Here is a 144,179-nt window from a genome sequence, read left to right as displayed (position 1 = left end):
GGTAACCTGTCTTATATTGTGTAAAGTACATTTGTAGCTTGAGCTTACAAGACAGTTCAAGAACTTACAGGGGGTTACAGCCTGACATTGCTTAACTTTGGTTGTCCTTATTTTCAGTATTATTTGCCTGCTTCTAATTCAATAGCTTTCCTTGTCCCAACCTTGTCCATCTTGTGTCTGTTCTCCTGTGGAACCTAGCATCCTTACCATCTCTCTCATTAGCTGGCTTCTGTTCTTCCACTGATAACTTTTGGGAATCTTTTTTCCTTTTGGGTTAAGGTCTCCATAAGAGTGTATGTGTTTTCAGCTCTCTCCTTCCCACCTTTGTGTGCTTTCTCCAAATGCCCAACCTGTACTGTGTTTTTCTCTTGTGTACTTCTCTCCTGCCCTCCTCACACTCAGTGATGCTGTCACTTTTGAGTGCTTCTTGCTTTCTTGTTTGCTCCACCCTGCATTCTGTGTTCTCTCTTGGCTTCCAGTGTTGCCATCTCCTTTGTGCGATGCTTCCACTTCCTTACCCCTATTTCTCCTCCATTTCCCCAACCACCTGCAATCCTTTTATAGGCACCCTAAATCTTTTTTCCCACATTTGCAGATTGCAACCTTTTATGAAGCATTACTTGGTTAGTAACAGGTGATCCCTTTGGAAAAGCCTTTTATAACCCGTAGGTCAGTAACATTGGATAGAACTGAACAGTCCATTTTCCACTGATCTCACCTGCTGGCCTACTGGCACTCACCTTCAGGACCATGAATTTCACTTTGCCATTGCACACCCTCAAATCCCTGTGTCTTCTCTCTGTTCGCTTGCTCTCTTGAAGAGGTCTCATATGCAGTCTGTCATTCGGGACAATGAAAATGCAGGAGGCCATGGAGCCCAAGAGAGATGTTACCTGACGGACCATAGGTCTGGGAGTACGGAGGAGAGTGTGACACTTCTTCGTTATTGATAATAGTTATTCCTCCGAAGGATACACTTTTTCTAGCTTGGTATCTAGTATTGCCCCCAGGTAGTGGAGGCTTTGAGTTGGTATGAGAGTGGACTTCTGAAAGCTGACCTGCAAACCCAGAGAGCTGAAAGTGTTGAGAACCAGGTTGAGATGGTTTACAGCCTATTCTGCGGTGGAAGCTTTGAGCAGCCAGTCGTCTAGGTATAGATAAATGAAGATTTTCTGCTTTCTCAAGTGCGCCGCTATCGTTGCCACACATTTGGAGAATGTCCAAAGGGCAGATTTTAGGCAGATTTTTGAACTGGTAGTGTTGAGAAGCGACTACAAACCGGAGGAATTTTCGATGCTTGGTTATGATTGGAATATGAAAGTACACATCCTGTAGATCTATGGAGCACATTCAGTCTCCTCAGTGTAGCTGAGGGAAAATTTTATGGAGAGCCAGCATTCTGAGTTTCTGTTTCCGGATAAATTTGTTCACAAGTCTCAAATCCAGAATGGGTCTAAAAACCCCTTCTTTGCCCTTTTTTGTTACAAGGAAATATCTAGAGTACACTCCTTTTCCCCTTTGAGAAGATGGAACCTTTTCTATCGCTCTCTTTTTCAACAGGATGCGAACTTCTTTGCGTAGTAACGAGTGGTGGGCAGACATTGACCTGGTTGGTGGTAGAGGAGGTGGAGGAAATCTGAAACGAAGAGAGGATCCATTCTCTACAATGTTTAGCACCCATTTGTCTCTTGTTACGGTGTGCCACTCGTGAGCGAACTTTGCAATACTTCCCTCAACTGGAATGGTGGACAGAATTAAGGGAAGCAAATCCTCATTGCTTGCCCGAGGTTTTGGGGGTAGACTGGTGTGCTTGGTCCAGGATCTCTTGTAGTTTTGCGGGACTGAAATAGAGGTCGTCCTTGCTTTTGTTGAAATCTTTGGAACCAATGAGGGGTTTGAACCCCCTGTTGGTAAGGACGCCTGTCATAAGGCCTATACCTCCGCTTAAAGTCTTTTTGCCTCTCTAGCCCCACTGCTCTCATTGTGTCAACTTCTGACTTAATTTTAGCCATCTTGTCATCAGTGTGGGCGCCAAATAAGGAGTTACCATTAAATGGCAGGTTTAGGATGCGATGTTGTGCTTCCTTCTTTAACCCTGTAAGCCTTAGCCAAGAAGACCTCCTTGCACAAATGCCATGTGTATAGCCATAAGCCGCCAAGTCTGCGCCGTCCGCAGCAGCGCTGATAATCTGAATGGACATCAAACTCCCCTCCTGAAGGTTCTCTTGGAAGTCTTGCCTGACTTCCCTAGGCAACTTCTCTGCAAACCTGTTTAGGGAATCCCAGAGAGACCGGTCGTATCTGCCAAACAGTGCAGAGGCACTCAAGACTTTCATGACTGACGCTGATGTGCCACACATTTTTCTGCCCAGCGAATCCAGATGTTTGCTCTCTTTATCTGGAGGGACCGTTGACGATGAAGCCACCAAATGTGTCTTGCGGGCTGCAGCTAAAATAACAGAGTCTGGTGGGGAACAGCTCTGAGAAATAAAGGATCCTGCTCTGGGGCCTTGTATTTCTTTAGGATCCTAGCGACGCTGAATGCAGACTTGCTGGTTTCAGAGATGTTTCCATTGTTGGTTGAAAGAGACCAGGCACCAGTGGTAGTAACTGCCTGGTAGATGTTCGGTGATGTAGGGTCTCAAAAATCACAGATGAAGAGGTTGACGGCTCTGGAACGTCAATGTTTAGTTTCTGAGCCCCTCTAAGCACACCTCGTTGAAGGTTGTCATGTCATCCACTGGGGACACTCTAGCCAGCGGGAAGTTTATCAAGGTCGGAGAATAGTCTCTGATGGAAGAGTTAGATGTTGTAGACCACAAAGAAGTTCTCCGCTGAAGACCTCGATCTAGATCGCCGTCTGGAGCGCGACCTGCTCCTGGATCTTGACAGACTGCATCGATGTCTAGGACTTGGCTGGCCAGATGTTGGACCAGCTCGCTCTGTGTGCCTCGTTGGTGAAGGTGTTCGTGGCAACGTCGCTGATGGTGAATACATACGTGAATATTGTGAGTCTGGAGAAGCCGGTGTCTTGTTAAGGCTCTCCAACCACCTAGGAGACAGATTTATGGGCTAGATGTGTCCTAGCGATGACGCCCTTGACGCTCCCGATGACCCACTCTGTATAGTGACCACCGGACCTTGTGGAGGGAGATCTGTCTCGGCAGCTGGTTGTGCAGTCGCTTGTTCCTGATGCGTTGCTCCTTGCAGGAAAGGTGTAACTGGTGATGGCTGTCTCTACGTCGATCGACGGTGCACCATCGTCGATGGAGACCTACGCACCTCTGACGTCGACTGAGTTTTAGGCTGGTCTTGTCTCGACGTCGAGCCTCTCAATGGCGACTGGCGGTCCGTTGCATGTATATGTCTCGACGTTGAATGTTTCGATGTTGACTAATGGACCACCGATGAGGAACACCTCAGCTCTGAACGATGTGGGGACCTTGACCTCGTTCTAGACATCGACGTCGTATTCCTTGACGTTGAGGGCTGGAGCTACTTCTACGGTATATGAGCACTCCTGTGCCTACTCGACGTTGACCGGTGAGTTGCCGTCAACGGAGATCTATCCCAATGAGGGAGATGAGCCTTCGACGTCATGACGTCGGTTGAATCGCCGTCGACGGCATCGTAGATCTCAATGCCTGGTGATGCGACTACAGAAGGGATGACGTCGACGGGGAACAGACAGGTATTTTCTTACCGGCTGACGTTGATCTGGCTCGTCGTGTATCTGAAGGGTCTTTAGAAGTTCTGGGAAAAGAAGATGATGACGTTTTTTCTCTTTCATGAAGCACATGAAGAGGAATCCTTTCTCTGTCTTTTAAAGTCCTTTTAGACAGATTTTTACAATGTCTGTCGGTGTCAGGGCAGTGACTTTGAGGCAAACACACTATGCACACAGAGTGTGGATCTGACCGGGCCTTCTTTCCACAGGAAGGGCATTTCACCTAACTGTGAACCAACAGTCACCTCACTCTCACCCCTCAGGCATGGCGGGATACTGGAGGTGCTCAGGGTCTTAAAGGCACGGTGCCTATTTTTTGGTTTTACTGTACTGACATGCATGCAGCCTATTGGCTAATAATGCTCCTTTATTTTCAATGTAGTTTTTCTCTTTTAAAATATGTTGCTTATAATTTCAATTACTTCTACTTGGGCTTCAGAAAGTTTTAACCCTAATTGAAGGCTTTAATGTATGTTTAAAAAAACAAAAAAACTCCATAGAAATAAAGCATTTTTAGCCTGTTTCTCAACATAGACTGCATTGCTATTTTACACATGTATACATTATACTTGTATTGAAAGTATCTACTAAAATTGTATTTCTCATATATATTACATGCATATACATGTGTGTTTAGATATGCTCCGGGGTCCCCGCACGTGGGTGGGAATATTCAATGTTTATGACTATTGATGAGGATCCCCTGGAAGAGAACCTGGTGTGCCTTCTTGTCATCCCGCTTGCTATACCTCCATCATCCTCACCAATCAGTGTCTCTTGACAGCACACTATGGTAAGATGGTTGGATGAGTCACCTCAAGAATGAGGCAGATAAGCCTGGTCTTGATAGCTTAAAGACGCTCTTCTAGCACACACTGACACCAATCCTGATTGGCATGGATTGGTACAACAAAAGTAACACATTACAGGTCATAGCACTGCCTTGCATTACCTTCTGTCAGGTAGGTGGTGCATTGGCATTCCCATGTATCCACCCATGTATTTTGATTTGAACCCATATTTACAAGGACTTGTAAAGATGGGTTTACGCCAAAATGGTGTAATGAGGAGAAATATCTTTATATCTCCTCATTGCTTTCTGCAGCACACATGCAAATAGGAAATGTCTTCAAAGGATAGTTTTCTCTTCCTGCCCAAAACACTTATCTGACCACAACGTTTTGCCACTAGGCAGCCTCAAGTGTGTCAGTGCTAAGAGAGAGCAGAACTGCACCGTATCTTTGAAAATATGGTACTGTTCTGCTCTTTCTGTTCACACAAAGCAGCGCTGCAACTTCACTCGTTCTGCTGTATTGCATGAAATGTTAGTAAATAAGCTCCTCAATGATTTAGCGCAGATGTCCAGAAATACATTTTGTCTTGGACCTTGTACAGTGTTCTGCTGCCTTTTGACTAGGTTCACGCCATAGAAATAAAATATGTGTACAGACAGAAAATCACTGGCAGGTTACAGTGCAGAATAGAAGATTTTAGGATTAGTGCACCCAGGTCATGTTATGTTAGGCATTTCTAACTGTGATCTTTATTCTCCATTAACTAGAAATTTTGAAATATAAACTGTACAGGATAAGGGATTACAATAAAATAAACCCCCTCCATTCATGGTATACCTTCCTACCATTTCATCCCACAATCAGCTCCTGAAGTGCTTTTGCCTCAGGGCCTGGAGCACTACACAGTCTGCAAGAATGATAACTGCGCCCCAGGCAGGGCCTGCTTTGTGCCACAATGCCGGCCCTGCACCCAATGCGATAACCTTTGTTGGCGCCCTCCAAAACTTCTTTCTCCAAGGAAACACTCAGTACCACCATTCAACAGTGCTCCTCATCTCTCCATAGACCCTCTTCCATGTGTATTTAATTTATTTTATAGTGCTACTCAACCGAATGTAGGGTGTTATGAGTGCTTTACATCGCACACACATTATTCAAAGACTGTGACTCATAGGAGAGTAAGTCAAAGTATAGGAAATGTTACTTAAGAGAATGAGAGCTGCAGGGTGTACTAGTTACATGCCATTCATACTGGTAGGAATAATATGTAAGGCCATTGGAATTATGCTGCAGGGAAGCACCAACTTATGCTGCAGGGTTGACTTAATTATGCAGCAAAAGGCAAATTATGTGGCATTATGCTGCACTTTTTTGATAGTATTACTAAATAATGTTTTTAATTTTAATACATGGTAATACTGTCTGGGCACATATTTCACCTCATTAGTACCAGCATACCTACTAAATTCAGAAATAAGCAACTGAAAGATGACCAGGTAACCTTTGTGAAGGGCATTCTACTGCACACGAACTCAAGTCGGCACTTTTTAGTAACTTTTGGTTTATTTTGAGGTAGAAACACTTCTTTTGCTAAAATCTGCAGATTATGCAGCAAATAATGGATTATGTAGCAAATGTGGCAAATCAATAATCAGGCTAAAAAAACAGCAGAAGTGCATAATTTTAGTGGCCCTGATGATATATACAAACCTGGGGTTTAAAACATAACACAGTGTTTGAGTTTGTCCTTGCTATTAAATATGTATTATTCTTCTAAGCAACCCACTATATTATTTACATAAAAAACACTTCTTTGATTTGCATGTTACACTTTGTGCTTTGCAAGAGGCACATTATCCCTCATCCTACTTTAGGATGAGCTAAAACTGGGATTAGACAAAACTTCGATATCTCTCCAAGATATATATGTATATATATATATATATACATCAATCACCAAATTGAAATTTTTTGATTGCCTGAAAATCGCAGGCAGGCAAATAACTCAGAGGTCTTTGCCCTTCAGATGTTTCAAAATGCGGCGCCCCTCCCAGGCCAACTCCCCTCCCACCACTGCCTCCAAGCATGGCTCTTGTTTCACTAGTACTGGCCCCTGGACAAGAGCAGAATGTGTGTCCTAGGCCGATGCAGGAGCAGCTCACCCCGTGCTGTAACAGACGCATAACCCATTGTCATTCTGTAGGTGAGAATTGGCCACAGACAGAATTACATTGGGCCAGTTGACAGTCTCTGCAAAGTTGTGGAGGGGGCTGCTGAAGCCTCTTTAGTTCAAAGAACTACATGCTGGCCCAGGTGTGAGTGCTATAAAACTCGAAGCTTCTCACAGACGGGCAGCACAGATTACTGAAATCTCCAGAATTATGGACAAAAGCCATCCATAATAGGAAATATAACAGACAATGGATTTAACAACCAAATTACGGACAGTCCATGAAATGTATGGACGTGTGGTCACCCTATGTACTACAGCACAGCAGCATTAGAGTAAGCCAGTCTCATAGGCAAAGAACATGTCCAGCTAGCAAGCAAGACACACATACAACAGCGGCAGCATGAGCTAGAATACAAACTGTATTACAGAAGGGTGTAATAATTATTCCAACCTGTGATAGACAACCAGTGATTACCATGCAACAGCTTCCAGACTTTACATTAGATTAACCTCTACTTTAATGATGATGCTGGTCTAACTGTTTCAATAATGGCAATAGGCAGGTAGGGTGCAAGAACCATCTCTTTATTAATGTTTCGGCAGCCAATCTCTGTGTACGCCCCCGTGAGCTCTCACTTTATTCTAGCTAGAGTGCTGAGCGGCACGGTCACAGTCTAACTGGGAGAAGGTGGGCTGTGCTAACCCCCCCTTAAATACAGGAACTATGTGCCTCAGACCCCAATAGGGGACCACTGCGAAAGCAAAGGCCACAGGGCCTCAACTGTGAGGGTAGAGGTTATTTGTCTTCGATGTTGTGTGCTACTTCCTACTAAGGCTATGCAACTGGGCCAAGGTCAACCCCTTCAGAACTGGGCACTCAATGGTTCGGATGACAAACCACAAGCCTTCCCAGGAAGGTAGTGTGAGCGCGCCCGAGCTCAGAACTCAACAAACACTGAATATCCAATGCAGTGCTCAATTTTCATGAAAGAAAAGTACTTTAACACATGCTAGAGAAGCATTCTACATACAAATCAAGGCAAAGCAAAATTTAAACCACTAGGCGCTGTTCCTTTATCTGATATGCCTCCACAGTTCTCCTGTTGCAGTCTATGCACTTCTCCCCTGGGATGAAGGCAATACTGTGATTACGGCTGAGGTGCAAATTTCCCCACCTTAAGGTATTGGCACTCAGTCTCTCATAGTGCAGTAGTTTTAATTCCTATACAGTTCAGCTGCTCAGTTCTTATCATCCACAGTGGAAAAGTCCTTTAAGGCAGCATGCCGGCTTCATTCCAGAGCACCCAGTCCTTTCTGCTTTTTGGACAAGGAGCGTTTAGCAGAACTCCTTCCGTGGTGCCTTGCTGACTGACGGTAGACATGGCTTCAGCGGTCCCGCATCTCCTTTGGTATCTGGCTGTGGTTGAGCAGGCAGGGACAGCAATCCCCTTGAATGCTTTGATATCTACAAGAAACAGGCAGGGACCACTTGGACAGTTCTGCAGGATCAGTGTGGACAAACACAAGCTGATCCCCTTCATTTGGTGCAGCCACGCACCGGAATAGCTCCTTCTGGCACTGGTGCCACGCCCTGTTGACCACCACCTGAGCAACACAGAAATGAACATGCCGATCTTCTGGCCAATACAGCTACCCACAGGTCGATTCTTTTTTAGGCAGGATGGCCACACACAGTGATTTGACCTCAAATCACAGCCCGATCGGGCTTCAGCAATCTCACGACAAGTTGTTGCAGTCCTGGTTAGAAACCACTTCCGAGAGACTGTAGACCAACAGCTCCCAGGCTATACAGATCACTCTTTGCAGTCCTCCTCTTCCGGAAGTCCACAGTACCTAGGATTCCCTGCATTTTGCTTCTCCTGGACAGTCACTCCTCCTGATGGGCTGGCAGGCTCATTCCCTCTCTTAGTAGATAAGCTGGCATCTAGGTGCCTCAGGACAAGTACACAGTTGTTGCAGCAAGGGGTCAGACTCAAGTGATGTGCTCTCACCTGTGGGAAGCTGGCTGCAAGAAAGCCACAAGCTTTGTTTGCACAGCAGCCCTCTGAGTACTCTCTGGAGCACTTCCTTCATGGAACAACAAGTGGGGTCTCACTTTTAAACAGCAAAATCAGACAGGAGATTGTTTCTCTGTCTGCTCTATAACACCCAAAGAACCAATTTCAAGAGAGTTCTCCAAGCTGCACCCCAGACAAAGCCTTTACGTAAAGGAAGCTTCTCACAGCAGGTTTGTCTCCAGCCTGGAGAACCCACAACAGAGGCACAAAGTGGTGTAACGTTTCTCACCCTAGCTGTCATCAGGCAAATAAAAAATAAACCAGGAAAATAAAGGCTGGGCCTCAGCTAGAGGGTTCCCTTCACTTCCACAACCAAGTCGGCAGTCCAACCCTTACTCCACCATCCACTAAAATTGCAGTTAAGGAAAACCTATAAGCAGTTCCTTGCTCAGCAAAAATTTCTAAAGACTTTTCTCCGGTTTCCTCTCTATAGCTTCAGGGATGTCAACAATACAATTCTATTGTCTGAAAAAACACCCTCACCTCCAGCTTGTACAAAAGATCAGGCCATGGATATTCAAAAGTGAATCTTCAGGCCTCTATTACTATGGTTCAATCACACACGCCATGCATGTACTATGCAAGCTACATACACAAACAACACACATTTGAGATGTTAGAGCTAGGATTTGGGAAACTGCATAGAAGCAGAACTTCACGTGAGAAGCCAGCAGGTCTCCATTCTAGTGACAGCTAAAAATGGTCTGGTCAGCGATTAAATCAGCGATAATGTGAAAAGATTTATATCTTCGGTGTGCTTTGGAAAGGTATATGAAAAACGACACTATGTCAGCATTTAATTAATTGCACTAATGTGAATTACGTTGCTAATAGAAGACAGCAGAGAGACTCTGTGACCTTAAGGCCTCCGGATATAAGAGTGGGTGGTTTTATCACGTGGCTATTTCAAATTGAACCTATGATTAAGGCTGATGTCTACAGCCGAAACGCGTCAGGAAAATATGCTTTTGAAATCTGAGTTTGAAGAATAAAGTGTCTCTCATGGGCTGTTAAACCACACGTACGGCGCACTTCTCTTGTGGGGAAGTTTAGATTGAATTTTAGAGAGGGTTCACGGTCTCTGCACGCCGAGGCCGCCCTGTTTGAGATGGGGCCCAGTGCGGAGAAATTTTGATGGATATATATGTATCCCACAGTACTGCGTTGTGTTCCAACTAACTGCTTGCAGTCAAATTCTCGGATAGGCATGATCTGTACATGCTCACTAAAGTTTATAATGAGAGCACTTCCCCCATAATGGTTTGGGGTCAGATGGCCTAAGTCCCCAAGCTCACCTGTATATTTCATTACAATAAGTACATGGGCGGAGTGGACAAGAACGACCAGGTTCTTCAACCATGCAATGCAAGTCGTAAAACGTGCACTTGGTACAACAAACTGTTTACCCACCTGATCCAGACAGCAACATACAATGCATATGTTGTTTATCATCAGACAACCACAAGAAGACTTAAGTCTTTCCTTGACTTTCAGTTGTCTGTGATTGAAAGCCTCACTGCTGCTACAGAAGCAGCAGCCCCCACTTCATATGTTCTGGAGGATATGGCAAGGCTGCAGGAGTGACACTTTGCTGACCGCATTCCTAAAACACCCACAAAAAATTGACCATGTTGTCGATCTAAAGTGTGCTTGAAACAGGGAAAGAGGCAGGAGAGTCTCCAGTGCCCATGTCAGCCAGCCCTGTGTTTTCCTACTTGTTTTATGTTGCATCATACTAAAGCTAACTTCTGTGAAATTGAGTGAGGTGCAGCTGCTGTTGGATAAACTTTTCAATGGCTGTGCATGTATACCTAATATCCATGTGCCACTACTTCATTAGGCAAGCAGCCACAGAATTTTAGTTTATCTACTTCAGGAAATCATGGGCATCATTATGGCCTGCTCGACACCTTTATCCACCATCAGGACGTGGTGGGTTTTCTGTTCGATTAACTTACATTATAACCCCCACACTGCACATGTTAATGGACAGAACATATGCCACGTTGTGACTGAATTTTGAAGTGCTTGTTAGGGACGTTATGTATGCTACAGAAGAACCACCCTGATTGCCAACAAGAATGGGAGTAAGTGTAATAAGTCAAACAAATGTCTTACAGGACATATTCACCAACATTTCTACTTGTGTGAAAGTGTGCAAACTCAATTTGTAGCTTCACTTTCAAAGCAAAAGTAGAAGTGTTAGCGAATGAGTCCCACAGGATATTTGTTTAGTTTTTTACGTTAGGGACCTTAGCTTTTTACGTTAGGGACCTTAGGTAGTATTCACAATCATGTCTGCCTTAGTTTCAACAGTAGATATGCTCACTCAGATCGAGGAATGGGCATACTCGGACACCCACAACTTGCATCCACAAACTGGAAGAAGTTGGATTTAGCACAGTAAGTGCGCTGATGGTGCATCAAAGACATGTTTTCTTGACCTTCAAGTAGCTAGGGATGGATGGCGTTGGCATAGGTTCACTTATTAATTATACAGGACTAGGCAGGACTCTGATGAGGACAAACACATGAACGGGTAAGAAAAGCTTACTATACGAAAACAAGTTACTTACCTGTAACTACAGTTATCCAGTATTGGTATCGTTCATAAATTCACATGCTTGAATCATCCCTGTCATCGAAGTGGGAGTCCCACGGTACATAAAATAGCAATAATTAACAAATAATTTTTTTTTCCTATAGGCTATAATGGAAATACCAGCCACTCATATAGCCTATCCAAGTCCTTTTGTATTAAGGACCCAAACCCGCCTGACGGCCAATCAGGCACCAGCACCCTCTAGAACACTCTCCAGAGAAGCTCCTTCCCTCAGATTTTCTAGCACAAGAGTGAAAAGATTATAACTTGAGAGGAAATGCGAGAATCTAAGGGGAGGAGGGTGGGTCACATGTGAATTTATGAAAGATACCAATACTGGATAACTGTAGTTACATGTAAGTAACTTGTTTTCGTAGCCAGTATTGGATCTTTCATAAATTCACATGCTTGAATCTGAATAGCCAGCAGTACTGTTGATAAACATTATACTCAAAGTGGATGGAGGGTGCGAGCATAGAAATCCTCTAAAACCTGTATCAAATGGCTAGCTCATAAATCTTGTATTATGAACTTCAAACAAATATATATGAATATATATATATATATATATATATATATATATATATACACACATACACCTATATCCTGAACATCTATATATATATATATATATATATATATATATATATATATATGTCAAAAGTATACTGCATAGCAATTATGGACTATTTGCATATAAAACAGTTTCTACACAACCAAGGAAAGGTCTCACCTTAATGAAAGAGATGACGTAGAACAGCTTGTCCAACTAGAAAGTCAGTTCTCTGCGAGGACTCCAAACAATAGTGCTGCATAAAGGAGTGCGTAGTCTTCCATGTCGCAGCTTGGCATATTTTATCCAGGGCAATACCGTGAAACAAAGCAGCCGTTGTGGAGACTGCTCTCATGGAGTGGGCTCTCGGGCGCCTAGTCAACGGTTTTCCTGCTCTGGCGTGACAGAACTGAATTGTAGAGGAAATCCACCGGGCTATAGTGGCATTGGTGACCCCTGTTCCTTGTCATCCAAGAGAATAAGATACCAAGAGCTGATCTGATTTCCTGATTTGTTTGGTACTTTGAAGGTAAAATTTGAGGCATCTTTTGATGTCCAAAGAATGCAGCGTTTTTTCTGCAATTGTAGTTGGATTTGGAAAAAAGGTTTGTAGTATCACAGGCTCATTGAGATGAAATGAAGATGGCACTTTGGGAATGTATCTGGGGTTGGTCCTGAGCAAACAAAGTCATACGAAAAAAACAGAAAAGGTTCTTTAGTAGTAAAAGCCAGTATATCACTGACTCTCCTGGTGGAAGTGAGAGCAAGCAGAGTTGCCACCTTCCATGTGATGTACTTGAGTTCCGCCCTGGGAATAGGTTCGAAAGGAGCTTTCATGAGGTGGGACAGGACTATATTCAGATGCCACTCTGGCGGAGGTGGACGCACCGGAGGGCCTTTCGTGAACTGCTTAATGATTCTGGATGAGCCGATTGAAGGCATATCAGCGGAGCGCCTATAAGAGGCTATAGCAGCTAGGTGAATCTTGACGTATGCATGGGAGTGTGAGAAGGTACGAGAGAATTTGTTCAGGCTTAATTTGTAAAGGGTGGAATTTGTTCTGAGAACACCAAACACAAAATCTTTTCCACTTGAGCTTGTACGTCTTATTTGTACTCTCCGCTCGTGCCCTAGATAAAATCCATCTGCATTCCTGATCAATGTTCATACCCTGAAACTCTCGGAACTCAGGAGCCAAGCGTGCAATTGAAGAGATGTTGGATCGGGATGAAGACTTTGACCCTGATTCTTTGTGAGAAGGTCGTGGTTTCAGGGAAGGCGCATCGGATTGGACACGGACCGGAGTAGAAGCTCCATGTACCAGTACTGTCTGGGCCATTTGGGCGCTATGAGAATGATCCTGCAGCATTCGGACTTCATCTTCCTGAGGAGTCTGGGGATCAACAGGATGGGGGGAAAAGCATAGGCAAAGATCCCAGACCATCTCATCAAAAGAGCATTTCCCCACGACCCTGGGAGTGGGTATCGACTGGCGTAGAACTGGCATTTGGCGTTCAGATTAGTGGCAAACAAGTCCAGGATCGGTTGACCCCAGTGTTGTAAGATGCCGTAGAGTATCTTCTGGTTGAGTTCCCACTCGTGGCAGTTTGCGTCCGTCCTGCCGAAAGAATCCGCTAGGGCGTTGTTGACCCCTGGCAGGTGCTCCACCCTGAGGCGAATATTTTGCAGTGTGAGCCAGTCCCAAAGAGATTGAGCTTCCTTTGAGAGGGAGAGGGATCTTGTTCCTCCCTGCTTGTTGATATAAAACATACTTGTTGTGTTGTCCGTCCTGACCAACATTGAGGACCCTGCGATGCGTGGAAGAAAAGCCTTGAGCGTGAGGTGGATCGCCTTCGATTCCAACAGGTTTATGTACATTCCTTTCTGAAGATCCGACCATCTTCCCTGAATGCGCATGTCTTGTAAATGGCCTCCCCAGCCCTCCAAGGAAGCGTCTGTGGTGATGATAAAATCTGTCATTGGTGTTATAAAAGTAAGACCTTGGGAGAGATGGTTGGTCTGAGACCACCACTTCAACGCCTGGCGAATTCTTGGCGTAACAGTTATTAAGTCGTCGAAGGACCCTTGTGACTGGGTCCATTGGAGCTGTAATTCTTCTTGTAACGGTCTCATTCTTAATCTTGCCAGTCAAACTAGGACAATGGCTGAGGAAATCATGCCCAGAAGCGACTTGAACAGTCGCACTGAAACAGACTTTTTTCTGGAAATACTGACAGCTAAGTTGGTTAGTTTCTGCTGCCGTGCCGGAGTGAGGTATGCTTTGTTTTTGATGGTGTCTAATTCTGCACCCAGGAAAACTCTTCTGCATGAGGGAAGTATGACCGACTTCTATAGATTTACTGTTAGCCCCAAACTGCGGAATAACTTCAGGCAAGCATTTGTAGCCCTGGAGGCTAGTAGTGGAGAAGGAGCTTTTATGAGCCAGTCGTCCAGGCATGGAAACACCTGGAAACCCCTGTTGCGGAGAAAACCTGCGACTGGGGCAAGGCATTTTGTGAAGATTCGTGGAGCTGACTTCAGACCGAATGGGAGAACTTTGAACTGATAATGGGCACCGGCTACAGTAAAGCGGAGATATTTGCGATGTTTCTGATGTATTGGTATGTGGAAATAAGCATCCTGGAGAGCCATTGTTGTCATAAAATCTCCAGGATTGAGAAGGTGCAGGATGTCCGACAGCGTGATCATCCGAAAAGATTGTTTCCGAAGGAACTTGTTGAGTTTCCTGAGATCTAGTATCAGTCTCCATTCCCCTGACTTCTTCTTTATCAGGAAGAAACGGGAATAGAACCAAAGACCTCTTTGCTGAACTGGAACCTTTTCTATAGCTCCCTTGGCAAGCATAAGGAATAGTTCCTGCTGAAGCAGACGAAGATGGAACGGTCTGGATGTTGTTGGTGGATGATGCGGTGGTTTTTGTGTGAATTCCAGGGTATGACCTCTTGTCACTATATCCAGCAGCCATTTGTCTGATGTTATGTTCTTCCACTCCTGGATGTAATTGGAGATGTTTGCTCCTATTTGTTGATTGTGTGAAATTGGGGAAGCATAGCCGGTGCCTGGTGAAGATCATTGCTTTCTGAGTTGATCTCTGTTTTGTAAACCCTGTCTTCTCTTTCCTCCCTGTCTGGCGTATGAGGCTGTGGATGGTTGCCTATACTGCTGCTGATAGGACGGCCTATATTGGGGTTGCTGGTACTGCCTGTGAAAGGAACCTCAAAATGAGGTAAATCCTCTTCCTCTTGCACCCCGAAAGGGCTGTTTCCGGTACTGCAGGGTACCTAGGGACTTGGCAGTATCTGTGTGGGTCTTGATGGCCTGCAGTGCGTCATCTACGTGTTTGCCAAAGAGAGATTCTCCATCGTAAGGCATGTTGAGAATTCTGGACTGCACTTCCGGTCTGAAAGATGTGGCCTTGAGCCAACCTTGCCGGCGTAACACCGCAGCACCAGCCAGCTGACGAAAGCCGGTGGAGGCTATATCTAGAGCGCAGTCGTTTATCTCCTCCGACGTACGCTCACCTTCTTGGAGGATCATACGTGCCTCTGCTTGCTTGCTTTCAGGGATGAGATCAATCAAAGGTTGCATACCGACCATATTTGTCGGTCATAATGACCCCAGACTGCCAAGGAATTTGCTGCGCTAACAGTAATTGCTGACATGGAGGAGAATCTTTTGCCCACATTATCTAATCTCCTTCCTTCTCTATCTGGAGTAGTAGAGATAGGCGTCGACGGGTTCTTAGAACACCTTTGAACCGCTTGCGAAATAACAGAGTCCGGCTTTGGGTGACCAGTGAGACATGCCAGAGAGTCCTGAGTTGCCTTGTATTTTTTGTCCAACTTTTGTGGCACTGGTGGGACTGTTGCCGGGTTGCGCATGATCTTGGTACCCTCGCTCCATATAAAGTAAATAATGGGAATGGACCTTACAGACTTCCTTGACTGTTCCTTAAAATCATGGAGGAAGCATTCCGACTGTGAAACAGATGTTGGAAGGTGGAAGCGTGCGGCACCCCTGTCCATTAAGTTGTGGAAACCACCTATATCCTCGGTGGAGAATCTGAAGGGCGAGGAGGTGGTGGAGAAGGAGTGGGTGGCTAAGTAGTCACCCCATTCCTCAGTGGAATGCTGCGGCGTAGATATCTCTCCTTCTTCCTCTTCTTCCCCTGAAGTGGAACCTTCATCTCCAGGGGGGGCAGCTAAAACGGAATGAGGTGTCATCCTGGGAGTAGCTGGAGGTGGAGGGATGTTTCTTGGTGTAACAGGAGAAGCTGGCGGTGGTGTTTGATCTTCTGCTGTAACTGGGAACCTCCTCCTATAATCCTGCAACATTGATTGTAAGTCCTGGATTAAGGAGGCAGGCATCTGTATAGAGTCTCTTGGCTGAGGCGGTTGGTAATAGCGTTCTTGATGTGAGTAATATGGTTGGTATTTATCATACTCATCATCGTCGTCCTCTTTCTGGTATTTAACATGTAACTGGGATGGGCTGTGCACATCTCCAAAGGGACCCTCATCCGATTCCTCCCAGTCCAGTAAATGACTGGGTAATAAAGTTGACACCTTGCTTGGTGACATGTCTGTAGGATAAATCTGCGATCTGGGCAGAGATGTGATCTTGACCATGGCCCGAAGATCAGGAGACCTGGAAGAGGTAGGAATAGCCCCTATCTGTCTCACAGGCACCAATGGCATAGTAGATGGTGTCAATGATGATGGTGCTGTTGACGGTATTGTTATCAGGGATGATCTTTCCATCGACGACAGTCTTGTCGACGATGGTGTCGACGACAGTGGTCTCGTCGACGGTGGTGTCATCGACAATGGTTTCGTCGACGGTGGTCTCGTCGACGACAGCCTCGTCGATGGTGTCCTCGTCAACGGTGAGATAGCCGCCAACGCTGTCGTTGGTGGTGTTGTAGTCGACGGGGCTTTCGTTGACGATGTTATCAATGACGATGTTGTCGTCGACGAAGGAGTTGATGTTGTCAGCGACGCACTCCTTTCCGGAATCCTCGTCAACGGAGGTTTGATAGAGGAAGTAGGAGCCCTTACCGTTGACGTCAAGGTAGTCGTCGCCAACAATGGTCTCGTTGACGAGGTGGTTGAGACGGTAGATGTAAACATCGTCATCATCGTCACGGTCGTTGACGGTGGTGTCATCGTTGACTTAATTTTAATGGTTACCTTTCTAGAGGTAGAAGGCTCAGAGGAAGGGGAAAGACGGGACGACTCCTTCTTTTGATGAGGAGAGAATGGTTCAGAAGAAATTGAAGTCTGTAAGCCTTTTCCATGATGTAATTTCTGCCTCTTTCTAGATCTTTCTGCCTGGCCCAGGCCCTCAGATTTGGACCTTTTATGTGGCCTTTCTGACCCACTCTCCTCACCTGAAGTACAGGATTTTGCCTGTAACCATGTCAGAAATCTACCCTCACGATCTCTGAGGGTTTTTGTGGAGAAAGTATGACATATCTTGCAGTCCTTCACCTGGTGTTGTGGGTAGAGGCAATACAAGCAGTCTTTGTGTGGATCATCCACATGGAGCCTTTTCTTTCCACAGGTCTTGCAAGGGCAGAAAAGGCCTTTTCTAGAAGAATCCGACATTTTTTGAGTTCACTTGAGAGAAAATGCTTCTGAAGAAGTAGAAAAACTGAGCAGAGCTCAGGGAGACTCCCTTGACACGACGTGCAGTAGAAAATCTGAGGGAAGGAGCTTCTCTGGAGAGTGTTCTAGAGGGTGCTGGTGCCTGATTGTCCAACAGGCAGGTTTGGTTCCTTTTCACAAAAGGACTTGGATAGGCTATATGAGTGGCTGGTAGTTCCATTATAGCCTATAGGAAAAAGATTTTATTAGTTAATTATAGCTATTTTATGTACCGTGGGACTCCCACTTAGACGACGGGGATGATTCAAGCATGTGAATTTATGAAAGATCCAACACTGTATAAGTGTCCTTTCCCAGGGATATCACATAGGTAGAAGGCAGATAGTAAAGGTAGTACAGATGCACATCATCTAGACCTATGGATTCAAACCCTTTGGTGTTGCGCACACACTGAATGAAAATGACACGTATGGGTCAGTGTTTAACCTCCCTGCCATTTTCATCCTCCATCAATACTTAGTAGATGTTCGATTTGCTGCATGCACAGTCATAGCACTGTACATAACGGTAGCTGGGACATCTGATATCTTCTCACTGACTACCATGTATGCCAATTACTACCCTTCTTCATAGTTTATGACGTTCTCTTTAGGGAACTTATCAAAAATTCCCCATCATTGAAGTGAGTGCAATGATCAGTTGGTTTGGGCCCGTTGCTGGCAGTATTGAAGTGTTGGATGTTGTGCGTGAATGCCATGTGAATGGACCATAAAGCGGTTGGTGCTGTGAAGAGGCTTTCTGGGTCACTTTCAGAAGGCTTGGTTTCAATATTCTGATACTTTGATAAGTATTTATGCTTTAAAACTAGAATTTCTGGAGGTGCTAAAACCAACCAGTTTGACAGGTGGATTAACTTTAACATAAACTGTAAACTTCGCACTTGTATAGCGCACTACTCACCCGTTAGGGTCTCAAGGTGCTGTATGCATACCGCTGTGGAACCCCTCCTGGCTTTTCCCTGTGAGGCACCCACTCCTGGACAGCCCCAGGGTGAAGACAGGCATCCAAGCGCTATGAGGGGCGTTGTGGAGATTAAGCAATCTATTGCCCAGAGTTACAGAGTGGGACCCATTAATTAGATTAGGCACCGAGGCAAGAATTATCTGGTCCAAGGGAATTGAGCCCAAGACCCGCCGAGGTGGGAATTGAACCCTGGTCCCGGGTCAGATCACTACATCAGGGTCTGCCACTCTAACCATTGTGCCACACTTCTCCACGTACTGGCACCAGGGGAGTCCAAGGGTGCAGGACTTGCATGGCTCTCACCAGTTTTTCTTCCCTCAGAATCCCCTGCAAATGACAAACTGCTTAAAAAACACATTTTCAATACATTTCTGTGAGGAAAAGTACTGGAATCTGGAGGCAGACACAAATTTCCTATCACCCAACGTTCCCCTATGTCTCCCAAGAACAACATTGCCTCACTTGCATGGGTGGGGATGTGGCCGCGACAGGGAAGGGCCCAAAACGTATTGTGGAGACATCAAAATTATCTATCACAAAACAACCTGGTTTTGTAAGGGGGGCACCTGCATTTTTGGTCCTGGGCTCGGCAACCATATAAGGAAAACTACCAAACCCAGACATTTCTGAAAACAAGACACCTGGGGGAGTCAATAGAGGTGTGACTTTTGTGGATTTCCCTAAGTTTTCTTACCCAGAATATCCTGCCAAAGTGAAATGTTGAATAAAAACACTATTTTTCCTTGCATTTCTATTACCTAGGCTACAGGGATGTGCATGGATCCACATACGTCCTACCACTCAGAGTTTCCCCCTATGTCCTGATAAAAACGCTACCTCACTTGTGTGCCCGTGCCAAGTGCCCGTAACAGGAATGGATCATCCAGGGTAAACATTGCCCTCATGCTAGGACTATCATTGGCCCTTGTATTATCTGTTCCTGTCACTGGCACTAATACCAAGAACACCAGTGGGGTAGTGTTTTTATCAGGACAAGTTGGGGAATGCTGGCTGGTAAGATGTTTGTGGATCCCTGCATATTGCTGTAGTTTACGTCACAGAAATGCAAGGTAAAGTAGTGTTTTTATTCAACATTTTAGCTTTGCAGAGTATTCTGGGTAAAACAAATTTGGGGAATCCACACAAGCATTACCTCCCTGGACTCCCCTTAATGTCTACTTTTTAGAAATGTCTGGGTTTGATAGGTTTCCCTAACTGGTTCCCAATCCCAGGACTAATTAGTACACTCACCTTAGTTATCATTATTGCCACAATATGTTTTGGGCCCTTCCCTGTTGCGGGCACTTGGCCTACCCACATAAGTGAGGTACTATTTTTATCCGAGGACCTAGGGTAATGCTGAGTGGAAGGAAGTTTCTGGCTCCCCTCAGATTGCAGAACTTTGCAGCACCAAAATGTGAGGAAAATGGGTTTTGTGTACAAAATTTGAGGTTTGCAAAGGATTCTTGGTGACAGAACCTGGTGAGAGCCCCACAAGTCACCCCATCCTGGATTCCCCTAGATGTTTAGTTTGCAAGCAAGAGCCAAAAATCCACAGCTAAGCACTTTACAAAAAACGCGTCCGTTTTCAGTGTGAAAATGTTTTTTGTCCACATTGCGTTTTGGGGCATTTCCTGCTGTGGGCACTAAGCCCACCCACACAAGTGAGGTACCATTTTAGTCAGGAGAATTGGGGAAATGCTGGGTAGAAGGAAGGAAGTTTGTGGCTCCCCTCAGTTCCCTGAATGTTCATCACCGAAACGTGAGGAAAAGTGTTTTTTTAGCCACATTTTGAGGATTCTGGGTGACAGAACCTGGTGACAGCCCCACAAGTCACCATATTCCGAATTCCCCTACATGTCTAGTTTAAAAAAATGTATAGGTTTGCATCTGTTTTCATTTAAAAAATGTGAATCCCCCACGTTGTGTTTTGGGGCATTTCCTGTCGCGGGCACCAGGCCTACCCACACAAGTGAGGTACCATTTTTATTGGGAGACTAAAGGGGGGGGAACACGGAATAGTAGAACAAGTGTTATTACCAACTGTCTTTCTCTGCATTTGTACTTTCCAATAAAGTGAAGTAAGAAAGTGTATAAGAAAGAAGTCATCTTGAGAAATGTCCTGTAATTCACATGTTAGTATAGGGATCCCCAAATTCAGAGACGTGCGAATAACTACGGCTTCTAAACTCCATATCCTGTGCCCATTTTGGAAATAAATAGGTTTCCTTGATACCTGTTTTTTACTCTTTATATTTTACTAAATTAATTGCTGTATTACCGGTACACAATGAAAACCCATTGAAAGGTGTGTCTCAATAAATTTGCTCTGGGTACCTTGGGTTCTTAGTGAACCTACAAGCTCTATAGATCCCCACAACCAGAAGGATCCACTGGACGTAACGGTATAATGCTTTTAAACATCTATCATAGTTGGAAAAAGTTACAGATGAAAATGGAGGTAGAAACAGCTGTTTTTCCAACTCACTTTCAATATTTTTCTTTTATTTCAACTGTTACTTTCTACAGGAAAACATTGAAGGATCCACACAAATGACCCCTTGCTGAATTTAGAATTTTCTTTTCTTTTCAGAAATCTATAGCATTCTAGGATCCATCATTAGTTTCACGCCCATGTCTGTCACTAACTGGAAGGAGGTTGAAAGCAAACAAATAGGAAAAATGGGGTGTGTCCCAGTAAAATGTCAAAACTGTGTTGAATAATTTGGTTTTCTGTTTCTAGTCTGCCTGTTCCTGAAAGCTGGGAAGATGGTAATTTAGCACTGCAAGTACTTCGTTGATGCCATTTGCAGGGGAAAAACAGATGATCTCTTCTGCAGCACTTTATCCCCATTTTTCCTCAAAACACCCAAATTGTAGCTGTATTTTGGCTACTTTCTCGGTCTCCACCATGGTAATTGACAATCCCTGGGTACCCTTACAATCCCCAGGATGTTGGAAAAAAAGGATGCATATTTGGTGTGGATAGCTTATGGGGGAAAAGTTATGGAGCCCTAAGTGTGAACTACCCCAAATAGCCAAAAAAGGGATCTGCACTGCAGAGAATGGGGCACAGCTAAGGGGTTAATGCCGTAATATTTATTACCTGAGGACGATTCAATATTTATGTTTTTACTATTGAGGTTTTTCACTTTGGGATCTCATAAAAAAGAGATGGGGAAGCAAAGAAATTACCTCCCCCTCCAAACACTGATCGAGAGATAGACAATTTGTTCCACACTCATGGGGCTGCAGAGGTTTTTGGGCCAATGATGTGTGTTTTGTGTTTACATATTGAACCATATGCATGCTAAAGCTTATTGTTATGACATACAATGTCAGGAGGTTAAATAGCCTGATCAAAAAGTCGAGCATCCTGAAAAAGCTGCAGAATGTGAAAGCAGATACGTTTTCTTCAACAGACCCATCTGTTGCTGAAAGATCAGGGCAGTCTCTATTCACAATACTTCCCACAGCAATATCCATTGTCTGGTGCGAAGAAGGTGGCAGGGGTTCGGATTCTGCTGGGCTCCAGGCACTCATTAATAGAACTCTCCACTAAAGACAACACAGGGGCCAGGTGGGTTGTGGTCAGTGGGGTCCTGCACAACCATAATTTCTCGCTAACATTTCTATATGCTCCCTAATCAGGATCAAGAAGCCTGAAGCAGGCCGTGTCTATCATTGCATATTATGCTTCAGAAGTTAAACAATACTTTACTCAATGACTCAGCAGTGATAGAGAACACTGAGGCGAGAGTTAGAGAATACAAGAACAATAACAACACAGGGGAAGTCGGAAAGACTATAAGGGATGCTACGAAGGTGAAAAGTTGCATTCATTAATTAGGCAGCCCATTTGTGGACAAGGAGGGTGCCAATATAGAACAACCTGAGACAGGAGCTAAGGGATTTGGAGATCCAACACAAATCTGATCCCTCCAAAATCTTATGGCACAAGCTTACCTCAGTGAGTAGTCGACTTCATTCACTAGAAACAGGAAAAGCAAACTATGGCCCTCATTCGGACCTTGGCGGGCGGCGGAGGCCGCCCGCCAAAGTCCCGCTGTCAAAATACCGTACCGCGGTCGCAAGACCGCGGCGGGTATTTTGACTTTTCCCCTGGGCTGACGGGCGGCCGCCGAAAGGCTGCCCGCCAGCCCAGGGGAAAACGACCTTCCCACCATGAAGCCGACTCGTAATCGAGCCGGCCGAGTGGGAAGGTGCGACGGGTGCTACTGCACCCGTCGCGTATTTCACTGTCTGCTATGCAGACAGTGAAATACTAGCGGGGCCCTCTTACGGGGGCCCCTGCAGTGCCCATGCTATTGGCATGGGCACTGCAGGGGCCCCCAGGGGCCCCGCGACACCCCCTACCGCCATCCTGTTCCTGGCGGGCGAACCGCCAGGAACAGGATGGCGGTAGGGGGTGTCAGAATCCCCCATGGTGGCGCAGCGAGCTGCGCCGCCATGGGGGATTCAAATGGGCAACGGAAAACCGGCGGGAGACCGCCGGTTTTCCATTTCTGACCGCGGCCAAAGCGCCGCGATCAGAATGCCCAAGGGAGCACCGCCGGCCTGTCGGCGGTGCTCCCGCCCCCGTTGGCCCTGGCGGTGCAACACCGCCAGGGTCATAATGAGGGCCTATATCCTGGCTACAGTCGGGATGCAATTCAATGAAGGTGGCAATAGGGCCAGTACGCTTTTAGCTAACAAATTCTGAGCACACCAAACAGGCCCCAAAATAGTGGAGGTGCAGGGCAGTGGGGGTAATCATGGGAATTTTCTGGGCTTTAATTCCTTCTTCTGATCCTTATACCAGACTCACCAGACCGAGAATAGGGAATATTCAGAATCTGCTGGCCTGCCTATGTTTAGCAATGAGGTGGAAAAAAAGCTGAAGGCTCCCTTAACTAAAGACAAGCTACTACGATTGATCAATCACCTGAAACAACATAAGGCCTTAGGCCCTGATGGCTTCACAACCATGTTCTATAAACTGATGGCCCCTGTTTGACCTGACATCCTTGGTGTGGTCTCCCCTGTCTTTTTGCCTCTGCTTCCTGTATTTTTGACTGACTGCTGTACTTCGTTTTTGCTGGTTTTGGTACTCTGGACACTTTAACACCACTGACCAGTGCTAAAGTGCAAGTGCTTTCTGTGTAAACTGTATGTGTAATTGCCTTTCCCATCATTGGCATATTTGGTTTATTAGTACGTCCCTAGTAAAGTGCACTAGAGGTGCCCAGGGCCTGTAAATCAAATGCTACTAGTGGGCCTGCAGCACTGATTGTGCCACCCACATGAGTAGCGCTGTAAACATTTCTCAGACCTGCCACTGCAGTGTCTGTGTGTGCAGTCTTGCACTGCCAATTAGACCTGGCGAGTGTACTCACTTGCCAGGCCCAAACCTTCCCTGTTACTACATGTATGCCACCCCTAAGGTAGGCCTAGGTAGCCCCATGGGCCAGGTGCAGTGTATATAAAAGGTAGGACAAGCCCTAGCTCTCTCATAGGTTAACATGAGGACCGCCTTTAAATATCTTTTAAGTGCAGTTTCCCCTTGGGAAAATAAGGAGATGTGGAGTTTGGGGTCTCTGAACTCACAATTTAAAAATACATATTTGTGGTAAAGTTTTTTTTTTATTTGTCAGTTTGAAAATGCCACTTTTAGAAAGTGGGAGTTTTCTTTTTTAACCATTCTGTGCCTCTGCCTGCTTGTGTATTCCACATCTGGGTCAAACTGACAGTTGGGCTGTTGTGAATGCCCTCTAGACAGTGACAGACAGGTAGCTGGGGTGTAGCCTGCATATCTGATGAGTCTCCTGGGCTAGAGTGGGGAGGGAGGAGCTGATACTTACATCTGAAAGGGCTGTGCCTGTCCTCACACAATGCAGTCTCTAACCCTCTGGTGTGTGTGTCTGGAGCCAGGCCTGGCCAAGGCATGATCTTGTGAACAACAGATACTTTCCTTTGAAGTTTGCCTACTTCAAGGCAGAAAGGAGTGTAATTAGTGTACCCAAAACCACAGACATTTAGATTACTTCAGGATCAAGATGAACCTCTGCCAAGGAGAAGAGCTGAAGAGCTGGTGGAGGAGTACTGCCCCTTTTGCCTGTGAGTGTGCTTTGCTGGGTTGGCCTGCGGGTGCTGCTTCTGCCTTTGAGAGGACAAAGACTGGACTTTGCTGTGTTTTCTTGCTTGTGAAGTGTCTCCCAGGGCTTAGACTGAGCCCAGTCATCAAAGTATTCCTCTGTCAGCACCTGGACTCTCTTGCTGAGACTCCTACCCTGCCAAGTGGTGTCCAGTCAAGTCCCTGGGCCCTGGAAAGGAGAAGCTTGTGGAACCAAGACTGAAATCCACGCACAGGAGCGTTACAGGAGAAAAATAGATGCAGCACCTGCTTCGCGGCTGGAAAATCGATGCACCATCTGCATCGCGGCTGGGAAATCAATGCAACACCCATGTGCGGCTGTGGTGCTTCTCTCTGCAAAGGCTGAAAAAGCATTTGATTTTGTTGACTTTGGCTTGATGAAAGATGTTTTAAATGGGCTTGCATGGGCTGGGTAATGGCCAGTTATCACAGACCCAGAGCAATGATTAGATTAAACAGACAAAACACAAGGTCTATAGACATCAACAGGGGCTGCCATTAGGGGTACCATCTCTCCCCGTTAATGTTTGCTTTCTTTGTAGAGCCTTTGTTACAGAAGACAAGGAAAAACGTGGCCATTAAGTGATTCACTCTGGGGCAAGCCTTCTTTAAAGCAAAAATGCAATTTGCATATGATGTACTGCAACCATTAGTGGACCTTGAGACATTCCAGGAGGTACTTATAGAAGAAATGGAACTTCCTGCTAGTCTGAGGTTTTCACATTATCCTAGTAAATCTGAGGGGCTAATGACTGCTCGCAGAAATCGAATCTTGGGGGCACTGCAGGGAGAGACGGAAGTATACCACTGCAAATCCTCTGGAAAATCACCAAAAAACAACAGATGCTGTGTACTTGGAGTGCCTGCAGAAGAACCTACTTGGTAAGTTCTTCTGCAGGTACTCATCTTGACAAATGTGTGAAGACAGACGGTATCAACTCTGACCAGACAATGAAGCCTAGATTTTTAGAAATTAGGGAAACATAACGGACTTCTGTTGTCAAGGGAGGAACTTTGTTCACAACTACTGTGCACTTCACACTTTACTCAGCTAGGATAAACAAAAAAGACATGAATACCCCTGTCCAATATCAGCACTACAGACGGCAGAAACATGTTGGCCTACTATGAGTGTATGGGTCATTCAACCTAATCACCATCCCACTTCTGATTTAGATATACCTAAGGTACCAACTAATAAAGGTACACTCCTTGGTTGACGTAAAGGTATTTTTAGCTCACTTCCTACAGATTTTGAGTCTGCCTTCGTAGTACCATCTTACCAAGGTGAGATGAGGCTGCCAAGGAAGAAAGAAGCTGCAATAAGTGGGTGATGCTTTCTCATTCAATCTAACTGGCACTTCTAAGTTGGTTAGGTCCTCGGTTGTAATGCGTGAAGGTCGACTTGACTCTTACCAACAATTTACTGTGAGCCTAATTGGGCAGTACAGTTACTACCATCGCATCTTTTGTGTTTTCTTACAGAACACGTTTTTTAATCCTTTATCTACAGCCTGTAAACAACATAGCCGGTAGAGTACACGTCAAGCATCAACACAAACATGTTTTGCATTGTCACATATTTCGTCAGAAATAACCGTATGATACAGTCCACAGGTATTAGCTGTAAAGAAGAACAAAGTGAACAAAAGACGTAGGGGACAAACCAACGTGTTGTAACCATAGCAAATTTGGGTCTTTTCGAAGCGTAGATGAGGTCTAGGTTGCCTTATCTCCCCATCAGCCTGGCATCTTGTCAACCAGGTATTTTTTCAAGGGGTCCCAAATGTCCTGTGAACACAAAGCTCTGGGCAATAATTCGCTATATGTTTTTGCATGGACACTGCATGTGACCAGGGGCCAGATGTAGCAAAAATAAAAATTGCGACTCGCATTTTGCGAGTTGATGCGACTCGCAAAATGCGAGTCGCAATATGTAATGCCAGAAAAAAAAACGATCCGAATTTGCGACTCGCAGCCGGACTCGCAACGCAGTGTGCGAGTCCGCAGATTGCGAGGTCGCTTTTTGCGAGTGTGCAAAAAACGAACTCGCAATTAGCGAGTAGGTGTCGCAAATTGCGATTACCCTGAAAATTGCTTACAGGTGCAGCAGAACACTCCAGAAACCACACCAGAACACTCTGGAAACACTTCCTGGCACATGATGATGACATCACAGCCAGGAAGTTTACAAATACACCTGGGAGGAGGGAGGACCACACCCTTTTATAACTGCCGGTTTTCACACAGAACAAACAGCAGCTGCCATGGAGGGAACCCCAAGAAAGAGGAAGCTCAAATTTTCTGAGAGGGAGCTGGAGGTGCTGACAGAGGAATGCTGTCAGCACTATGATGAGCTATTTGGGAGAGCAGCCCTCAATGTTCCTGAGGCCACAAAAAAACAACTCTGGCAGGACATTCAGGATAAGATCAATTCCCTGGGGGTGAGCCACAGGACAATCGAGGACATCAAGAAGAGGTGGTATGACCTCCGCTCCCGGACCAAGGAGAGGGTGGCTGAAAGGCTCCGGGAGATGAGAGGCACAGGAGGGGGACCATCGTCTGTGCCACCACCCACACCCCTGGAAGAAAGGGTGGAAGAAACATTGGAGCAGGGGGCAGTGTGTGGATTTGGGGACCTGGACACCTCAGAGCCCAGCACATCAACCGGTGAGTACCATGTGATATGCCTGTACCCCTATCAATGCCATACCCCCACCCACCATGTACACAGGTGCATGCACAACCAAAATAGCTCCATTTCAGGGTAGAAAATGCCAGAATGATGCATTATGGGAAATGTAGTCAAGTAGGCAGTTCATAGGCAAATGTTTATTAGGAAGTGTGCAATAGATAGTAGACACTGACAGTCTGTTCCCCATGTCCCACAGGTCTCCAGCAAGACACCCCCAACACCCCAAGCACCCAGGCCCAGGAGGACACCCCAGGACCCGCCAGCACCCCCACCTGCACGGTCAGCAGCATCCCTGCAGTAGCCACACCTGCTGCAACAATTACGCAAGAGGCTGCCCCAGCAACAGGCAGGGAGGACACAGGTGGGAGCACAGGGCAGCCACCGCTGCGTAGCCGTCGCAGGTCAAGTCCATCTGGGCTGCAGTCTGCATCCGGGATACTTCCTCCAACCACCAGTGAGGCACATCTGCTGCGTGGTCAGCGCCTGCAGAACAGAATTTTGGGCAGAATTAGTGGTGTGCTGCACCGCTTTGTGCGAAACAACCATGCCAGCATGCAGCACCTCAACAGACGTATGGACATGATGTGCCAGAACACTGGGGACCTTGCCCTTGCCATTAGGGAACTGGCGGGAGGACTGCTGGCCCAGGCAGAGGCTGGGCGGCGCAGAGATCGGCAGATAATGCACAGACTGGACAGGATGGCCACATCCATCGGCAGGCTCGCCATGAATACCACAGGCCTGTCGAGGAGGACCGTTGGGCTGCAAGTAGAGATGGGCCATTTCGCTGGGGATGTTGCTAGGGGCCTGGGACATCTCACCCACATCATCGAACTGATGGAGACACGGGAAATGTCGAGGGCCACAGGGGAAACACCCCAAGACAGTGAGGAGGGCTCAACAGTGAGCAGTGTCTCTTCCACTGACAGCAGGGTGCTCAGGAGTGGTAGGCAGAGCACCACGGAAGCAGCAGGGACCAGCCAGGCTGGCAGGAGGGGCAGAAGATCGTAGAGAACACCCAGGACCATTAAATGTGGCACATGGCATTAATGTGCCACATGGCTGGTTGGCATTTTCCTGCCCATGGACAATTTCGACTTGTATATAGTTTCTTAATTACACTAATAAAACAGTTATTTTTGTTCCACTTAACAAATGGAGTTTTTGGTTAATAGGTGAGTATGGTGGGAGTTGACACGTACCGTCCAAAATATTGTGTTGCAATGTGGTCCCGTCTCAGTCTGCCTTGATTAGCTATACTCCTATCCCCATGATGGCGATGTGGTTGTTCTTGCTCTTCATCATCCAGATCTGGGTCTGCAGGGGTGAGAGGTAGCCCACGTCGGCTGGCTATGTTGTGGAGGATGGCGCATGCGACCACAATTTTGAATGCGGTAATGGGGGTGTATTGGAGGGCACCTCCACTGCGGTGGAGGCATCTGAATCTTGCCTTCAGGAGTCCAAAGCTGCGCTCTATCAGGTTCCTGGTCCTCTTATGTGCATTGTTGTATTGCCTCTCTGATTCAGTGCTGGGTGTTAAAAACGGAGTCATGATCCAAGGCCTGAGAGCATATGCACTGTCACCTGTTGGGCACAAAAGTACACGGTTAGGAAGTCCAGATTGTCGTGCACAGTGACCTGTGTGTATGTCTGCAAGTGTCTGTGGCTCTACCTAGGAGGTAACCGTCTCCGAATTCCCCACGTTCCAGGCGTTGATGTATCCCACTATGCCTAAAAATGTATGAGTCATGGGTACTGCCTGGAAACTTAGCTACAATGTCGGTGATGACATAATGGGCATCACAAACAACCTGTATATTGAGTGAGTGGGTACACTTTCTGTTGCGGAAAATGTGTTCAAGATTTGCAGGGGGGCATATTTGAATGTGTGTCCCATCTACACACCCTATGACATGGGGAAAGTGGGCAATGCGGTAAAAGTCCAGCTTGGTGCTGTTCATTTCTGCCTCATTCCTTGGTAAGTATATGAAGTGAGACATGTGCGTGACTAAGGCATCTAGGAAGGCCCTGAGGAACCTTGACACTGCACTTTGGGATACCCCACCTGCCACAGCAATAACCCCCTGATAGCTCCCTGAGGCCAAGAGGTGCAGTGAGCATAGTACTTGCACATGCGTAGGAATGGCGCAGCCACGCAGAGTCTGGTGTTCTAGCTGTGGTTTCAGTAAATCTATTAATTCTAGTATGGCTGCGCTGCTAAGGCGGTATTTGTCATAGATCTCCTCTTCAGTTTGCTGAAAAAGAGTCTGCCTGGTTCTATATATCTTCTCCTGTCTGTGGCCCCTCCTCCTCCTCTGCTGGGCTGCGTAGACTCTCCTCCTCACTGCTATCAGCTATATCTCCGCCATCTTGAGTAACCCAGATGGCTTCTGGGTCCCCTTTTATACTTTGGTAATGGTTACCACCTGCTCTGAGTTAGTGGTAAATGGGACATGCAAACTGGGCTTTTTGCGACTAGTCGCAATTTGCGAGTTGCAATTGCATATGGTTTGCGACTCGCAAATTGCGACTTGCTATTTGCGGGTCGCAAAATGGGGTGGCAACGGATGCGACTCGCAAACGGGTCCCATCGCTTTTTGCGAGTCGGAAATGGGCTTTTTGCATCCCATTTCCGATTTTGCACTGTCGCAAATTGCGATTCTGCCCGTTTGCGAGTCGCTAACCTTTGCTACATCTGGCCCCAGGTCCTTTATCTATTCTGCCGTCGAAAGGGCTTAATCTATGCCCCAGTGTATGGCTACTCTGTGTTTTCCTAACAGCAGTGCAAGTCCCACACATTTCATTCGACTTTTTGGGACCTTTTTTACACACCTCAATAGCGCCAACAACGAATCTGCCATCAGGCTCAATCCTGTCATGTAATTTACAATTTAGGAAAGTTTGCCCCAGTAGTCACTGAACAGCAGGCAAGCCCATACTAAGTAAATAAAATCCGCCCCGAAGCATGACATCTTACACGGTGTTTTCATGCTCACCAAATTTTGGCAGGGAGGCCGGTGTATGGTACATTAGGTGAAATAATTTGTAGTAAGCTAGCCAATGCTCACCATTCATAGATACTTTCTTAGTGTGCTCACAGCAATATACCCATTGTTCATCAAATATGTCTGTTCTCAGGTCATGCGACCATTATGCCCTTGTCCGGCTCGGTTCTGGTATCATATCTCAAGACACTGCACCATACATTAGGAAGACTAACTTTCTTGGGGAGGGAGCAATAGCACCAATGATAGCAGCCCTCAGTTATTTGGCTCCCTTTGGTTCATGGGGAATACCCTTTTAACTGTCTCTCACAATCAATAATAATGGATCTCATCTACTGGCAAAGCCTGCCCTTTCCCCGGTAGTCTGTCAGTGAGATAAGGTTATTGTCTATGCATAGATCCCTAGCATATGGATTCCCCTAGCACTCAGCCGTTTTGCGGCTAGAGATTCAAATTTAATCTCAAGCTTAAGGTTCCTGGTTATTGGCACATGCGGGGAGTAGATGGTGTCTGTAGCACATAGTTTAGCCAACCTGTGCCATGCCCACACTGTGCAGATCACAGTGCATATTTCATCTTTGGGTCTAACTGGATTTTTAAATATTACAGTGCTTAACTCATTGGAGCTCGAGATCCTCCTCTCCAGCCCCCTAGGTGGAACCTGTCGAATGTTGTGGAACCAATGTAAAGCGAATTGTACTTGCGCTATTAAATGATATACTTCAAAATTCAGTGCAGCAAACCCTCCATGCATATATGGTGTGTACAGTGTTCCAGCTTATTTAAGGCTGCTTTCCAGCTTATTCTAGTTGTATCATTAGTGTTTGGAGTTGATCAAAGAACACCTTATTGAAGGGTATAGGGATGTTCTGAAACAAATATAACAGTTGGGGCAGAATCTCCATTTTCATTACCCCAATTCTACCCGGCATTATTAATGGCAGTTTTGTTCATTATCTATATTAGTGGCAGTTTTATAGTTCTGCCATAGTTCTCGCGGATGACAACAGACAGCTTTCGAAGGAACTGGGCTCTCTGATACCTGACAGGACTCTCCTGCCATTGCATCAGGTAAGCTAACGTCAGCACCATTGTGCCAGTCGTGACAAAATGATTGATTTTGACCAATTAATGGTCAGGCCTGACCAGTCATCAAATTTCACAATTTCGTAGATTACTGGGTGTAAATTCAGGCCTGTGTTTTGAACTAATAATAATATATTGTCTGCATATAGTGATATCAAGAGCCGGTGTGTAACAAACTCTATGCCTCTGCGTCCTTGAAATTCTCGTCATATGCAGGCGAGGGGCTCAATAGCCAGTGCAAATATCAGAGGTGACAGAGGAGCACCATTAATCCTTAAACAGGCAACTTGATGCTTGTATAACTTTCCAATCCAGCGCGTCACCCCTTTCCCTAGGCTCATTCTACTGAGCATCTCTATAAAAAATGGGCACTTGTGCCACCGTCCTCAAGTTGTCGGCCTTTGAGCGCCCTGGTATGAAACGTTTGCAGAAAACTTAACAGCTTTGTAGACACCAAATAATGCAGTCTGGCCTGTGGTGCACATAGACATTGTCCTGGGCCAGACGCAGTGCAGCCCTATGGTGATTTATTGATCAAACCTTGGAATGGCTCAGTGGCACAGTGATGGATTAACATGTATGCCTCTAACGTGACAGGATTCACACTGTCGGTATGGGACCACGTGAGGCAGCATTAAGGGATGCACCTCATGTCCATCTAAACATACCCCTCTTTTTTATACAGGGCACAGTGAAATAAAAAAAAAAAACTGGGAAAAGGAGGTTATTACCGACTGCAGGATCTATGTGACAAAGCAGTATTCAAATCTTTGAGAGCCTTGGAAGAAAAAAAGTTACTTACCTGTAACTGTGGTTCTCCAGTATTGGTATCTTTCATAGATTTACATACTTGAATCATTCCCCGTCGTCGAAGTGGAAGTCCCACGGTACATAGAAAGCAATAGATAGATAAAAAGAAACCTTTTCTCTTTTTTGTTTTTCATTGTAGTCAATAGGAAAAAACACATTCATCTCAAAAGAGATTATTGGCTCACCTTATGCAAATAAATTACGTAACACTGCTTGTCCTACCACGGCATCCATCCTGTCAGTAGCTTCCAGGCAGTAGTGCTGGGTGAAGGTGTGGGCACGTGTCCACGTTGCCGCTCTGTAGATCTTGTTCAGAGGGACACCTGCGAATAGAGCTGCCGAAGTGGATACCGCTCTAGTGGAGTGTGCTCTGACATTGGACGATAACGGCTTCCCTGCTAACTGGTGGCAGAGTTTTATGGTAGAAGAGATCCAGCGTGCTATGGTCTGCTTGGCAACAGCCTTGCCTTTATTGATCCGCCCATAACTAATAAACAGTTACTCAGATTTACAGAAACTGCTAGTCCTTTGTATATAGAATTTTAAACATCGTTTAATGTCTAGAGAATGTAATGCCCGCTCCGCTGGAGTTCGCGGATTTGGAAAAAATGTTCTCAAAACCACCGGCTCATTTAAATGAAAAGTCGATGGAACCTTGGGGATAAATTTTGGATTAGTTCTTAGAATGACCACCTCTTATTTGAATTGAAGAAAAGGTGGTGAGACTGTGAAAGCCTGGATATCACTAACCCTCTTCGCGGAAGTGAGGGCCAGAAGGAGGGCTGTTTTCAAAGAAATATATTTCAGGTCTGCCTTATGAATGGGCTCAAACGGATGCTTCATTAAATGGGAGAGCACTATATTCAAATGCCATGGAGGTGGAGGACGATGAATCGGCGGGAACATCCTGAACAAGCCCTTTAGAAATTGTTTTATTATCCTGGACGACCATAAAGATGGTGAGTGTGATGTTCGTCGGAAACGGGATATAGCAGCGAGGTGGACCTTGATAGACAAATGGGAAAGGCCTGATTTCGCTAAATGCAACAGATATGGGAGGATCTGTTCAGGAGAGGATTTCAGAGGATGAACGTTGGAAGTTGAACACTATATGCAGAACCTTTTCCATTTGAACTTATACGTCCTGTTTGTAGATTGAGCTCTGGCACAGGCAAGTACCTCCCTGCAGTCTGAAGGGATGTCTAGGCCGTCAAACTCATAGAATTCAGGAGCCAGGCTGATAATGGAAGAGATGTCAGGTTGGGATGATGGACCTGCCCCTGAGTCGTTGTTAACAAGTCCGGTATTGTTCTCAGACGTATGTGAGGCTGCTCCGAGAGTAAGAGAAGTTCTGTGAACCAAAACTGGCGTGGCCATTTGGGAGCAATCAATAGAAGCCGGCATGGTTCCCTCTTCATTTTCTGCAGAAGTCTCGGGATGAGTGGAAGCGGGGGAAAAACGTATGCATAAATCCCTGACCATTTGATCAAAAACGCATTCCCCTTTGATCCTTTTTGCAGTCGCCAGCTTGCGAAGTGTTGGCATTTTTTGTTGTCTTTGGTCGCAAACAGATCCAGACTGGGCTTGCCCCAACAACGAAAGAGGCGGTCGAGAACTGTCTGATTGAGTTCCCATTCGTGGCAGCTGGTTCGAGACCTGCTAAAGGCATCTGCCCAGGTGTTGGAGATCCCCAGGAGATGTTCTGCTCTGAAGGATATCTGATGCTGAATCACCCAATGCCACAGTTTCTGTGCTTCTACACAGACAATGCCTGCGATCTTGTACCCCCTTGTTTGTTGAGGTAATGCATGACTGTGGTGTTGTCGGTTCTTATCAAGACTGAGGAACCCCTGATGTTGGTGAGGAAGGACTTGAGCACCAAGGAAACTGCTCTTAACTCCAATACGTTTATGTGAAGAGTCGACTCCTGAGTGGACCATTTCCCTCTCACTGATAGATCTTGTAAATGTGCGCCCCATCCCTCTAAGGATGCATCTGTTGTTATAACATGCACTGGCTTGTCCTTTAGGAATGAGAGACCTTCCGTGATGAGGGAAGTATCCTTCCACCATTTGAGAGCTTGTGTTGCTGATGGGGTTATTCGAACTACATCGTCGAAAGAACCTTCTATTTGTTTCCATTGATTGTCTAATTGCTGCTGAAGTGTTCTCATGTGCAGACGACAGTTTTCTATCAATGGAATGCAAGACGAAAGCATCCCCAGAAAAGACTTGTAAGTCCGAACAGAAGCGGACCTTCTTCTGCTTAGACGTGTTGCTAGATCTTGAAGTCTCTTCCGTCTGTCGTGCGAAGCAAAGGCTCTTGCTTGGACTGTGTCCAAGACAGCTCCTAAAAAGGTAATGTTCTAGGAAGGATCTAGATGAGACTTGGGGTAATTGACTGTTAAGCCTAGTGTCCCGAAGAGAGATAAACATGTCCTTGTGTCCCTGGCAGCTTTTGTCATTGTTCGCGCTTTTATTAGCCAGTCGTCTAAGTACGGGAACACCTGAATCCCTAGTTGCCTGAGGTAGGCTGCAACTGCTGCCAAAACCTTGGTGAACACTCTTGGGGACGATCTGAGGCCAAAGGGCAACACTCTGAACTGGTAATGAGTGCCTGCAACCCTGAATCGTAAGAATTTCCTATGACTGGGGTGAATGGGAATGTGGAAATATGCGTCCTGGAGATCTAAGGATGTCATAAAATCCCCCCGGTTGAGTAGGCGTAGGACGTCTTGAAGGGAGATCATGCAAAATGATTGCTTCTTGAGGTATTTGTTGAGAGAACGAAGATCTAAAATAGGTCTCCAGTCTCCTGTCTTTTTCCGTATAAGGAAGAAGTGGGAGTAAAAACCTGTTCCCCTCTGGTACTTCAGTGCGATCTCTATTGCTCCCTTCTCCATTAAGATAGCAATCTGCGCTAAACATTTGTTGAGATGGGCCGGCGGGGGACCTCTTGGTGGTACATGAAGGGGAGGCTGATTGAATTCTAGTGTATGTCCTCGGTTGACAATATCGAGCACCCATTTGTCTGAAGTAATCTGGGACCACTGGTGGAGGAACTTGGAAATTCTGCCCCCTATTAGAGTGTTGGTATAGGGGTTGGATGCAGGCAACTGATGAAGGTCAATGTTTCCTTGCTGCCTCTTTGGCTTTATAAGTCGGCTTTCCTCTCGCCTGCTGTCTGAAATTTGTGGATGACTGCTGTCGAAAGGTATGTGGCTGTTGCTGGCCAAAGGTGGAACGAAACTGTCCCTGGAAAGAAGAGTATTGACGTTATTGATGTGCGCTGTCTCTATAACAAAAGCTTCCTCCCCCTCTCGCTCCCTGAAAGGGCTGTCTTTTGTATTGTAATGCTCCCAGAGATCTGGCTGTCTCTGTGTCTGTTTTAATAGATTGCAAAGCATCATCTACATGCTTGCCGAACAAGAGCTCACCATCATAGGGCATGTCTAGTATCTTCAATTGTACCTCTGGTCTAAACGATGTTGCTTTCAGCCACCCCTGACACCTGAGTACGGCTGCTCCAGCTAACTGGCGGAAACCTGTAGACGAGACGTCTATGGCGCAGTCTATAATCCCAGCCGAGATCTTCTCACCTTCTTGTAAAATCTTGCGTGCTTCCGCTCTACTATCTTCTGGTAATAGATCTATAAACTGCGACATATCGGACCACATCTGACGGTCGTACCTTCCCAGGATTGCTAGGGAATTTGCTGCTCTGAATGTAGTGGCCGCCATCGTTGAGAACTTTTCCCCAATCAAATCCAACCGTCGTCCCTCTTTATCTGGGGGGGCAGTCAAAGATGAAGATGGATTTCTGGACCTTCTCTGAGCCGCCTGTGATATGACCGAGTCTGGCTTAGGGTGACTAACCAAACATGCTGGAGAATTGTCTGGTGCTTTATATTTCTTTTCAAGTCTCGTTAATACTGCTGGTATGGAAGATGGAGTCTGCATGACCTTAAGCCCCTCTTCCCAAATGAAGTCAACAATGGCTATAGCTCTTACTGACTTCCTAGTATCCTCTTTGAAGTCATATAGGAAACAGTCTGACTGCTTTGATATTATTGGCAGTTGAAATCTTTTTGCAGCTCTTTCCATCACACTATGAAAACCACCAATGTCCTGCGGTGGAGAGTCCACTGGTGGAGGCGTAGAAGGAGATGGTGTTTGAATCTGATATTCATCCCATTCTGGAATGATTGAGTCAGTGTCCTGAATTTCACCTTCTTCCTGCTCATCCTCTGACGAAGGTGGATCAACATCCTGTCCAGATGAAGGACCTGGGATAGGTTCCGTAGAAACCGATGGCCGAACAGGGGTGGATATTAGCGTATGCGGAGGTTGTACCGGGGTAGAGGAGCCAGGTGTAGGAAATCTAGAATAATAGTCCTGCATCATTTGCTGTAGATTAGCTATCAAAGAAACAGGCATCTGAGCCGTCTGCTCCTGCTGCTCTTGAGGTTGCAGGTGACTCTGCGTCTGCTGATCTAAATAAAGCTGGTCACTTTCCTCTTCATCCTCCTCCTGACATTTAATACGTAGTTCTGAGGGGCTACGTGCCACCGGGAAAAAACCCTCATCCGAATATACATCATCTTCCTCCTCCTCGTCAGCAAAGAGATGCTGCGGAGGTACTGGTGTGACTTTACTAGGTGATGTATGGGATGGTAGTAGGAGAGAAGACTTGCTTTTTATTGGCAGAATCCTCTGAGGTAGGTAAGGAGATGCTCCAAAATGCTTGGGTATAGGATCAGGAAATTGAGCCGTCGATGGAGTCATCGTCGATGGTACGTTCATCGATGGTGTTCTCGTCGATGGTGTAGGCGTCGACGGAGCTGTCGATAGCGGAGCCGTCATCGGCGATGCGAGCGTCGACGGAGTTGCCGTCGACGGTGCCAATGTCGATGAAGCTGCCGTCGACAGAGGTGCCGTCGACGGGTGTGTCGTCGATGGAGTAGTCGTCTCTGAGGGCAAAATCGATTGCCGTGCCGTCGCTGCTTCCGTCGGTGGGATCGTTGACAAAAAGCTCCGGAGCTTACCCGTCAATGAATGCGTCGACGATAGAGACTTCATCTTCTTACCCGTCGACGGTTTCTTTGCGATCTTCAAGGTGTGAGCAGGTGAGGGACCGTATTTTAAGCTCACCGACGTTATAGTCGTAGATGACAGCGGAGATGAGGAAACAATCAGTGGCGACGACGGAGCCGTAAACGTGGCCGTAGCTGTTGTCGTCGATGAAGGAAGACCTGCCGTCGACGATGCGCTCGTCGACGGTGCTGTCGACGGTGTGGACATCCTGGACGTTGACGGTGGTAGGGAACTTGAAGATCTTTTGAGCTTCTTTGAGGTGGTAGCAGGCGTAGATGGTTCTGAACGAACCTTACCACCAAGTTCCCTGGATGTTGAAGCCTGTTCCTCAGGTCTGTCCTTAAATGCATGCAGCTTCTTGGCTGACTTACTGCTCTTGGGGGAGAAGCTCTCCACAGACTTTTTCCTCTTCTTTGAGGCCACTGATGTGTCGCTGTCCTCCTCCTCAGAAAAGGCTTCTCTGGCTTTTCTTTTCGGAAGCCAAAGTAGGAGCCTGGCTTCTCTGTCTCTGAGAGTCTTGTTAGGAAAAGTCCTGCAGATTTTACAGTCTTTGACCTTATGCTCTGGATGGAGACAGTATATGCATTCCTTGTGAGGGTCCTCACAATGAAGCCTTAACTTTCCACAGGTACCACAAGGTCTAAACAAACCTTTTCTTGCTGTAGACATGATGGAAGAAGTACTACAGCAAAAACAAAAGTGAAAGCTGAAGAATATCTCTTGAAGAGAAAGTAAACTGAGCAGAGCTCAGGGAGACTCCCTTACACACGACGTGCGGTAGAAAATCTGAGAGACTGAGCCTCTGTGCTGAGGATTCTAAAGGGGTGGTCTCGCCTGATTGGTTGAAGTTTGGGCTTTTTCTAATGAGGCTGATAGTTACAAAACTGAATGTGTTTTTTCCTTTTGACTACAATGAAAAAAAAAAAAAAAAAGAGAAAAGGTTTCTTTTTATCTATCTATTGCTTTCTATGTACCGTGGGACTCCCACTTCGACGGCGGGGAATGATTCAAGCATGTGAATCTATGAAAGATACCCCAATACTGGAGAAGGGAGTTTGTACTCCCAGAAGAGGAGAGGTTCCATTACCTGTATGACAAAAGGCTAATCTATATCTATAAAATATATCAGTTGCTCAACTCCCTCCCAACACTTACAAGTTTCCCGTTTCAGAGTTAATGGGAAACGGAACTGCAGTTTCCTTTGGATGCGAAGCAATGGGAGGAGGAAATGATAAGAGCAGTGTTGCTAGGCCTGCTCAAGTGAAAGAAATGCTTAACAAAATATTATATAGGTGACATTTTACATCAGCTGTTTTGTATATTAAAGATCAGGCTAGATAGGGAGCATGCTAGGCAGGCTCATGAGGCTCGTTGAGGCCTCACCCATACACAATTTTCTGGAGCTACCACGAAGTTCTGGATGGTAAAAGGAAACACTAGCATGCATCTGGCAGGTAAGTGCAGGTGATCTAGAAAAGTGTCCAGACCACAGATGACCACACTGTAGAACGCCTGGACCATACTATGGGTTCCCTCTGTTGTGTTCAAACTTAACATGGACAATCATAAAGAACAAAATTGGGTTCGGTGGACCATACTTAGTTTTAATCTGATTAGCTCATACTATTCAACTTAATTAGAGAAAGGACAAACTCTTTATGTCTAACATAAGACTGAGAGATAAAAAGATCTTAGAGAAAGAGCTCTCCTGTGTGCCCACTGGGTATTGCAGCGCCCACCCAATGAGGAGCGTGCCCCCAATGATGAAGCCTATTACTATGGTGGGTGAGAGTCAGTGCATAAGGTGATCTGAATAGTCCACTTACCAGAGTGTTATTAAGTAGGACCTATTGTCAGAGTGTTATAAAGTAGGATCTATGGAACAGAACACATTTTTTAATCAAAACAAAGCATTCAGAAGAGATGCTTGAATTGCAATAGAATAACACATTTTTCAAGAACAACACAGAAAGACTGGTCAAACAATTTTGGAGAAATAATCTTTAGCTTATTGGCAACTCAAAGCACGAAGGAGCAAAATCCATAATTAGACCCTACCTTGAACTAGATCACGAAATTCAAGGGATCCATAGCAAACCAACATTTGATTCCAAGAAAGATCCAGAAATGCCAACAAGGTCTCTTCAACTTACTGACAAACTCAGAATATAACAAAATTAAGTGATTTTCCTGTAACTGTGGTTCTCCAGTATTATCATTCACAGATTCACATACTTGAATCATTCTCCATTCTCCACTGCACTACGCCACTTTTGCATAAATCTTGGCCTAGGTGGTGGTTGAAAGAGGTTCATCACACAAACACATGATTTGAAGAAAAAGGCTAGGGGCATGCCTGTTAACCAGCTCTCTCCAAGATGGTGGTTAGTTCAAAAGATGTTAACAGAGGTTTCCAATCCAAGATGAGACACTGTCCCTTCTCGTGATTTCAGTTCCTATTCATACCATATGCAAGTGGATGTTTGCAAGTCAATTGTTATTCCTGACTTTTGCTCCTCACTGTTGGAACTTTCTTTTGGATTTCATTGCTGTATACCACTGTCTGGCTGTCAAAAAGGTTTTCTGCTTTGCTAATCAGTACTAATCAGTAATAATCTTCAACTTGAATCAAGACTCACAACATCTCCGAAGTTTTAACTTCCTGACTGGGATCCTCTTAACGAGCCACTGACATCTTTCATGTATACTACGCGAGGGGGGCATTGTGGCAACTAGGAGGATCCATCTTATTTCATACAAGTAAGAAGATATCTCTGCAAACTATCTCAGCATCCAGTCCTTGACAGACTTCCTCCTCCAGTTCCACTAGGTACTTAGGGGGTCATTACGACCCCGGTGGTCGGTGTTATAGTGGCGGTAGTACTGCCAACAGGCTGGCATATTATGACATTGGCGGTTTGGCAAAAGCCAAACCGCCAATGTACCACACCGACCGCCACAACAGTAACAACCACTAGGCTGGAGACTACAGTCTCCAGCCTGGCTGCCGTCACTAGGCCGCCCACAGTAATATATCCCTGCCAACCGCCATGGTTTCCGTGGCTTTTTTACCGCCACGAAAACCATTGTGGTAGGCACTATCAGTGCCAGGGAATTCCCCCCTCCCCGGAGCCCTCCCGCACCCTCCCCCACCACCAACATACACACACAGACATAAACACGCATACACACACGCATATCCACATTCACCCACGCATGCATACATCCGTGCACACACACTGACATACATGCAAGCACACATGCATTCACACATCACAACATACTCGCACACTCACATTCATTCATGCGCACACGCATTACACACGCCCCACACCCGCATGCACGCACACAGACACAAACACCCACACACACACACAACACAGCATTTACCGCCTATGTCATAATGAAGTTCTTAATGTTAAATAATCCAAGCTTTTAAAAGAAAATAAAGTTAGAGGTCACTCACAATAACTTATACCAGGTATGATATTCAGTGATATTAACTAATCGAGTTTGAAGGACACCATATCGCTACTTGAATTCTGATGATTAAACTGAGACCACAGGGCTGATGTCTGCTGGCAAAAGTATGACACCGCCTTTCCATCATCTTGGTTTCACTTTAAAGGTTGGAATTAAAATGTTATCAGTAAATACAAAATAATGATGAAAGGCTGAGAATGCCCATCTGGGTATCTTTAGCAGTACTTCACACCCCAAAACAAAAGCTAGCTGAGAAGGAGGAACAAACAGTTATGCAGCCACACAATCCAGCACAGGCACAGAAGAACCATCCACTAAAGTGGGCCTAGCACACAAAAGACAATGGTGGTCATTACAACCCTGGCGGACGGTGTTAAAGCAGCGGTAATACCGCAAACAGGCCGGCGGATAAAAAAAAGGGAATTATGACCCTTGCGGAAACCACCAACAAAGACAGCCACTTTAACACTCCGACCGCCACGGCGGTACAGACAAGCAGCGCGGCAGTTACCGCCAACAGACAGGCGGGAGACAATGTACCGCCCACACTATTACAACCCGCCAATCCACCACCTTTTCCGGGGCGGATTCACCATGCATAAAAACACGGCGGAAACAGCTTTTGCTATGGGAAAACGCTAACCTGAACACATCCCACGAGGAACGACGACTCCATGGACCCGGAATTACAAATACTCCCTGCCCTTGTCTTTCTGCTCCTCTACGAACAACAGCTACGTAGGCGCAGAAGACACCAGTGAGTACTTCACCTACGACACGGGGGAGGGGGGAGGCAAAAGTTACGGGGACACCCACCAAACACCCCCACCCTCGCATATCACAACATACACACCAATGCATTCACAAAAATCACAAGAACAACCCACAATCCTCCCGGAAGAATGAAAACACAATGCGAAATTCAGTCAAACATTATAATGTGCCAATATACATGTCATACAAAAATATACTCATATATATTAGAAAATCACTCATAATTATATACAATACGAGAAGTAGTGCAGATATGTACACAACAATGTCCGTGCACCAACAGTCCAAAAATGCATGGGAGAGGCCCACAAACGACACCTGACCACAATCAGAGAGAACACTGCCGGGGCATCAGATAGAAATACTACAGGCACCTCAGGGGGAAGGGAAGGGGGGGCACCTCAGCCAGATGAATGCGAAGCCAGATCCACAACGGGGCACCATGCCCATTGATGTATCCTGGGGAGTGCAAAGCCACAGTCTCTCAAGTCTATACAGTGGGTGGTTTGCCCACTGTGCCATCCTAGGGAGTGCAAAGCCACAGTCTCTCAAGTCTATACAGCGGGTGGTTTGCCCACTGTGCCATCTTGGGGAGTGCAAAGCCACAGTCTCTCAAGTCCATACAGCGGGTGGTTTGCCCACTGTGCCATCCTGGGGAGTGTAAAGCCACAGTCTCTCAAGTCCATACAGTGGTTGGTTTGCCCACTGTGCCATCCTGGGGAGTGCAAAGCCACAGTCTCTCAAGTCCATACAGTGGGTGGGTTGCCCACTGTGCCATCCTGGGGAGTGCAAAGCCACAGTCTCTCAAGTCTATACAGTGGGAGGTTTGCCCACTGTGCCATCCTGGGGAGTGCAAAGCCACAGTCTCTCAAGTCCATACAGTGGGTGGTTTGCCCACTGTGCCATCCTGGGGAGTGCAAAGCCACAGTCTCTCAAGTCTATACAGTGGTTGGTTTGCCCACTGTGCCATCCTGGGGAGTGCAAAGCCACAGTCTCTCAAGTCCATACAGTGGGTGGGTTGCCCACTGTGCCATCCTGGGGAGTGCAAAGCCACAGTCTCTCAAGTCTATACAGTGGGTGGTTTGCCCACTGTGCCATCCTGGGGAGTGCAAAGCTACAGTCTCTCAAGTAGATGCAGTTCTCTACTGGTACTAGGTGGGACTGGTGCCCATACTGGATGAGTCTCCATGTGAAAGTTCCTGTCCTGTCACTGTCCCAGCTGCACATGGGATAAGGATGCCTGATGTGGCGGTCCATTCATTCCTACACAGTGCCTGCCCTGTTCAGCGGTGCTTTGCCATGGCGGTCTTTGCCCTGTTCAGCGGTCTTCACCATGGCGGTCTTTGCCCTGTTCAGCGGTGCTTTGCCATGGCGGTCTTTGCCCTGTTCAGCGGTCTTCACAATGGCGGTCTTTGCCCTGTTCAGTGGTCTTCACCATGGCGGTCTTTGCCCTGTTCAGCGGTGCTTTGCCATGGCGGTTCTGGTACGGACATTGGTGTGTGGCATGACTTTCCCTACACTGGGCATTGGTGTGTGGCATGACGTTCCATCATTGCCCAGCGGGGCTGTGGCAGCCGGGGCCCTCCTGGGCTGTGACTCTGGCCGTGGACTCAGGACCAGTGACGATACTTGGGCCCTCCTGTGCTGTGACTCTGGCGGTGGTCTCTGGACCAGTGACGATACTTGGGCCCTCCTGGGCTGGGGCCCTCCTGGGCTGTGACTCTGGCGGTGGTCTCTGGACCAGTGACGATACTTGTGCCCTCCAGGGCTGTGACTCTGGCGGTGGACTCAGGACCAGTGACGATACTTGGGCCCTCCTGGGCTGTGACTCTGGTGGTGGACTCAGAACCAGTGACGATACTTGGGCCCTCCTGTGCTGTGACTCTGGCGGTGGTCTCTGGACTAGTGACGATACTTGTGCCCTCCAGGGCTGTGACTCTGGCGGTGGTCTCTGGACCAGTGACGATACTTGTGCCCTCCTGGGCTGTGACTCTGGCGGTGGACTTAGGACCATTGACGATACTTGTGGCCTCCTGGGCTGTGATTCTGGCGGTGGACTCAGGGCCAGTGACGATACTTGTGGCCTCCTGGGCTGTGACTCTGGCGGTGGACTCAGGGCCAGTGACGATACTCGGGCCCTCCTGGGCTGTGACTCTGGCGGTGGACTCTGGACCAGTGACGATACTTGGGCCCTCCTGGGCTGTGACTCTGGCGGTGGACTCCGGACCAGTGACGATACTTGGGCCCTCCTGGGCTGTGACTCTGGCGGTGGTCTCTGGACCAGTGACGATACTTGTGCCCTCCTGGGCTGTGACTCTGGCGGTGGTCTCCGGACCAGTGACGATACTTGTGCCCTCCTGGGCTGTGACTCTGGCGGTGGTCTCTGGACCAGTGACGACGGTGCTGGCGGTTGTGTCTGGACCGCCGGAAATGATGGCGCACTTCTCCGCCGTGACACTCACAACAGGCTGGCAAGACTTCCTCTGGACCTTCCCCACCTTTGGTGGAGTCACAGCTGACTCTCCAATTCCCTTCGAACCCAGGTCAGTTGTTGTCCCACCAGGAGTCTTAACAAGGTCCCGTCGTCCACTCTCCAATTTTAGAGCCTTTACAGGGGGTGGGCTGCCAGTGCCTTGGCTCCGGGTCCTACTGCCTGCCCTAGTGGCCGGTGCACTCCACAATCCCTGAACACGCACCACTGGTATTGGAGGCTTTTTGGCTGAGGCGCTACGACTGGACTGATGAATTGGAGGGGGGGGGTGGGGGCAAAAAGGTCAATTTTACACAGGGACAGTTTCTGACGAACATTGGGATGGGTAGCTGGAGGGGGTCTGGGAGTGGAGGAAGAGGAGGTGGTTGTAGGAGGTGTTACTTTAGCTGTTTTGGGTGCAGGTGCAGGTACAGGAGGCTGTTGTGAGGTGGATGGATGTTGGGTGGGTGATTGCCGGCGTTTGTGTACTTTGGGAGGGGGCGTCACAGACACACTGGGAGAGGATACAGGGGACGTGTAAATGGCAGTGGAGGTTGTGAGTGCAGGTGAGTGGCTTGTGGTGCTGGGTGTCCTGGTGCGAGTCCTAGTGCCTGTAGATGTGGTGCATGCAGGTGTGTGTGTAGACGAGACTGGGAGGGAGAAGGGAGAAGAGGAGGAGGGGGACACAGTGGAGACAGTGGATGTTGCTGTGTCTGTATGGGTGTGATGCTTGTGTGAGTGCCTGTGGGATGTGTGGTGCCTATGTTTGCTTGAGCTACTTTTGGGTGTTGACTTGTGTGCATGCTGGTCTGTAGGTGTGCTTGGGATGGGCTGGGGTACAGGGGATTGGGTCTGGGTGGAGGAAGTTGGAAGGGGGAGGCTAGACACAGGGACAATGGCTGCCATCAGTGCTGAGGCCAGAGATTGCAGGGTTCGCTGAAGGACAGCCTGACCAGAATGAATGCCCTCCAGGAATGCATTACCGTGTTGTAACTCTCGTTCTACACCCTGGATGGCATTCACAATGGTAGACTGCCCAACAGTGAGTGACCTGAGGAGGTCAATGGCCTCCTCACTGAGGGCAGCAGGGGTGACTGGGGCAGGGCCTGAGGTGCCTGGGGCGAAGGTGATGCCCACCCTCCTGGGTGAGCGGGCACGGGGCGAACGCTGAGGGGCTGCTGGGAGGGCGGTGCTGGTAAGGGAGGTGGTGTCTGTACCTGTAGAAGTGGTGCGCACAGATGGTGCTGCCACCACAGGGGAGCTCCCATCGGCGGACGAGTCCGTGTCGCTGGTTGGTAATCTGGTGGCCGATGTGAAGCTCCCCTCGCCCTCCGTCCCACTGGTGCATTCAGAGTCCGTGGTGTGGCCCTCCATGGCCATGTGGGATGCAGCTCCCTCGTGCTCCGGTGCCACTGTACCTCCGCCTGTTGATGCTGATGTACAAAAGGACAGGGAGAGCAGGAAAATGAGGGGAGACAGAAGAACGAGAGTTTTAGTGCATGGTATTCCGCTACCGTTGGCGGACAAGACAGACGCAGCAGCCCCCTGCATTACGCCGTGCTCCTGCACTCTGCACACGCAATTTCTGGGTTATGGCCTACATGGCATTGGTTAAAATCTGCGCACATGGATGCCACAGGGGCAAATATACCTCAACTTGGCACTCTGCTGAGGTGGGGTTGAGTGCCACATGGCCTACATTACGGAGGGGCCTTGCCTACCTAACTCGCCCTGGCCTAGGGACACCCACAGCCCACCTCCCCCACCGAGACACCTCCACTGCACGCAAAGTCCGAATGAGGTTGTACTCACCCCCTTGTGTCTGCTGTGATGTCCTCAAGCGCCCATCCAACTCCGGGTAGGCCACCGCCAGGATCCAGAACATCAGGGGGATCATGGTGCGACGGGCACCCCTCCCACGTTGGGAGGCCATCCCCAGCTGAGCCTCCGCCGTCTTCTTGCTGCAGCGGCGAATGTCGTCCCATCTCTTCCGGCAGTGGGTGCCCCGTCTGTGGTGGGCCCCAAGGGTCCGGACCTCCTTGGCGATGGCACGCTAGATGTCCCTCTTCTGGTGGGCGCTGACCTACATGACATGCACAAGGGAAGAGGAACAGTCATTACCAACTGCACCGTCGTTGTGAGTGGCCCCCTCCCTACTCTGGCCATGTGGCCAATTCATTCCCATGCATTAATGTTCAATCAACTCTGCCCACTTCCCTCTTCCACCCAGCCCTCTCCACCCAGGCCTAGCTCATACAACGTGCTCCCTGTGTTCTAACCTGTTGGTCTGGAGGACCGTAGAGTAGCGTGTACTGGGGGAGGACCCCATCCACAAGTTTCTCCAACTCCTTTGCAGTAAAGGTGCAGTGAAGGCAGGGGCCCTTTCCCCAGACGCAGCAGCCATTGTCGCTTCCAGACCGAGGTCACAGCAGCACTAGCAGTGTAGGTCCTCTCCTGTTGAAGGTCAGGTATCTAGTGATTGAACAGATAGAAAATGGCGGTTACGTCCGCGGCGGTGACGTCCGCGGCGGTGCGCATCATCACCTGTTTATTGGCTCCTGGGACCCATAGGGTCCACTGTTAACCAATGCAGCATTGCGCCGCGGTCTACGACTGCCTACCGCGACGGTGTGCAGCGCCAGCGCAGTTACCCCACAATCCCATTGTCCCAGTTTAGAGGTCAGGCAGCCGTCATTTCAGGGGCCCACATGGCTTCATTTACTACTGCGTCACACATAGCTAGGCCTACACTCAACACACTTACAGGAAGGGTTTTGTGAGTGGTGTAGTCTTGTGTGTAACTGTGGGTACATACCTGGAGGAATAGTGACTGGTTCTTTGCAGTTGTCCTTCGTAGGCACCGTCAGCTGGGACATATGAGAAGATGGCGGAATCCTCCGGTGTACCGACCGCTGGTGGACCTGTTGACAATGGAAGAAAGACATATTATCGTCACCTACCGGTTTCACCGTGCCCCTATCCAGGAACTATGTACCCAGTTGGAGCCAGACCTGATGTCATCGATCCGCCATCCAAATGGAATCCCCCCTGACGTGCAGGTGCTGTCAGTGCTCCATTTCCTTGCTAGTGGGTCTTTTCAGACAACAGTGGCCATGTCATCAGGGATGTCCCAGCCTATGTTTTCCAACGTGCTGTCCAGAGTGTTGTCTGCCCTGCTGAAACACTGGGGGAGATACATCATTTTCCCTCAGGTGGAGGATTTGCCTACAGTGAAGGGTGACTTCTATGCCCTTGGACATAACCCCAACGTCATAGGTGCCATTGATGGGACCCATGTAGCTCTGGTCCCCCCCCCACAGGAGTGAACAGGTGTACAGGAACAGCAAGAGTTATCATTCCATGAATGTCCAGATGGTCTGTTTGGCAGACCAGTACATCCCGCAGGTAAATGCTATGTTCCCTGGCTCAACGCTGTGGGACAGCACCCAAGAAATCGGGAGGACATCAGGAAGAGGTGGAATGACCTACGGGGGAAGGTGCGTTCCACGGTCTCCAGGCACAACATTGCGGTACAGCGGACTGGCGGCGGACCACCACCTCCTCCCCCACAACTAACAACATGGGAGGAGCAAGTCTTGACCATCCTGCATCCTGAGGGCCTCGGAGGAGTCGGTGGAGGATGGGACACTGGTAAGTCAAATGTCAACTATCTGATCCCCCACCCTACCTGCATGCTATCACACACCCCCACCCTCACCCCCTCCCCTATCACTCCAACTCATCACTAATGTACCCATAACACAAACCACCCATCCCAACACCAAGCCCTGCATGACACAACTAAGCATGGTCACCCCTCACCAAAGCATGCTCACTGCACATACCCAGAACACCCTCCCAACCATCATCACACAAGCCCCAACACAGGAATGCTTGCACTGGGATTCACGCACAGCCACCCATTGCACATCATGACACACACACATGCAATAATCATGCTCTTATGCCCCTGCAGGAACCCGAAGGACCGTCACCACACCAGAGGGTCCAGACAACACCACTCCACCCCCAGAAGAGGCCCACAGTGACGACAGCAGCTCTGCCCTACTGGATCTTGATGACCAGCCCGGACCATCGTGGGCCTCAGGACAGTCGGTTCCCCTTGCACAGGCACAGCCCAACACCGACCTTCCACCCTCTGGTAACACCAGCACAGCACCCACCCAGCGGGACCAAACCCCCCTACCCAGGACAGGTCAATCAGCGGTTTGTCCACCACTACAGGGCACCCAGGGTAACCCACCCTCCCAACCACAACAGGGACCTGGGGGCAGTGGTAGTGGGCACATGGTCCAGGGGACGGAGGCACAGGAACATAGGGGAACTGGGAGGGCTGCTGTCCGACAGAGGGAGGACAGGCCAAGGGAACCAACTCTCCACGAGGCCCTCTCCTCCATCATGGGAGCGTACCACCACTACCAGGAGATGAGGGCGACGGTCCTGGACAAGTTGCAGGAGACCCTGCGGCTGCAGGAAGAGCAGTATTTGTGGTTCAGGGAGGAGCTCAGAACCATCAGCTCCGCCCTGGGCACCATCGTAGGGGTGCTGAAGGACATACAGCAGACCTTGAGGGACACCGTGGCACTCCAAGGGGCCCCTGACACTAGCATGGACGATGAACTGCCCATCACCTCCGCCGGCGCTAGTGGACAGGACGCCCCGCCACAGGACCACCACACCAGCACCCCACCCCCTGCAGACGGACAACCACCACGCAAGCGGTCCCTGAGATCCAGGAACAGGACTGCTCCGCGACCTCAACCTGGCCTCTAACCTCTGCGTCGACATGGAATTAACTGATGTTGACGACGCTGGCTTCAAAACCGATGTGCGCGGACCGGGCGAAGGAGATGCACTTCGTCCCGACCATGATCTATCTGGCGCCGGAGTTGACTCCATCAGCGCCGTCGACATACAAGGCACTGTCATCGGAGCAGTCTGCCTTTGAGGCTGTTGGAAAATGGGTTATTGGTAAGGGCAGGTAGGTACCTACACTTAGCAATAGGCCACTAACCTCCACTAAGGTCCAGTTAGGTCTCAGTAAATTAACCCCAGCTCAACCCTTGGTAGCTTGGCAACGAGCGTCAAGGCTTAACTTAGGAGACAGAGGGGGTTATTCTAACTTTGGAGGAGTGTTAATCCGTCCCAAAAGTGATGGTAAAGTGACGGATATACCACCAGCCGTATTACGAGTTCCATAGGATATAATGGATTCGTAATACGGCTGGTGGTAAATCCGTCACTTTTCCGTCACTTTTGGGACGGATTAACACCTCCTCCAAAGTTAGAATAACCCCCAGAGTGTAAAGCATTCAAATATCACAAAACAGTAATTAAATAAAACACAGGAAACAGTTTAAAAATCCAAAACCAATTCCTAAAAATAGATTATATTTTTATCTTTAAAATGACACCAAAACGAATAAAATCAGATAAGGGGAACCGGAGATATGAATTTTTAAAGAATAATTATTTTTTAGCGCCTAGAAACAAAAAAGCGCCAATCGGGTCATCTGGTTGCACCTCGACCGGGGCAAAGTCAAAGTTTCAGGCCGACCGCAATGGAGCCCTGCTCGGCTACAGGCCGCGGGAGGCCTCGGTTAAAATGTTACCTTAACACTTAGGGGGTCATTGGGCTAAAATGACGGAAGCACCGCCAACAGGCTGGTGGTGCTTCCCTGCCCATTCCGACCGCAGCTGAGAGCCGCGGACGGAAAACCGGGTCCGGCGGTTTCCCGCTGGATTTACCCCGGTTGGGCGAATCCTCCATGGCGGCGCTGCAAGCAGCGCCGCCATGGGGATTCCGACCCCCTTCCCGCCAGCCTGTTTCTGGCGGTCTTTACCGCCAGGAACAGGATGGCGGGAACGGGTGTCGTGGGGCCCCTGGGGGCCCCTGCACTGCCCATGCCACTGGCATGGGCAGTGCAGGGGCCCCCTAACAGGGCCCCAGCAAGATTTTCACTGTCTGCTTAGCAGACAGTGAAAATCGCGACGGGTGCAACTGCACCCGTCGCACCCCTGCAACACCACCGGCTCCATTCGGGGCCGGCTTCTGTGTTGCAAGGGCATTTCCCGCTGGGCCGGCGGGTGGTCCCTTGGCGGGCGCCAGCCGGCCCAGCAGGAAAGTCAAATTGGCCTCTGCGGTCTTTTGACCGCGGAGCGGCCAATTGGCGGTTTCCACTTGGCGGGCGGCGCCTGTCTGGGGATCGTATATGCCCAAAATTGCCAGAGAATTTGCTGCACGACACTCGTACCTGACACAACCGAAAATCTCTTTCCAATATTATCAAGACACCTGCCTTCTTTGTCAGGTGGTGTAGAGATTGGAGTGGACGGGCTCTTTGACTGGCGCTGAGCTACGATAGGGATTGCCCATTGTGTTTTCCTGGGCTGTTCTTTAAAATCGTACAGAAAACAATCTGACTGCTTGATTGTGATTGGGAGCTGAAACCGCTTAGCCTCTGTCTTCATGAGCGTGTGGAACCCATGAATGTCCTCTGGCAGGAAATCCACTGGTTGCAGTGCCAGAGGAGAAGGTGTTGGGATGAGAGAACCGTTCCATTCGTTGGTCAAAGATTGGGTGTTTTAAACCTCACCTTCCTCACTATCTTCATTCCGGAGGGGGCATGGCAATGTGTGCCCTTGGGGTCATCCCTGGCTGACAGCAGCATAGGTTCTGGTGACCTAGGTGTAGGAGTTGATGCACCTTTAGGTGATGATTGCGCTCCTGCTGGTGTTGGAAAGCGCTTGTAATAGTCCTAGAGAATGCCTTATAAATCGTGGACTAAGGCAAAAGGAACCTGGACCATACCCTATTGTGTTGACAGACGAGTGAAGTGGCGGTACTGCTCTACATATTGATGTAGATATTCAACATATTGCTGTCCTTTATAGATGGGTTCATAATAGTCCTCTTCGTCATCTTGATATTTTAAATGCAAATCAGGTGGATTGTGAGCTGCAGCAAAAGGCCCTTGATCATCTTCATCTGATTCTTCAAGATCTAGCAAGTGGCTTGGTGGCAATGGTGAAACCTTGCTAGGCAAGGTAAGCTCGGGACAAAGAATATCTGGTGTTGATTGTTGTCTTGTCCACAGAGTCGTCAACAATGGCAGCGACAAAGTGGTCAAAATCAGTATGGGCAGTTCCTTTGGTTTTGTCTTTTATGACAAAAAAATCCTTTCGCCCGGTTGCATTGTCAATGGTCTTGTTGACTAGGTCTTCGTCAACGGTATCGCCATCACCAACGTGGTCGTCAACCGTGTTGGTACAGTTACTGTTGCCGCTGTCATTGACGATGAGGTGGTGGTTGTCGTTGATGAGGTGGTCGCCGTTGGAGCAATGGTGGATGCTAAGGTAGCCGTCATCAACATCTTAGTTTTCATTGCAGTCGACAATGATTTTAAAGGCATTACTGTCATTGACAATGTTCTCCCAGTCAGTTTTTGCTTCCCAATGACTGGTTCAGAGGAGGATTTTTCAGGTTTTAATGTCAGGGCTACCGGTGGGGTAGTAGGTTCAGATTTAGGTTCTGAAGAAGCCCTTCCTCTCTTTTCCTCACAAGAGGAGCCTTTTAAAGACCCATAGTGTGCCTTTTTTAAGGCTTTCCTGTGCCCCTGAGGTGACCCATGGTGTAACCTCTCTCTCTTTTTGGATTTTGTTTGTGAAGCAACAGAACTCTCACTATCTTCCTCCTCAGAAACAGTAGCAGTTTAAGCTTTAGGTTTTTTGAGCCAAAGCCAAAGTCTTCCCTCTAGATTTTTGAGGGTTTTAGCAGGAAAGGCCTGCAGAATGTCAAGTCTTTTACCTTGTAGGCTGGATGAAGGCAGTAGATACACCCTTACAAGGATCTTCTCAGTGCAGCCTCTTCTTTCCACTGACCCCACAAGGTCTAAAGAGCCCCTCTCTTCAAGAGTTCTGCTATACTGGAACACACTGAAGTAATCTGGATATAACCAAATCTGAAGAACTGTGCAGAGCTCAGGGAGATTCCCTCTTACACTACGTGCAGTAGAAAATCTGATGGAAGATGCTCTGCTTGGAGTGTTCTAGAGGATGCTGTCACCTGACTGGCTGGAGTTTGGTTCTTTGTAAATAATGTGGATAAGCTATTAAAGTCAATATCTTTTGCCACTGTAAGCTATGTTAATTATTTCCAATATACACTCAATCAATCAATCAATCAATCAGTATTTGTAAAGCGCGGCTACTCACCTGTGAGGGTCTCAAGGTGCTGGACTCCCATCTCGACAACAGGGATGATTCAAGCATGTGAATCTATGAAAGACACTCCAATACTGGAGAACTTCAATGATGTCAACAGATTTGGGGGGTCATTACAACATTGGCGGTATAAGGCGCTTACCGCCGTGCAGAAGACCGCCAATACACCGCTGCGGCCGCGGTAGACCACCACAGCTATTATGACACACATCACGGAATCCGCCGAAATTGAGACACCCACGCAATACCGCCACACCAAAGGTCAACGAGAAACTGGCAGAAACACCTCCACGCCAACAGAAACACGCCCATGCCATTACGACCCACGAATCCACGCAGCGGTCTTTCAACTGCGGTATTCCATTGGCGGTACACACCGCCGCGCTCAAAATACACACACATCTCCAAAACACTGCCACATTGGATAATTTGAAATACACACACCTGACACACATAGACACACCACTCCCACACACCCAATACTATATAAAACACACACCCACATCACCCACAAACCCCTACTACCAAAAATTCAGAGAGAAGGCCAGAGAGACAGCACAGAACAGACAAACCCATCACACAGAGGCACACAACACCATCATCCACGCAACATCCAAGCACAAAACACCACATACCACTACACTCACCACAATCATCAACACATACAGTACCCCACACATCACCTACACCACCCCATGTCACGCCAAAGACACCCCCGCTTCTCCGAGGAGGAGCTCAGGGTCATGGTGGAGGAAATCATCCGGGTAGAGCCACAGCTATTTGGCTCACAGGTACAGCACACATCCATAGCCAGGAAGATGGAGCTATAGCAAAGAATAGTGGACAGGGTCAACGCTGTGGGACAGCACCCAAGAAATAGGGAGGACATCAGGAAGAGGTGGAACGACCTATGGGGTAAGGTGCGTTCCACGGTATCCAGGCACCACATCGCGGTACAGCGGACTGGCGGCGGACCCCCACCTCCTCCCCCACAACTAACAACATGGGAGGAGCAAGTCTTGTCCATCTTGCATCCTGAGGTCCTCGGAGGAGTCGTTGGAGGAACGGACACTGGTAAGTCTAATCTTAACCATCATACCCCCCACCCTACCTGCATGATATCACACACCCCCACCATCACACCCTCCCCTATCACCCCAAATCCTCACCTATCTACCCATGACACCAACCACCCATCCCAACCCCAAGACCTGCATGACATAACTAAGCATGGACACCCATCACCAAAGCATCTACACTGCACAGACCCACAACACCCCCCAACCATCAGCACACAAGCCCCCACACAGGAATGCCTGCACTGGGGTTCACGAACACCCAACCGTTGCACTCCATGAAACACACACATGCAATAATCATGTACTTGTACCCCCGCAGGAACCCGAAGGAACGTCACCACACCAGAGGGTCCAGACAACACCACTCCACCCCCAGAAGAGGCCACAGTGACGACAGCAGCTCTGCCCCAATGGATCTTGATGACCAGGCCGGACCATTGTGGGCCTCAGGATAGTCGGTTCCCCTTGCCCAGCCACAGCCCAACACCGAGCTTACACCCTCTGGTCACACCAGCACAGCACCCACCCAGCGGGCCCAAACCTCCCTACCCAGGACAGGTCAATCAGCGGTGTGTCCACCACTACAGGGCACCCAGGCGAACCCACCACCCCAACAACAACAGGGACCTGGGGGCAGTGGTAGTGGGCACACGGTCCAGGGGACGGAGGCACAGGAACACAGGGGAACTGGGAGGGCTGCTGTGCGACAGAGGGAGGACAGGCCAAGGGAACTAACTCTCAACGAGGCCCTCTCCTCCATCATGGGAGCATACCACCACTCCCAGGAGACGATGGCCACGGTCCTGGACAAGTTGCAGGAGACCCTGCGTCTGCAGGAGGAACAATATTTGGGGTTCAGGGAGGAGCTCAGGACCATCGGCTCCGCCCTGGGCACCATCGTAGGGGTGCTGACGGACATTCAAAAGACCTTGAGGGACACCGTGGCACTCCAAGGGGCCCCTGACACTAGCCAGGACGATGAAATGCCCACCACCTCCGCCGGCGCTAGTGGACAGGACGCCCCGCCACAGGACCAACACACCAGCACCCCATCCCCTGAAGACGGACAACCACCACACAAGCGGGCCCTGAGATCCAGGAACAGGACAGAGCAAGATGGCAAGACCCCCGCCAGGGAATAAGACCACCCTGATTGTTCCCCCACTGTCCCACTTTGTTACCCTGTCCGAATCGGAACTGACCTAGCTCCACTTCCAATGCCCAGATGTGCAATGTGCCTGTGAGACTAATAGACTGGACTCTGCCATGGACATTCCTCCACCAACACCCATCACCAGTTTACAACCCCCCATCATTTTTTGAGCACTTAAATAAACACCCTTGAAACACTAAAAACAAATGGAGTCAGTCTATGATTTGTAAATCTGTATTATCAATTACAGTTTCATAATGGGTTACCCATTGGAAGGCTAACATACCTATGTCACACATCACAAGCCCTTCAAGGATGCAAACAGTTGACACGTAGGTTACCACATTTGTGAAACTGAAATGGAAGGGGACAACTCAGTTAACAAATAGTGAGTGAAATGTCAGTACAGGATAGAGGTAGATGTGTGAAAGTTAATGTAATGGTAAAAATGAAAATGTTCTCACCTGTGTCTCACTGGAAATATTGCTGTATGACTGGCTCCCTGTTGTCGTTTTCGTCTTCCTCAGCTTCATCCTCATCACTGTCCACAGGCTCCACAGCTGCCACAACACCGTCATCTGGATCATCCTCCTGCAGAAAAGGCACCTGGCGTCGCAATGGCAAGTTATGGAGCATGGAGCAGGCGATGATGATGTCGCACATCTTCTTCGGTGAGTAGAATAGGGACCCACCTGTCATATGGAGGCACCGGAACCTGGCCTTAAGGAGGCCGAAGGTGCGTTCGATAACCCTCCTAGTCCGCCCATGGGCCTCATTGTAGCGTTCCTCTGCCCTGGTCCTGGGATTCCTCACTAGGGTCAATAGCCAGGAAAGGTTGGGGTAACCAGAGTCCCCCAATAGCCATACACGGTGCCTCTGGAGTTTACCCATCATATCAGGGATGCTGCTATTCCGCAGGATGTAGGCGTCATTGCATTTACCTGCGAGATGTACTGGTCTGCCAAACAGACCATCTAGACATTCATTGAATGATAACTCTTCCTGTTCATGTACACCTGTTCAGTCCTGCGGGGGGGGGGACCAGAGCTACATGGGTCCCATCAATGGCACCTATGACATTGGGGATATGTCCAAGGGCATAGAAGTCACCTTTCACTGTAGGCAAATCCTCCACCTGAGGGAATATGATGTATCTCCTTACGTGTTTCAGCAGGGCAGACAACTCTCTGGAGAACACGTTGGAAAACATAGGCTGGGACATCCCTGATGCCATGGCCACTGTTGTTTGAAATTACCCACTTGCAAGGAAATGGAGCACTGACAGCACCTGCACGTCAGGGGGGATTCCAGTCAGATGGCGGATTGGTGATATCAGGTCTGGCTCCAACTGGGTACATAGTTCCTGGATTGTAGCACGGTCAAACCGGTAGGTCACGATTAAATGTCTCTCTTCCATTGTCAACAGGTCCACCAGCGGTCGGTACACCGGAGGATTCCGCCATCTTCTCATATGTCCCAGCTGACGGTGCCTAAGAAGGACAACAGCGAAGAACCAGTCACTATTCCTCCAGGTATGTACCCACAGTTACACACAAGACTACAGCAGACACAAAACCCTTCCTGTATGTGTGTTGAGTGTAGGCCTCAGTATGTGTGACGCAGTTGAAAATGAATCCATGTGGGCCCCTGAAATGGCGGCTGCCTGACCTCTAAACTGGGACAATGGGATTGTGGGGTAACAGCGCTGGTGTTGCACACCGTCGCGGTAGGTGGTCGTAGACCGCGGCGCAATGCTGCATTGGTTAACATTGGACCCTATGGTTCCCAGGAGCCAATTAACAGGTGCGCCGGCAGTGATGATGCGCCCCGCCGCGGACGTCACCGCCGCGGACGTCACCACCATTTTCTATCTGTTCAATCACTAGATACCTGACCTTCGACAGGAGAGGACCTACACTGTTAGTGCTGCTGTGACCTCGGTCTGGAAGCGACGATGGCTGCTGCGTCTGGGGAAAGGGCCCCTGCCTTCACTGCACTAGAGTTGGAGAAACTTGTGGGGGCTAGGCCTGGGTGGACAGGGCTGGGTGGAAGAGGGAAGGGGGCAGAAGTCATACTACAGTAAAGCATGGGAATAAATGGGCCACATGGTCAGAGTAGAGAGGGGACCACTCACATTGATGGTGCAGTTGGTAATGACTGTTCCTCTTTCCTTGTGCATGTCATGTAGGTCAGCGCCCACCAGAAGAGGGACATTTGGCGTGCCATCACCAAGGAGGTCCGGACCCTGGGGGCCCACCAGAGACGGGGCACCCACTGCCGTAAGAGATGGGAGGACATTCGCCGCTGCAGCAAGAAGACGGCGGAGGCTCAGCTGGGGATGGCCTCCCAACGTGGGAGGGGTGCCCATCGTACCATGACCCCCCTGATGTTCCGGATCCTGACGGTGGCCTACCCGGAGTTGGATGGGCGCTTAAGGACACCACAGCAGACACAAGATGCTTACTTTGACCCAGGTTCTTTCTGCCCTGGATCCTAAAGACTGGATAGTAGTGCTGGACCTGCAGGATGCTTAGTTTCATATCACCTTCCTGCAGAAGTACAGGTGCAACCTGTAGTTCAAGGGGGTTACAAGCACTTTCAGTTTGCCATACCCCATTTGACCATACCAGTGCATCTCAGGGGCTTACAGTGATTATGCTGGTGGTCGCTGCACATCTCAGGAGGTCTGAGTTACCAGTCACTCCTACCTAAGTGACTGGTTTGAATGTGGCTCACCACAGTCTGTCACTGACTACCTCCAGATGACAACGAGGGGGTCATTACAACCCTGGCAGACGGTGTTAAAGATGCGGTAATACCGCAAACAGTCAGATGGACAAAAAAAGGGAATTATGACCCTGGCGGAAACCGCCAACAAAGACAGCCACTTTAACACACCGCCTGCCACGGCGGTACAGACAAGCAGCGCGGCGGTCACTGCCAACAGACAGGCGGGAGACAATGTACCGCCCACAGTATCACAACAGGCCAATCCGCCACCTTTTCCGGGGCGGATTCACCGTGGATAAAAACACGGCGGAAACAGCTTTTGCTATGGGAAAACGCTCACCTTCTACACATCCCACGAGGAACGACGACTCCATGGAGCCGGAACTCCAAATACTACCTGCCCTTGTCTTTCTGCTCCTTCACGACCAACAGCGACATAGGCGCAGAAGATACCGGTGAGTACTGCACCTACAACACGGGGAGGGGGGATGCAAAAGTTAGGGGGACACCCACCAAACACCCCCACCCTCGCATAGTACAACATACACACCAATGCAGTCACAAAAAGAACAGTAACAACCCACAATCCCCCCGGAAGAATGCAAAGACAATGCAAATGTCGGGCAAACATTATAATGTGCCAATATACATGTCATACAAAAATATACAAATATATGTATTCCAAAATCACTCATATTTACATAAATAATCCGATAAGTATTGCAGATATGTACACAACAATGTCCGTGCACAAACAGTCCAAAAATGCATGGGCGAGGCCCACAATAGATACCTGAGCAAAATCCGAGAGAACACTGCCGGGGCATCAGATAGAAACACTACAGGCACCTCAGGGGGAAGGGAAGGGAAGGGGGGGCACCTCAGCCAGATGAATGCAAAGCCAGATCCACGACGGGGCTCCATACCCACTGTTCAATCCTGGGGAGTGCAAAGCCACAGTCTCTCAAGTCTCTACAGTGGGTGGCTTGCCCACTGTTCAATTCTGGGGAGTGCAAAGCCACAGTCTCTCAAGTCTCTACAGTGGGTGGCTTGCCCACTGTTACATCCTGGGGAGTGCAAAGTCACAGTCTCTCAAGTCGATGCAGGTCCATACTGGTACTGGGGGGTGACTGGTGTCCAGACTGGATGAGTCTCCCCGTGAAAGGTAGTGTCCTGTCACTGTCCCAGCTGCACATGGGATAAGGATGCCTGATGTGGTGGGCCATTCATTCCTACCCGGTGCATTGCCCTGTTCAGCGGTGCTTTGCCATGGCAGTCTCTGGACTGTTCAGCGGTGCTTTGCAATGGCGGTCTCTGGACTGTTCAGCGGTGCTTTGCAATGGCGGTCTTTGCCCTGTTCAGCGCTGCTTTGCCATGGCGGTTCTGGACTGTTCAGCGGTGCTTTGCCATGGCAGTCTTTGCCCTGTTCAGCAGTGCTTTGCCATGGCGGTCTTTGCCCTGTTCAGCGGTGCTTTACCATGGCGGTTCTGGACTGTTCAGCAGTGCTTTGCGATGGCGGTCTCTGGACTGTTCAGCGGTGCTTTGCCATGGCGGTCTTTGCCCTGTTCAGCGGTGCTTTGCCATGTCGGTCTTTGCCCTGTTCAGAGATGCTTTGCCATGGCGGTCTTTGCCCTGTTCAGCGGTGCTTTGCCATGGCGGTTCTGGACTGTTCAGCAGTGCTTTGCCATGGCGGTCTTTGCCCTGTTCAGCAGTGCTTTGCCATGGCGGTCTTTGCCCTGTTCAGCGGTGCTTTGACATGGCGGTTCTGGACTGTTCAGCGGTGCTTTTACATGGCGGTCTTTGCCCTGTTCAGCGGTGCTTTGCCATGGCGGTTCTGGACTGTTCAGCGGTGCTTTGCCATGGCGGTTCTGTACTGTTCAGCGGTGCTTTGACATGGCGGTTCTGATACGGACATTGGTGTGTGGCATGACGATCTCCACAATGGACATTGGTGTGTGGCATTACGATCTCCACACTGGACATTGGTGTGTGGCATGACGATCCCTACAATGGGCATTGGTGTGTGGCATGACGATCCCTACAATGGGCACTGGTGTGTGGCATGACGTTCCATAATTGCCCAGCGGGGCTGTGGCATCCTGGCCCCTCCTGGGCTGTGACTCAGGCGGTGGTCGCTGGACCAGTGACGATACTTGAGCCCTCCTGGGCTGTGACTCCGGCGGTGGTCTCCTGACCAGTGACGATACTTGTGCCCTCCTGGGCTGTGACTCCGGCGGTGGTCTCCTGACCAGTGATGATACTTGTGCCCTCCTGGGCTGTGACTCCGGAGGTGGTCTCTGGACCAGTGCCGATGCTTGTGCCCTCCTGGGCTGTGACTCTGGCGGTGGTCTCTGGACCAGTGACGACGGTGCTGGCGGTTGTGTCTGGACCGCCGGAAATGATGGCGCACTTCTCCGCCGTGACACTCACAACAGGCTAGGCAGACTTCCTCTGGACCTTCACCACCTTTTTTGGAGTTACAGCTGACTCACCAATCGCCTTCGATCCCATGTCACTTGTTGTCCCACCAGGAGTCTTAACACGGTCCAGTCGTCCACTCTCCAATTTTAGAGCCTTTACAGGGGGTGGGCTGCCAGTGCCTTGGCTCCGGGTCCTACTGCCTGCCCTGGTGGACGGTGCACTCCAAAAACCTGGAACACGCACCACTGGTACTGTAGGCTTTTTGGCTGAGGCGCTACGACGGGACTGATGAATTGGAGGGGGGGGGTGGGGCAAAAAGGTCAATTTGACATAGGGACAGTTTCGGACGGACACTGGGATGGGTAGCTGGAGGGGGTCTGGGAGTGGAGGAAGAGGAGGTGGTTGTAGGAGGTGTCACTTTAGGTGTTTTGGGTGCAGGTGCAGGTACTGTAGGCTGTCGTGAGGTGGGTGGATGTTGGGTGAGTGTTTTTGTCGGCGTTTGTGTACTTTGGGAGGGGGCGTCACAGACACACTGGGAGAGGACACAGGGGACGTGTAAATGGCAGTGGAGGTGGTGAGTGCAGGTGAGCGGGTTGTGGTGCTGGGTGTCCTGGTGCGAGTCCTAGTGCCTGTAGATGTGGTGCATGCAAGTGTGTGTGTAGACGAGACTGGGAGGGAGGAGGGAGAAGAGGAGGAGGGGGACACAGTGGGGACAGTGGATGTTGCTGTGTCTGTATGTGTGTGATGCTTGTGTGAGTGCCTGTGGGATGTGTGGGGCCTATGTTTGCTTGAGCTACTTGTGTGTGTTGACTTGTGTGCATGCTGGGGATGGGCTGGGGTACAGGGGATTGGGTCTGGGTGGAGGAAGTTGGAGGGGGGAGGCTGGACACAGGGACAATGGCTGCCATCAGTGCTGAGGCCAGAGATTGCAGGGTTCGATGAAGGACAGCTTGACCAGAATGAATGCCCTCCAGGAATGCATTACTGTGTTGCAACTCTCGTTCTACACCCTGGATGGCATTCACAATGGTGGACTGCCCAACAGTGAGTGACCTGAGGAGGTCAATGGCCTCCTCACTGAGGGCAGCAGGGGTGACTGGGGCAGGGCCTGAGGTGCCTGGGGCGAAGGTGATGCCCACCATCCTGGGTGAGCGGGCACGGGGCGAACGCTGAGGGGCTGCTGGGAGGGCGTTGCTGGTAGGGGAGGTGGCGGCTGTACCTGTAGAAGTGGGACGCACAGATGGTGCCGCCACCACAGGGGAGCTCCCATCGACGGACGAGTCAGTGTTGCTGGTTGGTGATCCGGTGGCCGACGTGAAGCTCCCCTCGCCCTCCGTCCCACTGGTGCATTCAGAGTCTGTGGTGTGGCCCTCCATGGCCATGTGGGATGCAGCTTCCTCGTGCTCCGGTGCCACTGTACCTCCGCCTGATGATGCTGATGTACAAAAGGACAGGGAGAGCAGAAAAAGGGGGGGAGACAGAAGAAAGAGAGTTTTAGTGCATGGCATACCGCTACCGTTGGCAGACAAGACAGACGCAGCAGCCCCATGCATTACGCCGTGCTCCTGCCCTCTGCACATGCAATTTCTGGGATATGGCCTACATGGCAATGGTGGAAATCTGCGCACATGGATGCCACAGGGGCAACTATACCTCAACTTGGCACTCTGCTGAGGTGGGGTTGAGTGCCACATGGCCTACATAACGGAGGGGCCTTGCCTACCTAACTCGCCCTGGCCTAGGGACACCCACAGCCCACCTCCCCCACCCAGACACCTCCACTGCACGCAAAGTCCGCAGAATGAGGTAGTACTCACCCCCTTGTGTCTGCTGTGATGTCCTCAAGCGCCCATCCAACTCCGGGTAGGCCACCGCCAGGATCCGGAACATCAGGGGGGTCATGGTGCGACGGGCACCCCTCCCACGTTGGGAGGCCATCCCCAGCTGAGCCTCCGCCGTCTTCTTGCTGCAGCGGCGAATGTCCTCCCATCTCTTCCGGCAGTGGGTGCCCCGTCTCTGGTGGGCCCCCAGGGTCCGGACCTCCTTGGCGATGGCACGCCAAATGTCCCTCTTCTGGTGGGCGCTGACCTACATGACATGCACAAGGGAAGAGGACCAGTCATTACCAACTGCACCGTCAATGTGAGTGGGGCCCCCTCCCTACTCTGGCCATGTGGCCCATTCATTCCCATGCATTAATGTACTATGAACTCTGGCCCCTTCCCTCTTCCACCCAGCCCTCTCCACCCAGGCCTAGCCCATACAACGTGCTCCCTGTGTACTAACCTGTTGGTCTGGAGGACCGTAGAGTAGCGTGTACTGGGGGAGGACCCCATCCACAAGTTTCTCCAACTCCTGTGCAGTGAAGGCAGGGGCCCTTTCCCCAGACGCAGCAGCCATCGTCGCTTCCAGACCGAGTTCACAGCAGCACTAGCAGTGTAGGTCATCTCCTGTCGAAGGTCAGGTATCTAGTGATTGAAGAGATAGAAAATGGCGGTGACGTCCGCGGCGGGGCGCATCATCACTGCCGGCGCACCTGTTCATTGGCTCCTGGGACCCATAGGGTCCAATGTTAACCAATGCAGCAGTGCGCCGCGGTCTACGACCGCCTACCGCGACGGTGTGCAACGCCAGCGCGGTTACCCCACAATCCCATTGTCCCAGTTTAGAGGTCAGGCAGCCGCCATTTCAGGGGCCCACATGGCTTCAGTTACTACTGCGTCACACATAGCTAGGCCTATACTCAACACACATACAGGAAGGGTTTATTGTCTGGTGTAATCTTGTGTGTAACTGTGGGTACATACCTGGAGGAATAGTGACTGGTTCTTCGCTGTTGTCCTTCTTAGGAACCGTCAGCTGGGACATATGAGAAGATGGCAGAATCCTCCGGTGTACCGACCGCTGGTGGACCTGTTGACAATTGAAGAAAGACATTTAATCGTCACCTACCGGTTTGACCGTGCCACAATCCAGGAACTATGTACCCAGTTGGAGCCAGACCTGATGTCACCAATCCGCCATCCGACTGGAATCCCCCCTGACGTGCAGGTGCTGTCAGTGCTCCATTTCTTTGCAAGTGGGTCTTTTCATACAACAGTGGCCATGGCATCAGGGATGTCCCAGTCTATGTTTTCCAACGTGTTGTCCAAAGTGTTGTCTGCAGTGCTGAAACACGTAAGGAGATACATCATTTTCCCTCAGGTGGAGGATTTGCCTACAGTGAAAGGTGACTTCTATGCCCCTGGACATATCCCCAACGTCATAGGTGCCATTGATGGGACCCATGTAGCTCTGCCCCCCCCCCACAGGAGTGAACAGGTGTACAGGAACAGGAAGAGTTATCATTCGATGAATGTCCAGATGGTCTGTTTGGCAGACCAGTACATCTCGCAGGTTAATGCAATGTTCCCAGGCTCTGTGCATGACGCATACATCCTGCGGAATAGCAGCATCCATGATATGATGCTCAACTCCAGAGGCACCATGTATGGCTATTAAGGGACTCCGGTTACCCCAACCTTTCCTGGCTATTGACCCCAGTGAGGAATCCCAGGACCAGGGCAGAGGAACGCTACAATGATGCCCAGGGGCGGACTAGGAGGGTAATCGAACGCACCTTCGGCGGCCTTCTTAAGGCCAGGTTCAGGTGCCTCCATATGACAGGTGGATCCCTATTCTACTCACCGAAGAAGGTGTGCGACATCATCGTCGCCTGCTCCATGCTCCATAATTTGGCATTGCGACGCCAGGTGCCTTTTTTGCAGGAGGATGATCCAGATGACGGTGTTGTGGCAGCTGTGGAGCCTGTGGAGGCTGTGGACAGTGATGAGGATGAAGCTGAGGAAGAAGAAAACGACAACAGGGATTCAGTCATACAGCAATATTTCCAGTGACACACAGGTGAGAACATTTTCTGGTTTAACATTACATTAACTTTCACACGTCTACCTCTATCCTGTACCTCCATTTCACTCACTATTTGTTAATTGAGTTGTACCCTTACATTTCAGTTTCACAAGTGTGGTAACCTACGTGTCAACTGCTTGCATCCTTGAAGGGCTTGTGATGTGTGACATTGGTATGTTGGCCTTACAATGGGTAACCCATTATGACACTGTAATTGATAATACAAAGTTCCAAATCATAGACTGACTCCATATTTTTTTGTGTTTCAAGGGTGTTTATTTAAGTGCTCAAAAAATGAAGGGGGGTTGTAAACTGGTGATGGGGATGGTGGAGGAATGTCCATGGCAGAGTCCAGTCTATTAGTCTCACAGGTGCACTGGCCATCTGGGCATAGGAAGTGGAGCTGGGGCAGTTCAAGTATGGACAGGGTGACAAAGTGGGACAGTGGGAGGACAATCAGGGTGGTCTCATTGCCTGGCGGGGGTCTTGCCACCTTGCTCTGTCCTGTTCCTGGATCTCAGGGACCGCTTGCGTGGTGGTTGTCCGTCTGCAGGGGATGGGGTGCTGGTGTGGTGGTCCTGTGGCGGGGCGTCCTGTCCACTAGCGCCGGTGGAGGTGGTGGGAATTTCATCGTCCTGGCTAGTGTCAGGGGCCCCTTGGAGTGCCACGGTGTCCCTCAAGGTCTTTTGAATGTCCGTCAGCACCCCTACGATGGTGCCCAGGGCGGAGCAGATGGTCCTGAGCTCCTCCCTGAACCCCAAATACTGTTCCTCCTGCAGACGCAGGGTCTCCTGCAACTTGTCCAGGACCGTCGCCATCGTCTCCTGGGAGTGGTGGTATGCTCCCATGATGAAGGATAGGGCCTCGTGGAGAGTGGGTTCCCTTGGCCTGTCCTCCCTCTGTCGCACAGCAGCCCTCCCAGTTCCCCGGTGTTTGTGTGCCTCCGTCCCCTTGACCGTGTGCCCACTACCACTGCCCCCAGGTCCCTGTTGTTGTTGGGGTGGTGGGTTATCCTGGGTGCCCTGTAGTGGTGGACACACCGCTGATTGACCTGTCCTGGGTAGGAAGGTTTGGGCCCGCTGGGTGGGTGCTGTGCTGGTGTTACCAGAGGGAGGAAGGTCGGTGTTGGGCTGTGGCTGGGCAAGGGGAACCGACTGTCCTGAGGCCCACGATGGTCCGGGCTGGTCATCAAGATCCAGTGGGGCAGAGCTGCTGTCGTCACTGTGGGCCTCTTCTGGGGGTGGAGTGGTGTTGTCTGGACCCTCTGGTGTGGTGACGTTCCTTCGGGTTCCTGCAGGGGTATAAGAACATGATTATTGCATGTGTGTGTTTGATGGTGTGCAATGGGTGGGTGTGCGTGAACCCCAGTGCAGGCATTCCTGTGTGGGGTGATAGGGGAGGGTGTGAGGGTGGGGGGGGGGGTGATGGCATGCAGGTAGGGTGGGGGATGTGATAGTTAAGATTTGACTTACCAGTGTCCCATCCTCCACCGACACCTCCGAGGCCCTCAGGCTGCATGATGGTCAAGACTTGCTCCTCCCATGTTGTTAGTTGTGGGGGAGGAGGTGGGGGTCCGCCGCCAGTCCGCTGCACCGCGATGTTGTGCCTGGATACCGTGGAGCGCACCTTCCCCCGTAGGTTGTTCCACCTCTTCCTGATGTCCTCCCTATTTCTTGGGTGCTGGCCCACGGCGTTCACCCTGTCCACTATTCTGCACCATAGCTCCATCTTCCTGGCTATTGATGTGTGCTGTACCTGTGAGCCAAATAGCTGTGGCTCTACCCGTACGATTTCCTCCACCATGACCCTGAGCTCCTCCTCGAAGAAGCGGGGGTGTCTTTGGTGTGCCATGGGATGGTGTGTGTGATGTGTGGGATGGTGTATGTGTTGATGAGTTTGGTGAGTGTAGTGGTATGTGGTGTTTTGTGCGTGGATTTTGTGTGGGTGATGGTGTTGTGTGCCTCTGTGTGATGGGGTTGTCAATAGCTGTGCTCTATCTCTCGCCTTCTCTCAGACCTTTTGGTCGTAGGGTTTTGTGGGTGATGTGGGTGTGTATTTTATATTGTATTGGATGTGTGGGAGTGGTGTGTGTATGTGTGTCAGGTGTGTGTATTTGTAATTGTCCAATGTGGCGGTGTTTTGTAGATGTGTGTGTATTTTGAGCGCGGCAGTGTGTACCGCCAATGGAATACCGCGGTTGAAAGACCGCCACGTGGATTCGTGGGTCGTAATAGCATGGGTGTGTTTCTGTGGGGGTGGAGGTGGAGGATTTGTTTCCGCATGTTTATCGCTGACCTTTGGTGTGGCGGTGTTGTGTGGGTGTCTGAATTTCAGCGGATTCCAAGATGTGTGTCATAATAGCTGTGGCGGTGTACCGCGGCCGCCGCGGTGTATTGGCGGTCTTCTGCACGGCGGTAGGCGCCTTATACCACCAATGTTGTAATGACCCCCTTAGTGTGCAGGCTGAGGAAATTCATAAGGCGCAATATCTGCACCTAGAAGTACCCATCAGAAAATTAAAATTCACAAAAGACGTTCATGTATTCCCCACACTTGAGGCCAACAGTGTGTCAAATTAGGGAATATGAAAATTGTCACAATCCTGCTTAGACCTCTGGCAAGCAGAATCAAAACTAAAACTGACAGACTTTAGTTTGAGTCACGATCACAGTCTGTCATGTAGGAATCTGAAGAACCATGTTTCTCATGGAAGAGTATAATAACTCACCATTGTTTATGAAGTAATTATGTTGATAGGCATTCATGCCATCACACCCTCGGTGAAGCTGCAGTGGAAGCAGAAAAAAAGAGGGCTGGTAATAGTACTGTACAGACCTGAGACACTTTGGGGCATATTTATACTCTGTTTGCGCCGAATGTGCATCAAACATTTTGACGCACATTCAGCGCAAACCTTGCCCCATATTTAAACTATGACGCCCGACCCTGCGGACGTCAAAAAACCTCTGTGTGTGTCACTTTTTGGATGAGGGAAACCGCCCTGTGTTAATGACATGCAAGGTAGGCGTTCCCGTCCAAAAAGGCCTGTGCGCCTTATTTATACTCCTGCGTCATTTTGACGCACAGGAGGTGGTGGGCCTTAAAAATGAGCGCCTGGGTGAGGGCAGGCGTTAAGGGACCTGTGGGCTCACTTCCATGGTCTCAGACCATGGAATCAGTCCAGAGGTGCCCTTCCCTGCCCCCAGGGACACCGCCTGCCACCCTCGCCCACCCCAGGAGGACACCCATGGATGGGGGGACCCATCCCAGATAAGTACAGGTAAGTTGAGGTAAGTATTATTTTTAAAACATTTTAAGTGGCCCCCCTACATGCCACTGTGCCCAATGACCATGCCCAGGGGACAGAAGTTCCCTGGGCAGGGCCATTGGGCAAGAGGGCATGACTCCTGTCTCTGCTAAGACAGGAGTTATTTCAATGGGGGTTGTAAGTCAAGAAATGGCGCAAGTCCGGTTTGAGCCATGATTTTTGACTCAAACCTGACTTGCACAGTTTTTTGACGCACAACCCCCATTTTCCCCTACGCCGGCGCTGCCTGCTTTGAGTAATTTTTTTACTCTGACCAGCCTGCAGCGCCAGCTAACGGCAATCCTTAAATAAGGCGCCTGCATGGTGCGTAGGAACGGCGTTAGCCGGCGGAACATTTTTTGACGCAAACCAGCGCCGGCACTGGTTTTGCGTCAAAAAGCATAAATATGGGCATTTGTGTTGGCAAAAAGTATACAGATAGGACCATATTGGTGAGGAAGTCAGGAAAAGGGGGCAGACCTGATACAGATTGCAAGCAATAAGGCAGCTGATAATGCTCCAAAGGTGCAACAAATGAATACTTCTGCTCAGAATTGGGTTATCAAATCATTTAAGGCATCCTGCAAAGATCTAGGGTGCTATTCTGTTGAGGGCCACCCTTGACCATTCAGCCCAGTAGAACAGACTCTGATCAAGTTAATGTCCACAGCCTCTCTGGTGCGCAGCACAGCAGAAGTGCATATGTGGTAATTGAAGACCTCTTAAGTTTTGTTGTAGCATGCAGTTTAAAGACCTCCAATCTAGTCTTTGCAAACTCCCATGTGCACTCTTTAAATAAAGAGTGGAGTTCAGTTAAAGGTTAGTGTGGTTTTGTAAAAGATAGCATGCCAAACACATGGTTAAAAAGGGTCCAATTAAGATCATTACCACCTACACCCTACCCCACAATGACAGCTTCAGATCATCACAAAGGGCACACATGTCTTTTGCATGAGAGGTCCAAGATTGTCAACAACAGTGTCCTTTATTTTTGGTTGACCATAACACCCAAGTAGAAAAGATTACTTGCCTTTAGTCATATTTCTGCATCAGAAGAACCCTCAATGAAATCATAAATGCTTGAATAAATCAGAGCTATGTGTGTGGACCTCCGAACCACATTTTCAAAGATATACTGTCCATGATAATACATAAAAGGTGCTAGTGTGCATTTGAAGACCCTCACCATTTAGTGGACTATAAAAGGTGAATTTATTTCCAGAGTATAGTCTGTATCATTGAGAATAACTCACTTCAAATCTGCATTCCAGAATGTTAGTTGCAAAATGGATTGAAAGTGTATAATAGCAAGCAAAAAAGACAGCCTACTAGACCCACACTGAAAAACTGAAAAAAGATACTCTATCCTTTTAACATTCCAGGAGCTTCCCCTACACATGATGCATTGTACTGGCTGTTGCCTCAGAGAGTCTAGTTCCTTTTTATGGAAATTGTGTCTTGTTGCCAATGCCAAATCCTACCCGGCCAGGGAGGCGGTGAGTCATTTATGACTTCAATGAAGACTCGTACAATGTAGAACCAGGACTACGAGCAAATGCCTTTTCTTCTGAATCATACTATTTGCACTGAATGCTTGAAAAGAGTAGCAAGCTAACTGATGCCAAATGAACATGTGTAATCAAGGGCAACCCTTAGATGTAAAGGGATATATCACTTAGATAAGTTTTAAAGTATTTTCTGACACAGCCATGCATCAGCATCGAAGTTTAGGTCATAATGTGTGGACATGTATGTACTGATTTGCTAGTTGCTGCTTTGCAGGTATCAGCAATTGGAACATTCAAGAGCCATGATGTTGTGGTTGTTTAGCTCTTGTAGAATGTGCCTTAAGGTTGCCTGCCATCTGGTAGCACATAGTAATTCAAGCTGCTATCCATCTAGCAATAGACTTTTGAGGTTGCTAAACCTTATCTAAGGTGGCCATAATTCATGAAGAGCCAATCGGATTTTGTCAAGGCTCTAGTATTATCAAGGTAGAATCAAAGTACACTTCCTCTGTCAAATGAGTGAAGAGGTACTCTGCAGGTCTAGAAAAATTAGGAAAGGTGGAAAATGACTTACTTGTAATCTTAGTTCTCTTCCAGGGGTATCCTCATCAAAGTCATAAACACTGAATGGTCTCGCCTAAGCATGGGAACCCCGAACCACTTACGTAATACAAATATGTATACATACATAAGTCTAAAAAACTATTCACACTCACAGCAATTGCAGCCTACAAACAGGATAAGAAGTCCACATTTTATTTTCTTTAAAAAAAAGAAAAACATTTACTTTCATTAAAATCATCATAGAGTATTGCAAACCTTTCACAAACTTTCTTTAAAAGGAAAAATAAATGAAAGACACAATTAGCCAATAAGCTGCAAGTAAAGAATTAAGTGAATGCAGCTGGCACTGTGCCTTTATAAACCTCATAGTACACTCAGTATCCCATCGTGCCCCACAGGTGACAGTTAGGTCATGTGATTTTTACAGGACAATACAGGAACCTGGGTAAAAATTAATGGGGACAGTAATATTTCTTGTCTTGGGAGAAGGGAGGATTGCTTATGACTTTAATGAGGATACTCCTGGAGGAGAATTAGGATTATAGGTAAGTAACATTTCTTTCTTTTCCAAGAGATCCTCATCAATAGTCACACGTACTGAATGGAATAGCAAGCCCATTCCTAAGGGAGCAGACAAGAAATAGAGACAATCTTAATAACTACGCAAAACAATTCCTCAATAATACCTGTTCTACTTGAGTGTCTTCCCTGGAGTCTGAATCTAGACAATAATGCCTAGTGAAAGTATGAACAGACCTCGAGGTCGCAGCTTTGCAAATATCTGCAATGGGAGCATTCCTATGAAGTGCTTTAGTTGCTGCTTTACCTCAAGTAGGATGAGCTGTTGGCCTACCACGTAAGGGTTTCTTCGCCAACTGAGATGCAAAAACAGTACAAGAAGCTATCCACTTGATACTGATTGTTTTGTAGAAGGCTCACCAGTTTTTAGTGATCCATAATTTAAGAAAAGTTTATCTGGTTTTCTAATGTCTCTAGTTTTGTCCAAATAGAGTTTCAACTTCCTTGATACATCAAGAGAGTGGAGAATTTTCTCTGCCTCAGTTGAAGGATTTGGAAAAAAAGTGGGCAAAGAAATCTTTTGATTAATGTGAAAATCAGAGACTTCGTAAGGGAGAAAACTAGGATGAGTTCTCATCATAACTCTGTTTTTGTGAAAAACTATGGGGGTCATTCTAACCCTGGCGGTAAAAACCGCCAGGGCGAATGACTGCGGTAGCACCGCCAACAGGCTGGCGGTGCACCGCTGGGCATTCTGACCGCGGTGGTTCAGCCGCTGCCAGAAACGGAAAGTCGGCGGTGTCCCGCCGACTTTCCGCTGCCCTTGAGAATCCTCCATGGCGGTGGAGCGCGCTCCGCCGCCATGGGGATTCTGACACCCCCTACCGCCATCCTGTTCCTGGCGGGTCTCCCGCCAGGAACAGGATGGCGGTAGGGGGTGACGCGGGGCCCCTGGGGGACCCTGCAGTGCCCATGCCAATGGCATGGGCACTGCAGGGGCCCCCGTAAGAGGGCCCCAAAAGGAATTTTAGTGTCTGCCTAGCAGACACTGAAATTCGCGACGGGTGCTACTGCACCCGTCGCACTCCAGCAACTCCGCCGGCTCCATTCGGAGCCGGCTTCATCGTTGCTGGGTCTTTCCCGCTGTGCTGGCGGGCGGCCTTTTGGCGGTCGCCCGCCAGCACAGCGGGAAAGCCAGAATGGCCGCCGCGGTCTTGTGACCGCGGTGCGGTCATTTGGCGGTAACCGTGGTTAGAATCACCGCCTATATATGGTTTGTTTTCACACAGGGCTTGGATTCTATGTCAGGACCGGAGGCTCCGATTATGCTTTCTCTTTCTTTACTGACTTAAAACAGCAGCCAATCAAATACAAGTAAAAGAAAAGACTACACATCCCATGATGCCATAACATCCTATCACATGGTCCAATCACTATCCATGTCCTCTGTAACAAGTCCTTTGAACCTTGATGTCACTTCCTCTTTCTTTGCTGCTTCGCAGCAGATAAGTACACTTTTTATTTCTCTCAGATATTTTCGGTTATATTTATTAATTTTGTACAGTATTTATAATTGCTTGTGCGTCGTGATTCAGCGCACTATTGTTTATGCTTATGAAGCGATCGTACTCGCTCGTTTTTTCTGGTATTTGCTAAAACATTTTTAATGCCCGTTTTTTTCAGTGGAGTGGGAGCGGGAGCGGAGCTGCTTTTGCAGTCTCCTTTCTGTTTCTGCGAGCCCGCGCGCGCTTCCACGAGCCGATCTCACTTTCGCTTTTGAATTGAGATCGGCTTTGTGGATTTGCAGCGCGAGTGCACCGGGGACCCCCAAAAACCTCTCTAACTTGCTCCCTGACGCCCAGCAGTCTCTGAACTGACTGGGTTGTAAAATTAAACTAGGCTGCAGCCTAGAGTGCCTTCAGGCAGCTCCCTCCACATTCTAAATAAGGGCCTTTTCACTCCTAGCTTGAATTTTGGGGTTTTTGCACTCCCCCATTTACAACTCCTAACATTCAAGTTATTTTTACTTGTTAAAGGTATTTTGAATTAAAAACTCTCCCATCATGGCTCAATGGGATGGCCAGTATACAGAATATTATACAGAGGAGTTGGGCAACCAACTTCTAGTGGAAGCCCTTGACACCAGGGTCCAACAGTCGGTAAACGAGGCCCTGGTCAGAGCTTTGGGTCCCTTTTCAGGACAACTATTTGACTACGCCCGTTCACAGGGTTGGATGCAAGGGCAACAACAACAACCCCTAACTGAACCTAAGAAGGTTAAGGACAAATAAAAAAATCTAGACTCTGGAGCCGGGATTAGCGATGTCCATGCAGACGCATTTGATAGACTACGCAAAAAACTTAGTGGGGAGCATAACTATAGCTCTAAGAAGGATGCCTCCTTCTCTCCCTCCTCCTCGGATAAGGACTCCTCTTCTGATGATTCCGATGACTCGGATTCCCCGATTCCTAGCAAGAAAGTTAAGAAAGCCCCCCCTCATTCCCAGGTCCTAGACTTCGACCCCACTGAAATAATACACACCAGAGCTTCCAATTGGGAGCCACCACCCGAGGTGGCTCAATATGTCCAAACTAATTTAAGAAAGAGCTTCGATAAAGAAGTCAGATCGCGATTAAAAGCTGAATGCCCTAGACCTGACCTAGAAGGCAAGGTATCCGACACTCCAGAGATAGACACTACCATGGTCACTTTTATGAAACAATTTGCAAAGGATCCCAAGAAAGGCCTGGATCGATCCTGGCGTAGTTGCCAAGACAAATTACTGGATTTGTCGGGTCCTCTGACAAAAATCCTGGAGATGGTTTATGTGGCCAAAGAATCAGGCTCCCCGGTGGACGCGGATGTCCTTATCGGTTGGGCACAAAGATCCATATGTCTTTTAGGTAATTCTAATTGCGCTATTTCTGCAGAACGCAGAAAGTCAGTACTAATGCGCATAGATACAAAATTGTCTGATCGGGCCCTTCGGCGGAAGGTCTTCTCTTCGGATCATCCTTTATTAAAGACTTGGCCAAGTTCTGCTCTACCTTTTCTTCCCTTGACAAAGCCCAAATGTCCCTCAAGAAGGTGTTCAAAAGAGGCCTTTTTGTCAGGGCCGGTCGTTATGGAGGACGTATGCCCGGCCGCGGCTCCTACACTAGTCCCCAAAACTATTATCCGAGAGGCAGAGGTGGTTGGTATGGGGATCAGGACTCCACCTTCTACCCCACCCGTCCCAGAGGAGGTCGTCCTCGGTTCCGCAGGGGCCACCGCAGCGGACAGCAAGGAGCCATACAAGACTCAAACTTCAAAGGTGAGCATTATTCATTACTCTCAGGTAAAGCTTGGGGGCAGAGTAGCCTTATGCTTGGATCATTGGAAACGGATCTCTGGAGATCCATGGGTCCTTCAAACGATCAGTGGATCCTCTACAGACATTTCAAGATGGAGGGCATCCACATGCTAAGAGATAGTCTCCTAGAAGGAGATTGGATGGTAAGACTGGACTTAAAAGATGCCTATCTGTCGATTCCAATTTTTCCTCCTCACAGGAGGTTACTACAATTCCTATGGAAAGGACATTGTTTAGAGTTTCGTGCCCTTCCGTTCGGTCTGTCGTCAGCCCCTTGGTGCTTCACGAAACTCCTGAGGCCGGTGATGGAATGGCTCCGAGCCAGGGGAGTCAGATTAATTATATCTGGACGACATTCTACTGATGGCACAATCCCCTCAAGTCCTTCTAGACTACTTAAATTGGACCATCAGTCTTCTGCAAGATTTAGGTTTCCTTATCAATGCGCAGAAGTCACTGTTGAAACCTTCTCAGGTGATAGAGTTCTTGGGGTTCCAGATAAATTCTATTCTATGTCTTCTTCTTCTTCCCTCTCAAAAGATTCACAACATCAAGAGGGAATTGAGATCGACGCTTTCCAGTCGCACGGTCTCCTTGAGGAAGATAGCCAGAATAGTGGACTTGTTAGCTTTGTCTATTCAGGCGATCTTCCCTGCACCCCTACATTATCGAGCATTACAGAGGCTCAAGATCAGACATCTACAACAAGGTCTGAGTTATTCGGAACAGATCCCATTGACTGCCGAAGTGAAATCGGAGCTTCAATGGTGGCTTCATCATATGGAGGCTTGGAATGGCAGAGCGATTTTCGGCTCTCACCCAGAAGTGGTAATAGAATCCGATGCCAGCAGATGGGGCTGGGGGGCACGGTGCAACTCCCTTGTGACGGGGGGCAGATGGTCGGAATGGGAACAATCCCTTCACATCAATTGCCTGGAACTTCTAGCGGGATCTTTTGCCATAAAGAGTCTATCTCCGCAGAAGACAGATTGTTGCATACTTCTGCGCACGGACAATGTTTCAGCAGTGAGGTATGTCAACAAATTAGGGGGAAAGAAGTCTCAGATTCTGGCAGAGATTGCCAAGGATTTTTAGCATTATTGCCTAACTCAACGTCTAGTAGTCATAGCAGAATACCTTCCTGGGGATCAGAACATAGTAGCGGACTGAAATTCCAGATACCTGTTGGATTCCAGCGACTGGAAATTGGACCCTCTGATATTTTCTCAGATAATCAGAGAATGGGGCAGTTGCGAGGTGGATCTTTTTGCATCACGTCTCAATTGTCAAACTCCAAAATTCTACAGTTGGCGTCCAGACCCTTGTGCGATAAAGACAGATGCCTTTCTTCAGGATTGGTCCCAGTTTCGGGGGTATGCGTTTCCTCCATTTCTGATGATTGCCAGGGTCTTGTCTCAGGTGCGGAGACAGAAGACAGAAATTATTCTGGTGACCCCTTTTTGGAGAGCACAGCATTGGTTCCCCATAGCTCTTCATTTAGCTTGTGACTCTCCTATTCTAATTCCTCCTCGTCAGAATCTTCTATTGAGTCCGGAGGGCCATCAACATCCACTGATCTTGTCAGAGAAGTTGACTCTACTAGCCTGGTTAGTCTCAGGTCTAGATGGAGTACCCCAGATGTTTCGAAGCAAGCTGCGGACTTCATTAAGCAGGCATGGGCCGGTAGCACCCATAAGAGATATGACTCAGCCTGGCGCAGATGGTCTAGTTGGTGTGATGGAAGGGGCGCCAATCCATTGGAAGCGCATCTTGGCCTGATTGTTAATTTCATAGCAGAACTAGCTAGTTCTGGTCTGGCGTATCGGACGGTGAATAACTTTAGATCAGCTATTTCAGCTCGACATTCTCTTATAAAAGGTAAACCTATTGGAGAGCATCCGTTAATTTGCAAGCTTTTGAGAGGTATTTGCCTCTCTAAACCCCCAAAACCTAAATATTCTGCTTTATGGGATGTTAACATTGTATTAAAATTCTTAGATTCTTGGCCTGCTAACAGGTATTTGTCCTGTAAACAGATTTCAGCTAAGCTGACCATGCTCTTATGTCTTATCTCTTGCAAAAGAGTTTCAGACGTCAGAGTTCTGGATTTAGCTGGTAGAACTTTTTCTCCAGAGGGTGTCACTTTTACCGTGACAAGAAGGACTAAAACAAATTACAGGTCGGTATCATATCCAATATACACTGAAAATTCAAAGCTATGTGTAGTTCAGTGTTTAAAGGATTACGAGGCAGTCACGGCAGAATTTAGACAAGATGTTAAGTGTCAATTATTAATTGCGTTACAAAAACCTTTTAAACCAGTTACCTCAGCCACTTTGGCTAGATGGAAGAGATGGTTGATGAGTGAAGCAGGTATTGATACTTCTGTATTTGGAGCCCATTCGGCTAGAGGAGATATGGCTTCAAAATCTTTTGTCTTGGGTTCACGATTGGAAGACATTATGAAGGCAGCAGATTGGTCTTCAGAAAATACTTTTCGTAAATTTGATCACAAGCCTGTATTGGATGTAGCTACTGTGGTAATAGAACAGCTTTAAACTAGCATAATCGGAGCCTCCGGTCCTGACATAGAATAAAAAAAATTCTAGCTATTGCGTCAAGAATTTTCAATTCTATTAAGGACACAGAGGCGAGGATTATCCCACCCTTTCTATTTAAAAACACAATGAATATGGAATATCAATTATATGAATATATGGTTTATTGTTATTATCCCTCCCTTTTTAGTATCATTTACAGAAACATGAAGTTTATTTGAGACATTCTCAATTATGTTGAGATATTACCTGCCTGTTTGTTGTTAGGGGTTCTGAGCAGAAGAATTCCTGAAATTCTTATCGTTATTCGAAAAAGTTTGGTTGGAACGTTTTACCTCCGTTGAGGCTCCAGGGTTGAGTTTTTCCAGGAGAAGGAGATCCAGGAAGAGAAGATGTTCATATCTCCAGACTTCGGGATGGCGTAAGAAGTTTTGTTTTCAAGTTGATCTTATCTGTTCTGACCAAAGAAAGAGGAAGTGACATCTAGGGTCAAAGGACTTGTTACAGAGGACATGGATAGTGATTGGACCATGTGATAGGATGCTATGGCATCATGGGATGTGTAGTCTTTTCTTTTACTTGTATTTGATTGGCTGCTGTTTTAAGTCAGTAAAGAAAGAGAAAGCATAATCCTCGCCTCCGTGTCCTTAATAGAATTGAAAATTCTTGACGCAATAGCTAGAAACTTTTTTATTACACTTACTCTGCGCATTCAAGTAATCACAACTACAAAAGCTGCTTTCCATGTAAGGAGTTGTAAAGACGCCTTGTGCATAGGTTGTGAAGGAGGCCCCATTAGTTTAGATGAAACAATATTAAGCTCCCATGGTAGAGAGGGAGTTCTAAGTGGAGGGAAAACCTTCATAATACCCTGCAAGAAATCCTTAACTATAGGAATTTTAGAAAATGAGGTTTGTGAGTAGGGCTTACCATAGGCGGTTATGGCTGCGAGGTGTACCTTAATAGAAGGGTACTGTAAATTAGACTTTGTTAGATGAAGCAGGTAAAGTAACAGCATTTCAACATGATATTTAAATGGAACAGGATTGTTTGGGCTATACTAAATGTAAAATCTCTTCCATTTCGAAGGAGACGATTTTCGCGTGGAAGGGCGCTTGGACTCTGTTAAAATGTCCATACAGTCTTGTGATAGCTTTAGATATCCATATTATAAGAATTCAGGAGCCAAGCGGTCAATTGCAGTTATTGAAGATTAAGATTGAGAAGCTGACCTACCAACTTGTAAATGAGATCCTGCCTGCATGGCAATATCTTGTGCGGGCTCTCAGGGAAGTGAAGAAGGTCCGAGAACCATCACTGATGATGCCATTTCAGACCTTTTAGTATCATTCTGGTCTTGGATTTGCACAACTTGATGAAGGCTGGAAAAATAAGAGGGATTGGTGGAAAAGTGTAGAGAAATGTCCTTGACCAGTCAATCAAAAGGGCATTCCCTTACGACCCCAGTTGGTAACATCTGGAGGCATAGTAATGGCATTTTCTGCTCTGCAAACACGACTATTTAAAGATGACCCTATTCCTGAACAAATTCCTCCAGTACTTCGTCGCATACAAAGAGAAACTCCAATGAAAGGAGAGGGTCCAGAGCACTAGCTCCCTGTGAGAACCCAGTCATGGTTGCCTTGAAAAATATGACTGAGAATCTGCTTATGTGTTTTGAACACCTGGAAGGTGTACTGCTGTAATTGATAGGTTCCTCTGTATGAGCCATTTTCATATGATATGGTCTGTGATTTGAGGTACAGAGGTCTGAAATGTGTCCATCCCTTTTTAAGTAATGCATCGTTGTAGTATTGTCTTTCTGAACTAACAGGGAGTTTGTAGTTTTCAAAGGAAGGAAAAACTTCAATGCTAGGTGGACTGCTCTCAGTTCTAGGAGATTGTTATGGTGAGGCACCTCTTTGTCTAACCATATTCCTTGAGTCTGTAAATGACTCATGTGAGCACTCCATCCTTAGTGGGAAGCATTTGTGGCAAGACGTTGGGTTGGGAGATCCTGATGGAAGTGGATTCCCACTTTTAGATGTTTCAACTTGGTCCACCATGGGAGAGACTGGAGTGCAGACAGAGACAAATTTAGTTTCTGTTCCCAGTTGTTCGAGGACTGCTTCCGCTGATCCTCTAGACACTGTTGCAGTGGTCTCATGTGAATTCTGGCATTAGAAACTATGACTATGCAAGATGCCATTGAATCCAGTAGGGATGATAACTGTCGAGCTGAAGGATGATGAGTTTGCAACAGAGTGAGTTATTTCAGGCGGATAGATAACAGCCTCTCCTCTGAAGGATACACTTCTGCAGATAGGGTATCTATAATAGCACCTAGATAATACACCTTTTGGACAGGATTTACTATTGATTTGTTTACATTGACCTGAAGACCTAATCATGAGAACATATCCAGGCATATCTGGAAATTCTTTAGAGTTGTTTCTGAGGATAGACTCTTTATTAACCAATCGTCTAGATAGGGCAGGAAGAATATCTTTTGCTTTCTAAGATGAGCTGCAACAACAGCCATGCATTCGAAAATGCCCTGGGTGTCAACTTTAGTCCAAATGGAAGAAATGTGAATTGAAGATGTTTGGAGCCTACACCAATCATAAAAACTTTCAATCTTTCTGTACGATCAGTATGTGGAAATAGGCATATTATAGGTCTATAGCACACATCTAGTTTCCTGGTTATAGCTGAGGATATATTTGGTGTAATGTCAACATCCTGACCTTTTTTAAATAAATCTGTTTAGATTTCTTAAGTTTGGTATGGGTCTGGTTCTTTTGAACCTCCTCACTGCGTTCTTCAGCATCAATGTGTTGACCTCCTCCTGCAATAGAATCTGACAGTACGATGGGTTGATTGGTGGTATTGAAGGAGGAGGGGATCTGAAATGTAGAAAATATCTATTCTGCACAATATTCAAGACCCATTTTTCTTTTGTTATTTGGCGCCACTCTTGGACATAATTGTTTATACTTCCTCCTACTGCATTAGGCGACAGAGAAGGTGGAAACCATTGTTTTGCTAGCGATTTTTCTGCGGATACAGTTTGTGGTTCTTCCAGACCTCCTCTTCTTCTGATGGTACATTGCTTTGGCTGCTGTGGCTGTTAGTGCAACTAATGAGGGGGTTGAACCCTCCGAAGGAAGTAGCACCTATGATAAGGCCTATATCGAGTTCTGAACTCCTTTCTCTTCTCCAGGCCAACTACTTTTAAAGTGTCCATTTCTGACTTTATTTGTGACATTTTGTCGTCCGCATGTGAGCCAAATAATATTGAACCTGACAATGGTAAATCAGAAATCCTCTGTTGCACTTCCGGTTTTAGGCCGGTGAGTGTCAGTCAAGGGTTGCATCTTGTGGAGATGCCATGACAGTACCCATGCACTGCCAAGTCCGACGAATCTGCTGCTGCTCAATTATTTGATTAGAGACTAGCATTCCATCATTAAGCACTGTTGAAAGACTTGTCCATCTTCCTTTGGGAGTTTGTCAGTGTATTTTTGTAAATATTTTCACCTTCATAATTTTTGCAGATATGCTGCACATTTTTCTGCCCAATGAGTCCATCCTTTTGCTCTCTTTGTCTGGATGGGCAGTAGAACTAGAAGCAACTGTATGTGATTTTTAGCTGCACCTAAAATCATTGAATTCGGCGTGGGATCTTGCCTTAAAAAAGGCTTGATCTGGGGACGTGGCTTTGGGCGTCAAGATGGCGGTCGCACCGTAAGAGTGCTCCAGACCCCTCCGTCATCTGCCGCCATCCATGCTGAAAGGGGATCCCCAGAACTGACATGGACGGCTCTGCCCTGATGCAAGAAACGCCTTGAGCCGAACAGAGGCCATTGTAATACTTTTCCTGGCCACTCCCTGGTGGTCTGGAGTGGTGGCAGTGACTCGACCTGTCCTGCCGAGGAGAAGAGCTGAGCCCAGCACAAAGGCACTCGTGGTGTCGAACCCTGGCCTCACCTGAGCCTGGGAGGGGTGTTGGGGGCAGCCCCCGGACGACCTGACACGGGGTGCTGCTCCCTTCCTTAGGAGCCTGGTGGGGAGCGAGGGGGCTTGGGCTCTGTGGATGATGTCAGTGCCCACCTGGAGGGAACTGGGCCTGGGCCGCTCCGAGGGACCTGTCTCATCCTGCTAAAGAGAGGGGCAGGGGCTGACGTGAGGCCCTAGCGGCATCGGCCCCGCCCCTGTCCGAACCCAAGAGTACTGAGACCTGCGGCGGTGTGGAGTGGTGCTGGCCCCCCTCGGGCAGTTTGACATGAGGGGCCACTGTCTTCCTTTTGGGCCCCAGTGTGCAGTGGTGGTGCCCGGGCCGGGCCGAAGACTACATGGACCCCTGAAAGAAGCCGGGCCACGGCGAGGGCTCTGCTCCGGCCTGCTGAGGTGAGATGCTGGGGCTGGTGCGGGGCCCTGGCGTCATCAGCCCCGCTCCTACCCGGACCGGGAAGGATTAATACCTGCGGCAGAGCGGGGTGGTGGTAGCCCCTCCGGGCAACCTGGTAAAGAGGACTGCCGAATTCCCTTTGTAGGAAGTTGGCTCTGTATGTGCTATTTCAAAGTAAGGAATAGCATGCACAGAGTCCAAGGGTTCCCCTTAGAGGTAAAATAGTGGTAAAAAGAGATAATACTAATGCTCTATTTTGTGGTAGTGTGGTCGAGCAGTAGGCTTATCCAAGGAGTAGTGTTAAGCATTTGTTGTACATACACATAGGCAATAAATGAGGTACACACACTCAGAGACAAATCCAGCCAATAGGTTTTTGTATAGAAAAATATCTTTTCTTAGTTTATTTTAAGAACCACAGGTTCAAATTCTACATGTAATATCTCATTCGAAAGGTATTGCAGGTAAGTACTTTAGGAACTTCAAATCATAAAAATTGCATGTATACTTTTCAAGTTATTGACAAATAGCTGTTTTAAAAGTGGACACTGCAATTTTCACAGTTCCTGGGGGAGGTAAGTTTTTGTTATTTTTACCAGGTAAGTAGGACACTTACAGGGTTCAGTTCTTGTTCCAAGGTAGCCCACCGTTGGGGGTTCAGAGCAACCCCAAAGTTACCACACCAGCAGCTCAGGGCCGGTCAGGTGCAGAGTTCAAAGTGGTGCCCAAAACACATAGGCTAGAATGGAGAGAAGGGGGTGCCCCGGTTCCGGTCTGCTTGCAGGTAAGTACCCGCGTCTTCGGAGGGCAGACCAGAGGGGTTTTGTAGGGCACCGGGGGGGACACAAGCCCACACAGAAATTTCACCCTCAGCAGCGCGGGGGCGGCCGGGTGCAGTGTAGAAACAGGCGTCGGGTTCGCAATGTTAGTCTATGAGAGATCTCGGGATCTCTTCAGCGCTGCAGGCAGGCAAGGGGGGGGTTCCTCGGGGAAACCTCCACTTGGGCAAGGGAGAGGGACTCCTGGGGGTCACTTCTCCAGTGAAAGTCCGGTCCTTCAGGTCCTGGGGGCTGCGGGTGCAGGGTCTCTCCCAGGCGTCGGGACTTAGGATTCAAAGAGTCGCGGTCAGGGGAAGCCTCGGGATTCCCTCTGCAGGCGGCGCTGTGGGGGCTCAGGGGGGACAGGTTTTGGTACTCACAGTATCAGAGTAGTCCTGGGGTCCCTCCTGAGGTGTTGGATCTCCACCAGCCGAGTCGGGCTCGCCGGGTGCAGTGTTGCAAGTCTCACGCTTCTTGCGGGGAGCTTGCAGGGTTCTTTCAAGGCTGCTGGAAACAAAGTTGCAGCCTTTCTTGGAGCAGGTCCGCTGTCCTCGGGAGTTTCTTGTCTTTTCGAAGCAGGGGCAGTCCTCAGAGGATGTCGAGGTCGCTGGTCCCTTTGGAAGGCGTCGCTGGAGCAGGATCTTTGGAAGGCAGGAGACAGGCCGGTGAGTTTCTGGAGCCAAGGCAGTTGTCGTCTTCTGGTCTTCCTCTGCAGGGGTTTTCAGCTAGGCAGTCCTTCTTCTTGTAGTTGCAGGAATCTAATCTTCTAGGGTTCAGGGTAGCCCTTAAATACTAAATTTAAGGGCGTGTTTAGGTCTGGGGGGTTAGTAGCCAATGGCTACTAGCCCTGAGGGTGGGTACACCCTCTTTGTGCCTCCTCCCAAGGGGAAGGAGTCACAATCCTAACCCTATTGGGGGAATCCTCCATCTGCAAGATGGAGGATTTCTAAAAGTCAGAGTCACCTCAGCTCAGGACACCTTAGGGGCTGTCCTGACTGGCCAGTGACTCCTCCTTGTTGCTTTCTTTGTTCCCTCCAGCCTTGCCGCCAAAAGTGGGGGCCGTGGCCGGAGGGGGCGGGCAACTCCACTAAGCTGGAGTGCCCTGCTGGGCTGTGACAAAGGGGTGAGCCTTTGAGGCTCACCGCCAGGTGTCACAGCTCCTGCCTGGGGGAGGTGTTAGCATCTCCACCCAGTGCAGGCTTTGTTACTGGCCTCAGAGTGACAAAGGCACTCTCCCCATGGGGCCAGCAACATGTCTCTGGTGTGGCAGGCTGCTGGAACTAGTCAGCCTACACAGACAGTCGGTTAAGTTTCAGGGGGCACCTCTAAGGTGCCCTCTGTGGTGTATTTTACAATAAAATGTACACTGGCATCAGTGTGCATTTATTGTGCTGAGAAGTTTGATACCAAACTTCCCAGTTTTCAGTGTAGCCATTATGGTGCTGTGGAGTTCGTGTTTGACAGACTCCCAGACCATATACTCTTATGGCTACCCTGCACTTACAATGTCTAAGGTTTTGTTTAGACACTGTAGGGGTACCATGCTCATGCACTGGTACCCTCACCTATGGTATAGTGCACCCTGCCTTAGGGCTGTAAGGCCTGCTAGAGGGGTGTCTTACCTATACTGCATAGGCAGTGAGAGGCTGGCATGGCACCCTGAGGGGAGTGCCATGTCGACTTACTCGTTTTGTCCTCACTAGCACACACAAGCTGGCAAGCAGTGTGTCTGTGCTGAGTGAGAGGTCTCCAGGGTGGCATAAGACATGCTGCAGCCCTTAGAGACCTTCCTTGGCATCAGGGCCCTTGGTACTAGAAGTACCAGTTACAAGGGACTTATCTGGATGCCAGGGTCTGCCAATTGTGGATACAAAAGTACAGGTTAGGGAAAGAACACTGGTGCTGGGGCCTGGTTAGCAGGCCTCAGCACACTTTCAATTGTAAACATAGCATCAGCAAAGGCAAAAAGTCAGGGGGCAACCATGCCAAGGAGGCATTTCCTTACACAACCCCCCCCCCAAACGAAAGAGGATGAGACTAACCTTTCCCAAGAGAGTCTTCATTTTCTAAGTGGAAGAACCTGGAAAGGCCATCTGCATTGGCATGGGCAGTCCCAGGTCTGTGTTCCACTATAAAGTCCATTCCCTGTAGGGAGATGGACCACCTCAACAATTTAGGATTTTCACCTTTCATTTGCATCAGCCATTTGAGAGGTCTGTGGTCAGTTTGAACTAGGAAGTGAGTCCCAAAGAGGTATGGTCTCAGCTTCTTCAGGGACCAAACCACAGCAAAGGCCTCCCTCTCAATGGCACTCCAACGCTGCTCCCTGGGGAGTAACCTCCTGCTAATGAAAGCAACAGGCTGGTCAAGGCCATCATCATTTGTTTGGGACAAAACTGCCCCTATCCCATGTTCAGAGGCATCAGTCTGCACAATGAACTGCTTAGAATAATCTGGAGCTTTTAGAACTGGTGCTGAGCACATGGCTTGTTTCAGGGTGTCAAAGGCCTGTTGGCATTCCACAGTCCAGTTCACTTTCTTGGGCATTTTCTTGGAGGTGAGTTCAGTGAGGGCTGTCACAATGGATCCATATCCCTTCACAAACCTCCTGTAATACCCAGTCAAGCCAAGGAATGCCCTGACTTGAGTCTGGGTTTTTGGAGCTACCCAGTCCAGAATAGTCTGGATCTTGGGTTGGAGTGGCTGAACTTGGCCTCCACCTACAAGGTGGCCCAAGTAAACCACAGTTCCCTGCCCTATCTGGCATTTGGATGCCTTGATAGAGAGGCCTGCAGATTGCAGAGCCTTCAAAACCTTCTTCAGGTGGACCAGGTGATCCTGCCAGGTGGAGCTAAAGACAGCAATATCATCAAGATAAGCTGTGCTAAAGGACTCCAAGCCAGCAAGGACTTGATTCACCAACCTTTGGAAGGTGGCAGGGGCATTCTTTAAACCAAAGGGCATAACAGTAAACTGATAATGCCCATCAGGTGTGGAGAATGCTGTTTTCTCTTTTGCTCCAGGTGCCATTTTTATTTGCCAGTACCCTGCTGTCAAGTCAAAGGTACTTAAGAATTTGGCAGCACCTAATTTGTCTATGAGCTCATCAGCTCTTGGAATTGGATGAGCATCTGTCTTGGTGACAGAATTGAGCCCTCTGTAGTCCACACAAAACCTCATCTCTTTCTTTCCATCTTTGGTGTGAGGTTTGGGGACTAAGACCACTGGGCTAGCCCAGGGGCTGTCAGAGCGCTCAATTACTCCCAATTCCAGCATCTTGTGGACTTCCACCTTGATGCTTTCCTTAACATGGTCAGACTGTCTAAAGATTTTGTTTTTGACAGGCATGCTGTCTCCTGTGTCCACATCATGGGTACACAGGTGTGTCTGACCAGGGGTTAAGGAGAAGAGTTCAGGAAACTGTTGTAGGACTCTCCTACAATCAGCTTGCTGTTGGCCAGAGAGGGTGTCTGAATAGATCACTCCATCTACTGTGCCATCTTTTGGGTCTGATGACAGAAGATCAGGGAGAGGTTCACTCTCTGCCTCCTGATCCTCATCTGTTACCATCAACAGATTCACATCAGCCCTGTCATGGAAGAGCTTAAGGCGGTTCACATGGATCACCCTCTTGGGGCTCCTGCTTGTGCCCAGGTCCACCAGGTAGGTGACCTGACTCTTCCTTTCTAGCACTGGGTAAGGGCCACTCCATTTGTCCTGGAGTGCCCTGGGAGCCACAGGCTCCAGAACCCAGACTTTCTGCCCTGGTTGGAACTCAACCAGTGCAGCCTTTTGGTCATACCAAAACTTCTGGAGCTGTTGGCTGGCCTCAAGGTTTTTGGTTGCCTTTTCCATGTACTCTGCCATTCTAGAGCGAAGGCCAAGTACATAGTCCACTATGTCCTGTTTAGGCTCATGGAGAGGTCTCTCCCAGCCTTCTTTAACAAGGGCAAGTGGTCCCCTTACAGGATGACCAAACAGAAGTTCAAAGGGTGAGAATCCTACTCCCTTCTGTGGCACCTCTCTGTAAGCGAAAAGCAGACATGGCAAGAGGACATCCCATCTCCTTTTGAGTTTTTCTGGGAGCCCCATGATCATGCCTTTTAATGTCTTGTTGAATCTCTCAACCAAGCCATTAGTTTGTGGATGGTATGGTGTAGTGAATTTATAAGTCACTCCACACTCATTCCACATGTGCTTTAGGTATGCTGACATGAAGTTGGTACCTCTGTCAGACACCACCTCCTTAGGGAAACCCACTCTGGTAAAGATACCAATGAGGGCCTTGGCTACTGCAGGGGCAGTAGTCGACCTAAGGGGAATAGCTTCAGGATACCTGGTAGCATGATCCACTACTACCAGGATATACATATTTCCTGAGGCTGTGGGAGGTTCTAGTGGACCAACTATGTCCACACCCACTCTTTCAAAGGGAACCCCCACCACTGGAAGTGGAATGAGGGGGGCCTTTGGGTGCCCACCTGTCTTACCACTGGCTTGACAGGTGGGGCAGGAGAGGCAAAACTCCTTAACCATGTTGGACATATTGGGCCAGTAGAAGTGGTTGACTAACCTCTCCCACGTCTTGGTTTGTCCCAAATGTCCAGCAAGGGGAATGTCATGGGCCAATGTTAGGATGAACTCTCTGAACAGCTGAGGCACTACCACTCTCCTAGTGGCACCAGGTTTGGGGTCTCTGGCCTCAGTGTACAGGAGTCCATCTTCCCAATAGACCCTATGTGTTCCATTTTTCTTGCCTTTGGACTCTTCAGCAGCTTGCTGCCTAAGGCCTTCAAGAGAGGGACAGGTTTCTTGCCCCTTACACAGCTCCTCCCTTGAGGGTCCCCCTGGGCCTAAGAGCTCAACCTGATAAGGTTCAAGCTCCAAAGGCTCAGTTCCCTCAGAGGGCAGAACTTCTTCCTGAGAAGAGAGGTTCCCTTTCTTTTGCTGTGTTGCAGTTGGTTTCCCAACTGACTTTCCTGTTCTCTTGGTAGGCTGGGCCATTTTTCCAGACTCCAGCTCTACTTTTTCACCCTGTGCCTTGCATTGTGCTCTTGTTTTCACACATACCAGTTCAGGGATACCCAGCATTGCTGCATGGGTTTTTAGTTCTACCTCAGCCCATGCTGAGGACTCCAGGTCATTTCCAAGCAGACAGTCCACTGGGATATTTGAGGAGACCACCACCTGTTTCAGGCCATTGACCCCTCCCCATTCTAAAGTAACCATTGCCATGGGATGTACTTTTCTCTGATTGTCAGCGTTGGTGACTGTGTAAGTTTTTCCAGTCAGGTATTGGCCAGGGGAAACCAGTTTCTCTGTCACCATGGTGACACTGGCACCTGTATCCCTCAGGCCCTCTATTCTAGTCCCATTAATTAAGAGTTGCTGTCTGTATTTTTGCATGTTAGGCGGCCAGACAGCTAGTGTGGCTAAATCCACCCCACCCTCAGAAACTAGAGTAGCTTCAGTGTGGACCCTGATTTGCTCTGGGCACACTGTTGATCCCACTTGGAGACTAGCCATACCAGTGGTACCTGGATGGGAGTTTGGAGTGGAACCTTTCTTGGGACAGGCCTTGTCTCCAGTTTGGTGTCCATGCTGTTTACAGCTATGACACCAGGCCTTTTTGGGATCAAAGTTTTTACCCTTGTACCCATTGTTTTGTGAAGAGGCTCTGGGCCCACCCTCCTGTGCAGGTTTTTGGGGGCCTGTAGAAGACTCTTTACTATTTTTAGTTTTGGTTGTCTCATCACTCTTCCCCTGGGGAGTCTTTGTGACCCCTTTCTTTTGGTCACCCCCTGTTGAAGTCTTGGACACCCTTGTCTTGACCCAATGGTCCGCCTTCTTTCCCAATTCTTGGGGAGAAATTGGTCCTAGGTCTACCAGATGCTGATGCAGTTTATCATTGAAACAATTACTTAACAGGTGTTCTTTCACAAATAAATTGTACAGCCCATCATAATTACTTACACCACTGCCTTGAATCCAACCATCTAGTGTTTTTACTGAGTAGTCTACAAAGTCAACCCAGGTCTGGCTCGAGGATTTTTGAGCCCCCCTGAATCTAATCCTATACTCCTCAGTGGAGAATCCAAAGCCCTCAATCAGGGTACCCTTCATGAGGTCATAAGATTCTGCATCTTTTCCAGAGAGTGTGAGGAGTCTATCCCTACACTTTCCTGTGAACATTTCCCAAAGGAGAGCACCCCAGTGAGATCTGTTCACTTTTCTGGTTACACAAGCCCTCTCAAAAGCTGTGAACCATTTGGTGATGTCATCACCATCTTCATATTTAGTTACAATCCCTTTAGGGATTTTCAACATGTCAGGAGAATCTCTGACCCTATTTATGTTGCTGCCACCATTGATGGGTCCTAGGCCCATCTCTTGTCTTTCCCTCTCTATGGCTAGGATCTGTCTTTCCAAAGCCAATCTTTTGGCCATCCTGGCTAACTGGATGTCCTCTTCACTGGGGTTATCCTCAGTGATTTCAGAGTTGTTGGTCCCTCCTGTGAGGGAACCAGCATCTCTGACTATTATTTGTGGAGTCAGGGCTTGAGTAGCCCTGCTCTCCCTAAGTAGGACTGGAGGGGGGGAATTTCCCTCCAAGTCACTATCTTCATCCTCTGAGTTGCCACCCTCAGAGGGGTTGGCCTTTTCAAACTCTGCCAAAAGCTCCTGGAGCTGTATTTTGGTAGGTTTGGGGCCTATTGTTATTTTCTTTAGTTTACAGAGTGACCTTAGCTCTCTCATCTGTAGATGGAGGTAAGGTGTGGTGTCGAGTTCCACCACAGTCACATCTGTGCTAGACATTTTGCTTCTAAAAGTTGGAATACTTTTTAAGAATCTACAACTAGTTCTAGGTTCTAATTCAAACTTTTACAAACTTTTAAACTCTAAAAGAAATGCTAAACAGGATCTAACACAAGGCCCTAGCAGGTCTTTTAAGAATTTAGAAAACTTTTCAAATTGCAAAAATCAATTTCTAATGACAATTTTGGAATTTGTCGTGTGATCAGGTATTGGCTGAGTAGTCCAGCAAATGCAAAGTCTTGTACCCCACCGCTGATCCACCAATGTAGGAAGTTGGCTCTGTATGTGCTATTTCAAAGTAAGGAATAGCATGCACAGAGTCCAAGGGTTCCCCTTAGAGGTAAAATAGTGGTAAAAAGAGATAATACTAATGCTCTATTTTGTGGTAGTGTGGTCGAGCAGTAGGCTTATCCAAGGAGTAGTGTTAAGCATTTGTTGTACATACACATAGGCAATAAATGAGGTACACACACTCAGAGACAAATCCAGCCAATAGGTTTTTGTATAGAAAAATATCTTTTCTTAGTTTATTTTAAGAACCACAGGTTCAAATTCTACATGTAATATCTCATTCGAAAGGTATTGCAGGTAAGTACTTTAGGAACTTCAAATCATACAAATTGCATGTATACTTTTCAAGTTATTGACAAATAGCTGTTTTAAAAGTGGACACTTAGTGCAATTTTCACAGTTCCTGGGGGAAGTAAGTTTTTGTTAGTTTTACCAGGTAAGTAGGACACTTACAGGGTTCAGTTCTTGTTCCAAGGTAGCCCACCGTTTAGGGTTCAGAGCAACCCCAAAGTTACCACACCAGCAGCTCAGGGCCGGTCAGGTGCAGAGTTCAAAGTGGTGCCCAAAACACATAGGCTAGAATGGAGAGAAGGGGGTGCCCCGGTTCCGGTCTGCTTGCAGGTAAGTACCCGCGTCTTCGGAGGGCAGACCAGAGGGGTTTTGTAGGGCACCGGGGGGGACACAAGCCCACACAGAAATTTCACCCTCAGCAGCGCGGGGGCGGCCGGGTGCAGTGTAGAAACAGGCGTCGGGTTCGCAATGTTAGTCTATGAGAGATCTCGGGATCTCTTCAGCGCTGCAGGCAGGCAAGGGGGGGGTTCCTCGGGGAAACCTCCACTTGGGCAAGGGAGAGGGACTCCTGGGGGTCACTTCTCCAGTGAAAGTCCGGTCCTTCAGGTCCTGGGGGCTGCGGGTGCAGGGTCTCTCCCAGGCGTCGGGACTTAGGATTCAAAGAGTTGCGGTCAGGGGAAGCCTCGGGATTCCCTCTGCAGGCGGCGCTGTGGGGGCTCAGGGGGGACAGGTTTTGGTACTCACAGTATCAGAGTAGTCCTGGGGTCCCTCCTGAGGTGTTGGATCTCCACCAGCCGAGTCGGGCTCGCCGGGTGCAGTGTTGCAAGTCTCACGCTTCTTGCGGGGAGCTTGCAGGGTTCTTTCAAGGCTGCTGGAAACAAAGTTGCAGCCTTTCTTGGAGCAGGTCCGCTGTCCTCGGGAGTTTCTTGTCTTTTCGAAGCAGGGGCAGTCCTCAGAGGATGTCGAGGTCGCTGGTCCCTTTGGAAGGCGTCGCTGGAGCAGGATCTTTGGAAGGCAGGAGACAGGCCGGTGAGTTTCTGGAGCCAAGGCAGTTGTCGTCTTCTGGTCTTCCTCTGCAGGGGTTTTCAGCTAGGCAGTCCTTCTTCTTGTAGTTGCAGGAATCTAATCTTCTAGGGTTCAGGGTAGCCCTTAAATACTAAATTTAAGGGCGTGTTTAGGTCTGGGGGGTTAGTAGCCAATGGCTACTAGCCCTGAGGGTGGGTACACCCTCTTTGTGCCTCCTCCCAAGGGGAGGGGGTCACAATCCTAACCCTATTGGGGGAATCCTCCATCTGCAAGATGGAGGATTTCTAAAAGTCAGAGTCACCTCAGCTCAGGACACCTTAGGGGCTGTCCTGACTGGCCAGTGACTCCTCCTTGTTGCTTTCTTTGTTCCCTCCAGCCTTGCCGCCAAAAGTGGGGGCCGTGGCCGGAGGGGGCGGGCAACTCCACTAAGCTGGAGTGCCCTGCTGGGCTGTGACAAAGGGGTGAGCCTTTGAGGCTCACCGCCAGGTGTCACAGCTCCTGCCTGGGGGAGGTGTTAGCATCTCCACCCAGTGCAGGCTTTGTTACTGGCCTCAGAGTGACAAAGGCACTCTCCCCATGGGGCCAGCAACATGTCTCTGGTGTGGCAGGCTGCTGGAACTAGTCAGCCTACACAGACAGTCGGTTAAGTTTCAGGGGGCACCTCTAAGGTGCCCTCTGTGGTGTATTTTACAATAAAATGTACACTGGCATCAGTGTGCATTTATTGTGCTGAGAAGTTTGATACCAAACTTCCCAGTTTTCAGTGTAGCCATTATGGTGCTGTGGAGTTCGTGTTTGACAGACTCCCAGACCATATACTCTTATGGCTACCCTGCACTTACAATGTCTAAGGTTTTGTTTAGACACTGTAGGGGTACCATGCTCATGCACTGGTACCCTCACCTATGGTATAGTGCACCCTGCCTTAGGGCTGTAAGGCCTGCTAGAGGGGTGTCTTACCTATACTGCATAGGCAGTGAGAGGCTGGCATGGCACCCTGAGGGGAGTGCCATGTCGACTTACTCGTTTTGTCCTCACTAGCACACACAAGCTGGCAAGCAGTGTGTCTGTGCTGAGTGAGAGGTCTCCAGGGTGGCATAAGACATGCTGCAGCCCTTAGAGACCTTCCTTGGCATCAGGGCCCTTGGTACTAGAAGTACCAGTTACAAGGGACTTATCTGGATGCCAGGGTCTGCCAATTGTGGATACAAAAGTACAGGTTAGGGAAAGAACACTGGTGCTGGGGCCTGGTTAGCAGGCCTCAGCACACTTTCAATTGTAAACATAGCATCAGCAAAGGCAAAAAGTCAGGGGGCAACCATGCCAAGGAGGCATTTCCTTACACCCTTTGTCCCCCAGTGTGAAGTCGCAGGGCCTGGAGATGATGGGGGCCACTGGGGGTCGCTGGGCCTGGGTGGCGGAGAGGGCCCACGACATCGACGTGGGCCTGGGCCCCTGATTCATGCCTCTCCTGTGTGGGAGGCCCTGGAGGAGAAAGAGCACCTAAAGCCAGGGCCCGCATGGGGCCAGACACAGGTGAGCAGCCGCTGGGGACCCCAGGATATTTGAGAGTGGCGGCCGGGGCTGCAAATGACTTCCTGATGAGCCCTGCACCCGGTGGGAAAGGGCACACGCTCCCCACTGTGTCTGGAGACATTCAAGGACCAGGGACACATATTGGGAGCGCTGTGGGGCACGCCTGCTGCTTCTCGCTGGCTGGTGGTTCACTCACCAGAGAACAATCACTGTGTTGCCCTGAGGGTCTATACGCCAAGAGACTGATCCTCACAGGGACCGTGGAAGGGCACCACGCAATCTCCTGTACCTGTTTCTAATCTTCCTGACACCATGGAGAGAGACAAACAGGTGAAGCCGTCTTCCTCCCAACCTCGCATCAATAGATTTGCAACTCCGACGGGTGCTCCCGGGTAGGGGGCAGTAATGGAAATACAGACAAGATCCTCAGGGCCATACAGTCCTCCCAGGCAGTGGTTGAAAACAAAATAGAAGAGTTGGGGGTGGACAGGACGTTGCTGAGACAAGACCTCAAAATCGCATTGGCGTGACTCACTGAGGCAGAAGCACGCATATCTACAGTTGAAGACGAGGTTCTCAACCTTAAGGTCAAATTGTCCTGGGGGGGGCGGGCGTGGCTAACCGTCCAAGATGGTGGTCGTCTGATTGCGGAGCTCCCGGTCCGGGCCCGCCTAAACTCAATAAGTCTGTGCTAAATCGGGGCCATCCATGGATGAGGGACCAATATTTGCCCGGAGGTGAAAGCTGAACGCCCACTGAAACAGCGTCAGGATCCCGATCGGTCCTGTGCGGGCGTCGCTGAGCCTTATGCGGAGCCGGGCCTAGCGATCAGAGAGACAAGCCTGGACACAACTGTCGTCGGGCCGGAGGCGTGTTACGGTGAGTGAGGGACGCGACGACGGCGCAGCTGTGATCAGTGCCGGACAGAAGGGTCTGGGCAGCAGCGCTGTGGCCTCCGTTGATTCCGGATGCCTAAACCCCCCCTTCTCCTGTTGGACGCTGTGCGAGACGCAGAACAAGGTGCGGACGTGACTGAGACTGGTGCAGAGCTGGGCATAGCAGGAGGAGAGACAAGACTGGATGAGATGGCCATCGAACTGGCGAAGTGCAACGGTGAGTGAGGGGTGTGCTGGGGATACAGCTGCAATCAGTGCTGGACGCGGGAGTCTGGGCTGCGGCACTGTGGCCTTCATCGACCCTGGATACCGGGACCCTCCCCCCCTCCGCTTGTGATGTGCAGTGCGGAACGAAGCATAGCATAGAGATAGCATGTGAAGGACAAGAGGCACTGGCGTCCTCAACTACTGAAAAGTATATCAGGAGAAGAAACACAGAGATCTGTCTCTCATTCTATGAGTGGCAAAAGTCGCACAACACACGCTACAGCGCAACCACCAATATGTGAAGGCTATGAGGTTGGAACCAGATGGTGACTAGAAACAGTGCCAACGCCTATTTCCTACCACGAGATTTCCATCAAGGAGGTCAAGTATATGGCTGAGGCTGTGAGGATAGAAACATTACTTGGTGAAAGCCCCCCTTTGAATTGGCTGTGATATCGGAGGTGCTGACCTACTGTCAACATCTGGGCAGTGCGCGCTCTACGGGTGACTAGAATACAAAAATCCAGCACTCTCAAGATAACGTAATTTATGAATTGTGCTGATATGCTATTGTTTAACCTTTTGCATTACAGAGTTTAATCCTGAAGACTTATGTTCAAGATGCAAATAAATACTGTTCATTTGCAATGTACTGCTGCAGGCTTTCAGAGTGTGCCAGGGTGTGGTCCCCTTTCCAGGGCCTTCTAGAAGCTTTCCCTGCAGCATACCTGGGTGTGGTTTGTGGGCTGGGCCAAGACACTACATAAGGGAGCCAGCCCAGCTCCACGTGCTCACTATTCAGAGGTCCCGGTGCAGAGTAGCAGCAACTTCCTGAGCTCCTGTTCCGGAGGCCTACTTTGATCTTCCAGGCCTCGCCCTTTTCACTTTGCTGGATGATTCTTGATCAAGGCGGTAAGACGGAGGTCGGACTGGGCCCCCGATCCCGTTCTCGAGGGATTTCGAGTACTTGGGCCTAATTAGCATGATAAATCTATTTTACTCTTGTGTGTGTGAAAGTGCGCTTGATGTTTAATGACATTTACATGCTGGCATTTGAATCGGCTAGACGTGCAATTCTTTCTTCATATACAAATCTTGCTATTCATTGTGGGCAACCATTTAATGGCATTTACAAGGTTGCATTCGAATCGGCAAGACGCGCAATTCATTTCCTGTGCTTAATTCATGTTATTCATTGTACGCTACCATTTCTTGGCATTCACATGGTGGCTTTCAAATCGGCAAGACACGCGAGTCATTTCTTGTGTTTAGTTCATGATATTCAGTGCGAGCTACCATTTCTTGGCATTCACATGGTGGTATTAGAATCGGCAAGACCCGCGATTCATTTCCGCTGCTTAATTCATGATATTCAGTGTGCGCTACCATTTCTTGGCATTCACATGGTGGGCTACGAATCGGCAAGACGCGCGATTCATTCCTTGTGTTAAATTCATGATATTCAATGTGTGCTACCATTTCTTGGTATTCACTTGGTGGCCTTCGAATTGGCAAGACGTGTGATTCATCTCTTGCGTTTAATCCATGATATTCATTGTGTGTTACCACTTCATGGCATTTACTTGGTGACGTTCGAATCGGCAAGACGAATTAGTTACTTACCTTCGGTAACAACTTTTCTGGTGGATACATTAGCTACCTGTGGATTCCTCACCTAATGAATACTCCCATTGCGCCAGCATTCAACGTAAATCTTCTTCCTAGCTTATGCACGTCGACGAGGACGTCCCAATTGCCCACGCGACGCCGTCTGACGTCATACAGGCAATAAGAGGTCCTCGCCGACGTGCTGACGTCAGTACCAACATTTTTTTTTACATGCCTGAGAATAATAGGCCATTGAGATAAAAGAACAAATAGCAATATTTAATGATATTCCAAATAAATACATCATCCTAAGAACTTAATTCATCCTTTTTTTTTTTTTTAAACAAATTAATAAATATATGAACAATATATATACATATAAACATATATACAAAATATATACAAGTCCTCAAAACCAAGAGGAGCACACCCAAGAACAACTTGGTTAGACCAGACAGGCAACAGGGAGGCGGGTGGGACCGTGAGGAATCCACAGGTAGCTAATGTATCCATCAGAAAAGTCGTTACCGAAGGTAAGTAACTCGTTCTTCTGATGGATACAACTACCTGTGGATTCCTCACCTAATGAATAGGTGGTGGGTGCCTGAATGGTCAAACCAAGAAATCCTGCAGCACCGACCGTGCAAAATGGCCATCCCTTCTGACCTCAGAGTCCAAGCAGTAGTGCTTCACAAAAGTGTGAAGGGATGACCAAGTTGCGGCCTTGCAGATGTCAACCACAGGAACACCTCTAGCCAAGGCCGAAGAGGCTGACTTAGCTCTGGTGGAATGAGCTCTTATACCATCAGGAGGTTCTTTCTTTGCTAAGGAGTAACACATTTTAATGCAAAGAACAACCCACCTAGAGAGTGTTCTCTTGTGTACTGCCTTTCCTCTCCTCTTTCCCACGTACCCGATGAAGAGCTGATCCTCCAGCCTGAAATCCTTCGTTCTATCCATATAAAAGCTTAGCGCCCTCCTAGGATCTAAGCGGTGAAGTTTCTCTTCTTCCTTTGAAGGATAAGGCGGAGGATAAAACGTGGAAAGAGTAATCGTTTGGGCCATATGAAAGGGTGAAACAACCTTCGGTAGGAAAGCAGCCTTGGTCCTCAACACCACCTTATCCCCATAAAAAGATGTATAAGGGGGCTTCACAGATAGAGCTTGCAACTCACTCACCCTCCTTGCAGAATTAATTGCAACCAGAAAAACCGTCTTTAGGACCAATAATCTTATGGGGTAAGAGTGCATGGGCCAGAACTCAGTTTGCCCCGTTCAATCTCCAGGCATGAAGGTGCAAGCTCTGGAGGTGGGGGTGTAAAACCTGCCCCTGCGACTGCGAGAGGAGGTCTGCCCTGAGAGGGAGACGGAGCGGAGGGCACAGAGAGAGTTGGAGAAGGTCCGTGTACCATACCCTCCTTGGCCAATCCGGAGCTATTAAGAGGACTTGGCCCCGGTCTTGACGAATCTTCCTCAAAACTCGAGGAATCAAGGGTATGGGGGGAAACGCGTAAAGCAACTGGCCACTCCAGGACATCTGCTACGCATCCCCCACACCCCTTGCATTGGATACTGGAGGCTGCAGAATAACGGGCAATGCGCGTTCTCCAGAGTGGCGAATAAATCCACCTGAGGAGTACCCCACACCCCGAAGATGTGGAGGACTAGACGCCACTCGTGATCTAATGAGAAGTGACGACTGAGACCACTCGCTCGTACATTCAGCACCCCGGCCAAATGATTTGCTATTAAGCAAATCTGATGGTCCTGAGCCCAGGACCAGAGTCACAGGGCTTCTCTGCAGAGCCCAAAGACCCTTGATCTCCAGGTCCCCCAGATGAGCTCCCCACCCTAGAGTGGAAGCATCCGAAATCACTGTGGCCACTGGAGAGGCAGTGAAAACGGTTTTCCTTGGGAAAGGTTGCCGTCCTCTGCCCACCAGAGAAGATCCGCCACAGCGTCCTTGGAGATCTTTATTGAATCCCTGAGATCGCCCTTGTGCTGGAACCATTGTCTGCGGAGGCACCACTGAAGAGCCCTCATATGCCAGCGAGCATGAGTGACCAACAGAATGCAAGAAGCAAACAGACCTAGCAGGCGTAAGACCTTGAGGACTGGAACTGCCGCTCCAATTTGAAACAAGGAATCAGCGCCTGAATGCCCCGAACCCGCTGAGGCGGGGGGTAGGCCCGAAACATTGTTGTGTCCAGTACTGCCCCTATGAACAGGAGGCGTTGAGAGGGCTCTAGGTGAGATTTGGGCACATTTACAGAAAAACCCAGATCGAACAACAACTGGGTTGTCATTCGCAGATGAGACAACACAAGCTCTGGAGACTTGGCTTTGATCAACCAATCGTCCAGGCAGGGAAGAACTGCTACCTCCCTCCTTCTGAGATGTGCTGCAACAACTGACATCACCTTCGTGAAAACCCGAGGTGCTGAAGTAAGTCCAAAAAGAAGGACAGCAAACTGGTAGTGTTGCGATCCGACCACAAAACGGAAATACTTCCTGTGCGACTTGATTATGGGAACATGACAGTACGCGTCCTGCAATTCGACAGACACCATCCAGTCTCCTTCATTCAACGCCAATAGCACCTGCGCTAGGGTCAGCATTTTTAATGTTTCCTGCTTGAGGAACAAATTCAAAATCCTCAAGTCTAGGATCGGCCACAACCGACCGTCCACTTTGGGAATCAGGAAATATCTTGAATAACACCCCTGACCCCTTTCCTGCAATGGCACCAACTCCATAGCACCCTTTGCCAACATGGTGACAACCTCCTGTTGCAACAACAGAAGATGGTCTTCTGAACAAACGGAGGGACGGGGGGGAAAGGGAGGAGGGAACTCCTGAAAGGGGAGAGCATAGCCCTTTTCTACAATTCCTAGCACCCACAAGTCTGTTGTAATTGACCTCCATTTCTGCAGAAAAAGACTCAGGGGGTCATTCTGACCCTGGCGGCCGGTGGCCGCCAGGGCCACCGACCACGGGAGCACCGCCAACAGGCTGGCGGTGCTCCCACGAGCATTCTGACCGCCGCGGTCAGAAGCGAAAAGTCGGCGGTCTCCCGCCGACTTTCCGCTGCTCGGGGGAATCCTCCATGGCTGCGGAGCGCGCTCCGCAGCCATGGGGATTCTGACACCCCCTACCGCCATCCTGTTCCTGGCGGGTCTCCCGCCAGGAACAGGATGGCGGTAGGGGGTGCCGTGGGGCCCCTGGGGGCCCCTGCAGTGCCCATGCCCATGGCATGTGCACTGCAGGGGCCCCCGTAAGAGGGCCCCGCAAAGTATTTCAGTGTCTGCCATGCAGACACTGAAATAGGCGACGGGTGCAACTGCACCCGTCGCACCCCTGCAACTACGCCGGCTCAATTCTGAGCCGGCGTCCTCGTTGCAGGGGCATTTCCTCTGGGCCGGCGGGTGCTCTTTTGGAGAGCGCCCGCCGGCCCAGAGGAAATGTTAGAATGGCCGCCGTGGTCTTGTGACCGCGGTGCGGTCATTTGGCGGCGGAACCTTGGCGGACGGCCTCCGCCGTCCGCCAAGGTTAGAATCAGGCCCTCAGTCTTCCCCCTACAGGAGAAGTATGGATGATAAAGTGGGGAAAACTAGGGCTGCTTCTGCTGTTGTCCACCAGAGGAGGATGAAGAAGAAGAGAGCTGCCGGGCTGGACCTCTAGCCCTACCCCTACCCCGCCCTCTAAAGGCACGATAGGGCGGATTGGCAGGTTGCTGGGCATAAGACTGTGACCTTCGAAAGGCAGAGCCTCGAATGAACCCTCAGAACCTACGAAACGGTCTATAAGGCGTTGTAGTAGAGGTCTGTAATCCCAGGGACTTAGCTGTAGCCCGACAGTCCTGAAACCGTTCAAGATCAGAGTCTGCCTTGTCCCCAAACAGCTTTTCCCTGTCAAATGGAAGGTCCATTAAGGTGGATTGCACGTCTGATGAGAAACCAGAGGACCTTAACCAGGCATGCCTCCTTGTAGCCACCAATGTTCCCATGGCCCTGGCAACGGAATCCGAGGTATCCAGGCCAGATTGTATAATCTGCTGTGCAGCAGCTTGAGCAGCCAAGAAAAGGGACCCAAACGGTTTCTGCATCTCCTGTGGCAGATCCCTCGCCATTTCCTTGGCAGAATCCATTAGGGCATGGATGTATCTGCCTAGCACACAGGTGGAATTAGTAGCTTTAAGGGCCATGCTGCAAGATTAAAACATTTTCTTTGAAGACTGCTCCATCCTCTTGGATTCCCTATCAGTCGGAACTCCTGGGAATGTTCCAGGGGCAGTCTTTGCAGAACATGACACCTGAACTACCAAGCTCTCAGGAGTCGGATGACGAGACAGAAAAAACGGATCTCCTGGGACACTTCTATGTCTCCTCGTCACTGCTCTGTTCACAGCAGGAGATGTCACTGGCTTTTTCCACAAGTCCAAAATGGGCTCAGTCAAAGCCTCATTGAAAGGCAGCAAAGGGTCAGCACTGGACGAAGAGGGATGAAGTACCTATGTGAGCAGGTTAGTCTTTACTTTTGCCACGGACAAAGGCAAATCCAGATACTCAGCCGCCTTTCTCATCACTGCATGGAAGGAAACGGCCTCTTCAGTAAACTCCCCCGGAGACGCAATGTCCCACTCCGGGGAAGTATCCAAACCACTTGCAGTGGCAAGACCCTGGAAGTCATCAGAAGGCTCGATCTGCCTTCCTCAAGCTGTCTGTATTCCTCCTCCTCCAGAAGTCACAACGCCTTTCTCCGAGATCTAAGATGTGTTTCCAAGGCCTGCGTCGACATAGAATCCATTGACGCCTACGATCTCGAACCCCAAACAGGGCCAGGAAGACTCTTCGGCTCCACCGGCACCGGTGCCGGCGCCGACACAAAGTCGGCTGATGACCTTCTCGAAGTTGAATGGCCGGAAGGTGATGGAGCCGGTCTGGATGGAGACAACAACAACGCCGGATGGCGCGGAGAAGGAGTCGGTTGACGTGCAGGCGGATCCACAGTCACAGGTGGAGGACTCCTGCTAGGGGAGATTCTAGGCGCCGAACCACCAGTCTCTGTAGGGCAAAAGGGCATGAATGGAGCAGCCCTGTATGACGCCGGTGAGCCCAAATTGAACGCCAATGGCCCCGTGGGACCCGCCGGTGCACCAGCAGGGACCATGGACTGAAAGATGGTATACATCGCATTAAAAAATGCAGCCGGATCCGTCCCTGGTGTCGGAAAAGCCGGTTAATGTTGCGCAGAAGTCTGCTGAACATCTGGATCCCTCAGCGCCGGCGAAAAGTGAGGACTACTTCGAGTGACCTCAAAAACTGAAGGCGCCAGAGACAACTCCGGACTCTCCTGCTGAGGCCTGACAGTAGGACTCATCTCCCATGTCATCTGGCATCGTGAAGAACGAGACCTCGACCTCGATCAGCTCCTCGATTGCCTCCGCTCCGAACTACGCCGAGAGTCATGACGGCACCGAGAGTCATGATGACGCCGCTTCTTATGCTTTTTGGGAGAAGAATGGGATGAATCCTTTTTATGTCCTTTCTTCTTTGCTTTAGCTAAGAAGAGCTTCGCCTCGCGCTCATTCAGAGCTTTTGGATTCATGCTCTGACACGAAGAGCAGCCTTCTACATCATGTTCTGAACTAAGACACCAAATACAGTCCGAGTGGGGGTCGGTCACTGACATCCGACCCCCGCATTCTCTACATGGCTTTAAACCGGACTTCTTCGGAGGCGACATTGTAACCTTCAGAAATCGTTACAGTTAACAACGAGCCAGGAAGAAAAACCATTGGCGTCGAAGGCACGGAAAAAGGAAAAACTGACATCCGTACGCCGACGAGGACCTCTTATTGGCACGTTGACGTCACACGGAGTCACGTGGAGCCGTGCCATTATGACGTCCTCATCGACGTAGACAGCTAGGAAGAAGACTTTCCGTCAGATGCTGGCGCAAGGATCGAATTCATAAGGTGAGGAATCCACAGGTAGTTGTATCCATCAGAATTATACTTGCTTCCCCCCAAATTTGCGTCATTTATTTTACCCAAATTCGTTGCAAATCTAACTCCAAATTTATAATTTGGAGTTAAAGTCATTTTTTGCTAGCAGGAAACTACCTTGCATCAATGAGATGCAAGGTAGGCGTTCTGGGGCAAAAAAATGACGATATTGCTTTAGCGCCACATCTATCCCCAGTGCCAAAATCAAGCACGGGAGCCTTAAATAATGGTGCTAGACTTGCTTAGCACCATTATTTAACGCCTGGGGCAGGGCAGGCATTAGGAGACCTGTGGGTCTATTTCCATGGTCAGAGACCATGGAATGGGCCTACAGGTGCCCTTCCTTAGCCCAAGGGATACCCCCAACCACACCAGAGGGACGCAAGAGAAGGGGAGACCCTATCCTCTGGCAAGGAAGGTAAGTACAGGTAAGTATTTTTATTTTTTATTAAAAAGTGCCATAGGGGGCCTAACTTGGGACCCCCTACATGGCACTGGGCCCAATGGCCATGCCCAGGGGACAAATGTCCCCAGGGCATGGCCACTGGTGTCGTGGGCATGACTCCTGTCTTTACCAAGACAGGAGTCATGTCCATGGGGGTTGCGCATCAAAGGATGACGCTAGTCTGGTTAGAGGCAATTTTATATAAAATATAAATCAGGGCCTTAGAGTATGTAGGTGCATTACAGTCACTACTTTAACACCATGGGGGTGATTCCAACCCTGGCGGTCGGTGATAAAGCGGCGGCCAACCCGCCAACAGGCAGGCGGTCCAAAAAATGGAATTCTGACCCTGGCGGGAACCGCCAACACAGCCCGCCACCTTAACACTCCGACCGCCACGGCGGGACACACAAACAGCGCGGCGGTCCCCGCCAACAGGCAGGCGGCAGACAATGTACCTCCCACACTATCACAACTCACCAATCCGCCACCTTTTCCAGGGCGGGAGCCCCGCCGATAAAAACACGGCGGAAACAGACTACAAACGGGAAAACTCTCACCTATACACACTCCACGAGGACGGAGAACAGCATGGAACCCGAATTAAACATCCTACCAGCTATTGTCTACCTGCTCATCTACCACGAGTACGAACGCCGGCGCAGACGACAACGGTGAGTACTGCACCTACGACACAGGGGAGGGGGGAGGATGAAAGCTTACGGGCACACACATATGCGACCCCCCCCAACTATCTACACACCAATGCAGACCACCAAGTCACAGTGACACCACCCAAACCCCCCGGAATAATGCAAAGACATAATTAAAGTGAGTAACAAAATTTATGTATAAAAGAGGTTCTTTGAAGTCATGGTAAAATAGCAATATGAATTGTAAAAAATCAAGTAAGAACATTGCGAAACCGATAAACATAGGCAATAAGTCCTGCACAGTCACTTAAATTTCCACTGTCCGTGGGCCAAAGTGTATCAACACATGGGCAAAGCCCACACAGGAGATCTGAGTCCGTTGGAGAGAACACTGCTGGGGCATCAGATGACAAAACTACAGGCACCTCAGGGGGAAGGGAAGGGGGGGCACCTCAGCCACATGAGTCCACGACGCCAGATCCACGAAGGGTCCACCATGCCCACTGTGCCATCCTGGGGAGTGCAAAGCCACAGTCTCACAAGTCTCTACAGTGGGTGGTCTGCCCACTGTGCCATCCTGGGGAGTGCAAAGCCACAGTCTCACAAGTCTCTACAGTGGGTGGTCTGCCCACTGTGCCATCCTGGGGAGTGCAGAGACACAGGCCGTCAGGTGGATTACAGACTCCACAGGTAATGGAGGAGGCAGGGTGCCCCGAGTGCAGCGTGAACACTAGCTCGACACAGAACCGGCACTGTCAATGGGCCAGCGGTGCGTGACAGTAAGGGCCCAGCGGAGCGGTGCTTGAGACGGCGGGGCCCAGCGGAGCGGTGCTTGAGACGGCGGGGCCCAGCGGAGCGGTGCTTGAGACGGCGGGGCCCAGCGGAGCGGTGCTTGACAGGAAGGGCCCAGCGGAGCAGTGCTTGAGACGGCGGGGCCCCGCGGAGCGGTGCTTGACAGGAAGGGCCCAGCGGAGCGGTGCTTGACAGGAAGGGCCCAGCAGAGCGGTGCTTGAGACGGCGGGGCCCAGCGGAGCGGTGCTTGAGACAGCGGGGCCCAGCGGAGCGGTGCTTGACAGGAAGGGCCCAGCGGAGCGGTGCTTGAGACGGCGGGGCCCAGCGGAGCGGTGCTTGACAGGAAGGGCCCAGCAGAGCGGTGCTTGACAGGAAGGGCCCAGCGGAGTGGTGCTTGAGACGGCAGGGCCCAGCGGAGCGGTGCTTGAGACGGCGGGGCCCAGCGGAGCGGTGCTTGAGACGGCGCGGCCCAGCGGAGCGGTGCTTGATAGGAAGGGCCCAGCGGAGCGGTGCTTGAGACGGCGGGGCCCAGCGGAGCGGTGCTTGACAGGAAGGGCCCAGCGGAGCGGTGCTTGACAGGAAGGGCCCAGCGGAGCAGTGCTTGAGACGGCGGGGCCCAGCGGAGCGGTGCTTGAGACGGCGGGGCCCGGCGGGGCCCAGCGGAGCGGTGCTTGACAGGAAGGGCCCAGCGGAGCGGTGCTTGAGACGGCGGGGCCCAGCGGAGCGGTGCCTTTCTGCACGGCAGGGCCCTCTTCAGCGGTGTCTTTCTGCACGGCGGGGCCCTCTTCAGCGGTGCCTTTCTGCACGGCGGGGCCCTCTTCAGCGGTGCCTTTCTGCACGGCGGGGCCCTCTTCAGCGGTGCCTTTCTGCACGGCGGGGCCCTCTTCAGCGGTGCCTTTCTGCACGGCGGGGCCCTCTTCAGCAGTGCCTTTCTGCATGGCGGGGCCCTCTTCAGCGGTGCTTGTCCAGTCATTCAAGGGAGCCAGACCTGGCCAGGACTCCCTGCTTAGTCACCCTCCGACCGTGCAGTTTCTGGACCCTTCTGTGACGGAGTCCTGGGCCCGTGGGTGTCCTCCCTCACACCCGGGATGGGGCTAGTGGGGCCCTCCTGGTCCGCGCCCCTGCTGGCTGACTTCTCCGCCCTGCTGCCCTTGCCCTCCTTCGATGAGGCTCTCTGGCCCTTGCCTCCCCTGGATGTTGTGGCAGGTGACGGCCCAGGACTTTGCTCCTTGGGGGCAGCCATGTCAGTCTTCTAGCGGCGGCCCTTGATTTTACGGGTCCTCTTTCCAGGGGGGGGCTGGCTGTCCCCTTGCTGCTGGCCGATGTATCAGTGCTGGGAAAGGGTGGACTCCAAAACCCGTGCACAATGGTGACACTTGAAGCAGGGCTGGTGGTGGCTGAGGTGCTCTTGGGACTCTTAGCAGATGGAGGGGGTGGGTCAGGTGGGGCAAAGAGGTTAAGTTTGGAGAGGTAATGTTTTTTAGGACCAATGTAAAGGGTAGGTGTAGTGGGTATGGGAGTGGAGGAAGAGGATGTGGTTGTAGGAGAGTCAGGTGTGCTGTCTTTGGGTGCAGGTGCTTGTGACGTAGGCTGTCGTGAGGTGGTTGGCTGTTGGGTGGGTGGCTGCCTGCGTTTGTGTGTCTTGGAAGAGGGGGTGACAGACACAATGGGAGAGGACACAGGGGACGTGTAAATGGCAGTGGGGGTGGTGACTGCACATGTGCGGACTGTACTGGAGGGTGTGCTGGTGATGGAAGTACTGGCTGATGGTGGTGTGCATGCAGGTGTGAGTGGAGACGTCACAGGGAGGGAGGAGGGAGACGAGGAGGAGGGGGACACAGAGGTGGTAGTGACTGTTGGCATGTCTGCATCTGGGTGTTGCTTGGGTGAATGCTTGTGTGATCTGTGGTGCTTATGTCTGGATGAGCTGCCCTTGGGTGTTGAGGTGTGTGCAGGCTGGTCTGATGGTGTGGATGGGATAGGCTGAGGAACAGGAGACAGAGACAGGGTGGAGGCAGTTAGAAGAGGGAGGCTGGAAACAGGGACAATGGCTGCCGTCAGTGCTGAGGCCAGAGCATTGAACGATCGTTGATGGGCAGCCTGACCCGAATGAATGCCCTCCAGGTATGCATTGCTCCGATGCACCTCCCTCTCTACCCCCTGGATGGCATTCAAAAGGGTAGACTGCCCAACAATGATGGTCTGTAGGAGGTCAATGACCTCCTCACTGAGGGCAGCAGGGGTAACAGGGGCAGGGCCTGAGGTGCCTGGGGCGAAGGAGATGCCCGCCTTCTTGGGCGAGCGGGCACGGAGCGAAGGCTGAGGGGCTGCTGGGAGGGCGGAGCTGGTGCGCTGGGTGGCGGCTGTACCTGTAGAGGCGGGGGGCCCGGATGTTGCCGCCACCGCTAGGGAGCTCCCTTCCGAGGACGTGTCGGTGTCGCTGGTGTCACCACGGGTCCCCGTTGTGGTGCTCCCCTCGCCCTCCGTATCACTGGTGACCTCGGTGTCTGTACCATGGCCCACCGGGGCCTTGTGAGTTGCAGCTCCCTCGTGCTCCGATGCCAATTCTCCTCCGCCTGATGATGCTAATGCACACATGCACAAGAAGATAAAGAAAAAGGGTGGGGGGAGAAATAAAAACAGGTTGAGTGCATGCATTGTCAACACCGTTGGCGGAGAGGACAGACACAGGAGCCTCATGCACTACGCCGCGCAATCGGGGTACACTACTCAGTACTTGTGACTAGGCCAACAGGTCTATGGGCAACAAATGCGCACATGGGTGATGCTGGACCATCGATTGCTGTACTTGGCACACTACAGAGGTGGGGGGCGGGGGCACAGGGCCATGCCTAAAGGAGGGGACTACACTACAGAAAGCGCCCTGGCCTAATGTCACCCACAGCCCTCCTCCCCCACCCAGACGCCTCCACTGCGTGTAAAGATAGCAGAATGTGCTGGTACTCACCCCCTTGTGTCTGCTGTGATGTCCTCACGCGCCCATCCAAATCGGGGTAGGCCACCGCCAGGATCCGGGACATCAGGGGGGTCAAGGTACGACTGGCACCCCTCCTACGTTGGGAGGCCATCCCCAGCAGTGACTCGGCAGTCTTCCTGGTCCTGCGGCGGATGTCCTCCCACCTCTTTCGGCAGTGGGTGCCCCGTCTGTTGTGGACCCCCAGGGCCCGGACTTCCTTGGCGAGGGCACGCCAAATGTCGACTTTCTGATGGGCGCTGACCTATTTGACATGTACAGGGTGGGAAAGGAATTTTCATCATTTTTCTGCATGTTAGATGTGATTGCCCCCCCCTCCCCAACCCTGCCATGTGGCACATGCTCTCATCTGTCGTGCCTTGCACTCCTCATTCGCTCCCCACCCCACCATCTTACATCCACCATACACAACCCAGGCATAGCCCATTCAACGTGCACCCAGTGTATTTACCTGTTGGTCTGGAGGACCGTAGAGTAGCGCATACTGGGGCAGGACCCCATCCACGAGTTTCTCCAACTCTTCTGAAGTGAAGGCAGGGGCCCTTTCCCCAGTCGCAGCAGCCATTGTCTCTTCCAGACCGAGGTCACAGCAGCACTTGCAGTATAGGTCCTCTCCTGTGGATGGTCAGGTCTCGAGTGGTTAAGTAGATAGAAAATGGCGGTCACGCCCGCCGCGGTGCGTACCGCGACCGCCGGCGCACATCGTCATTGGCTCCTGAGACCCATAGGGTTCAATGTTAACCAATGCGCCTTCGCACTGCGGTCTTCGACCGCCTACCGCCACGGTGTGCCACGCCAGCGCGTTGACCTCATATCCCACTGTCACACTTCTCAGGTCAGGCAGCCGCCATTACAAGGGCCCACATGGCTTAATTGCTACTGCGTCACACAGGCCTAGGCCTTGCATTGCCACTCATACAAGCCTTTCAATGCATAGCGATTCGTGTACTGTGCAAGCTGGGTGAACGTACCTGTGGGTTGCTTGACTCTGTGCTCCATGTTGTCCTTCCTAGGCACCGTCCGCTGGGACTTGCGAGGAGAAGGATGAATCCTCCCGTGTACCGACTGCTGGTGGACCTGTCGACAATGGAAGAACGACATATTATACTTCGATACCGACTTGACCGAGCCACTATACATGAACTGTGTGCCCAGCTGGAGCCTGACCTGATGTCCCCCATCCGCCAACCCACAGGGATTCCCCCTCTGGTGCAGGTTCTGTCAGTACTCAATTTTTTGGCAAGTGGGTCTTTTCAGACAACAGTGGCCATGTCATCAGGGATGTCTCAGCCTATGTTTTCTAAGGTTTTGTCCAGAGTGTTGTCTGCCCTGATGAAATACATGCGGAGATACATTGTTTTCCCTGAGGAGGGTGATTTGGCCACTGTGAAGGGTGATTTCTATGCCCTTGGACATATCCCCAACATCATTGGTGCCATTGATGGGACCCATGTTGCTTTAGTACCCCCAAAAGACGATGAGCAGGTGTACAGAAATCGAAAAAATTACCATTCGATGAATGTCCAGGTGGTCTGTTTGGCTGACCAGTACATCTCCCATCTAAATGCCAAGTTCCCTGGATCAGTGCATGACGCGTATGTCATGCGAAATAGCAGCATCCCTTATGTGATGGAACAGCTACAGAGACACCGTGTGTGGCTAATAGGTGACTCTGGTTACCCCAACCTGCCTTGGCTATTGACCCCAGTGAGGAATCCCCGGACCAGGGCAGAGGAACGCTACAATGAGGCACATGGGCGAACTAGGAGGATTATAGAACGGACCTTCGGGGTCCTGAAGGCCAGGTTTAGGTGCCTGCATATGACAGGTGGATCCCTAATGTACTCACCAAAGAAGGTGTGTCATATCATCGTGGCCTGCTGTATGCTTCACAATCTTGCATTGCGACGCCAGGTGCCTTTCCTGCGGGAGGATGGTCCAGATGGTGGTGTTGTAGCAGCTGTGGAGCCTGTGGAGAGTGAAGAGGAGGAAGACGACGGGGACAACACGGACAACAGGGACACAGTTATACAACAGTATTTTCAGTAGCACACAGGTAAGAATCACCCACGCCTTTTTACATTTACTTCTGCCCTCCTGCATCTCTACTTTCTGTGTTTCCCCCCAGTTCCTTTTAACTGATTTTTGACTTTCCCTTCCCTTTTCAGAGCTGTATGACCCACAGCGTGACTGCTGCTTTGTTTGCCCATGGACTAATACTTATAGACATTGGTATGTTGTCATCACAATGTGACTGAACATTATTGCACCGTTATGTGTAATACATTTGTAAAGAATACAAGCAGACTCCTGATTTTAGAAGTGCAATTGGTGATTTATTTTAAGTGCTGCATATGGGTCCATGATAGTAAAACGGTGATGGGTGGGGGTGGAGTAATGTCCATGCAGAGTCCAGTTCTCAGTCGCACAGGTGCATTGTCCATATGCCTGTGGAAGGATGGAGCAGGGGGAGTTCAAGGTTGGACAGGGTGACAATGTGGGACAGTGGGATGACATCAGGGGGTATCTTATGCTGGCGGGGGTCTTGGCATCCTACTCTGTCTTCTTGTGTGATCTCAGGTTCCGCTTGCGGGGTGGTTGATCTTCAGCAGGAGGTGGGGTTCTGGTGGCCTGTCGTTGTGTGGGGGCCTCCTGTCCACTAGCGCCGGCGGAGGTGGTAGGCTGTTCGTGGTCCGGGCTAGTGACAGGGGCCCTTTGGGGTGCCACATGGTCCCGCAATGTGGTGACTATCTGGTTGAGGGCCAGGACGATGGTCCCCATTGCGGAACCTATGTTCCTGAGTTCGTCTCTGAACCCCATGTACCGTTCCTCCTGCTGTGCCTGGATCTCCTGGAACCTGGCCAGTACCGTCGCCATCGTCTCCTGGGAGTGGTGGTATACTCCCATGATGGTGGTGAGGGCCTCTTGGAGAGTGGGTTCCCTGGGCCGGTCCACCCCCTCTCGCACTGCAGCCCTCCCAGTTCCCCTGTTTCCCCGGGCCTCTGTCCCCTGGACGGTGTGCCCACTACCACTGCCCCCAGGTCCCTGTTGTTGTTGGGGTGGTGGGTCAGCCTGGGTGCCCTGTAGTGGCGGACACACCGCTGATTGACGCGTCCTGGAGACAGAGGCATGGGCCCGCTGGGTGGGAGCTGTGCTGGTATTCCCAGAGGGGGTTGGGTCTGCTGTGGCCTGTGTCTGTGTGTGGGGAACCGACTGTCCAGAGGTCCCCGATGGTCCGGGCTGGTCATCAGGTTCTAGGTCGACAGAGCTGCTGTCATCACTGGGGGCCTGTTCTGGGGGCGGGATGGACAAATCTGGACCCTCCTGGCCGGTGTGTTGGCGTTCGGGCCCTGCAGGGGTAAAAGAGTATGGTTATTGCTTCTGTGTGTGCCATGGCGTGCGATTTGGGGGTGCCCTTGTCCCCAGTGCTGGCATTCCCTTGTGGGAGGAGTTGTGAGGGTGGTTTGTGGGGGGGGATGGGTATGTGCAGTGGTCATGCTTAGGTGATGGGTGTCCATGGTTTGTGTTGGCATTCAGGGATTGGTGTTGTGTTGGGTGGGTTGTGCTGGTGAGACATTGGCAGGGAGGATGTGTGCTGGGGGGTTGGGGGTGAGGGTGGGGGTGTGGGTTGGCATGCTGGTGGTTGGGGGGGGTAAGGTAGTTGAGATTAGACTTACCAGAGTCCATTCCTCCGCCTACTCCAGCGAGGCCCTCAGGATGCAGGATGTTCAAGACCTCTTGCTCCCATGCTGTGAATTCGGGTGGAGTGGGTGGGGGTCCGTCGCCAGTCTTCTGCACAGCGATGTTGTGTCTTGACACCATCGACCGCACCTTCCCCCGTAGGTCGTTCTAGCGCTTTTGGATGTCTTCCCGGTTTCTGGGATGCTGTCCCACAGCGTTGACCCTGTCGACGATCCTTTGCCATAGCTCAGCCTTCCTGGCTATTGTGGTGTGCTGCACCTGTGTGCCGAATAGCTGGGGCTCTACCTTAATTATTTCCTCCACCATGACCCTGAGTTCTTGGTCCGAGAACCTGGGGTGTCTTTGGGGTGCCATGGGGTGGTGTGGGGTGGTGTTTGTGGTGATGAGTGTGGTGTGTGTGGTGGTGTGTGGTGTTTTGTGCGTGGATGTAGTGTGGGTGATGATGTTGTGTTCCTGTGTGTGTTGGGGTTTTCGATAGCTGTGCTCTCTCTCTCTCTCTCTCTCTCGCCTTCTCTCCGAATTTCTAGTAGTGGGGGTTTGTGGGTGATGTGGGTGTGTGTTTCATAGTTGATTGGATGTGTGGGAGTGGTGTTTGTATGTGTATCAGGTGTGTGTATTCCAAATTGTCCAATGTGGCTGTGTTTTGGAGGTGTGTGTGTATTTTGAGCGCGGCGGTGTGTACCGCCAATGGAATACCGCGGTTGAAAGACCGCCGCGTGGATTCGTGGGTCGTAATGGCATGGGCGTGTTTGTGTTGGCGTGACGGTGGAGGTTTGGTCATCTCCAGTTTATCGCTGACCGCTGATGAGGCGGCCTTCCGTGGATGTCGGGTTTTTGGCGGCTTGGCAGTTGTGGGTCAGAATGACCGTGGCGGTTTACCGCGGCCGCGGCGGTAGAATGGCGGTCTTCTGACCAGCGGTAAGAGCCTTTTACCGCCGAGGTCAGAATGACCCCCCATGTCTTTGGTTGAGGGAGCTGACCAGACTTGAGCGGGCCAAGCTCAAATTGAACCAACAGCAGCTGGCACTAGAGAGAGAGGCCCTAGAGGTGGAGAGGGAAAGAAATAATTTGGGGTTAGAACACCAAGGTGGCATCATAGGAGAGTCCAGGGTCAGGGAGGACTTCTTTGATTCTAGGAATCTCATCAGGATAGTCCCTCCGTACAAGGCTGGGGATGACACCCATTAGTGGATCACTGCTTTCGAGAGGGCCTGTAAGGTACAGAGGCAATGGGCAACTATCCTATGGCTCTCCTTTGCAGACAAACTTTTGACTGTAAGGGAGGAAGATGCTGATAACTATCAGGTCTTGAAGGAGGCTATGATTGATGGGTTTGGGTCCACAACTGAGGAGTATAGGATTAAGTTCAGAGAAACTCAGAAGATTCCTCGCAAGACTGGGTAGATTTTGTGGACTGTGCAGCTAAGGCTCTGGAAGGCTGGTTACATGTAGTAACGTGCATTATTATGAAGAACTGTACCACCTTATCATGAGTGAGCACATCCTTAATAACTGTGTGTCTGATAAACTGCATCAGGACTCAAGTAAGGATCAGTCTCCTCAGGGATATGATCTTACTCCTTGTGGGGAACATGCATCACAGGAGCTGGGTGCTAACACAGCAAAGCTCTTAGGTGCAGGAGGCCCTTCATGGAAGAACTGAGCTTGTAGCAGAAGTCCTGCCCCTCTCTTGAAGACCTTAAGCAGCAAGCTGCTGCACAAGAGGCAGTGGACCCCACAGGGTCTGTTGGGAAAATGGGCTTCTTTACTATGAGGCTACAGACTCCAAACCTAGTGCCATGAGGAGGTTGGTCATACCTCAGACGTTTAGGGAGTTCCTTTTGACATTAGCCCATGACATTCCCCATGCAGGACATCTTGGGAAAAGTAACAATTGGGAGAGACTTGTCCCCCACTTTCACTGGACCCACATGTCTGAAGACAAAAAGGAGTTTTGTCGCTACTGTGTCACCTGCCAAGCCAGTGGCAAGACAGGTGGTACTACAAAGGCCCCCTAATTCCACTTACAGTGGTTGGGGTTCCCTTTGAAAGGGTATGGGTTGACATTGTTGCCCCCCTGACCCTCCAACAGCATCTGGGAGCATATTTATTCTGGTGGTGGTGCACCATGCCACCAGGTACCCAGAGGCCATTTCCCTTAGGTCCACTACAACTCCTGCAGTGGCCAAGGCCCTCCTGGGAATCTTTTTCCAGGGTGGGCTTTCCTAAGGAGGTTGTATCCGACAGAGGTACAGACTTCATGTCTGGATACCTCAAAGCAATGTGGAAGGAATGTGGTGTAACCTATAAATTCACCACTCCTTATTAGCCACAAGGAAATGGGTTAGTTGAGAGATTCAGAAAAACCCTAAAAGGTACGATTATGGGACTCACAGAAAAACTTAGGAGAAGATGGGTTGTTGTTAGACCTGGCATCCTTGGCGTGGTTTTGCCTGTCTTTTTGCCTCTGCTTCCTGTATTTTTGACTGTGTGCTAGACTTCATTTTTGCTGGTTTTGGTACTCTGGTTCTCAAGTGCAAGAGCTCTCTCTGTAAACTGTATTTATTATATGCTTTTCACTCATTGCCATTTTTGGTTTACTACTAAGTCCCTAGTAAAGTGCACTAGAGGTACCCAGGCCTGTAAATCAAATGCTACTAGTGGTGCTGCAGTACTGATTGTGCCGCCCACAATAGTAGCCCTGTAAACATGTCTTAGACCTGCCACTGCAGTATCTGTGTGTGTAGTCTCGCACTGCCAATTCCACCTTGAAAGTGTGCCCACTTGCCAGGCCCAAACTTTCCCTGTTACTACATGTAAGTCACCCCTTAGGTAGGCCCTAGGTAGCCCCATGGGCAGGGTGCAGTGTATGTAAAAGGTAGGACATGTACTGATGTGTTTTACATGTCATGATAATGAAATACTGCCAAATTCGGTTTTTACTATTGCAAGACCCACCTCTCTCATGGGTTAACATGGGAACTGCCTTTAAATATCTTTTAAGTGCAGTTTCCCATTGAGAGCAGATAGAGATATGGTAAAGTTATTTTTTAGCTTGTCAGTTTGAAAATGCCACTTTTAGAAAGCGGGCATTTTCTTGCTTACCACTCTGTGTCTCTGCCTACTTGTGTATTCCACGTCTGGGTCAGACTGATAATTGGGCTGTTGTGAATTCCCTCTAGACAGTGACACAAAGGAGCTGGGGTGTAGCCTGCATATCCTGATGAGTCTCCTGGGCCAGAGTGGGGAGGGAGGAGCTGACACTTACACCTGAAATGGCTGTGCCCATCCTCACACAATGCAGTCTCTAACCCCCTGGTGTGTGTCTGGGGCCAGGCCTGGGAAAGGCAGGATCTTGTGAACAACAGAGACTTACCTTTGAAGTTTGCCTACTTCAAAGGCAGAAAGGTGGACCCAAAACCCCAAACTTTTAGATTACTTTTGGATCAATAGGAACCTCTGCCAAGGAGACGAGCTGAAGAGCTGGAGTAGGAGTACTGCCATGTTGTCTGTGATCTGTGAGTGTGTTTTGCTGGGTTGGCCTGCAGTTGCTGCTTCTGCCTTAGAGAGAACAAAGGCTAGACTTTGCTGTGCTTTCCTGCTTGTGAAGTGCCTCAAAGGGCTTGGACTGAGCTTGCCCTCTGTTCTGAAGTCTCAGGGCCATCAAAGACTTCCTCTGCCAATACCTGGATACCCCTTCTGAGACTCCTAACCTGGCAAGTAGTGTCCAATCCAGTCCGTCGGCCCTCCAAAGGAGAAACTGGTCGAACCAAGACTGAAATCTATGCACAGGAGCCCTGCGGGAGAAAAATTGATGCAGCACCTGCTTTGCGGCTGAAAAATCGACACACCACCTGTATTGCGGCTGGGAAATCGAGGCAACACCCATGTGCGGCTGCCAGAATCAACGCATCATCCACACAGCGCAGCTCTTCACCACCGTGCACCAGGGTTTTGCAGAACCACAGTGAGCCTGCGCGGACCCAAGGTTGCCCGTCCGGAAATCGACGCATTGCGCTTGTGCAGGAGAGAAAAATTACGCATCGCCTACCCGACCAGAGAAGAAACGACGCACGGCCCCACTTGCGAGTCAGGAATCAAAGCATTGCTGACTTTTCCGACACACGTTTTACTGTAGGACGTTATTTTTTACGCAAACCAGGTACTTTGTGTGAAAAAAGCGCATCCATTGATTTCTATTCATATATTTTATTGTGTATCTTAGATTTTTGTTGTTTTGGTCTTGTTTGATTTAGATAAATATTGGCTATTTTTCTAAACTGGTGTTGTGCCACTTTTATGGTGTTTTCCCTGTGTTACTGTGTGTGTTGGTACAGATACTTTACACATTGCCTCTGCAATAAGCCTGACTGCTTCTGCCAAGCTGCCAAGGGGGTCAGTAGGGGTTATCTGAGCTGTGTATCTCCCTTAACTTAGCTTGAGTGAGGGTCCCTGCTTGGACAGAGTGCAAACTTGCTGCCAAACAGAGACCCTATTTCTAACAGATGTCCTAATACCTTGCCTTCTATTTGCCTATAGAGAGGTTCCACGGAAGGGAGTGGGTTACAGTCCATTTGAACGTCTGTTTGGATATCCAGTTATGGAAGGAGGGTTGGGAGTAACCTCCCAAGGCCCCTAAACAAGACATAATTGACTATATGCCATGCCTGCGTTCACGCATGGCAGAGTACATGAAGAAGGCTTCCAAAAACCTTGAGGCCAGCCAAGAGCTTCAAAAGCTGTGGCATGACCAAAAGGCTGTACTGACTGTTTACCAGCCAGGACAGTAAGTGTGGGTCTTAGAGGCGTGGCCCCAAGAGCACTCCAAGAAAATGGAGTGGCTGCTACACAATTTTAGAGCAGAAAGTCAAGGTCACCTATTTGGTTGACCTAGGCACTCCAAAAAGCCCCCACAGGCTGCTTCATGTGAACCACTTAAAGCCTTATTATGACAGGACTGACATGAATTTGCTCATGGTCACTGATGAAGGACAGGAGCCTGAGAGTGACCCTCTCCCTGACCTTCTCCCTAACAACCCTGTTGATGGTTCAGTAGATGGAGTAGCCTTTGCAGACTGCACACAAGTTCTGTCAGTTTTCTGACCTTTTGTCCTTTGACTCATGGTAAAACCACCTGGTGTGCCTATGATTTGGACACAGGTGATAGTCTACCTGTAAAAAGCAAAATCTACAGGCAGCCTGACCATGTCAGAGATTTCATCAGAGCAAAAGTCCAAAAATTGTTAGATTTGAGGGTAATCAAGCCTTCAGATAGCCCTTCGGCTAGCCTAGTAGTCCTCGTGCCAAAACCTCATTCCTAGGGTGGAAAGAGAGAGACGAGGTTTTGTGTAGACTACAGAGGACTCAATGCAGTCACTGAGACTGATGCCCATCCAATCCCTAGGGCAGATGAGCTGATTGATACTCTGGCTTTAACCAAGTACCTCAGCACATTTGACCTGACAGCAGGCTACTAGCAGATCAAGTTAACTGATGCTGCCAAGCCCAAAACACTTCTGGTGGGCACTATCACTTTAGCGTGATGCCACATTCTAGAGATTGGTAAATCAAGTTCTGGCAGGCCTGGGGGACTTTAGTGCAGCATATCTAGATGATATTGCTGTCTTTAGCTCGACCTGGCAGGATCAACTGGTCCACCTCAGGAGTGTACTTGAGGCCTTGAAAAAGGCAGGCCTCTCTATCAAGGAAACAAAATGCCAGATAGGGCAGAGCAAAGTGGTTTACTTGGGCAACATGGTAGGTGGAGGACAAGTTCAGCCCCTTCGGAGCAAAATCCAAACCATCATGGATTGCTCTTACCTCTAACAAAATGCCTAATAAGGTATTGTGGACAGTTAGCTGTCAAGAGGCCTTTGACACCCTGAAAAAAGCCATATGCTCAGCTCCAATTGTAAAAATCCCAGACTATTCCAAACAATTAATTGTCCAGACAGATGCTTCTGAAGTAGGAATAGGAGCAGTACTATCACAACTAAATAAAGAGGGCCAGGATCAACCTCTAGCTTTAATCAGCAGGAAGTTGACTCCCAGGGAAAAGAGTTGGTCAGCCATTGAGAGGGAGACCTTTGCTGTGGTTTGGGCCTTCACGAAGTTGAGGCTGTACGTGTTGGGCACTCACTTCATTGTTCAGACAGACTACAAGCCCCTCCTCTGGCTCAAGCAGATGAAAGTTGGGAATCCCAAACTTCTGAGGAGGTCCATTTCCCTACAGGGTATGGACTTTTCAGTGGAACGTAGACTTGGGAGTAACCATGCCAATGCAGATGCACTCTCCAGATATTTCCACTTAGATAATGAAGACTGTCTGTGTGTTTGGATTGTAGTTTACTGGGATCCTACTAATCAGGAACCCCAGCGAATGTGCTCTCTCCCCTTAATTTAGTTGTTAGCAACCTTTCACACCAACAATTGGCATACTGCTGCACCCATGTAAGTCCCTAGAATATGGTACCTAGGTACCCAGGGCCTTGGTACACCAGGGGCCCCCCAGGGGCTGCAGTATGTATTATGCCACACATATGGGAGCCCATTCAAACTGTGACAGCCTGTGTGAAAGGGTGCAAGCACCTTTTCACTGCCAAAACCCCTCTTGTAGGCCCTTCAGCCCAGGGCAGGGTGCATGTGTCTAAGTGTGAGGCTTCACCTGCATAAGCAGGATACCCCTACAGATCCCAGGCCAATTCTGGACTCTGTAAGTGCGGGGAAGCCATCTTAAGGTATGTAGTGGACACTGGTCAACACGAGTGGTCGAACTACATAATACCTACTCTGAACCTAGGCATGTTTGGTAACAAACACGTTGGAATCATGTAACTACACCAATTCGAGCGTTAGTTGCATGATACCATATACTCTTGGGGTTCCCTAGGGGATAGCTGCCAGTCTGCACTGCTGCTGGCCTTCTCTGGAACCAAAAAGTCTGCTTTTGGTGGAAAGGCTTCCATTGCAACACTGTTTCTCCAGATCCTCCAATAATTCTGCAATATCCAAGGCATCCTCCAGGATCACAAGGACTCTGTTTGCGCCAGGAAGCTCAAAGGAATCTCCCTTGGAGTAAAGGAGTCACTCTCCTGCATCCGCAGGCACCTCAAAACAATGTCGACCGGCTGGTGGGGTCTGCTGTCCATGGACATCTGAAGATCCTGCAACACAGGTCATGAGTCTGTCATGAGACTGTGACCTCCTCTGGGTCCTGCTTGTCTTCCATCCAAGTTGCTAGCCTGTGGGCCCTTGCTTGTGTCACTGGACTGTCACTCCTGTGCAGTGCAACTTTTGCACTTACCAAGGCTTGTTGACGCTTCCTCTGGGGGGTCTTCAGGCTCCACGAAGCCCTGGCTTCCAGCACTCTGCAAACTAAAGATCAGTTCCTGTCCTGCAATTCCTGCAACATGGGACTTCTGTTTTGCTGGGCTGGTAAGGCCTCCTTGTGACTAGCGCCATAGGTCACTCGTGGGGGCTCCACTGACTTCTGTTGGCCCTCCTGTGTGCTGAGGGCCTGAGTCTCCTGGACCTTGCTGGTACCCAAAACTTTGCAACTTCTATTTGCACATGCCAGCGCTCGTTGGTGACCCGGCTGGTCACTAACCCTTCTGCAACCCAGCGACCGTTGAGGGACAGCTTGTAGTCAACTCCTGGGATCTTCCACAACTCCTGGACCCCGCAGCTGGACTTCTCCTTCCACTGACTTGCAGAAACTTCATCTGTAGGAGGGTGGACATCGCCACCTGGGGACCTACAAGGGTGCTGGACTCTGTCCCATTCCTTTGCAGGTCCTCCACATCCGGAATCTATCCCTGAGTTCCACCGGCCTGGTCCATGGGTCATGACAGCAGCTGGATAATCATAGGCATCATAGGCATCCACAGTCTTCAGCGAGAGTACCTTTTCCCCTGTGGGAGACCTCTGGTGTACCAATGCCCTGGGTACCTAAGTACCATCTACCAGGGACTGACAGGAGTACACAAGTATGCTAATTGTGGGGTGTAAGAAGTATCCTGAAACTAAATTTAGAGGAGAGAGCTCCATCACTGGGGTCCTGATTAGCAGGATTCCAGTTTAAACAGTCTAAGCACACTGATATTAGGCAAAAAGTGGATGGTAACCATGCCGGAAAAAGGGGACTTTCCTATACTTCACTTCCGGAATATGTCCCTGGGTTCCACTGGCCTGGTCCAAAGGTTGTGACAGCAGCTGTACAATCCGAGGCATCCACAGTCTTTAGAGAGAGTCCCTTCTGCCCTCTGCATCCTGGTCCCTGCTGTAGGTACTCCTGTCTTCTAGGTATCCTGGGGTAGGGGCACTCTCCATCCATCCTCTTCCCTGCTGGTTTCCTCGGGGTCCACTGGGAAGGGTCCTGAATTCCATAAACACCAACCACTATGCTCTGTGTTAGTCTACTAGACAACTGGGAGGGTAACTGACTTACTTCTGGTTGCTCGGGTCTCTTACTGTTCTTACCTCTGTTGTTCCTAACTGCCCCTAGCTAATTACCACTCTTACCTTCGCTGGAGTCACAATTTTACATTCTACTTTCTTAGTATAGGGTTTGGCCCTCCCCTAGCGCCCTGTACTGTACATTTTTATGCTATTTCTATTGGTTATTTTATGTCTATATTGTGTGTAATATCTCCAAAGGGAGATATACCAATGTCAGTTTAGTAGTAGTGCTGTAATAACATATCCTTTATTTTTGCAACACTTGTCTGACTACTGTGGTATTGTAAGTGCTTTACATTCCTCCTGGATAAGTTTAGCTGTTCGTCTCAACTACCACTAGAGCGTTTCTGGACAGCTATTCGCTCTCACCAAGGGTTGCCTGGACTCAGCATAGGGTGCCACACCATAGGTTTACACCATAAAATGAGCCAACTTCCTACAGGCGCCATAGGCAAAAGCGCTGGGACTCCAGCCAATTTTACAGCTGCAACGAAGATGTGCCTGGTGAGGCATCAGGATGGGGCAATTCCCTCGCCGGGCTTGAAGTGAAAAACATACCAGGGCAAGTACTTGGCCAGCAGCCAGAGAGAAGCTGCGAGATGCGGCGTGGCCCAGTAGCGAAGGTGAACGCTGAAGACCAGAGAGAAGGCTGCTCTGGCGCGAAGCAGCAGCCAGGCCACAAAGGCACCCCACATCAGAGATGGGGGCCCCACGAAGTGAAGCGGCCCAGAGCAAAGCCGCGGGCTGTCTCCCAACATTGCAGCCTGGATGGGTCTGAGATCGACAATAACCATAGAGAGCAAACAGACACCTGTCTGACTTAACGACATACAGCACTGACTGGCCAGAACTGGATTGTGTGCACAAAATAAATCCATAGGCCTGCAGTGAACCCTGAAGCACCTGCTGGCTTCAGAGGGGGAGGCCAGAAGGGGTGACTAATCCGGGGTGATCCTAGGGGACCCTCCCTCATCTTATCCTTTGCAGACACACAAAAGCACAAGCTACTGGACTAAAACTATGAACCCTCCGGAGCACGGAGCAGAGAGCATTCCCTTGAAAAAGGGCAAAACGAATATAGGCAAATAGTAAGCTGTGGCATAGGAGATCGAGCTAAACTCCCTGGTAGTCGGCACTAGATGGCCCCAGCAACAGCGCAGAAACAAAGGTATAGCACATTAGAGCCGCAGCTCCCTGCGTGTAATGGGGAAAGATCAACTCAGTAGGCAGCCACCAGCGTCCCAGCAACGTATTGATCAGCTCACTACCCAGATGGTCCCTCAGTGTATTAGCACTGTGGTGTAAGGGAACACCGCGGGACAGCGGCTAGACACCATCCTACAGGCTATTCAATCCTTGCAACAAGCCGTAGAGACTAAGGCCCTCATTACAACCCTGGCATTCGGTGATAAAGCAGCAGTAATATCACCAACAGGCCGTCAGTAAAAAAAAATTGAATGACGACCATGGCGGAAACCGCCAGCACAGGCAGACACTTTAACACTCCGACCGCCACGGCTGTAGCAACAAACACCGCGGCAGTAACCGCCAACAGACAGGCGGAAGACAATGTACAACCCACTCTATTATGACACACCAATCCGCCAGCTTTTCTGGGGCAGTACCAACGCCATCAAAAGCAGGGCGGAAACAATACTTGGAACGGAAACCACTCACCTCTCGACACCCAACGAGGAACCAAGACGCCATGGAGCCCGAGTTACAGGTGTTACAAATGTTGGTTTACCTCCTCTTCTACCAGGAACATCAAAGACGGCGGTGACGACCACAGTGATTACTGCACCTAGCACACAGGGGAGGGGGGAGGAAAAAGAGAGTGACATACACATGCAACATGCAACACCCCCACCCCCACCCCCAAACACACACATAAACACATGCAGCAACAATACATTGACACACCGTAATCCCCAGGAGGAACACAAGGACCAAATGAAATGATTGTAACAAGTGTAATCATCGAAAATCCAGATAGCCCAACATAAATTTAAAAGATCAGTACATACAAATATTCACAGTAAGTACACAAGTCCGGATACTGTTCCATTACATGTCCGTGGACCAGAGGTCCCAAAAAGCATGGGCGAAGCACACACATGACACCTGCCTCAAAACAGAGAGAACACTGCAGGGGCATCAGGTCGGAAAAAAACAGGCACCTCATGGGGAAGGGGAGGGGGGGGCACCTCAGCCGGATGATGGGACGACGTCACTGCTCCACGAGGGGGCTCCATGCCCACTGCTTGGTCCTGGGCAGCGCAAAGCCACAGTCTCTCAAATTTCTCAAGTGGGTGGTTTGTCCACTGCATTATCCTGGGGAGTGCAAAGCCACAGTCTCTCAAGTCCCTCAAGTGGGTCGGCTGCCCACTGCTTTATCCTGGGGAGTGCAAAGCCACAGTCTCTCAAGTCCCTCAAGTGGGTGGGTTGCCCACGCATTGGTCCTGGGGAGTGCAAGGGCACAGTCTCTCAAGTGGATGCTGTTCTCCACTGGTTCTGGAGGGGGCTTCGTGCCCAGAGTGCTTCATCCTGCCAAGGACTGGGGTAGTGGATGCAGTTCTCCACTGGTTCTGGAGGGGGCTTTGTGCCCAGAGAGCTTCATCCTGCCCAGGACTGTGGTAGTGGATGCAGTTCTCCACTGGTTCTGAAGGGGGCTTTGTGCCCACAGTGCTTCATCCTGCCAAGGACTGGGGTAGTGGATACTCATCTCCACTGGTTCTGGAGGGGGCTTTGTGCCCAGAGTGCTTCATCCTGCCAAGGACTGGGGTAGTGGATGTTGTTCTCCACTGGTTCTGGAGGGGGCTTTGTGCCCAGAGTGCTGCACGTGGGCTGTGGCAGTTCCTATTCCCTCACCTGGGTGTCTGAGCCACAAGATTTTCTGTGAACAGGTAGCATGATACTCTATGGCAGCAGAGACACACTCCTCCCTGCAGCGACTTAGCCTGCCAACTGCTGGTACTGTCAGTACTGGTTGTGGTGCCTCATGTAGTGTGTGTAGGGTCCAGGGCGTCTCCTGCAGCCTCGAAAGACTGCCCACTGGGGATGATGCGGATGTCGGCTGTGGTGGCACTGGCTGGGCACGTCGCGGGGCAGGTGGCGGTGGCTGCGGAAGTGTCTGCGGCGGAGATGCTGCCAGTGGTGCTGGTGTCTGCACCTGTGGAGGGAGACAGCAGGACGTCTCCTGCAGCCTCGGACGGCTGCCCACTGGGGATGATGCTGGGGACTGTAGCAGAGGCAGCAGACGTGAAGGTGGCTGTGCAGGTGGCAGTGTCCACCGCTGTATAGGTTGCCGTTCTGTCTTGCAGAACGGGTGCCACCAGTCCCTCGCCCGGAGGCTCCGTGCCCTGAGCTGACTTCCCTTTGGCCTTGTGTCCCTTTCTCACCTTGGAAGTCGCTGCTGGGACCTTAGCACTGTCCTCTTTTGTCTTGGAGGAGGCCTTGTTGGGTGGTTGGTGTAGCTTTTCCCTACGGCATGTGGGCCCCTTCTTCACCTTGGTAGGTGGCGGAATAGGGTGATCCTTGGCCTCACTAGGTGGCACACTGGCAGCTCTGATGGGTGCCACCCGCAATGTTGCTGGACTTGCAGGGATCACAGTGCTCGAGGATTTTGTGGCTGAGGTGCTGGGCTGGGATCTGGACATCCTGGCACTAGGGGAACGACGGAGGAGGTGAGGTGTAGGCAAGAGGTCAATGTTAGCCAGGAAAAGTTTCTTTGACACACTGGGACAGGAAGATGGAGGGGGTTTGGGAGTGGAGGAAGAGGCAGTGGTTGTAGGAAGTGTACATCTGCTGAGCTTGGGTGAGGGTGCATGGGCTGGAGGCTGTTGTGAGGTGGATGGCTGTCGAGTGGGTGTGGTCCTGCGTTTGTGTAGTTTGGGAGGAGGGCTCACAGACACACTGGGAGAGGACACAGGAGACGTGTGCATGGTAGTGGGGGTGTGATTGCACGTGAGCGGTGTGTGATGATGGGTGTGCTGGTGATGGAGGTAGTGGCTGAGGATGTAGTGCATGCAGGTGTGAGTGGAGATAAGACTGGGAGGGAGTTGGAGGACGTGGAGGAGGGGGACACAGTGGAGGCAGTGGATGTTGGTGTGTCTGCATGGGTATGGTGCTTGTGTGAGTGCCTGTGGGATGTGTGGTGCTTATTTTTGCCTGTGCCACTTTTGTGTGTTGATGAGTGTGCATGCTAGTCTGATGGTGTGCTTGGGATAGGCTGAGGCAGAGGGGATTGGGTCTGGGTAGTGGAAGTTGGAGGAGGGGAGGCTGGACACGGACAATGGCTGCCATCAGTGCGGAGGCCAGAGCCTGAAATGCTCTCTGTTGGGCTGCCACACCAGAATGAATGCCCTCCAGATGCATTAGTTTGCTGCGAATGCCTCGCGACACCCAGGATGGCATTCAAAATGGTTGACTGCCCAACAGTGAGGGATCTCAGGAGGTCAGTAGCCTGCTCACTGAGGGCAGCAGGGCTGACTGGTGCAGGGACTGAGGTGCCTGGGGCGAAGGAGATGCCCACCCTCCAGGGTGAACGGGCACAGGAAACACGATGAGGGGCTGCTGGGAGGGCAGAGCTGGTAGGGGGGGTGGCAGCTGTACCTGTTGTTCCGGTGGGCACAGAGGTGCCCGCCACCGCAAAGGAGCTCCAATCAGAGGAGGAGTCGCTGTCGCTGGTGTCTCCTCCTGTCCCCGTCTTGGAGCTCCCCTCGCCCTCCGTCCCACTGGTGCCTTCAGACTCCATACATTCACCCTCCTGGGCCATGTGGGTTGCAGCTCCCTCCTGCTCCGGTGCCAATGCTCCTCCACCAGATGATGCTAATGCACACAAGAACAGGGTGACAAAACAAAAAGGGAAGGAAAGACAGAGGAGACACATGGTCAATGCCAGCAACACCACCACCGTTGGCAGACACAACACACAGGGAGCAGCCCTATGCACTAGGCCATGCACAAACTGTACTTGGGACAATCACCTACCCCATGGGGGACAGTGCCTAAGCCCATTTGATGCACACCTGGAACCCACAGGAGCCTGACTAGGTGTAGATGGCCACTACCACTTTTGGGGTTAGAGTGCCACAGAGCCTGCCTATAAAAGGACCTACCCTAGCAAGTTTGCCCTGGCCTAGGGGAGCCCACAGCCCACTTCCCCCACCCAGACACTTCATACAGTGCGCAGAGTCAGCTGAATGTGACTGTACTCACCCCCTTTTGGCTGCTGTGATGCCCTCAAGTGCCCATCCAACTCAGGATATGCCAACGCCAGGATCCGATACATAAGGGGGGTCATGGTGCGACGGGCACCCCTTCCACGTTGGGAGGCCATCCCGAGCTGGGCCTCTGCCGTCTTCTTGGTCCAGCGGCGCAGGTCCTCCCATCTTTTGCGGCAGTGGGAGTGGGTGCTCTGTCTATGGTAGACCCCAAGGGTCCGCTCCTCCTTAGCGATGGCACGCCAAATATACTTCTTCTGGTGGGCGCTGACCTAGAGGAAAAGTGAAGTAAGAATGGATTTTACTCCCCCGTCCGGTTCTTCTTACTCATTGGCCACAACTTCCCACCCTGGCCCAGAAACACATACACTGACCATCCTCACATGCTGGCCTCAGCCCACCGCCCCCTGTATCTTCCATCCACCCCATGCCATACATTCATGTACCATCCATTATGCTCACAGTGTACTCACCGGTTTGTCTGGAGGACCGTAGAGTAGCGTGTACTGGGGGAGGACCCCAGCCACCAGGTTGTCCAACTCCTCCGCGGTGAAGGCAGGGGCTCTTTCCCCAGACACTGTAGCCATTGTCGCTTCCAAGCTCAGGTCACAGCAGCACTTGCAGTGTAGGTCCTCTCCTGTTGAAGGTCAGGTATCAAGTGAGTGAAGAGATAGAAAATGGCAGTTACGTCCGCGGCGGTGCGTACCGTCACCACCGCCATCATTGGCTCCTGGAACCCATAGGGCCCAATGATAACCAATGCTGAATTGCGCCACTGTCTTCATCCGCCTACCGCGACGCTGCACAACGCCAGCGCAGTTACCTCATTTCCCCTTGTCCCTCCTTTCAGGGGGCCACATGGCAGGGCAACTAACTGTGTCACAGCACTTTTGGGCAGGAATTCGGACAGACAGCGCCACACACCGATTACATCACAATTGTTCCAAACACCCTTGTGCGAGTTATGTGGTGTCTGACCCTCTGCTCACCCTTCTCCTCCATAGGGAACATCCGCTGGGGCAGATGATGATATGGCGTCATCCTCCGGTATACAGACCCCTGGTTGACCTGTCGACAATGGAAGACAGACACATCATTATCACCTACAGACTTGATCGTGCCACAATCCAGGAACTGTGTGCCCAGTTGGAGACAGACCTGATGTCAGCTATCCGCCATCCCACAGGAATCTCCCTTCTAGTGCGGGTCCTGTCAGTACTCCATTTCCTGGCCAGAGGGTCCTTTCAAACAACAGTGGCCATGGCATCAGGGATGTCACAGCCAATGTTCTCTAACGTGTTGTCCAGAGTGTTGTCTGCCCTGCTGAAACACATGCGCAGCTACATCGTTTTCCCTCAGATGGAGGATTTGCCCACATTGAAAGGTGACTTCTATGCCCTAGGACATATCCCCAACATCATTGGTGCCATTGATGGTACACATGTGGCATTTGTCCCACCCCGCTGGAATGAACAGGTGTACACAAACCGCAAAAGCTACCATTCCATGAATGAGCAGATTGTGTGTTTAGCATGTGAATGCTAAGTATCCTGGCTCAGTGCATGACGCTTACATTTTGAGGAATAGCAGCATCCCTTATGTGATGAGGCAACTACAGAGTGTGGCTAATAGGTGAGCCGAAGGTCCCAACACAGTTTGAATAGGTATCCGGGTATGGGAGAGTCCGTAAGGGTTGGTGTGTGTCTAACTGTTGTCCCTCGATATTTGCAGGTGACTCTGGTTACCCCAACCTGTCATGGCTACTGACCCCAGTGAGGAATCCCAGGACAAGGGCAGAGGCTACAATGAGGCACATGGGTGAACTAGGAGGATAATAGAGCGGACTTTCGGCCTCCTGAAGGCCAGGTTCCGGTGCCTCCATCAGACAGGTGGCTCCCTATACTACTCACCGAAGATGGTCTGCCAGATAATCGTGGCATGCTGTATGTTGCACAAACTGGCTTTGCGACACCAGGTGCCTTTTCTGCAGGAGAATGGGCCTGATGTTGGTCTTGTGGCAGCTGTGGAGCCTGTGGACAGTGAGGAAGAAGAGGTGGAAGAAGAAGATATAGACAACTGAAACAACATTATCATGTAATACTTCCAGTGAGACACAGGTAAGAGACTGGCACTGCTCCTCTCATATCATACTACTGTAGGACACTGCATGATTCTGCCCTTTTACCTCTGTGTATGGACCCTGACAGTTCACTTTGGATTCCCATTTCACAGATCTGGGTACCACGTTCTGCCTTCTGCAATGTTTACTGCTGCCCAACAACTGTCGAACATTGGTAGGTGAAAATGAACATTAACATTGCTATTTGACAGAGAGGTTGTAATGACGAGCTTGTGAAAGTAGAGACTGACTCCAGATCGTTTTGTGAATCAAGGGTGTTTTTTTAAGTGCTATTCAGTGGAGGGGTATGTGCAATGGGCTGGGGTGATGGTGGAGGAATGTCCATGGTGGAGTCCAGTCTATTTGTATCACAAGTGCATAGTCCAAGGGGGCATAGGAGGAGGAGTAATGGCAGTTCAAGGTTGTCAGGGTGACATAGTGGGACAGAAGGATGACAATCAGGAGAGTCTTATTTCCTGGCAGGGGTCTTGGCAATGTTCTCTGTCTTTTGCCTGGATCTCAGGGACCGTTTCCGGGGTGGTTCTCCTTCTGCAGGGGGTGGGGTGCTGGTGGCCTGTTGGTTCTGTGGCGTGACCTCATGTCCACTAGCGCCGGCGGACGTGGAGGGCTGTTCAATGTTCAGGCTAGTGTCAGGGGCCCGGTGGTGTGCCACTGCCTCCCTCATGGTGTTGACCATGTCTGCCAGCACCCCTGCAATGGTGACCAGGGTGGTGTTAATGGACTTCAAATCCTCCCTGATCCCCAGGTACTGTCCCTCCTGCAGCCGCTGGGTCTCCTGCAACTTGGCCAGTACCGTGCCCATGGTCTCCTGGGAATGATGGTATGCTTCTATGATGTTGGAGAGTGCCTTGTGGAGAGTGGGTTCCCTGGGCCTGTCCTCCCCCTGTCGCCCAGCAGTCCTCCCAGTTTCCCTGTTCTCCTGTGCCTCTGTCCCCTGAACCGTGTGCTCATTGCCACTGAACCCAGGTCCCTGATTGTCTTGGGTTAGTGGGGTTGCCTGGGGTCCCTGTAGTGGTGGATACACTGCTGATTGACGTGTCATGGGGACAGAGGTATGGGCCCGCTGGGTGGGTGCTGTGGTGGTGTTTCCTGACGGGGGAGGTTCAGTGGTGGTTTGGGACTGTGGCAGGGGAACCGACTGTCCCGAGGTCCCTGATGGGCCAGGCTGGTCATCTTGATCCAGGCGTGCAGAGCTGCTGTCGTCACCGTGGGCCTCTTCTGTGGGGGTACTGGAGGTGGCTGGCAACTCCTGTCCCCTGACGTTGGGTAGGGGTCCTGTTGGGGTGTAAATGCATAGTTATTGTATCTGTGTGTGCCATCTTGTGCAATGGGTGAGTTACACTCTACTCCTGTGCTTGCATTATTGGCTTGGCCCTTGTGTGATTAGTGGTTTTGTGGCCTGGGTGAGTCTCTCGACTGGTCATGCTTTGGTGATGGATGTCCATGCATTGGTGTTACATGTAGGGCTTGTTATTGGGATGCGTGGGTTTTGATAGTGGGCTATCTGTCGGGTGCTGGGGTGATGGGTGTGAGGGTAGGGGTAGGATTTTGGGATCGCATGCAGGGAGTGGGGGATATAATAGCAAAGATATGACTTACCAGAGTCCATTCCTCCTGCTACTCCTGTGAGGCCCTCGGGATGCATGGTTGCCAAGACTTGCTCCTCCCATGTTGATAGTTGTGGGGGAGGAGGTGTGGGTCCACCGCCAGTCCTCTGTACAGCTACCTGGTGTCTGGATACCACGGAACGCACCTTCTCTCGTAGGTTGTTCCACCTCTTCTCGATGTCATCCTGTGTTCTGGGGTGCTGTCCCACTGCGTTGACCCTGTCGACAATTCTCCACCATAGCTCCATCTTCCTTGCAATGGAGGTCTGCTGCACCTGTGATCCGAATAGATGAGGTTGTACCCGGATCATTTCCTCCACCATGACCCTGAGGGCCTCCTCAGAAAACCTGGGGTGTCTTTGAGGTGCCATTATGTGGTGTGGTGATGTGTGAGGTGATGTTTGTTGTGCTGTGTGAAGTGTTGCGTTGGTGTGTGTTCTTTGAGGTGCCTGGATGTTGTATGAGTGATGGAGTTGTGTGCCTGTGGATGTTGGTGTTGTGTTTACTATTCTCTCTCTCTGTGTTTCTTCCAAAAATTTCGTTGTAAGGGGTTGTGGGTAATGTGGGTGTGTGTTTTATAGTGCTGTGGGTGTGTGTTGTGTGTATGTGTATCAGGTGTGTGTATTTCGAATTGTCCAATGTGGTTGTGTTTTGTAAGAGTGTGTGTATTTTGAGCGCGGTGGTGTGTACCGCCAATGGTTTAGCGCAGTTGAATGACCGACGCGTTTATTCGTGGGTCATGAGAGTGTGGGAGTATTCTTGTTGGCGTGACAGTGTGGGTTTTGCTATCGGCAGTTTATCACTGACCTTTGGTGTGGCGAACTTGTGTGGATGTCTGTATTGTGGCGGTTTACGAGATGTGGGTCGTAAACCTGTAGCGTCAACACAGCGGTAAGCGGGATTTACCGCCAGGGCTGTAATGAGGGCCTAAGATTGGTAAAGTGGAGAAAACGTATGCCTGTTGTGAAAGGACTTGCAGGCAGCAGTGTGCCGCATCAAAGAGGTGGAAGACTGTGTCTCAACAATAAAGGATGAGGTCACAGACCTTAAGACTAAAGTTGTCCAGCTGCTGACCAGCACAGGCGAACTCCATCACAGGGCTGAAGACGCTGAAAATCGCTCCAGGCGCTATAACCTATACTTCGTGAGATTCCCAGAGGGAGTGGAGAAGACCCAGCCCGCTAAGCTTCTGGAACAGTGGCTTCGAACCTGGCTGCCGGTCCATAAGCTGTCTCCCTGGTTTGAAGTTGAGCTGTCCCATAGAGCACTAACACCTAGGCCTCCTCCACGGGGTGAAGGAGACCAATAATTGCCAGATTTCTTAATTTTAATGACTGAGATGTCATCCTTAAAGAAGCAAGAGCGCATCCTGATCTTCAGTGGGAAAACTCCAAAATTCAAATTTTTCTTGACTATATGATAAGGTACAGAAGAACAAGTTACTTACCTTCGGTAACACTTTTTCTGGTGGATACAATAGCTACCTGTGGATTCCTCACCTTATGAATTTGTCCTTGCGCCAGCATCCGACAGAAAGTCTTCTTCCTAGCTCTCCATGTTGACGAGGACGTTACAATTGCATGGCTCCACGCGACTCCGTCTGACGTCACCGTGCCAATAAGAGGTCCTCGCCGGCGTGCTGGCGTCAGATTCACCCATTTTTTACATTTGAGGCGAACAGGTGAGAACCGACTTCCACAATAACTCCAATACATATATACATAAAACCTTCATGATGCAACATAATCAAAAACCATCATTTATATATACAGGAAAAAAATATCAATATACACATATATCTATACAACCACATATCCTAGTGCAATCAGATAGGCAACGGGGAGGCAGGTGTAACTGTGAGGAATCCACAGGTAGCTATTGTATCCACCAGAAAAAGCGTTACCGAAGGTAAGTAACTTGTTCTTCTGATGGATACAAGCTACCTGTGGATTCCTCACCTTATGAATAGAGTCCCAAAGCAGTACCGCACTCGGAGGTGGGTGCCCGTCTGATTACACCAAGAAATCCTGTAAGACAGATCGTGCAAAATGACGTCCCTCCGAACCTCAGAATCCAAGCAGTAATGCTTTGCAAAGGTATGGAGGGACGCCCAAGTTGCCGCCTTGCAAATGTCCACAACCGGGACTCCCCTTGCCAGGGGAGTGGCCGACTTAGTCCTGGTACAGTGGGCCCTGATACCCTCAGGAGGAACTTTCTTTGCCAGTGAGTAGCAAACTTTTATACAAAGAATGACCCAGCTGGAGATTGTTCTTTTATGGACTGCTCTGCCCTTCCGCTGACCAACATACCACACGAACAGCTGATCCTCCAGACGAAAGTCTTTCGTCCTCTCAATATAAAAACTGAGAGCCCTTCTAGGGTCCAATAGATGGAGTCTCTCTTCCTCTTTGGAGGGGTGGGGAAGAGGGTAGAAAGAGGAAAGGGTAATAGTTTGTCCTACATGAAAAGGAGTGACAACTTTTGGCAGGAAAGCCGCCCTGGTTTTCAGTACCACTTTATCAGGGAAAAACAAGGTAAAGGGGGCTTTACGGACAGGGCTTGAAGCTCCCCAACCCTACTAGCAGAGGTTATAGCGATTAGGAAAACAGTCTTAAAGACCAAATACCTTAAAATGCATGAATGCATGAGCTCGAACGGCGAACCCATCAGAAATGTTAAAACAAGATTTAAATCCCACTGAGGCAAGCCCTTAATAAATCTATTTACAATCGGAGATTTAAATAAAGAGGGCTGGTCCGGGAGGCAAAGAAAAGCTGATAGCGAAGCCAAATAACCTTTAACTGTAGCCACTGAACAGCCTTTCTTTGCTAAATCAAGAGCAAATAACAAAACATCCGAAAGGTGGGCATTCAAGGGATCTTTCTGTTTCTCTCCACACCAAATCACAAATTTAGCCCACCTACCGGCATAAATGGATTTAGTGGAGTGTCGCCTGGACCATAGAATAATATCCACTATGTCCGGTGGGAGAGAAAAGGAACTCAGGTTGCCCATTTCAATCTCCAGGCATGAAGGTGCAGGCTCTGGAGGTGGGGGTGTAGAACCTGCCCCTGCGAGAGGAGGTCTGCCCTGAGCGGGAGACGGAGCGGAGGGCACTTTGAGAGTTGCAGAAGGTCTGAGTACCACACCCTTCTCGGCCAATCCGGTGACACCAAGATGACTTGGGCCCTGTCTTGGCGAATCTTCCTCAGAACCCGAGGAATCAAGGGTATGGGGGAACACGTAAAGCAACTGGCCGTCCCAGGGTATTTGAAACGCGTCCCCCAGCGCTCCTTGCATTGAATACTGCAGACTGCAGAACGACGGGCAGTGCGCGTTCTCCCGAGTGGTGAATAGATCTACCTGCGGAGATCCCCACATCCCGAAGATGTACCGGACTAGGTCTGGATGGAGACGCCACTCGTGATCGGTCGAGAAGTGCCGACTGAGACTGTCAACGCGTACGTTCAGAACCCCGGCCAAATGATTTGCTATCAAGCAAATCTGATGGTCCTGAGCCCAGGACCAGAGCTGCAGAGCTTCTCTGCAGAAAAAGTACAACCCTACTCCTCCCTGCTTGTTTACGTACCACATCGCAGTAGTGTTGTCCGTGAGAACTTGAAACTACTGACTGCAAAGGGAAGGGAGGAAGGCCTTGAGAGCCAGACGTATCGCCCACAGTTCCAACAGATTGATATGAAACATCTGTTCCAACGGAGACCAATGGCCCTTGATCTCCAGATCCCCCAGATGAGCACCCCACCCTAGAGTGAAGGCATCTGTAACAACTGTGGCCACTGGAGGTGGTAGTGAGAACAGCCTTCCTTGGGAAAGGTTGCCGTCCACTGCCCACCATTGGAGATCCGCTGCAGTGTCCCTGGAGATCCTTATCGAACCCTCGAGATCTCCTTTGTGCTGAAACCACTGCCTGCGGAGGCACCACTGAAGAGCCCTCATATGCCAGCGCACATGAATGACCAACAAAATGCAAGAAGCAAACAGACCAAGCAGGCGTAAGACCTTGAGGACTGGAATAACCGCTCCATTTCGAAACATTGTAATCAGCGCCTGAATGTCCCGAATCCGCTGAGGCAGAGGGTAGGCCCAATACAATGTTGTGTCCAGTACTGCCCCTATGAACAGGAGGCGTTGAGAGGGCTCTAGGTGAGACTTGGGCACGTTTACCGAAAACCCCAGATCGAACAACAACTGGGTTGTCACCTGCAGGTGATGCAGCACCAGCTCTGGAGACTTGGCTTTGACCAACCAATCGTCCAGGTAGGGGAATACCGCTATTCCCTTCCGCCTGAGATGTGCTGCAACTACCTCCATCACCTTCTGAAGACTCGAGGTGCTGAAGTAAGCCCAAACGGAAGGACCGCAAACTGGTAACTGGTAGTGTTGCGACTCCACCACAAACCGGAAATACTTCCTGTGCGACTTGAGTATAGGGATATGAAAGTATGCATCCTGCAAGTCGACAGACACCATCCAATCCTCTTTGTTCAACGCCATAAGTACCTGCGCTAGAGTCAGCATTTAGAATTTCTCCTGCTTGAGGAACCCATTCAAAATCCTCAGGTCTAGGATCGGTCTCAGGCTATCGTCCTTATTGAGGATCAGAAAATATCTTGAATAACAACCCTGACCCCTTTCCTGCTCTGGAACCAACTCTACCGCACCCTTTGATAACATGGCCAGAACCTCCTGTTGCAACAACAGGAGATGGTCTTTTGAACAAAACGAGGGATCGGTATGGAAGGGAAGAGGGAACTCCTGAAAGGGGAGAGCATATCCCTTTTTCACAATATTCAACACCCAGGAGTCTGTTGTTATCAACTCCCACTCGCGGAGAAAAAGACAAAGCCTTCCCCCTACAGGAGAGGCATCTTTGATAAAGTGGGGAAAACTAAGGCTGCTTCCCCTGCTGTTGTCCACCAGAGGAAGAGGATGATGATGAAGGGTGCTGCTGGACTGCCCCTCTAGCTCTAGCCCTCCCTCGCCCTCTAAAGGATCGATAGGATGGATTGGCAGCAAAAAGTTCAAGGGCAGAGTCTGCTTTCTCCCCAAACAGCCTTCCACCATCGAAGGGCAAGTCCAGTAAGGTGGTCTGTACATCCAAGGAGAATCCGGAGGACCTCAGCCAAGTGTGCCTCCTTGTAGCAACAGATGTCCCCATTGCCCTGGCAACTGAATCTGTTGTATCAAGGCCAGATTAAGTAAGTAAGTATCCAGCCCACTGGCTGACTCCAATCCTTGGTATTCATACAAAGGCTATACAAGCTCGCCCTCTTCCAACTGTCGATATTCTTCTTCAAGGAGATGCAAGGCCTTCCTTTGAGATCTCAGGCGGGATTCTAGCCTCGGCGTCAACATCGAATCCACCGATGACGAAGTCACCGCTTCCGAATCCCGACCAGGCACAGAAGAAGAAGGATGGATCCAAGAATCACTCGGACCCGGCACCGACATGGACTCCAACTGCACGTTCTTCGGATTCGGCTGGCACGCAGGTAATGGGGCCATCTGGCCAGGGGATAGTATCGGCGTCGGCTGACGCGGTGATGGCAATGGCGCCACAGATCTAGATGGTGACACCATACCTCGTGGAGACATCATCGGCGTCGACCCGGCACCCTCAACCGGGCAAAACGGCATAAACGGCCTCATCTTACATGGAGCCAGGGAGCCCAGTGAAAATGCTAATGGCCCGTGGAACCCGCCGATGCACCAGCAGGGGCCATAGACTGAAAAACAACATACATGGCATTTAGAAATGCCGCTGGATCTGCTCCCGGAGCCGGGAAGGCAGGATATCTCTCATCTTGATCCTGCTGCTGCACATCAGGCTCTTGCGGCGCTGGTGAAAACTGAGGGCTATGAGGAGCCACCTCATAGACTGACAGCGTCGGAGATACTTCTGGACTCTGGGGCTGCGGAGTCACAGTAGGGCTCACCTCCCAATTACTTCGACGTCTAGCAGATGGAGACCTCGACCGGCTCCGTGTCAATCGGCGCCGTGAGTCATGGCACCGCCGCTTCTTGTGCCTCTTGGAAGAAGCGTGAGATGAAGCCCTCTTATGGCCCTTCTTCTTAGCCTTCGCTAAGAAAAGCTTGGCCCCTCTTTCTTTTAGTGCTTTAGGGTTCATGCTCTGGCATGATCCACACCCTTCGACATTGTGCTCAGAGCTAAGACACCAAAGGCAGTCCCCATGCGGATCAGTGACTGACATCCGACTGCCACATTCATTACAAGGCTTGAAACCAGATTTTCTCGGGGGAGACATTGTAACTACTAAAGCTACACACTCTCCAACGAGCCAGGAAAAAAACGTTAGCAGCGAAGGCACGGAAACAAGGAAACTGACGTCAGCACGCCGGCAAGGACCTCTTATTGGAACGGTGACGTCAGACGGAGTCGCGTGGAGGCATGCAATTGTGACGTCCTTGTCGATGTGGAGAGCTAGGAAGAAGACTTTCCGTCGGATGCTGGCGCAAGGACGAATTCATAAGGAGAGGAATCCACAGGTAGTTTGTATCCATCAGAATAAACGCCGCTCATATGAAGCAGTCAAGCAAAAGCTCAAATCGATGAGACTGTCCTTTTATTCCCCGCACGCCTCAAGGTCCTGCTGAACGAGAAATCTTTTTTATTCAATTCACCAGAGACTGCCTGGGATTGACTCATTGAGGAGCACCCTGTTGTCCAAGGGGAACGCCCCCTCCGCCCAGAGGTTTCCCCACAACCCAGGGGATGCAGCTTTCTGGGGCCGAGACGCAGGAGGGGTCATACCCAGTCCCTCTGGAGAAAATGGAGCGGTGAGCCTCGGTCACCTGGGGCGGACCCTGCCGGGCCCTTGTCTCTCCCAGGGTCGGCAAAATCTGGTCGCACGAAGGGGAGCTGCCATTGCCAGAGCAAGCAAACGACCACCTTAGCCAAACTCCCTCCCCCTTATGAGGCGGGCGACCAACAGTGATCCTCTGTGTAAGGAAATGCCTCCTTTGCATGGTTACCCCCTGACTTTTGCCTTTGCTGATGCTAAGTTATGATTTGAAAGTGTGCTGGGACCCTCCTAACCAGGCCCCAGCACCAGTGTTCTTTCCCTAAACTGTACCTTTGTCTCCACAATTGGCACAACCCTGGCACTCAGGTAAGTCCCTTGTAACTGGTACCCCTAGTACCAAGGGCCCTGATGCCAGGGAAGGGCTGCAGCATGTCTTATGCCACCCTGGGGACCCCTCACTCAGCACATGCACACTGCTTCACAGCTTGTGTGTGCTGGTGGGGAGAAAATGACTAAGTCGACATAGCACTCCCCTCAGAGTGCCATGGCAACCTCACACTGCCTGTGACATAGGTAAGTCACCCCTCTAGCAGGCCTTACAGCCCTAAGGCAGGGTGCACTATACCACAGGTGAGGGCATATGTGCATGAGCGCTATGCCCCTACAGTGTCTAAGCAAAATCTTAGATATTGTAAGTGCAGGGTAGCCATAAGAGTATATGGTCTGGGAGTCTGTCAAACACGAGCTCCACAGCACCATAATGGCTACACTGAAAACTGGGAAGTTTGGTATCAAACTTCTCAGCACAATAAATGCACACTGATGCCAGTGTAAAATTTATTGTAAAATACACCCAGAGGGCATCTTAGAGATGCCCCCTGAAAACATACCCGACTTCCAGTGTGGGCTGACTAGTTTTTGCCAGCCTGCCACACACCAGACATGTTGCTGGCCACATGGGGAGAGTGCCTTTGTCACTCAGTGGCCAGGAACAAAGCCTGTACTAGGTGGAGGTGCTTCTCACCTCCCCCTGCAGGAACTGTAACACCTGGCGGTGAGCCTCAAAGCCTCACCCCTTTTATTACAGCGCCCCAGGGCATCCCAGCTAGTGGAGATGCCCGCCCCTCTGGCCACTGCCCCCACTTTTGGCAGCAAGGCTGGAGGAGGTAATGAGAAAAACAAGGAGGAGTCACCCCCCAGTCAGGACAGCCCCTAAGTTGTCCTGAGCTGAGGTGACTCTTACTTTTAGAAATCCTCCATCTTGTGGATGGAGGATTCCCCCAATAGGATTAGGGATGTGCCCCCCTCCCACAGGGAGGAGGCACAAAGAGGGTGCAGCCACCCTCACGGACAGTAGCCTTTGGCTACTGCCCTCCCATACCTAAACACACCCCTAAATTCAGTATTTAGGGGCCCCCAGAACCTTGGAAACTAGATTCCTGCAACCTTAACAAGAAGAAGGACTGCTGACCTGAAGCCCTGCAGTGAAGACGGAGACGACAACTGCTTTGGCCCCAGCCCTACCGGCCTGTCTCCCAACTTCGAGGAAAACTGCAACAGCGACGCATCCAACAGGGACCAGCGACCTCTGAAGCCTCAGAGGACTGCCCTGCAACCAAGGACCAAGAAACTCCCGAGAACAGCGGCCCTGTTCAACAATCTGCAACTTTCTGCAACAAAGAAGCAACTTTAAAGACTTCATGTTTCCCGCCGGAAGCGTGAGACTTTCCACTCTGCACCCAACGCCCCCCGGCTCGACCTGCGGAAAACAAACACCTCAGGGAGGACTCCCCGGCGACTGCGAGCCCATGAGTAACCAGAGACGACCCCACTGGGCCCCCACAGTGACGCCTGCAGAGGAAATCCAGAGGCTCCCCCTGACCGCGACTGCCTGTAACAAGGGACCCGACGTCTGGAACCAACACTGTACCCGCAGCCCCAGGACCTGAAGGAACCAAACTCCAGTGCAGGAGCGACCCCCAGGCGACCCTCTACCTAGCCCAGGTGGTGGCTACCCGAGGAGCCCCCCCTGTGCCTGCCTGCATCATTGAAGAGACCCCCGGGTCTCCCCATTACTTCCTATCTAAAACCAGATGCCTGTTTGCACTCAGCACCCGGCCGCCCCTGTGCCGCTGAGGGTGTACTTTCTGTGCCTGCTTGTGTCCCCCGGTGCCCTACAAAACCCCCCTGGTCTGCCCTCCGAGGACGTGGGTACTTACCTGCTGGCAGACTGAAACCGGGGCACCCCTGTTTCCATTGAAGCCTATGTGTTTTGGGCACCTCTTTGACCTCTGCACCTGACCGGCCCTGAGCTGCTGGTGTGGTAACTTTGGGGTTGCCTTGAACCCCCAACGGTGGGCTACCTTGGACCCAACTTTGAACCCTGTAAGTGTTTTAGTTACCTGTGAACTTAACAATTACTTACCTCCCCCAGGAACTGTTGATTTTTGCACTGTGTCCACTTTTAAAATAGCTTATTGCCATTTGAAGTATTACTTGTAAATCTTGAAACTGTGGTTCTTAAAATAGACTAATAAAAGATATTTTTCTATATAAAAACCTATTGACCTGGAGTAAGTCTTTGAGTGTGTGTTCCTCATTTATTGCCTGTGTGTGTGTACAACAAATGCTTAACACTACCCTCTGATAAGCCTACTGCTCGACCACACTACCACAAAATAGATCATTAGAATTATCTCTTTTTGCCACTATCTCACCTCTAAGGGGAACCCTTGGACTTTGTGCACACTATTTCTTACTTTGAAATAGTACATACATACAGAGCCAACTTCCTACACCCTGCATAAGCAGAGGCGGTGGAGGGAGCTCCCCTGGATGACAATGGAGGTGGGACAGGGCCTTTTTTGCAGAACTCCGACTTTATGGTGGAGTCCACCACTCCACACCTATTATGGACATCTTGGTTTTGGGTTGGAGGTAGTGTTCTTGGGTGACAGATGCTTCAGGGATGGAATTATGGGGTGGAAGGCACTTGGGGGCGGTTGGGGAAGTATTTGCATTAAGTTAAGAGAGTAAGTCACAGTTGTGTTTCTTATGTACTAACAGTTTTCTTTTAGGGGGTTACGTCATGCCATTAGGTCTCCTTTATATGCACAACTCTCACAGAGAGGCTCTGGCCCACGGGCCCATTGCCTTTGGGACTCTTGACACTAGTGAAGTCTTAAATGCAATTGAATACTACATCCCTGCACACTCCTGGGCTCCTTCAAACAGTCATTTCTTGGAACGTCAACGGCCTCCTAAATATGAATAAATACTCTGCGTTGTTTGGTGCCATCCGGCGACCCGCCCTCTTGATATTGTTGCTCCAAGAGATGCACCTGATAGTCACTCGATGCCCCATGCTTTTGCGTGGCGGATACAATAGAATATACCATGCAGGATTTTCCAGGGGATCCAGGGGGGTAGCAATACTGCTGCATTGCTCGCTGCCCATGGTGACCACTACAGTTAAGCTTGACCCACAGGGTCGATATGTGGCTGTGTCTGGGTCACTGAATGGCCAACCGATTAATCTTCTGAGTGTATATATCCCCCAGGCTCACTGGAGCAGTTCTTAGAGACCCTCCAAGAAGTCATATCACAATTCCACACAGGCTTGACACTTCTGGGGGGTGACTTCAAGGCAGTTAGAAACCCGGAAGTGGATACCACCGGCACCCGGTAAGTGGGTTGGAGCACCCGAGCCAAGCAGCTGCACCGTTAGGCTGATGGTCTGGGCCTTTATGATATTTGGCGGGTTTGGCACCCAAGAATAAGGCAATATATGCACACCTCAGCGGTACATCATGTGCACGCATGAATAGGTCTCTTTATGCCAGCCCCCATTGAATTTCTGATCATGCGCCGCTTCTCCTGACAGGACCCACCGTCCCACGTGGCGGCTGAATGTCTGGCACCTGAAGGACGATGCCTATGTCCAAGCCCTGAATGAGGAACTCACACACTATTTTGCACATAATGTTGGCTCAGTGCGATTGCCGGGTTCTCTATGGGCTGCTTGCAAGGCTACCCTTCGGGGGTATCCTCTGCATCTACTCATGATGAGATAGGACTCTAAGAACCACCAGGTGGTGGAACCCGAGGCCCAGGCGCTACGGCTAGAACTGCAGCTCTCTCCTACCAACCATGCCACTCTTACCAGGCAACTGAGGTTGATCAGAGAAGAAATCCACCATCTTAATCTTGAACTGCGGAACACGCGTGGCGAGCTTCGACCGCCCGGATATATGGGTGGGAGGACAAGAAAGGAAAGCTGCTGAACTGGCTGGTGTCCCAACCCCTAATTGGCAGAATTGTCCCCAAAACCACTGTCGACTCGGACAGCTCTTGTAAGATGCCCTGGTCCATTGGCCAAGACTTTCCTATTTACTATGCTGGGCTTTATGCAGGGCATCTGCAATCCTGTTCAGAGTGGGAGACCCTGCTTATGCGTGATGTTGTCATCCCTTGAATCTCTGCAGCAGAGCAGGAGAACCTGGATGAAGCCCTTACACTAGATAAAATCATTGTGGCTATCTCGGTGTTGGCCCCAGGCAGGACGCTGGACCCTGATGGTTTCCCAGCAGAATTCGATGGCAAATATAGGGATCAATTAGCCCCACATTTGTTAAATTTATATGCCGAATGTGAGCAAGCAGGAAGTTTCCCCTTGGAACTTGACCAAGCCGCGATTGTAATGATTCAAAGTCCTGACCCACCCCCAGTGTGCTGTTCTATCTATCACCTCATCTTGCTCCTCAATGCTGAAATCAAGATTTTTGTCCACTAAACTGGCCAACAGGCTAAAGAGTGTGCCACCCTTCCTAATCTACCCAGATCAATGCTCATTTATGACAGCCAGAAGTATCTGCAGTGCCACCAGTGGCTACATGCGGCTCTAGCCTACCGCCGTGCCCTGCCCTCACATTTGGTGCTGCTCCTTATAGAATTCGAAAAAGCGCTCAACACAGTAGATTGGTCATATCTCACCCAGGTGCTAATAAAAGCAGGCATTGGCCCTAGGTATCATAGACTGGTGCAGCTCCTCTACTCTAACTCGACTGCCCGAGTGCAGGTAAGCTGAGTTGTTTTAGACCCCTTCCCCATCAGGCATGGGACCCGGTCAGGGGTGTCCGCTATCCCCACTTTTAATTGCCCTTGCGATCAAGCCACTGGGGAAGTTCATAAGAGAGGTCCCGCTGATTAGTGGCTGGGCTTGGCCCACTGGACGGGAGAACCGCATTGCCTTGTACGCCTATGATGTGCTCCTCTACTTGGCCGATCCAGCCAGTAGCGGGCCCTGGTGCTTACAGCTCATGCAGCTCTTCTCGGAAGCCTTAGGCCTGACTCTCAACCCAAGCAAATCTGTGCTGCTTCCCCTGCACCCCGCAAGGGATTGCTATGATTGGCAAGACAATATCCCTATTCGACGCAATAGCTTCCGATACTTGGGTATCACCATTGCCCTACTGCCGGAACTTACATGGTCCCTTAACATTACACCGATCACCCGAAAGATTAGGGAAGACCTTAGAAGATGGCAAATGCCTTCCCCTTGATGCTCTGGGGAGAATAGCCCTATACAAGATGATGATACTACTTCGCCTTCTTTAACTTCTGCAGACGTTTCCCTATCAGCTCTCCAAACCATAGTTAAGGGAAATGGACTCAGTGGCAAGGCAATTTCTGTGGTAAAACTCCCACTCCGAATTGCATTTTGCATCTGTCAGCGTGACATCTATGAAGGTGGGCTGGTGATGTCCAACCTATATCTTTATTATCTTGCCACACAATTACTGGTACTTAACGACTGGCTGGGAGGTGGATGGTCGGACTCAACGTACCAGCTTGAACTCCTGACCTTAGGTTTTCCCGAGCTCCTAGAGCTGCTGTGTGGTGCCTCTTCCCAAGGAGATTCCTGAAGTGACAAGGATGGTGCTTACAGGGTGGAGAGCAGCCCAACGGGAAACAGGTTAGTGGGCACACCTCACTTAACAGTCCCCCCTGTGACAGGGAGTATGGCTCCGAGAGGTCTCTGTTCTGGAAGGGTTTCACAAATGGGATACCATAGGCATTTCACTTTTGAGAGATGTCTGGGTGGTGTGGAAAACTGGCACCTTGTTCCAGTACCCCCCACTTTTTGCCTGGTTTCTGAATGCAACTTGAATTGTAGTGCACTGGGATCCTGGTAACAGGTTCCCAGTGCCAGTGTTTTTCCCCTAAAAAGGTAATTGGAAACACCTTTAGCTGCCATTATAAGTCCCTAGTAAATGGTACTTAGGTTTCCAGGGCATGGGGTCCTAAGGGTAGGCCCCTGAGGGCAGCAGCACTGATTGTGCTACCCTCCAGGGCAATGCATCCAGATGCACCAGTCCCTGTCATTGCAGGCTGGGTGTCCTGGTGCAAACCTAAAACGCAAACTCAACTTGGAACATTATCTGTGTGCCCTGTCCACCATACACTGCATTTACTATGGGTAAGACACCCCTCTAGCAGGCCTTATAGCCCTATGGCAGGGCGTTCAATATTACACGTGAGGGCATAGCTGCATGAGCAATATGTCCCCACAGTGTCCCTGCCAAACCTGGGACACAGTGAGTGAACAGAGCAGCCATTTTGATATATGTGCTGGACACTGGTCAACACAAAGGACAAAGAAAACCAGCACTAAAGAAGATCCAAAGCAAGAGAACCGTGGACCTGCTGCATCAAGAAAAGGCGCCAAACCCTGGCTGCTGCACCCAGGACCCACAAATCGCTGCTGCAGAGGAGCTGGACACTGGACTGACCCCAAGAAACCCAGGGGACCTCCAGGTTTCACAAATCGCCCCAGATCTCCCTTCTCAATGGAGACACCACTCTGCAAACCAACAAATACCAAGAAGCCAGTGAGGGTCACTTCACTGACCAGCTGATATCTCCCAAACTGGAAGTCACAGCCAGACCCGACGATACACCGACGACCGCCAGGACAAACCCTGCTAGTGTGCCAAGTTTGGAGGCACTGGGTTCTCCAGTGGCCGAGTCATGCCAATACCCCAGGTACTGGTCAGTGGACATCGGAAACCTAGCAAAACAGCTCCCCTTGAGCTGCAACTGGGCCAGAGGAAAGCCCCAGTCAAGGGACTTCTGGAACACCGCAAACTTCCTGCCAGAGTGCCCCAGTTGTCCTGCAATCGACCCTGATCTGGACCAGAGAGGCATCTTTGCGCATAGCCCATGGATCAACAGCTCGCCCTGCACCCTGCAACGAGGTACCAGCTGTGCCCCAAGAGTTCCTCACCCCTTGCGACCTCAACACCACAAGGGGACCCCAAGGCACCACCTTTGAACCTACTCCTGCAGACCTTTTCCAAGTGGGACCTCGCAATGGTCCTGTACCAGCTCCAAGAGTCTTTCCAAGGTTGCTCCTGCCAGAACTGGGAGCCTCCCGAACCCCTCCTGCTGGCACAGCGTGCCCACAGATGTAGGAAAGTACCATCTTTCTTGGCAAGTTACCCCCTTTTTACTTGTATGTCAGTATGTTTTTGCCTGTCTCACTGGGATCCTGCTGGTCAGGGCTGTACTATCACAACTTAACTCAGAGGGCCAGGATCAACCTGTTGCTTTTATCAGCAGGAGGTTGACCCCTAGAGAAAAGCTTTTGTCTGCCATAGAGAGGGAGGCCTTTGCTGTAGTCTGGGTCTTGAAGCAGCTGAGACCCTACTTGTTTGGGACTCACTTCATTGTTCAAACAGACCACACACATCTATTATGGCTTAAACAAATTAAATTGTTGAGGTGGTCCATTTCCCTACTGGGTATGGACTTTACAGTGTAAGAGAGACCTGGGAGTACCCACTCCAATGTAGATGGACTCTCCAGATATTTCCACTTAGACAGTGAAGACTCATCTGGGCAAGGTTAGCCTTATTGTCCCTCGTTTGGGGGGGGGTTGTATAGGAAAGTATCATCTTTCTTCGCATGTTACCCCCATTTTTACCACATGCCAGTATGTTTTTGCCTGTCTCACTGGAATCCTGCTGGTCAGGACCCCAGTGCTCACAATTTATGGCCTAATGTGTGTGTTGTCAGTAGTGCTTCACTGTGTCACTAAGGCTCTGCTAACCAGAACCGTAGTGCTTATGCTCTCTCTGCTTTTAAATTTGTCACTATAGGCTAGTGACTTCATTTACCAATTTCAATTGGCGTACTGGACCCCCCTCTTATAAGTCCCTAGTATATGGTGCCTAGGTACCCAGGGCATTGGGGTTCCAGGAGATTCTTATGGGCTGCAGCATTTCTTTTGCCACTCATAAGGAGCTCAGACAAACCCTTACACAGGCCTGCTATTGCAGCCTGAGTGAAATAGTTCACACATTATTTCACAGCCATTTTCACTGCACTTAAGTAACTTATATGTCACCTATATGTCTAGCCTTCATTTACTAAAGGTTAGGTGCAAAGTTACTAAGTGTGAGGGCACCCTTGCACTAGCAAAGGTGCCCCCCCATAGTTCAGCGCCAATTCCCTGGACTTTGTGAGTGCGGAACGCCATTACACGCATGCACTACATATAGGTCAATACCTATATGTAGCTTTACAATGGTAGCTCGGAATATGGCCATGTAATGTGTCTAAGATCATGGAATTGTCCCCCCAGTCCAAATCTGGTATTGGGGAACCAATTCAATGCATTTTGTCGGCTCTACCATGGACCCCCAGTACTGCCAAACCAGCTCCCTGAGGCTTGCAATGCAGCTACAGCTGCTGCCACCTCACTGGCAGGGTTCTGCCCTCCTTGGGTGTGAGAAGCTCAGTCCTAGGAAGGCAGAACATAGCATTTCCTTTGAGAGGAGGGTCTTACACCCTCTCCCTTTGGAAATAGGTGTAACAGGCTGGGGAGAGGTAGCCTCCCCCAGCCTCTTGAAATGCTTTGAAGGGCACAGATGGTGCCCTCCTTGCATAAGCCAGTCTACACTGGTTCAGGGACCCCCAGTCCCTGCTCTGGCGCGAAACTGGACAAAGGAAATGGGAGTGACCACTTCCCTGTGCATCATCACCTCAGGGGTGGTGTCCAGAGCTCCTCCAGTGTGTCCCAGACTTCAGCCATCTTGTTTTCCAAGGTGTGGGGACACTCTGGAGGCCTCTGAGTGGCAAGTGCCAGCAGGTGACATCAGAGACCCCTCCTGATAGGTCCATACCTGATAAGGTAGGCTATTTAGGGTCTCTCCTGTGGGTTTCTCTTCAGATTCTACTTGCAAGTTTCCAGCAGGAATCCTCTGCAACTACTACTTCATCCTCTGACCTCGGATCAACCGCAGACTGCTGTAGGAATTGCTGTAAAAGCAACAAAGTATCCAGAAGGGCTACTTGTCCTGTGCAACTGCAGCTCCAGCCAGCAACTGCAACAGTTTCCACGGTGTGCACACTCTGGGGACTCCCTAGCTTCACCCCGCACCTGAAGCAGGCACCTTCTAAGTAGACGACTGGTTCTCTTGGACTCCTCTCCTGGTGACGAGCGTGCTCCTTAGAACACAGGTGGTGGACCCCTTCGACACAGACTGTCCTGAGGTCCTGCTGTCCCAATTTGGAGGAGGTAAGAGCTTGCCTTCCCCGAGTACGACAGTACCCGTGTGCATCGCGTCTTCTTCACCTCCTGAGGCCTCTGTGCACTATTTGCAAAATTCCTATGTGCACAGCCTGGCCCAGGTCCCCATCACTCTATCCTGCGACACTCAACTCGCCGAATTGACCTCCGGCGGTGTGGGACCTTCCTTTGTAGTGCTGCACCAACCGCGTTTTGCCCCTCCTTTGCCCCGTGTCCTGGGACTCCTGTGGGTGCTGTCTGGTCGACTGAGGGCTCTCTAAAGTGATGAGAGCCCCCTCTTCCTCCTCACACAGAGTTGAGGCCCCCAGGTCCCTCCTGAGTCCAGACAGCGCCATTTTGATGCAAAACACGACTTTGCCGGAACCAAGGCATTTTGGACGAATCCAGCACCAAAACTCCCCTGCATCTAACATTTCTTAGTGGGACATCCATTGCATCACGCAGGAACCCACTGACATCTTCCTTGGGTGCATTTCTGCAGTCTTCGTCCAACCGGGGACTCTTCTTTTGCAACCTCTTCTGGGTTGGCAGGGGCTCCTGTCCTTCCTGGAACTTCTTCTGACTTCTGGACTTGGTCTCCTTCCTTTGCAGGTCTCCAGGTCCAGGATTCCACCATTTGTTGTTTGCAGTCTTGCTTGGTTCTTGCAATAACTCTAATCACAACTTGTAGTGTGTCCTAAGGAAATTTGCAGTACTTTATTCCTACTTTCCTGGGCTCTGGGGTGGGGTATTCTTACTCTCCCAGTGATTCTCTACACACTACACTTGTCTAGGGGGAAATTCGTGGTTCGCATTCCACTTTCTTAGTATATGGTTTGTGTTGCCCCTAGACCTCTTTTCTCCCATTGCATTCTATAGCATTTCCTATTGTTTGCACTAACCTATGTCTACTTACTTACCTTATTTTGGTGTCTAGTGTATATATTGTGTATAATACTTACCTCCAGGAGTACTGCCTCTAAGATATTTGTGACCTTGTGTCACCCAAATAAATTACCTTAATTTTTGGTTACACTGAGTATTGTCTTTACTTGCGTATAAGTAATGTGTAACCATAAGTAGTATTGCAGGAGCTTTGCATGTCTCCTAGTTCAGCCTAAGCTGCTCTCCTATAGCTACCTCTATCAGGCTACGCTGCTAGAAGACTACTACATTTCACTAATAAGGGATAACTGGACCTGCTGTAAGGTGTAAGTACCCAAGGTACCCACTACAAACCAGGCCAGCCTCCTACGACAGACAACTGTGACCAATCTGCCAAAGCTGAACTTGGTAAAGCAACTGTACGATTTTATATGCATTTTTTAAAGTGACTGCCTATTGATTCCTATGCTGCGTAAGTACGCACAGAAAGACTGCATTTATTAAAATTTTAAACATTCATACCTTAAAAAGTACTTAACGAATTTTGATAATCTTGGTCTTAAAAACTATATACAAATCTCAAGTATTTTTATAAATTGGTCTTGAGTTATTCCTTTGAGTGTGTTGAGTCGCATGATTGGTACACTGAGTACAACAAATGCTTTGCACTTCTCCCAGGTTAGCCTAACCGCTCGACTAAGCTACCTCAAAAATTAGAGCATTAGGTGATCTAGTTTTTACCACCAGAAACAAATGTGTGGTTGCCTGGACCCCCTTCACATTGTACCTAGTTTTGTGCACTACATTGATAGCCAGCCTCCTAAAGGCGGGCACTCACATGTTATCCTTTCAGGAGTTTCATCAACAGTATTCTCTATCAAATACTCAATTCCACAAATACCTGCAACTCCTGCATGCCCTGGGGATCCATGTCCAGGCTGGCATGGTCCTCCCTGGGGATCCATGTCCAGGCTGGCACGGTCCTCCCTGGGGATAGCCCAGTGGAGACAAAAGTCCTGATGGATGGTCTGGGCAAGGGTGGGGTGTCCCAAATATATCATAGCCTGATCACCAACACAATGGGACCGCTTGCGAGTCTCAAAGAACGATGGGAGGGTTGGCTGGGGTGGATGGAGGATTGGCAAGATGCTTGATGGCCCCAAGGAGTCAAACCATAGCCTCCCGCCTTCGTTTGGTACAAACATACTACTTGCATGCTCCATACCTTACCCCTGATAGAATGCGGAGACAGGGGGTGGACTGATGTGCTCAACAGGAGAAGTTGGTCTATGAGATGCGAGGGTGTCCTGCCAAGTATAATAAAGTGTGGGGTAACTCAAGGGGGTTTTGGGATGTCTCAGAATGAATAGTTTCTTACAGTAAGACATTGGCAGCCAAAACAGAACACCCTGGAGTGTGCAATATCTTAAGGGAATGCTTAGTTGAAAACTTGTCTAGTATAGTGCAATTGTGTTATATCAACAGCATAGATGTAACATGTTGTTACTTTGTTACAGTAATAA

Source organism: Pleurodeles waltl, chromosome 4_2 (genome assembly GCF_031143425.1).
Source record: "Pleurodeles waltl isolate 20211129_DDA chromosome 4_2, aPleWal1.hap1.20221129, whole genome shotgun sequence".
In the NCBI taxonomy this organism is placed as follows: domain Eukaryota; kingdom Metazoa; phylum Chordata; class Amphibia; order Caudata; family Salamandridae; genus Pleurodeles; species Pleurodeles waltl.
Note: the sequence above shows the minus strand (reverse complement) of the source record.